Below are 111,924 nucleotides of genomic sequence, written 5' to 3'. Positions count from 1 at the left end.
CCATAATTTGTTGTCCAGGTGGTGTGACCAGTCAACTATCCTGTTGAAGAATGGCTGCCTTATAGTAGCGGTGAATGTCTGGTAAGGAGACTCCGCCGGAAGACCTAGGCCTAGTTAATATCTGTTTGCGTAATCGGGGTGATTTGTCAAGCCAGATGAATCTGGTGATTGCTGTCTGAAATTTGTTCAGCCAGTTGTTCGGATACTGGACCGGGAGGGCTTGAAATAGATATAACAATCTGGGAAGCACGTTCATCTTCACTACATTCATACGGCCGAACCATGAGAGTGTGTTGGATCTCCATCTCTTCAAATCTGATTCTATTTTTTTGTATAAATTGGTACAATTCAACTCTCCCCACGTGGTAGCTCCCACGGACTTCTATATGACCTCGACCGCTTTTAGACGGTAACGTTTTGTATTAGTGTTTTTCGTATTTTTTTTTTTTTTGTTCAACAAATTAGTTTTTGTGGTTTAGAGTAATTCGTATGATCCACGATTTGTAGTGCTATAAAATACAATTCAGGGGAAAAGAAAAAGATACAAAGATTAGTAAATCAGGTCCTTAGTCGAGGTATGGGATCCGTCATCCAGAAATCTTCTAATGACCTCTCCCATAGACTCCTTTTTATCCAAATGTTTAAAAATGTAATTTCCTTTTTCTCTGTAATAATACAACAGCACCTTGTACTTGATCCTTGATTACTTATTGGAAGCAAAACCAGCCTATTGGGTTTAATTAATGTTTACATGATTTTCTAGTAGACTTAAGGTGTGAAGGTCCAAATTACGGAAAGATCCGATATCTGGAAAACCCCAGGTCTCGAGCATTCTGGATAACGGGTTTCATACCTGTAATGTTGTTATCGCTTATTTATGAAGTGCTAACATAATCTACAGTGTTGCACAACAGAAGAGTCTGTACCTCGCAAATGCCACAAAGGGCCTTGCTCAATAGAGCTTACAATCTAAAGGTGGCCATACATGGGCATACTTTTATCATTCTGCAATGAACGATCATATCGTTAAATGATCATCTGACGATTATTTTACCATACAATATGCTGTCTACGGAGAACAATTTTATGAACAGATATAACCGTATCGTTTGCTTCGTGTACAGACGAACGTTGTTCAACAAACGAGGAGTGGTGCAGCATTGTGTCACTGTCTGTAGTATATGGTCAGTTTCTCCTTCCCTGCTCCATGCAGACATATGGATTTATGCTACGGCATAATAAACTTCTTGCACATATGAGGTGATAGGGTGATATTCCTGCAGCACCAATTTATTTCTTTACATAGTTCATATGGTTATAAATGAAGCTTTCAGCAAAGAACGTTCGGGTCCTTATATGTCCGTTGTTCTGTATATGTTACTTGGCTTGTGGCTTGTCGTCCGACGATCGTACGTACACCATCAACCATCCGATAGGTAATCGATACTATCGGAACGTTCTGAAATCGGTCGTTTGTAAAGATCCTTTACTCTCCGTATACAGTAACTAACACAGCCAACCTGTGTCCATTCAGGGCATTAGAATCACCAATGAACTGCAGCATTCCTAATAATAATAATAATAATAATAATGATAATAATGATAATAATGATAATAATAATAATAATAATAATGCTACAACTCTTTTTTTTTCTTTTCTCCCAGACACTGAAGAATGTTCTTGTTGTACAAGTGGCTCCTGTGTAAACTCCTCCAGCTGTCTGTCCTGCCCAAATGGCTACTACCAGCCCCAGAGTGGCCAACAACTTTGCCTCCCGTGCCCGCAAGGATTCTATACCAAGTAAGTCCTATGGCTTTTCATATTTCCATTCCCCGTTATTCCTTTTATAAGATCAACATGTTAAGCAGGTCTGGAGTAAGATTCTAATTAGTCCTTGGCATTTCAATTACACAGAGGCCCAAACAGCCCCCCAGTGGCCCAATAAATAGTGACTGTGACATCTAATAGCGGCTCCTCTGCAGCGCCGTTTCTGTATGTATTGCCGCCTGAGGCGGCTCCAGTAATGCCGCCCCCCCAGCCCGATTCGATTTCCGGGGGGGAGGCAGCAACGCTAGTGCGGAGAGCGCAATTGCGCTCTCTCGCCCTAGTAAAGCCGAATTTCCGGTTCAAAAACCGGAAATTCGGCTCTTAAAGGCACCAGGAGCGGCTTTTTGCCGCCCCTGGAAACCTAGCTGGCGATGCCGCCTGAGGCGAGCGCCTCAGCTCGTCTCATTGGCGGATCGCCCCTGCTCCTCTGGCATTTGCCAGAACCCACAGATTATCCAGTCCAGGGTTTATACAAATATAAACGATATATAGATATTCTATTGTTTTATTTCTTAATTAAATATATATATTAAATATTATGAATATATAAATTAAATAGAAATATAAAATATGTAAATTAAATATGATATAAATATATACATTAAATATATAAATTAAATAAAAAGTATTATATAAATATATACATTATATATAAATATCTAAATGAAATATAAATATTATATCAATGAAATATAAATGAAATATATACATTAAATAGAAATATATAAATATATAAATTAAATAGAAATATTGTATAAATATATAAATTAAAAATATAATATTTATGACTGATTGCTATCTATTTCTTGTTTAGTGCCACCCAAAGCTCCGCTTGCCATTCGTGCCAGTCAGGCTACTATTCCAATCAAACGGCATCTGTCGGGTGTGAGCCGTGCAACAAAGGTAAAGCTTTATATTTAATATTATGGCTTAGTATGTCACTAAGGGGTAGATTTATCAAGGGTCGAATTTTGAGGGGTTAAAACCCTCGAAATCCGACCATCGAATTGAAATCCTTCGAATTCGAATATCGAACTCAAAGTATTTAGCGCTAAAATAGCGATCGATCGAATAAATGTTTAGTATGTTATAGAATGGGCCATTCTTATCAATTTTCCAGTTGGTCTTCATGATTTGTTTTATAGTTTTTGAGTTATTTGCCTTCTTCTGACTCTTGCAGCTTTCAAATGGGGGTCACTGACCCCATCTAAAGACAAATACTCTGTAAGGCTACACATGTATTATTGCTACTTTTATTACTCATCTTTCTATTCGGGCCTCTCCTATTATATTCCAGTCTCTTATGCAAATCCGTGCATGGTTGCTAGGGTAATTTGGACTAGGCAATTCCTAAACGAAAGATTCGGCCGAATACCGAACCGTATCCGAATCCTAATTTGCATATTGTTACTTTCTTACTTTCTTGTTTTGTGACAAAAAGTCACACGATTTCCCTCCCTGACCCTAATTTGCAAATTAGGATTCGGATTCCGTTCGGCCGGGCAGAAGGATTCGGCCGAATCCAAATCCTGCTGAAAAAGGCTGAATCCTGGCCAAATCCCGAACCGAATCCTGGATTCGGTGCATCCCTAATTTGGACCCTAGCAACCATATTGCTGAAAATGCAAACTGGAGAGCTGCTGAATAAAAAGCTAAATAACTCAAAAACCACAAATAGTAAAAAATAAAAAAAAAATTGCAAGTGGTCTCAGAATATCCCTCTCTACATCATACTAAAAGTTAACGCAAAGGTGAACAACCCCTTTATGGGTTCATTTACAATCACAGGTGTGGCTGCATAAAAATGGATAACTGTTGCACATATTGATTAGGTTCTCCAGTTTAAACATGCTCCTTGTACTTGCACAATTTTGTGGCAAACGCCATTGTTCCCTCCCCAACATCGGACTAGGGGTCCGGGTTCCACAGGAGCTGCTATCTCAGGGGCCCCCCTGCAAAGCCTTCAGACCCCCCTGCCGTATGTTTATAAATGACCCCTAATTTACTGCACTTAATATATCGGGACTAACCGTTTATTCGTTGCACTGGGGAAATGTCCCTGTTAATGTTGTTCAAGTAAATTTTGGACAATAATTTTTTCTGATAAAACCCAAAAGAAAAGCAATTACAATCTGCCGTCCTGATCGTGTACATTTATAGAACTAAAAGGCTGATATAAAACTGTCAGTTTAACATGTTTCTTTCTGAACAGGGTTTTACTCCGCTCATGAAAACGCTACTTCATGTGAGCCGTGCCCTCGGGGGTCCTATTGCAAGTAATAACAATTCCTTCTATTTTATTGCTAATAACAGGATGGTGCTCCGCCTCTCATTGGCTCGGCCATATACACATTTATTAAGCCCTGGCCTAGAATTTGGAGAAGGGATGGTGGGTGGGGTGAGAGAGAAATGAATTGACAGTACTTCATAACATTTACTAGTATATAGACAAATTTGTACTGGATCTTTCTATATTCTTTGTAAGGTCGAGCTGTTCTCCAGTTGGAATGGTAATGTTTCTAGGTGCTGCTTAAGGGCAGAGACGCACGCAAAGGTTCAGGGAGATTTGGTTGCCTCTTCTTCGGGCTACTAATCTCCCCGAAAAGCCTTCCCGCCAGCTACATTCTAAATCGCAGACGGGATGGCACTCAAATGCTTCGTTTTCCAAAGATGCCTGAAGTTTCCTCGTGAGACCAACACATCAGCAATTTCGATTCTAGCCGGTGGGAAGGCAGGTAGGGGAAATTAGTCGCCCGAAGAAGAGGAGATTTGTCCCCGGGCGACCAAATCTCCCAGAATCTATGCGTGTCTCCCCACCCAAAAGAGTTGGTTGACATTTAAGATAACATTTAATATGTTACAGAATGGCTAATTCTAAGCAACTTTTCAACTGGTTTTAATTATTTATTTTTTTAATTATTTGTCTCCTTCTTCTGACCCTTTCCAGCTTTCAAATGAGGGGTCACTGACCCCACTTAAAAAAAATGCTCTTTAAAGGGATACTGTCATGGGAAAACATGTTTTTTTCAAAATGAATCCGTTAATAGTGCTGCTCCAGCAGAATTCTGCACTGAAATCCATTTCTCAAAAGAACAAACAGATTTTTTTTATATTCAATATTGAAATCTGACATGGGACTAGACATATTGTCAATTTCCCAACTGCCCCAAGTCATCCCCAAAGCTACAAATGTTTTGTTCTTGCTACTTTTTATTACTCTTCTTTCTATTCAGTCCTCTCCTATTCATATTCCAGTCTCATATTCAAATCACTGCATTGAAAACTATATTTTTGGGACTTGGTGTTGAGATGGTGTTGAACATTGTGAGCATTGGCAGAACCTAAGAAAATACTAAGGTCTCAGAGCAGGTGTAGGGAAAACATACAAACTCCCTGTCCTGCATATGCTTTTTCCAGCACAGTTACTTAGTTTGCCTTTAATTCTCTGGGATTCAAGTTATGGCGGCCTGTTGCTTTAATAAACTAACCCCTCTGACTTTACCCGAGCCAGAGAAAGTAAACTCACTGTGATGTACAAATATTTTACTGGATTTTGCCCATTGGACGGCTACAATCCTGCAGTCTCTGAGTGTCCTAGTTCAAAATGAACAAAAATGTGAAAATAAAAATATTCAAATGAAACATATAATAAAATATATACAAAAATAATCAAGCGGATGACAAAGAAAGTTCTTAAAACAAATCGGAATGACAGACTGACATTTGTTCTACATACGGAGAAACTTGAATATTTGATCCCTGTTTCTGGAATCTTTAAAAGAAAGAGACGATGTAAGTTTGAATGACTCTGAACCTGTTTTATTCAGATTTAACTTCTTGCCAACTAAATTGGTTGAGTTATATATAGTGATATCTGTTATTGAGGGAAGATTCCTTTTTTTTTTTAGACAATAAATAATTAATGCTTTTTTTTTTTTTTTGAAGCCGCCATTATGTCAACTCACTCTTGTCTCCTTCACCAGCACCACCAGCTGCATCACTTGTCCTGTCTGTCCCAATGGAGAGGAAGCCTTAGCGCCAGGTTCCACCGAGTGTTCTCTTTGTCGGCCTGGTAAGTCTCATCTTGGTTTCAGGACTAGTCCTATTGGCTATACAGTATATTCCACTAGGGCTGAGACAGGCAACCAGTCTATGACCAAATCACACAGATGATATCAGGGTTTCCTATATCTGTTACTGGTTATAAGCGAAGGGAATCTCGCCTGTTAGTTGTGATAAGTACAACAACCACTGTTCACTGAGAAATAATTCTGTTACTCCTGGATTGTACCTCTGCACATTCTGTATGTAACACGTTTCTCATGTCTTCAGGTTCATATAAAGAGTCTGGTGACCACATGTGTAAGTTCTGCCAAGACGGTGAATATCAGTCCAAATGGGGAGCAGCAAACTGTAATGTTTGTCCTGAAGATCATTATTGTCCTGTAAGATTTGTTTTACTTTGGGTCCAGGTACAGAAGGGGGAGGTGGATGATGTTCCCGCTGGGTATGAGGCAGAAAATTAAGAAGGTAGAAGGGATATTTAATAACTAAAACGTCCTTGCAAGGCAAAGCCAACCAATTCCAGAGGATAAATATATTAAATTACTGTTATTATGGAGTAGTCAGTCAATAGCAGAAATTCTAGTAGTTAACAGTATAGGAATGTTCAATAATGAATCAAATAATTCACCTGCAGCATCTACAGTAGCAGTGAAATAATAGTCTCTGGGAAGGGAGTGTGACTGTGGGATAGCAGGTATAGTAGGGAGAGATGGTGCCTATAGTAACAGTGGATAATAGTCTCTGGGAAGGGAGTGTGACTGTGGGATAGCAGGTATAGTAGGGAGAGATGGTGTCTATAGTAACAGTGGGATAATAGTCTCTGGGAAGGGAGTGTGACTGTGGGATAGCAGGTATAGTAGGGAGAGATGGTGCCTATAGTAACAGTGGATAATAGTCTCTGGGAAGGGAGTGTGACTGTGGGATAGCAGGTATAGTAGGGAGAGATGGTGCCTATAGTAACAGTGGGATAATAGTCTCTGGGAAGGGAGTGTGACTGTGGGATAGCAGGTATAGTAGGGAGAGATGGTGTCTATAGTAACAGTGGGATAATAGTCTCTGGGAAGGGAGTGTGACTGTGGGATAGCAGGTATAGTAGGGAGAGATGGTGTCTATAGTAACAGTGGGATAATAGTCTCTGGGAAGGGAGTGTGACTGTGGGATAGCAGGTATAGTAGGGAGAGATGGTGCCTATAGTAACAGTGGATAATAGTCTCTGGGAAGGGAGTGTGACTGTGGGATAGCAGGTATAGTAGGGAGAGATGGTGCCTATAGTAACAGTGGGATAATAGTCTCTGGGAAGGGAGTGTGACTGTGGGATTAGCAGGTATAGTAGGGAGAGATGGTGTCTATAGTAACAGTGGGATAATAGTCTCTGGGAAGGGAGTGTGACTGTGGGATAGCAGGTATAGTAGGGAGAGATGGTGTCTATAGTAACAGTGGGATAATAGTCTCTGGGAAGGGAGTGTGACTGTGGGATAGCAGGTATAGTAGGGAGAGATGGTGCCTATAGTAACAGTGGGGATAATAGTCTCTGGGAAGGGAGTGTGGCTGTGGGATAGCAGGTATAGTAGGGAGAGATGGTGTCTATAGTAACAGTGGGATAAGAGTCTCTGGGAAAGGAGTGTGACTGTGGGATAGCAGGTATAGTAGGGAGAGATGGTGCCTATAGTAACAGTGGGGATAATAGTCTCTGGGAAGGGAGTGTGACTGTGGGATAGCAGGTATAGTAGGGAGAGATGGTGCCTATAGTAACAGTGGGATAATAGTCTCAGGGAAGGGAGTGTGACTGTGGGATAGCAGGTATAGTAGGGAGAGATGGTGTCTATAGTAACAGTGGGATAAGAGTCTCTGGGAAAGGAGTGTGACTGTGGGATAGCAGGTATAGTAGGGAGAGATGGTGCCTATAGTAACAGTGGGATAATAGTCTCAGGGAAGGGAGTGTGACTGTGGGATAGCAGGTATAGTAGGGAGAGATGGTGCCTATAGTAACAGTGGGATAATAGTCTCAGGGAAGGGAGTGTGACTGTGGGATAGCAGGTATAGTAGGGAGGGATGGTGCCTATAGTAACAGTGGATAATTGTCTCTGGGAAGGGAGTGTGACTGTGGGATAGCAGGTATAGTAGGGAGAGATGGTGTCTATAGTAACAGTGGATAATAGTCTCTGGGAATGGAGTGTGACTGTGGGATAGTAGGGAGAGATGATGTCTATAGTAACAGTGGGATAATAGTCTCTGGGAAGGGAGTGTGACTGTGGGATAGCAGGTATAGTAGGGAGAGATGGTGCCTATGGTAACAGTGGATAAGAGTCTCTGGTAAGGGAGTGTGACTGTGGGATAGCAGGTATAGTAGGGAGAGATGGTGCCTATAGTAACAGTGGATAATAGTCTCTGGGAAGGGACTGTGGGATATATAAGGGAAACCATAAACCTAGACTAACAGGGTGTAAGGAGTTGTATTTTAACAAGAGGTGATATGGTTTAGACATTCCCACTTTGCCTAAATGATAGCAGGTAGGTGTGTTTTGCCCAGGGCTGAATGTTAAGTAGAACAACTCTAGTGAAGGTAAATGTATTCTGCTTATTTCAGAGCCCAGACATAAACCCGATTCAATGCCCAGAAGATGCTTTCTGCCCAGAGGGAAGCACAGAGCCGAGTTACTGTATGGAAACTTTCTTCCGTAAAGCCGGAGATACGTGTAAAATTGCACCGCTTACTATTATATTGCTCGTCATTTTTTGCGCATGTAAGTCATTTCTGCTTTGTTAGAACAAGAAGGGGTGTAAATGTATCACAACTTATTGTAGCCAGGTGATAGTGATTGGGGTGAGAAGATCCTACAACTACAATCACTGAGGCTCCTATTGATGCCAAGGATTCCACAGATTCCAGTTAAAGGGATTTTTATGATGTAGTTTTTATTCCTAAATTACACTGCAAATAATTCACTCTACCATATAAAATTTAATTCCTGAACCAATAAGTATATTTTTTCTAGTTATAATATAGGTGTGTAGGTGCATCTCGGGTCATTTTGCCTGGTCATGTGATTTCAGAAAGAGCCAGCACTTTAGGATGGAACTGCTTTCTGGCAGGCTGTTGTTTCTCCTACTCAATGTAACTGAATGTGTCTCAGTGGGACCTGGATTTTTTTCTATTAAGTGCTATTTTATATCTACCAGGGAGCTGTTACCTTCCCATTGTTCAGCTGTTGGGGGGTGATATCACTCCAACTTGCAGTAAAGAGTGACTAAAGTTTATCAGAGCACAAGTCACATGACTGGGGGCTCCTGGGAAACGGACAATATGTCTAGCCCCATGTCAGATTTCAAATTGAAATCTAAAAAAAATCAGTTCACTCTTTTGAAAAATGGATTTCAGTGCAGAACTCTGCTGGAACAGCACTATTAACTGATGTGTTTTCCTATGACAGTATCCCTTTTAAGATGCATCCATGGTTTATATGTCCTAAAGATCCTGCTACTGATTTGGCCTTCCATACATCTCTGGCAGGACCGTATTTTAAGCACTCTAGGGCCTGTGCCTAATGTGACCGCCTATATAATATAATAGTAATGTGACATCACTTTTAGCAGTAGTGATGTCATGCGCAAGAGTGCGCGTGACGTCACTTCCGCACACTGGGGGCACAATTAGGTCAGCATGTTCCAGAGACTGCTTGTAGGCCATACTATACAGTATTTATTTCATATTTGGAATATGAAGCCACATTTATGAAAGACAGGCCAGTCATCCCAGTGTTTTTCCTCTGCAGGTCTGATCATTCTCATTCTGTTTGCTGTGAGGAAGCAGAAAGCGAGTGTAGAAAGAGACGTGAGAAGGTGCAGTTCCAAGTCCCGGCTGCTGGAATCCCAAAGGCCCCCTAGTTATCTGTATGGAGTTACCCACGATACGGAGCCGGTGTATGCTGGATGGTGACCCTCACATTCTGCTTTATATTCATTTCCTTTTAAAGGGGAAGTGCAGCTTCTCAAAACTTATTGTTTTCAAATATCAAAATTGCTTTCTGTATTTTTTTTTTGCTAAAACTTATGTGATAAAATGTGTTCCCTGGTAGCTGAAGCAACTCGCCGGACTGTTACAGTTCAATCAATGACTTTGTTGGTGTCTCCTTCAAGCAGCTTTTTAAGGAGAGGCAAAGTTAAATTCACTGGTGGGGGTGGTGCAATATGTTAAGGAGCCCACAGGCAATACAGTCGGAGTGTTTTTTTCCCCCCTTTGCTCATTTTTGGAAATAAAAATACTCCAGCCTGTGGAAATAACTAAAAGAGCGCCGCCATTTTTCTTTCATTATCCATGGAACCCCCACATGCAAAGTAGAGTAGAATCGGAAAATGTGACTCCACTGCCTAAGCCCAAAGCAAGGGGAGCCTGGGGCTCGAGTAAGTTTGGCCCAGTGCTTATTTTTTTCACAACAGCGCCAGCCCAGGAAAAGAAACAAACTGATTAAATACACAGGGCAGAGCCCATCGGCATTAACAATCCCGGGCCTGGCCCCCCACAAAAAATATTTGAAGGGTCCCAGCGCAGCCCCCTGCCTGCTTGATGGACTGCCATTGCAGATGCACAAATTCTCCCAACCACAGGGTCTGCTTCTTCTCTAGTTACACCATTGGGAGTGACTTTGACACCACCCAGTGAATTAGCCTTTACATTTACTATCCGTCCCAATTGAGCATGCTCAATGTCAGACTGGCCCACCGGGATACCAGGAAAACTCCCGGGAAGCCCACGTGTTAGTGGGCCTCTTGTTTCTTACCATTTGGTCTATTGCATGGTCATTCCCTATTTCTTTATGGGGGAAAATGCTTAATAATAGAAGAATATTGTAAGTATAAATAAAAAAACTAGAGAGGTTGAGTGAGGAGAGGAGGAATAATAGATTGGAAAGGTCCACTGTCTTAGGTTTTCTGGTGGGCTCACAGTTTTAGTTTTTCTTTTGGACTGGGATGCCAGAGGCCCACCAGAAAGCCTTAGACCTTGGGCCCGACCCTGAGCATGCTCCCAGCTAACACCAGACGAGGTTTATTCTCAGCCTGCAAATGAACATAGGCCAAGAATCAGCCCCTTCCTTGCCTGAACCTGTAACCACTGCATCAACGCGGGTGCAGGAAATGCGCTGCTTGTTTGCACCCGGCATGCTCTTGTTACGCCCCTGGTCCCAGATGCAGGAAAAGGGACTGCTTCTCAGCCTGTTGATAAATATCCATCACGTGTGGTATTAGCCTAAGCATTTGGCAGGTCAGTGCCCAGGACTACTGAGAAGCTAATGGGGAAAATTAAAGGAAAGCAACAGGTACAAATGTAGGAAACAGAAATGACTATTTGTGGTACTATTTGGAACCAATCAGATTTGTGCAGGAGACACGTTGCAGCTTTTTTAAAGTAACGTAAGTGGCTCATGTCGAATTCTATTGTTTGTTCTGTACAGTTTTTATGACGGAGGTTTCCTGTCTCATATATATAAAGTGTACAGTGAGGTTTAGATGTAAATGTTTTGTTATATAATTTAACTCAGCAACACTCTCCTTTGCGGTTAATGGATGATATTGTTAGTTGTGCAGCTTGTAAACTAATGGAAATGTAAAACTGATGTTTTCAATCAGAATACTGAGAACTATGTTCTTTCCTCCCATTAAAATGTTTTTGTTTTTTTTTTCAGCCGAATTTTTATTTTATTTTTTATGTTCGGAGAATCCTGTGCCGTGATACTGATGTTTCTGATGAATATCAGGGAGGGAGGTCCTGGCAATAAGCTTCTCTCTCTTATTAGTCATCTGATCACATAGAGGACTGGGAGGGTGATGATAGGTTTCAACATGTTCATAAAGCAATATACAAACTGTATAACAGTTAAAACTGCAAAAAAAACAACAAATATTTGCAAGATTTAAAGGAAAAGTAAACCATCAGAATTTTTTCCTTTGCCGATCTTTTTCACAGTTCCTCCACTGGTTCATCAAATCAAGATATAATTATAGATCAGCACCACAGGCTATGGGGGGGGGGGGGAAAAAAAAAAACAGAACCTAGTGCAACATTAAAGGGCACCAATCATGACCAAAATCATTTACTAAGTAAATACACTATGTGAAAGTTCAAGAAATCCGATTTTTAAAACAGTTAGAATTGTTTGTATAATGTAAATGATCAGCTCCCTATACCTTCTGCAAGATCTCCCCTATCTCCCCTGCAGTTCTAGCTGAGGCAGCCATCTTGGATTTCACTGGCTCCTCCTACCTATATCTTCCCAGCCAACTGTAGCTCTGAAATCTCGCACATGCTCAGTTCAAATTCCTTGTTTGCTTATCAACCCTTCTAAGCTATTTTCAAATCAGCCAAACCTGTGTGTTAGCTGCTGTACAGTAGTGCTGCCACCTGCTGGAAGTTAGCAGGTGGCAGCACTTCTAGTGGATACTTCTAGTGGAGGAGTTTACTAAAACAAGGCATTCTGGGTAGAATACTCAAAGCAGTGTTACAATCTGAGCATGCTCCTGAAATTTGCACATTAGAGTCTCTGTTAGAGTCTCAATATGGCCTCCCTCAGTGAAAGAACCCATTTGACAAAGTAAGGGATTTTTTTAAAACCTGCAGTGTTTTCAAAAAACTATATATGTAGTTTGATTAAACGTGTTTAGCTTGTACTGGTCAGATTGTTAATATGTGTTTGATTTTGGCTGTGATAGGTGCCCTTTAATATTCACTGCAGTCCCCAAAGTGTTACAACACTAATCTGTGTGTGTCTTGAACCATAGAACGTCTATGCACAGATTTTTCGTGTGTGTGTGTTTTAGTGCTATAGTGATTTCAACAAGGCGCTATTTCCAAAATAAAATGATAATCAAGTCAAACAAGGTGCTTGTAGTGCTTGCTTCAAAATGTAAAATGAATTAAAATAAGGTGCAGTGATATTTTCTTCAATCAGTAAAAATCAGCACTCTCTGGTGCGATTGGCAATTTACAAGATTCCTTGTAATCAACATCAACTCCAGAGTATTCCATTTTCTGTAAAGACATTAAAGGGCATGTAAAGGCTAAAATAGAATAAGGCTAGAAATGCTGTATTTTGTATACTAAATATAAATATGAACTTACTGCACCACAAGCCTAATCAAACAAATAATTTATGCTTTCAAAGTTGACTACAGGGGGTCACCATCTTGTAACTTTGTTATACATCTTTGCAAGACTAAGACTGTGCACATGCTCAGTGTGGTCTGGGCTGCTTAGGGATCGTCATAAACAAAGCTGCTTGAGTTCTGCATGGCTGGGAAGTAAGGCGGGGGCTCCCCCTGCTGTTCATAAGTATGATTGTTTCCCTGCTCAGCAGTTAGGGACCGTCTGACAATTCCTATCCACAGCAGTAAATGAAGGGAGAATTTCACTGCATACAGTCAGGTTTTTTATAAAAACGATACACATTTTTTAATTAAAGTATATTGGAGATAGGTTTCTTTTTCATTGAAGAAAGTTATAATTGGATTTTATTTTTTTGCCTTTACATGCCCTTTAAAAAGCAGGGACAGTGCCCATAGTGTAATTTGTTTTTTTTTTTAAAAGGTTTTAAAACTTATTTCACTTACATAAGTCACACTTCTGAGCACGTATCAAACAATCGAGTCTTATAGTGCAGATCATAGAGGTGAACCCTTGCAATACAAAGAGATGGGTCCTGCCGGCGTCTCCCTCTCCCGTATGTTCCACCTGTACATCCACTCACGGCCGAGATTGGAAGTGATGTCACACCTGATGCGTTTCGATGAGGTCAGCTTATTCAGAGGTGGGTTTCCTTTCCCTGCTATTTCCCTGATATTGCCTGTGTTGCCATGGGTACACATTTCTTTTGCAAGTCCATTCAGTGAGCTGGTAACCCCCTCCCCCATAAAGTCCATATAGACCCCAGGTTAAAAAGGCTGATTATACTACAAAAGGACTAGATTTGCCTTTTACTGATTGAAGAAAACACCATTGCAACGTATTTTAATTTATTTTGCTTTTTGAAGCAAACACTCAAAGCACTTTGTTTGACTTCATTATAATTTTATTTTGGAGATAGCACCTTGTAGGAAACACTATAGCACTTTAAAACACACACGAAAAATCTGTGCATAGATGTTCTATGATTCAAGACACACACAGATTACACTGAATATTAACAATATTGCACTAGGTTCTGTTATGTTTTTTTCCATAGCCTGTGGCGCTGATTAATAATTGTATCTTGATGTTCATAAAGCAGGTCATCTTCCCCAAAAAAAGTTTTAGCTGTCATGCTCAGTAATTCCTGAGATTCCCATAATGCTCAGCACTTGCAAGATGCCAGCCAATCAGCAGCTAGTCAGACCTGGAAGAAAACTGAGGTTCATATTGCCTTGAATTAAGACAGTGCTGTGATTGGTTAATCATATCCTACTGTGCCTGTAAGAAAGGACCATTAGAACGTGCCCACTGCTCATGTGTAACACACAACGGAGCTCAGATTATTAAGGGCAGTGGTTGGTCAAGCCCCCTCCTTGTAGGTCAAACCTGTGGTGAAGGCTCCATAATTGGAATGTAGAATTGATGAGGCTGCTGTTCTAAGCACTTTTGCCATTTACATTATTTATTTTTTAATTGCAAGACATTTAAGGAGAACTAAGCCACCCCCATGAGATATAACAGCCCCCTCAACTGCCCCAAAACCTCTCCCTGGACCAACAGTGTATTACCTATATCAGCGCTACTATTGGGAATCCTGAATGAAAGAAGCAGCGCAGCCACTTGGCACCATCTTCTGTCCATTCTTATCCACTTTGGGTCTCTTCGCAGTCCCAGAGGCTGCAGTCACATGCACAGTTGAAGTGGATTCCGGACTATCCCCAACATTGCATGTGACTGCAGGCTCCTTGTCGGGGTACAGATCTAAAATGGGTATGAATGGAAAGAAGATGCGCTGAGGGACCCCGCTGTTTCTTGCACTCAGGATTCCCAATAGGAGCGCTGATATAGGTAATACACTGTGGGTGGAGGGAGAGGTGCAGGGGCCAGATTGAGGGGTCTGTTATATCTCAGTGGGGGGTTCAGGTCTCCTTTAAAGGGGTTGTTCTCCTTCCAAACACTTTTTTCAACTGTTTTCAGAATGTTCCCCAGAAATCGGTCATTTGGTCAATCGGACAGGTTAAAAGATTCCTTGTCGTAGTAAATAAATAGTGCCAATACACTTACGATACTTGTATAACTTGTGTGCTGCAGGCTCTGCGTGTCTCCTGATCACGTGACTCAACAGGATGCATTCAATAGTAGAACAAAAATAATGAAGACGCGATGCCAATGCGGGCAATAGATATTGCAATTTAGAGTCTAGCCACCGGGGAGGCAGTTCGGGGAGATTAGTCGCCTGAAGAAGAGGTGATTTTTCGCCGGGCAACAATCTCCCCGAATCTTCTCGTCTGTCTCTGCCCTTAGGGTCAGGCCACACTGGGCGTTTTGGGGAGATTTGGTTGCCTGGCGACTCATCACCTCGTTTTTGCGGCAACCAATCTCCCCAAACGCCTTCCTTGACTCTGCAGTGGCTTTAAATGAAAAACCGCCGGCGCTAATCACACGTGGCAATTCATTTTCCGAAGTCGCCTGAAGTTTCCTCGTGAGGCAACTTCGGTCGACTTCGGAAAACAAACCGCCGCGTGTGATCAGCACCGGCATTTTTTCATTTTAAGCCGGCGCAGAGTCAGGGAAGGCGTTTAGGGAGATTGGTTGCCGCAAAGACGAGGCGATTAGTCGCTAGGCGGCCAAATCTACCCAAAACGCCCAGTGTGGACCTACCCTTAAAGTATGAAGATATAAATTACAAAAGATCCATAATCCAGAAAAAAAAAGTCCTGCAGAGAGATATGATGGGATCATCCTTCCACACATGCTGAATACCTGACAACATTGTAGGAGATTTTATCAGTACACATATGTACAGTTTTAGTCTTGAGTGAAGCTGTGCAGCGAGTAGAAAGTATGGGGTATGAAGAAGCACCACAGAGAATCATTAGAGGGAGCTTTCACTGCATGCCAATGCTTTCCCTGGCCAATATCAATCAAAAGTGCGACAATAATCCCAGGACCATCCTCAGTAGAACATCATTTTTGAAAGAAAACCTGCAGAACATCCAGTCACTATGTTAAATGTCGTCAGTAGTGATGTGTGGGTCGGCATTTCCCCAACCCGCGCCCGCCTTCCTTTTATAGACCCACCCCGCCCCACCGATAACGTCACAAAAGGGGCAGGGCAAGCAGGTGCGCATCTAAAAAAAGTTCAACCTGGAAGTCGGAAGCTAGCATTTGTAAGGGGGAAAGGGGGTAAAACCGTGGGTCCCGGGCCAGCCCGCACTGTTTCTGACGAGCTTAAAATTATATTTGGAAGAATCTCACCTGGTACCACAACCATCATCCAACACAGATCAACAATGAATTGCGTTAGAATTCCTTCACCAAATTATGGGCTTCTTCCCCGCTAAAGGTATTTGATCTGTTCCTCCAAATATTCCCCAGGTAGTTCTCGATCTTCCGTGCAGGGCATTCTCTGGGCTGCTGTTACTTACCTGAGCTTAGGGACATTATATATATAGATAGATAGCTAGATACAGTATATATGCACAATACAAGCATGATAAGTAATTCAGATTCACAAGACAGCAGAGAAACCAGTGTAGACTGAATCAGAACAGATTACTGCTGCAGATTACTTTGAAGGCATACGTTTAGTATGTAACATACAGCATTACTTGCCATATTCTTTATTTCTTGGACAATGGGGTCCGCTATAATCCAGTCCTTTATCTACAGATCTAGTCATCTGGTAGCCCAGTGCATGGCTGGCTTCAAGTCTTGATAGAAAAGTCACCAACCCATTGTACAAAGAAATTAAAGCACTAGGGGGCAGACAATGAGCCCAATTTAATCTATTAATTAGTGGCTGGCAGCTCTTCCTATAGCTCAATTGTTATGTCAAAACCAATTATTCCCCCCACCCCATTTTTTTCCATTAAAAAAGGTTTGTGCTGATAAATTAACTTTTTACTAAAAGTAAGAATCCTTATGTTCAGTCCCATTTGCACAAGGGACTCTGCTCTGAAGTGCCAATAATTGTGGTCACAGTCCTTGTGATACATGGGGAGAAAATTATATATACGCAACAATGGCTCCTCTCTCCCCTCCCTGCTGTAATCTGAGCCCAGAGCTATAAGTGAGCAGGGAGAGACTCAGACATGAAGTGATGTCACACCAAGCTAATATGGCAGCTGCTATCCCAAACAAATAGAGAGCTTCTAGAGCTGTTTAATCAGGTATGGTAACGCATTCTACAGAATAAACATAGTGTTATAGCTTGCACTATTGTGGCTAATCTATTGGCAATAAACTACTTCGATAGCTTTCCTTCTCCTTTAAACCTATGCCACATGGGGATATTAATTGCAGCTGTCTCAGGTGGAAGACACCAATAATAGCTTTGCTTATGGCTCACATCAAAGGCAACAGAAAGGCCAGAACCGTTATTGTGATACAAGGGAAGAAAATTATATATATGCACCAAAAAAAAAAATGAGGTGGATAAAAAAGGGAGGAAATATATAAAACTGAACGATGTGTGGATCTAATGTGGAAATGAATAAAGTGCATCTTTTATCACTATATGATAATCAAATTAGAGCAGGGGTCCCCAACCTTTTTTACCCATGAGCCACATTAAAAAATAAAGAGTTGGGGAGCAACACAGGCATGCAGAAAGTTCCTGGGGTGCCAAATAAGGGCTGTGATTGGCTATTTGGTGGCCCCTATGTGGACTGTCAGCCTACAGGAGGCTCTGTTTGGCAATATACCTGTTTTTTATGCAACCAAAACCTGCTCCAAGCCAGGAATTCCACACTAGGCACCTGCTTTGAGAACACTGGGAGCAACATCCAAAGTTGAGTCCGGCATCAGATCAGGTACCCGCAAAAACGTGCGGTACCCTGCGAGTTGCTGGTAGACGTTCCGGGGGGGGGGGGGAATAGACGCGGGTCGGTGGTTCTCCAGGTTTGCAGGTCTTCTCATTTGCGAGTTTCACTCCTTTTTTTCCTGCCCACGTCTACGTCCAATGATGTCACTTCCGGTTTACAATGGCAGCGTTTCCCGTTTAACTCCTTTTTTTCGGATAACGCCAACTTCCAGTGACGTCACTTCCGGTTTACTCAATGTCCAACAGACCGCAGCACACTGACACGTTGTTTCTTGTGAAACTTTTGTGATTTATAGGCTCAGTAGACAAAAAATGCGACTTTTCGAGTCTCACAGGACCCTTTATCAAGCACTTCCGGTTTATTCAATGACAGCACTTCCTGTTTCTTGATGGTCAGCGGGTCGCGGATCGGATTGCGGATAAGGTACTTAGTTGCGGTTCGGGTAATTGCAGGTAAGGTTGGGATTAACAAATTGGCGTTGGAGAGCAACATGTTGCTGGTGAGCTACTGGCTGGGGATCACTGCATGAACATGGATAGATAGTTTGGATCACTCGTAATCTCTATGAGAGGGGAGTCTCCCGGAGGCTTCACAAGGTACATGGTACTTGATTGCTAAGGATCTGCTTTAGAACCCAAGATCTTATTTATACATTTATTAAGAATGTGCCTGTTGGCACGGACAAACAGTCTATACAATGAACATAGAATACACACAGCACTTTTGCAGGAATCATATCAGTACTCTCAATGCACACGAGTCAAATCAACAACGGAGGTAAAATTTTTCAAGCGGAATTGTAACTTAAAGGGATACAGACCGTTTTCTAAAATTGCCGTCATGCCCGGGTCTCAAATATTTTTGATTCATTTTAATTTCCCCAAATCATCTTATTTGTCATAGCTACAAAAAGAATTCTCCCCAACTGGGGCACTCCCATAGAAGAAAGTAGGTAGCACTTGCCCTAGAAATTAGGGATGCACCGAATCCAGGATTCGGTTCGGGATTCTGCCTTTTTCAGATGGATTCGGCCAAATCCATCTGCCGGGCCAAACCAAATCCGAATCCTAATTTGCATATGCAAATTAGGGGCGGGGAGGAAAATCACAAACTTTTTTTTGTCACAAAACAAGGAAGTAAAAAATGTTTACCCCTTCCCACCCCTAATTTGCATATGCAAATTAGGTTTCGGTTCGGAATTCGGCCGAATCTTTCACAAAGGTTTCGGGGGTTCGGCTGCATCCAAAATAGTGGATTCGGTGCATCCCTACTAGAAATAAGAGTAGCTATAGCTCCAAAAACAGGAATAAATATCCCATTGTCAGGGTATCGGGTCATGTTCAGGGCATATCAGCAATTGCACAAAATTAAAGTGACGGTATCCCTTTTAGAGCACGGCTGCATATTTTTTTTTTAAGAGCAAAAATGTCAAAATAACCACAGAAAACCTTGGCATATGTAAAATATTTGATTCACACGGAACACTTATTATCAAACAAGAGTACATACATTGATTATCCTTTTTTTTAGAGAAGATTGCCTATGGCTAAATGTTAATTTTTATGTGCAACGCTAAAAGTTATATTAAAGGGCTATGTGTTATAGGCTCGTTCAAGTAGAAACTGGAAAAAAGCTTTTAACCCTTTCATAAATGCCACTACCACATTCATCTCCACATTTCTTAAAACTAGACAACTTTAAGCACAAGGCGCTTTATAACGGGGAGGGGTAAAAGCAACCCTGGAAAAAAAAAAACATGAGGATGGTTTGTTATTTGTATTTTGATTGGCTTGCTGCCTGAGTGAAGCGTGCAGAAGGCACTTCTTACAGTGAGAACAATGAAAGAGCGCTGGTCACGGTTAAACCAGATGAGGTAGCAACTGTGCATTTGTAAAACATGGGAGATATAAAACCGCACCGCTTTAAAATTCTCTTCCACGGCAGAAAATGCAGTCATACCTGAAACGTCGACGCTCACAAGTGACTTGTCTCAGCCTGTGAGCGTCGCAATTTTGTTTTACTGAAATTTAAAATACAGAAAATCCCCCGAAAAATATTAAAATAACAGAGTTATAAGTAACATTATTGTATAAAAAAAAAACGAGGGATTACACAGACGCATTGTCTGTACAATAAAAAGTAACTAAATGATCTAGGCGCTGTTTAGCTGGAGCAATAGCGTCTTTGCTCTTTCGCAATACGCATGTGTTCTATCGTGTTCTCCATCTGTAAACCTCAAACCGATATTCTTGAGAATTTAAAGGAGAAGGAAAGGCTAAAACTAAATAAGCCTTATATATTTAGGTCCACCTAAATTTACCAGTAACCCCTCAAAGTAATGCTGCTCCGAGTCCTCTGTAAAAAGAAACACCACATTTCTTTCCTTCTATTGTGTACTCATGGGCTTCTGTATCAGACTTCCTGTTTTCATCTTAAACCTCCAGGGCTAGGGCTTGAGCATGCTCAGTGTGCTCCTCTCTCCCTCCTCCCTGCTGTAATCTGAGCCCAGAGCTATGAGTGAGCAGGAAGAGACTCAGGCAGGAAGTGATGTCACACAATGCTTATATGACAGCTGCTATCCTAAACAAACAGAGAGAGCTTCTAGAGCTGACTACTCAGGTATGGTAAAGCATTCTGCAGAATAAATATAGTCTTATAGTTTGCACTATTGTGGCTAATCTATTGGCAATAAACTACTTCAGTAGCTTTCCTTCTCCTTTAAACCTATGCCACACGGGGATATTAATTGTAGCTGTCTCAGGTGGAAGACATCCGTAATAGCTTTGCTTATGGCTCACATCAGAGACAACAGACAGGCCAGAGTTTGCCAATCGCTGCTATGGATGCTTTCCACTTGAATGCAGCAGTGGCCAAGACGTCTTTCCATGTGCCGTAAAGCATAACTGTAATGCTGTGTAAAAAATTGTGTTTTTTTTTTCCCTGACAGTTTATGAACTGCAACCATCACGGTTCAGTATCAGTGCAGAGGCAGCGGCTCAGCGATAAAATTTTTGTCCTGAATTGAAGTGTGTACTCTAGTTGTACAAAATAAAATGGAAAAATGTGCCTTTGCCCTTATTCACATACTGCTTTGTATGTACACACTAGTGTTGGCAGCTGAAACTGCAGTCCTTTTAGATCAACAAAATAAAGCTGACTATCGAGTCTTTTTGTTCTTCCTTTGTTTCGCTTTCTTCTTGGGTTGATGTTTAACAACTTCACTTTCAACAGCCTCTTCCGGGTCATGCTCCATGCAACACAACTCTCCGTCTGCAGTCCTTGTGAACTGATTATCATCACAGTGAGCTTTGCAGAAAGAATTAGGGCACAACGAGCAGCAAGTCAACGAAGCCTTTCCACACACATCACAGTGATGCCAAGGACATTCCCATTTTCCTAGGGTAAAACAAACAGGCAATCAGAGTTATATATTCCTAAAGAGATAAATAGTAAAAGCATAGAAATTCCATGGTATTAATATGAAATGTAATATGTTATAAAGGAATGCTTATAAAGCACTTCTCCAATATATGCCATATAGAGTTCCATCCATCTCTATCTTCATCTATCCATCCATCCATCCATCTCTATCTTCATCTATCCATCCATCCATCTCTATCTTCATCTATCCATCCATCTCTATCTTCATCTATCCATCTCTATCTTCATCTATCCAGCTCTATCTTCATCTATCCATCCATCCATCTCTATCTTCATCTACCCATCCATCTATCTCTATCTTCATCTACCCATCCATCTATCTCTATCTTCATCTATCCATCTCTATCTTCATCTATCCGTCCATCTCTATCCTCATCTATCCGTCCATCTCGATCTACATCTTTCCGTCCATCTATAGCTACATCTATCCATCTATCTATCTTCTACACATACACCCAAGCTGCTGCCATAGGGCTCAATAGCAGTTAGTCTCCCTATCTAGGCACAAAATACAGGAATGTAGATCTGTCAATGCAAGGTTGCAGGGCCACCATCAAAAATCACAGGACACTATGCTATTAGTTGGACGGCCACTAAATTCATAGCCATTCAAGCATGTCCCTCTGCTTATTTAACTATGCCCCTTGGTCAAGCACTTCCCCCTTTTCAGTCCTTGATTCAGGACCCCTCAAAATCTCCAGATGGTCTCCAGATGGCAGCCTTGCATGGTTCTCCCATTAAAGGACCAGTAATATCGGAAAATGAAAGTATTTTAAAGTAATAAAAATATCATGTAGTGTTGCCCTGCACTGGTAAAACTGCTGTGTTTGTTTCAGAAACACTACTATAGTTTATATAAATAAGCTGCTATGTAGCAATGGGGGCAGCCATTCAAAGGAGAAGATGCTCAGGTTACACAGTAGATAAACTCTGTAGAACATAATGGTGTTATCTGTTATCCACTATTTAACCTGTACCATATAGTCTTTTTTCAATTTCCACCATTGCTACACAGCAGCTTGTTTATATGAACTATAGTAGTGTTTCTGAAGCAAACACACCAGTTTTACCAGTGCAGGGCAACACTACATGATGTTTTCATTACTTTAAGACACTCATTTTTTAGGTGTTACTGTTCCTTTAAAAACTGTACGTTTCCCCCCTGTGAACAAATATGGGCAACTGTTAATTGCACATACATTTATATTCCACGGATTCCTCAAAAGCGGTCCTGTGTTACTGTTAGCGATACTTTATCCCAGCTCAAGAACACATACACATCACGAATATGGTATATAGACTAATATGGATTATAGACCACAGCGAGGGTTGCCACCTTTTCTGGAAAAAAATACCGGCTTTCCTATATGTTTATCTTTTTTCCCCTATTAATAACATTGGGATCAGCAATCATTTTTAACGGCCAGGCCTGTAAAATACCGGCCAGGTGGCAACCCTAGCCACAGTAGAATTTGACATAAAGGGAATTTATTTACCAAAAGGCCTCTTGGTTAAAGACAGGCAAGAAAGGTGATAGGCCTTCGTGCAAAATTTCCTGTCACATAAAACAAGTTCTCCGCCATCGTTACAACGGAAGCAGTAATCTTCAGATTCTTTTCTCCCTTCTGTCCTCGTGCGACGCCTCTTCAGTTTTTTCTTGGGCTTTTTCACTTTTTCTTCATGAGATGAAGCAGAGTTGTTCTACAACATTACGAAGGATACAGTTTAGTTGGATATTAATGAACAGCCTTGCAGAAGTATTCATACCATTGACCATTATTCCAAATTAACAAGCGAAGTCACCTACATTAAAGTGCTGGTTCACCTTTAAACTAACTTTTAGAGGCACATTTATCAAAGGTAGAATTTTCAAATTTATGTGAGTTTTTATATTTTTTTTCCAAGGGCAGGACTCCAAGGACGATTGCGGCGCGCTTCGCAAAAACACAGGCGTACGGAAATAAGGTAAGTAATTCTATTGTCGGATCGTGTCACGCCGTTGATGCAACGCGACTGTCGGATGCAGGCGCTGCGTCTGCATCCGACAGTCCTGTCACATCAACAATGCGACACAATCCGACAGTAGAATTACTTAACTTATTTTCGTTGCATCCCACGTGACGATTCCGCAGCGTGTCGGATCGCAGCGGAACCGTACACGGGAGTCCTGCCCTAATAAATTTCAATATACTCGAAATTCTATTGGGTGGTTATTTAATAAAAAATTTGAAAAAATTAAATACCTAAAACTCACAGTAATTTTACCAACTCAAATCTAATTCGACTAAACTCGATTTGAGTTTTTTCTCTGAAAAAATGTCAGGAAGGTTATTAATTATTGATACACCGAATCCACTATTTTGGATTCGGCTGAACCCCCGAATCCTTCACAAAAGATTCGGCCAAATGCCAAACTGAATTCTAATTTGCATATGCAAATTAGGGGTGGGAAGGGGGAAACATTTTTTACTTCCTTGTTTTGTGACAAAAAGTCACACAATTCCCTCCCCGCCTCTAATTTGCATATGCAAATTTGGAATTTGGTTCGGCCGAATCCGAATCCTGAGGTTTTAGGTTGCGAATAGTCAAATTCGTATTTTTAAAGGGCCAGAGCGTGATAAATTTCAAAATCCGAATTAAAATTTGAATTGAGTTTGGATAATTCACAGTTTGAATTTAAGCATTTTGAACATAAAAAAATGTTAATTTTTAATTCATCCCTTAATAAATCTGCCCCTTAGTATGTTATAGAATGGCCAATTTTAAGCAGCTTTTCAATTGGCTTTCATTTTTTCTTTTTTAAAGTTATTTTTTAAGTTTCTTCTGAAACTTTCCAGCTTTCAAATTGGGGTCACTGACCCCATCTAAAAAAAACAAATGCTCTGTAAGGCTACAAATGTATCGTTATTGCTACTTTTTGTTACTCATCTTTCTTTTCTGTCCCTCTCCTATTTCAGTATTTTATTCAAATCAGTGCATGGCTGCTAGGGGAGTTTGGACCCTAGCAACCAGATTGCTGAAATGGTTAGCTGCTGAATAAAAAGCTTAAAAAACCCACAAATATTAAAAAATGAAAACCAATTGCAAATTGTTTCGGAATATCACTCTCTGCTGAAAGTTCATTTAAAGGTGAACAACCCCTTTAAGAGCTATGTTTAAGATTAAAGATTCTTATCCGGTTGAAACAATGGAAATTCTCAAAGAAGGAAATATTAAAGCGAACCTTCGGCCTGTCTCCAAGGAATCCACTGCAATTGGGGGCACCACATCTGCAGATGGTCTTTTCATTACCTAGGCAGTCTAAGTTGTAGTTAAAGGTCAACTCCTCACCTAACAAGAAAGAAAACATCAGATCTCAATATACGAGTATCAAAATTAACAGCGGTATGAATTTATACAGCCGCAGAGCATTCGAAAATCATGTGCATATCCCTTTAATCACTTAAAGAAATATGATCATGAGCGTTATTAGCAACATTACAGGTTCAGGTTTTGTATAGTTACGTGATTCAAAGGTTTATTATATATGCGTTGGGGTGCCCGACTGTGTTTTAACTTCTAGTTACTTTTCTTTTACCTGCAGGAATATCACGCACAGCAAAGAGACCTACACGTGTATCTCCATTCACAGACCATTTCTGGGTTTCACAGTTTGGCTGACAGCTGTGATTCATAAATCGGGAAAAGTTTCCCTTGGGACCTGCGTCAATAATCCTATCCTAAAAGAGAAAGAAGATAAAGCTCTGAAACACGCCAACAAACTCATTTCTTAAGAAATAAAATGTTTAATTAGCCATATATCCGCCATACTTGATTTATTCTCTTAATTGCATTTGCCAATACAGTGGTGTGAAAACTATTTGCCCCCTTCCTGATTTCTTATTCTTTTGCAATGTTTCTGATCATCAAACACATTTAACTATTAGTCAAAGATAACACAAGTAAACACAAAATGCAGTTTTTAAATGAGGGTTTTTATTATTTAGGGAGAAAAGAAATCCAAACCTGTGTGAAAAAGTAATTGCCCCCTGAACCTAATAACTGGTTGGGCCACCCTTAGCAGCAATAACTGCAATCAAGCGTTTGCGATAACTTGCAACGAGTCTCTTACAGCGCTCTGGAGGAATTTTGGCCCACTCATCTTTGCAGAATTGTTGTAATTCAGCTTTATTTGAGGGTTTTCTAGCATGAACCGCCTTTTTAAGGTCATGCCACAACATCTCAATAGGATTCAGGTCAGGACTTTGACTAGGCCACTCCAAAGTCTTCATTTTGTTTTTCTTCAGCCATTCAGAGGTGGATTTGCTGGTGTGTTTTGGGTCATTGTCCTGCTGCAGCACCCAAGATCGCTTCAGCTTGAGTTGACGAACAGATGGCCGGACATTCTCCTTCAGGATTTTTTGGTAGACAGTAGAATTCATGGTTCCATCTATCACAGCAAGTCTTCCAGGTCCTGAAGCAGCAAAACAACCCCAGACCATCACACTACCACCACCATATTTTACTGTTGGTATGATGTTCTTTTTCTGAAATGCTGTGTTACTTTTACGCCAGATGTAACGGGACGCGCACCTTCCAAAAAGTTCAACTTTTGTCTTGTCGGTCCACAAGGTATTTTCCCAAAAGTCTTGGCAATCATTGAGATGTTTTTTAGCAAAATTGAGACGAGCCTTAATGTTCTTTTTGCTTAAAAGTGGTTTGCGCCTTGGAAATCTGCCATGCAGGCCGTTTTTGCCCAGTCTCTTTCTTATGGTGGAGTCGTGAACACTGACCTTAATTGAGGCAAGTGAGGCCTGCAGTTCTTTAGATGTTGTCCTGGGGTCTTTTGTGGCCTCTCGTATGAGTTGTCTCTGCGCTCTTGGGGTAATTTTGGTCGGCCGGCCACTCCTGGGAAGGTTCACCACTGTTCCATGTTTTTGCCATTTGTGGATAATGGCTCTCACTGTGGTTCGCTGGAGTCCCAAAGCTTTAGAAATGGCTTTATAACCTTTGAAATTGAACTCAGGTGTGATAAACCACAGTTAAGTTATTTTTTAACAAGGGGGGCAATCACTTTTTCACACAGGCCCATGTAGATTTGGAGTTTTTTTTCTCCCTTAATAACGTAAACCTTCATTTAAAAACTGCATTTTGTGTTCAATTATGTTATCTTTGACTAATAGTTAACGGTTTTTGATGAGCAGAAACATTTAAGTGTGACAAACATGCAAAAGAATAAGAAATCAGGAAGGGGGCAAATAGTTTTTCACACCACTGTAACTACAATGGCTGCTGTTGCTTTTTTATAGCCTTTATGGCCATGAATTAAACCAAGTGTTTTATAAAGCACTATACAAAAGGTATTATACAGATACATGGATGAATCTAGGCCTGTCACAACATAGAAACCAAACCTGTTGTTTTGATAACTGTAGTGTCATTATAAAGCCATACCGACATGTTCCTATAAAAATCATAGGTAAGTATCAGTATCAAGTAAATGCTGCACCGGGAAAAGTTTACTTTAAAGCCGCCCCCAGTGTGTAGCCGACCCGCTGACACCACTAACAGATCTTCCGTATTTCTTCAATGACGCTGGGCTGGGGGCGGAGCGATCCCTCCATAGGCTAAAGTCCTGTTTTCATTCGTAATCAGCCTAAGAAGATCATTTAGCAGTGTCGGAGGGTCGGAGGCAAACTATTCAGCGTTTACTTGATACGGACACGTTCCTATGATTTTTATAGGAATGGGTTAGTATCGCTTTAAGTGACACTCCCAATAACAATACATTTAATATAGCTCAATCCCTTGCACAATATGTAACATGAAATAAGGAAGGGCTGTTGGGACTGAGCATGACGTTAAAGGGGTTGTTCACCTTCCAACACTTTTTTCAGTTCAATTGGTTTCAGACAGTTCACCAGAAATAAAGACTCTTTCCAACCACTTTCTATTTGTGACTGTTTTTCTAATATTGAAGTGTGAAGTTTCAGGTTTCACCTTATAAGGGTAAGGACACACGGGCAGATTCGGGGAGATTAGTCGCCCCGGCGACAAATCGCCTCTTCTTAGGGGCGACAATCTCCCCGAACTGCCTTCCTGAGGAAACTTCGGGCTACTTCGGAAATGGAAGTGCTGCAAGTGCCATCCTGCTGTCGATTTTTCATTATAGCTGGCGGGAAGGCAGTTCGGGGAGATTGTCGCCCGAAGAAGAGGAGATTTGTCGCTGGGGCGACTAATCTCCCCGAATCTGCCAGTATGCCCTTACCCTTAAGCAGCTTTGTGGGGGGTCCCCGACCCTCTAAATTGATACATTTAGTTGATCCATTTCTTATCTGTGTCCCTGCTGAGCAGAATCCCTGAGTTTCATTACAGGCAGCTGTTAGACTTGATACAATAGTTACTAATACTCCAGAGATGCTGCTGAGAAATGGATCAACTAATCTGCTTAGATTTTGAAAAAAGCAGTAAAAAATAAAAGATGGTTCATTGAAAAAAGTCTTTATTTATGGGGAACAATCTGAAAAAATTTAACTGAACAAAGTTTTTGGAAGGTGAACAACCCCTTTAATCAAACATGGAAAACATTTTAAAGGGAAGTACCTTGTCAATCGTCAGCATGTAAAAGTGTGTGATGTCATTCTCCTGTGCGCGTCGGATTCTGTCCATGCATTCTTCTTCATCTACAAGTTCACCGATATATTCATTTACAAACTCTCCCTGTTAAAAAGGGAAACAATTACCAATATATTAATACGGCTATGAACTAGATTGTCCAGACTAATGTCGCAATATGCTGCACCAGTACAATCATTTGAATGTGATTGCAGTGTTTACAGGTCCATCTCAATCCTGCACCAATAATTGTAGCAGCACAAGGCAGGGACACTATTAGTACAATTGTACCCACCATACATGTTGGAAGGGCACCCCCCCCATCACACACACAATTAGCCCACAGATCACCAGACCCCCTGAACAATGGGCACAGACAACAATTATAAAGGAGCCCCAGTTACAAAGAAGGCCCCATTCCCCATAAGGTGGCCATACACGGGGCGATAAAAGCTGCCGATAGACCGAGTCGCAGCTTATTGGCCCGTGTATGGGGCCCCCCGATGGGCTTCCCCGATCGAGATCTGGCCGAAAGACGGCCAGATCTCGATCGGATGGGACTAAAAATCCCGTCGGATCGCGGCCGCATCTGTTCGTTGATGCGGTTCCGCGATCCAACCACCCGTTCGTTAGGATCCGATCGTTGGGCCCACGATCGGATCAGCCCGATTTTGCCCACCTTTTTTTTTTCAAAACACATCAGTTAATAGTGCTGCTCCAGCAGACTTCTGCACTGAAATCCATTTCTCAAGAGTAAACAGATTTTTTTTTATATTTAATTTTGAAATCTGAAATGGGGCTAGACATATTGTCAGTTTCCCAGCTGCCCCTAGTCATGTGCTCTGATAAACTTCAGTTACTCTTTACTGCAAGTTGGAGTGATGTCACCCTCCTTCCTCCCCCCAGCAGCCCAGGTATAAGCAGAACAATGGGAAGGTAACCAGATAACAACTGCCTGGTAGATCTAAGAACAGCACTCAATAGTAAAATCCAGGTCCCACTGAGACACATTCAGTTACATTGAGTAGGAGAAACAACAGCCTGCCAGAAAGCAGTTCCATCCTAAAGTGCTGGCTCTTTCTGAAAGTACATGACCAGGCAAAATGACCTGAGATGCACCTACACACCAATATTACAACTAAAAAATACACTTGTTGGGTTAGGAATGAAATTTTATATTGTAGAGTGAATATATGCAGTGTAATTTAGAAATAAAAACTACACTAAAAATCATGACAGAATCTATTTAAAATAAACAGAATGGTGTAATAATTAGGGATGCACCGAATCCACTATTTTGGATCTGGCCAAACCCCCAAATCCTTTGCTAAAGATTCGGCTGAATACCGAACCGAATCCTAATTTGAATATGCAAATTAAGGGTAGGAAGGGGAAACCATTTTTTACTTCCTTGTTTTGTGACAAAAAAGTCACCCAATTTCCCTCCCCGTCCCCCCGAACCGAATCCTGCCTGAATCCAGGACCGAATGCTGGATTCGGTGCATTCCTTAATAATAATGATTGGTCCACGGCACTTGCCATAGAACCGAGATATTTATTTGGGCACCAAAACCCACCTTTTTTATATCTCTTGTTGCAATGAGCCCCCATCCTTTCCCTTCAGTTTTGATGATCTTGGTTTCCGGATACTGGCGCTTGTTGAAACACTGATTCTGACAGCTGTCTCCAGCAGGGCACACTTGAGGGTGGCATTCATACATCAGCATGCGGTTTAAACATTCAGAGTCAAAGCCACAGGGTTTTTCACTGGAAGGTTTGCAATTACATTTGGGAATTTCAGAGATATCGGCTGTGTAAACCTGAACTTTTCCGTAAGGTCTATTCACCTGTTCAAACAATATTTCAAGTAAGTAAAAATATGGCACCGACATAGATCTTTAGTGTTCTATTGGATTAGCCGTGTACCTTGATATGTTTATATGGAGGTGGCTTCTTTTCATTTTCCTGAGAAACTTTTGCTTCCCGCTGGCATGTAATCTCACAGAATCGGGCCTCCGCTTCTTGCAGAGCTAAGGCAAAATGCAGATATAAATTAAAAAAAATGCACAGAAAATCATAAACCATGAAAATTGCAAATATGTACAGTATTTGTTGAGATTTCAGAAGGCTTTTACAGGTATGGGATCAGTTATCCAGAAAGCTCCGAATTACAGAAAGGCTGTCTCCCATAGACTCCATTTTATTTAAATAATCCAAATGTTTTAAAATGATTTCCTCTTTCTCCATAGTAATAAAACAGTAGCTTGTACTTGAAATATGATTAATCCTTATTGGAAGCAAAACCAGCCTATTGGGTTTATTTAATGATTTTCTAGTAGACTTAAAGTGATAATGACGCTAAAAATTTTCTTTTCAAAATATTAATCTACGTTAAAAGTTATCTATAGGTCATGTTGAACATTTTTCGCTTTCGTAAGTAATTATTGCTTAAAGTTCCTAAAGCTGACTGTTTTGCCAGCCGGACTGCAGCGGGTCAGGTACCCGCAAAAACCTGCGGTACCCTGTGGGTTGCAGGTAGGAGTTTTGGGAAAGGGTATAGACGCGAGTCGGCGGTTCTCTGGGTTTGAGGATGGCGGTTTGAGTCGCAGGTATTCTCAATATCGAGATTTACTCCTTTTTTTCTGATCACGCCTACTTCCAGTGATGTCACTTTCGGTTTACAAGGACAACACTTCCTGTTTCTTGATGGTCAGCTGGTCGCCGATCGGGTTGCGGTTAAGGGTGGGGTAGCGGTTAAGTATGCAGGTTGCAGGTCGGGTTTAACAAATTGGTTCCGCGTAGGACTACTGGACTGTCCCTTCTCAAACGTCAGTTATGAGTTTCTAATGCCAACGACCTTCTGCTGCACAAATATGGCAGCCCCCTTCATAGAGGAACATGGGGGTAAGAAAAGTAATGTAAAAGCATCAGGAAAATACTTTTTATGGCAAAATTATAACTAGCATTCAGATAATGTTATGATCAATAATAGAAAAGGTTATTTTCTGGTGTCAGTATCTCTTTAAGGTATGAAGATCCAAATTATGGAAAACTCCAGGTCTCGAGCATTCTGGATAACTGGTCCTATACCTGTATACTCATATATAATACATTGTTTAAACATGCAGAGATGAAACGTAAACAAAAATAAATAAATAAAATACTATGTCATAATGATGACTTGGGGGAGAGGGCAAAAAGAACCTACCATTTTTGAACACTTTGCCAATGCTTTTGCCTCCATGATGTTTACTACCCCGGTCTCCTTCCATATATGGAAAGACCCGAGCTTGGTGAGTCCAGTAATAATCCTTGGACCCAAAAAAGAAAACAGGGAATTCACCAATTGCGTGTTTCATTTTCTGGATATTTGGAGGCACATTCTTCGGATGACACACTTCTGCAGGCCACCACCTATCACATAAATAATAAAAATGTCATAGAATATCCTCACAGACTAGCAGCAGTTTTAGTTATAACAAAATAGTCTAAACCCAGTTCCAAGCACACACCTATAGTTCCCCAGCTTCACCCAAACAATGTCATTGAATCGTGGTTTCTTCCCTAATCTGCAGTCATTGCAAAACCAGCTGCCATCGGGCATTTCGATATTCAAGCAATCGGGGTGAAAGGCTGCTGGGCAGGATTCACAGCATAGCAGGCTCCCTCCTGTGTTAAACACAAAAACGTTATATTACACAATTGTAGAAATACACACAGTCTTCTTGAAATCTCACAGATATCACAGAAAGACTTGACTGGCAGAAATAATGCATAATCATCACTCTACTTTAGATAAAGCACTGATATCGGTATTGCATAATTGTTTAACCAAGATAAAGATGAAAACAATCATGGAAATGAGAGCAATTCTTCCAGTTGTCCACCTCCTGTAGGTCCCATGTAACTGTACCATACAACACAGCAGTATTAGCAGGGCATGGATTAAATGTACCAATGGAGCCCTATTTTTTTTTATATATATAACAAATATATATAGATATATACTATCCAAGACTTAAAGGGATACTGTCATGGGGAAACATGTTTTTTTCAAAATGAATCAGTTAATAGTGCTACTCCCGCAGAATTCTGCACTGAAATCCATTTCTCAAAAGAGCAAACAGATTTTTTTATATTCAATTTTGAAATCTGACATGGGGCTAGACATTTTGTCAATTTCCCAGCTGCCCCTGCACTTTAGGAGAGAAATGCTTTTTGGCAGGCTGATGTTTTTCCTTCTCAATGTAACTGAATGTGTCTCAGTGGGACATGGGTTTTTACTATTGAGTGTTGTTCTTAGATCTACCAGGCAGCTGTTATCTTGTGTTAGGGAGCTGCTATCTGGTTACCTTCCCATTGTTCTTTTGTTTGGCTGCTGGGAGGGAAAAGGGAGGGGGGTGATAACACTCCAACTTGCAGTACAGCAGTAAAGAGTGATTGAAGTTTATCAGAGCACAAGTCACATGACTTGGGGCAGCTGGGAAATCGACAATATGTCTAGCCCCATGTCAGATTTCAAAATTGAATATAAAAAAATCTGTTTGCTCTTTTGAGAAATGTATTTCAGTGCAGAATTCTGCTGGAGCAGCACTATTAACTGATTCATTTTGAAAAATTTTTTTTTCCCATGACAGTATCCCTTTAAAACTTCATGTTTATTAAATAAATTAAAAAAGAACCAGCCAACGTTTCGGTCTGTCTCTAATGCTGGCCATAGACGCAAAGATCCGATCGTACGAATCAACGTACGATCGGACTTTCCCATCTCCCGACCCTCCACTGACCATTCAGATCAAAGTCTTACCATTCCGATCACATAAAGTAGTAAAAGAACAGATCAGCTGATGTTCTGCCCCTGACAGCAATTGTACGAAAGTTATGTCTGACAAAGCTGGTGACAGTCTCCCACTGAAAATCGTACGAACGGCAATACACGCAGAGATATTATCGGCAGCCGACAGAAATTTTCTAACCTGTCTGATCGACCAAACGACCGATCTCCGCCGGACGAAAAATGTCGGGACTCTCCACACACGGTCCGAAAATCAGATCGTTGCCTCTATGGCCAGCTTAAGACCTTTATCAAGACCATCTAAGGTCTTAGAGACAGACCGAAACGTTGGCTGGTTCTTTTTTAATTTATTTAATAAACATGAAATTTTAATGTATTAAAAATCCTGGTGTGCACCTTTCTTCTTGGATAGTGGATAATACAGCTTTTTTAAGGTAGCACCCTGGTAGATGATCTAATCTTTAACTTATTGATGGATGGTGTGTGTTAGGTCTTTGGTCTTCAATATTTATTGCTTTATAGTTTTTGAATTATTTACCACCTTCTTCTGACAACTGCCAGCTTTTAAATGGGGGTCACTGACCCCAAATAAAAAACAAATGCTCTGTAAAGCTACACATTTTTTGCTATTGCTACTTTTTATTACTCAGCTTTCAATTCAGACCCTCTCCTTTTTATATTCCAGTGTCTTCTTCAAATCAATGCATGGTTGCTTGGGTAATTTGGACCCTAGCAACCAGATTGCTGAAATTACCCACTTGAGAGCTGCCAGATAAAAAGCTAAATAACTCAAAAACTACAAAGAATAAAAAATGAAAACCAATTGCAATTCATATCAGAATATCACTCTACATCATACTGAAATTTAACTCTAAGGTGAACAATCCCTTTAAGATGTGGCTGTAAAAGGGAATGCAAACCACCCCAAAAAGTTTACCTAATAAATAAAATTGTAATAAATATTGAAAACAGTATTTATCTATCCCTTTCTCAAATGTCAGCTCCACTGCAGTAAAGGCAGGTCTTCCAATCTGTTTACATTGTGTCAAAGTCAACCTGTAATTACTGTATAATTATTGTACAGGTATGGGACCTGTTATCCAGAATGCTTGGGACCTGGGGTTTTCTGGATAACAGGTCTTTCTGTAAATTGGGTCTCCATACCATACCTTAAGTCTACTAGAAAATCATGTAAACATTAAATAAACCCAATAGGCTGGTTTTTCTTTCCTATAAGGATTAATTATATCTTAATTGGGATCAAGCACATGATAATGTATTATTATTACAAAGAAAAGGGAAATCATTTTTAAAGATTTGGATTATTTGATGGAGTCTATGGGAGACGGCCTTTCCGTAATTAGGAACTTTCTGGATAACGGGTTTCCGGGTGACTGATCCCATACCTGTATATTGGAACGTGTCTTAGAATTACTTTGTCTTCCAGTAGACAAATTTTTATTTTTGGGGTTGACATGCTCTTTAATTATTAACAATGACTAAATAGATATAATGCAGGAGCTTTACCGTTGGAGCACACAAAACACCAGCTAACATTGATGTGTGCGTGATGGCTGTTTGCTTTGCTAGCAGCAAAATGAGCAGAACAGATGATGCTGGTAGGAGTTAACACTGTACATCCAGCAATGACACAGGATTCCCCTCCATGATAAGCAACTGGGCATTGAACGCATCGGATCATTTTACCTGCAACAGATGAAAATCAAAAAAGGTTTAAAATGTATATTCATTTAGTCTTGTTTTGTGACAGTAGGAACAGTCATTCTGAGAATTGGTACAAAAAATGAAGATCAATCTTGGGTGCCTGTGAAACCTAAACCTTGGCGAACGATTTGATCTTGTTTTAACATAACAACAAGACTGCTGCAATGTCAAGGGAGGGCTGACACTATACCTGCACCCATTAAGGCTCTAGATTTGTTCAAAAAATTCAAGAGGCTTAAAGTCTTCACTGAAGGAACACACACAGAACCATTCGTGCTGCAGTACACCTTCTATGAAGTCAATTTCATGGATCTTGGCTCAGTGGAGATTAGCTGGCGAGTCTAGTTTCTGTGTTATAGTTATATTTAAGCAAATAAGATGATAGTTACTGCTTCATTTACAAGGTACTTCCCAGCAATTTGACATGCAGGCAAGGCAGTACAGTAGCTGGAGGACAGACACCATGAGTTAGGGAGTTTACTTTTAAAATATTCAGGTAGAAAAGTCCTGCACAATGTTCTAACAGGCTGTATGACAATAAAATACTGCTTGGCCTGCTAGACAATCCAGCTCTTGCCCCTCAGAAGTGCAATGCTCTATTTTTCTTAAAGGAAGAGTAACACCAAAATATGAAAGTGTTTTACAGGGATCCTGTCATCGGAAAACATATTTTTTTTCAAAACGCATCAGTTAATAGTGCTACTCTAGTAGAATTCTGCACTGAAATCCATTTCTCAAAAGAGCATACAGATTTTTTTATATTCAATTTTGAAATCTGACATGGGGCTAGACATATTGTCAATTTCACAGCTGCCCCAAGTCATGTGACTTGTGCTCTGATAAACTTCAATCACTCTTTACTGCAAGTTGGAGTGATATCACCCCCCCTCGCTTTCCCCCCCAGCAGCCAAACAAAAGAACAATGGGAAGGTAACCAGAAAACAGCTCCCTAACACAAGATAACAGCTGCCTGGTAGATCTAAGAACAACACTCAATAGTAAAAACTCATGTCCCACTGAGACACATTCAGTTACATTGAGAAGGAAAAACAGCAGCCTGCCAGAAAGCATTTCTCTCCTAAAGTGCAGGCACAAGTCACATGACCAGGGGCAGCTGGGAAATTGGCAAAATATCTAGCCCCATGTCAGATTTCAAAATTGAATATAAAAAAATCTGCAAGGATGCCCATGTGGCTGATTTGCAGACTTATTCTGCCTCAAAGCCCGTGATACCTCTTGAATAATGTGCTCAGATTTGTGCTGGCAGGTTCTGCTCTCTGGCCACATACGCTCTACAAATGGCCTCCCGGATCCACCTGGTTATTGTAGTTTTTGACACTGGAGATCCCTTGTTTGACCGAGTACAGTACAAACAGGGGGTGTGACGTCCGAATGTCCTTTGTACGATCCAGATAAATTTAGTGCTCAAACAGGGTCAAGGGAGTGTAGAGCCATCTCCATAGGTGACCTTGGGCGTGGGCAGAATGAAGGAATGGTAATGTCCTGATTGATGTAGAAGTTTGAGACCACCTTTGGCACAAAGGAAGGAACAGTGCAGAGGACTGCCCTGTCAGAGTGAAACACCAGGAATGGAGCTTGACAGGACAGGGCACCCAGTTCATACACCCTGCGTGCTGAGGGAGATTAGTCAAGGTGATTTGTCGCCGGGGCTGCCCGTGTGTCCTTTTTTTGGATGACCGATCTGCTGACCACAGTTTTAGCCAGATGAATTGTGATACTGGAGCATCAACTGATGGAGGGTTAACCAATTTTTCCATGCTCTCTCTAGGAAAGGGAAACAGTCGTTGGAAACGACAGTTGGCTTGGAACCTTTTTTCTGGATGATCCCACTCCACTTGGATAATGTCGTGTAATTGCGGATGGGAAAGGAAAAATGACACATGACTTTTTCTGGTGTTTAAATAATGACAGAGGATTTAGCCGACTTATCAGGCTCTTTTAGGTTGAGGCATTTTATTACAGAGAAGATCAGGTTATCTAAGGCAATTCTTCTTCCTCCTTCCCCTGGTCTGAAGGGATCTCTCCTTCACTAAGTGAGTGATCCTCGTCCGAAGGAAAATAAGTAATCGATTCGCATTCACTAGGGCCTGTCTCCTGTTGAGATGCCTTACTTTCCCTCCCCTTATAGGCCCCTGTGTCTGACCAGTAGTCTGCTGCTGTGTCCAAGATGGAAAGGGATAACCTCAGTATTCGTCTAGATGTCTCTGATTGGAGTGCTCTGTTAGCAGCAGTTATGTGCTGCTGATTACACGCGGAGAGTTACAGGCGTGTAGCCTGCTGTCACAAGCTCCCGTTGTGCTGTGGAGCAACGGGACTCGTCGGAAGTGATGTCACACCGCCTGGGCGAAGAGCAAGGAGGAAGCGAATCATACGCGGAGTTGATCCCTGCGCCCCATCTGCTCCACAGTGGGATGCATAGAGGCTCTTTAATGCAAACAAGAGGAATATACCGGTGCAGACACAGAGGAGCCAGCGAGGCGGACACAAATAAGCTAGGGGCAAGGGCTCAGCATTGGATCCCTAGAATCCTGAGTGAGACAGAGGGTAGGCTGCTGGAGGACTTCTGTATTGAAGGGGGTAACCATAGACCCATAGCCCCCAAGTTAAACAAGGTCTTTTAAGGGCTGGTGATACTCACAATATGTACTTCACAATTTGTCTGGGGATCCGCATGCACTGGACAGCAGGGCTCATAGACCATAATAGCTATGTGGCTTGCTCTCAAGGAGGCTTACTAGCCTTCGTGCAGCAATCCACGGAGGGGGCAGCCTGATCAGAGAGATGTTTCTGTTGTAATAAATACTCCAGGACAGCCCCTGTTGCCAAGACTGAGTCTGGCCACTGATTTGTTAATATCATTGAATCTTCTGAAGGTGGTCATACACAGAGAGATCTGCTGGTTTGTCGATGTTGCCAAACGAGCAGATCTGTCCCCTATATGCCCACATGAGGTGGGCAATATCAGACTGATCCAATCGTGGGCCCTAGGGCCCAACGATCGGATCATAAAGCAGCAGCAGCACGAGCGGTCGGATTGCGGGACCGCATCAACGAACAGAAGCAGTCCGTGATCCAGCGGGAATTTTAGCCCTGCCCGATTGACATCTGCCTGCTTTTCGGCCAGATATAGATGGGGAACCCCAAAGGAGGGACCCAATACAAGGGCCAATAAAAGCTGCAGTCTGTCGGCAGCTTTTATTGGCCAGCTTTAGAAGGAGTGATAATGTCCTGTCTCCTTGAGGACACTAGAAAAACTGAAGTCCTCCAGCACTCTTGGGAGTTAGGCTTCTTATTCTAGTGTCCTGCCTCCTGGTGGTGGATACACCTGCAAGAGAAACACCATAATGTTCTACAGCAGGGCTGTCCAACTGGCGACTATCGACCCCCCCCCCTTGTGTGGCCCCCCATCTACCTGCTATGTTTAAATGGTATAACTACAGAGATTAACTGGCTCCTGCATTGTTTAAACCTCAAATTCAGACTAATCCACTGTATTGTTCACGAATGTGATCCCCCTGCATTGTTCATACTTGTGACACCTCTATTGTTCAAACCTCTAAAGCCCTGTACTGTTCACACCTGAGACCCAAACTGAAACTGCACATTGTTCACACTTTATACAGAATGCTAATGGGGCACCAGCACTGTGTCACTGTATGTAGTACATCTTAAGAGTGGTCCTGATAGGTTTCCCTGTTTCCTGCTCTGTTCTGCCTGTCCCATCCTCCCCCCGTGTGCGCCATCCTCTGCCTGCCCCATCCTCCCCCCGTGTGCGCCATCCTCTGCCTGCCCCATCCTCCCCCCGTGTGCGCCATCCTCTGCCTGCGCCATCCTCCCCCCGTGTGCGCCATCCTCCGCCCGTGTGCGCCATCCTCTGCCTGCGCCATCCTCCGCCCGTGTGCGCCATCCTCTGCCTGCGCCATCCTCCGCCCGTGTGCGCCATCCTCTGCCTGCGCCATCCTCCGCCCGTGTGCGCCATCCTCTGCCTGCCCCATCCTCCGCCCGTGTGCGCCATCCTCTGCCTGCCCCATCCTCCGCCCGTGTGCGCCATCCTCTGCCTGCGCCATCCTCCGCCCGTGTGCGCCATCCTCTGCCTGCGCCATCCTCCGCCCGTGTGCGCCATCCTCTGCCTGCGCCATCCTCCGCCCGTGTGCGCCATCCTCCGCCCGTGTGCGCCATCCTCCGCCCGTGTGCGCCATCCTCCGCCCGTGTGCGCCATCCTCCGCCCGTGTGCGCCATCCTCCGCCCGTGTGCGCCATCCTCCGCCCGTGTGCGCCATCCTCCGCCCGTGTGCGCCATCCTCCGCCCGTGTGCGCCATCCTCCGCCCGTGTGCGCCATCCTCCGCCCGTGTGCGCCATACTCCGCCCGTGTGCGCCATACTCCGCCCGTGTGTGCTATACGTCTGGTATTTGTTCTGGGGGTTTGTTAGCATTTGAAAATAAATTATTTTTAGGGGCCCCCAAGGTGTTTAATCGTGTGCTGGGGGTGCTGTGTTATCCAATGGGAAGATGAGGCATATGGATTTATGGTTATGGCTTAATATGACAACTTTTTTCACATATGAGTGATAAGTTATATCTCTGCAGTGAGCACCAACCATTTGGTTTTTTGGTGTGCTACCACAATTAAGGTGGACATGATCTTGTGGTAACATTGGTGTGGTTTAAAGACAGGGAGTGGTCAACACTGGCTTCCATTATTGGCCCTCCACTATGTAGGCCAGAAAAATTTCAGCACTCAGTAACACAGAATTTGGACAGCACTGTCCTACAGAGCTTATCTGCTGTGTAACCAGAGGCTTTTCTCCTTGAATGGCTGCCCCCATTGCTACACAGCAGCTTATTTATATAAACTATAGTAGTCTATCGGAATAATTTTTTGATGTTACTGTTCCTTTAAGAACACAAAATAGGAGACACGCTTGCCCAACAGTGCTTGAATAGTAAACCTGAGCTTACAATGACCTCACGTGGTTCCTTTATAGAAACTCGTAAGAAGGCAACTTTGTGGACGTTGCTCTATGGATTTTTAGAAGCAATATCCTTGACAATGCAGCAGTCTGGTTGTAAAAGCTGCACGGACCAGGAATATAAGATAGTTCAAGAAAATTACGTATTCGTTTGTACAATGGGTCCTTTTACCTTTAGATGTTCTAGGATTGGAAGGGTTTGAGATGTAACAACTAGCACAGCGGTGTAGGGGACAACGAAAGCCTCTACTCTCAAACACAGCGAGTGGATACTTTCTCAAACAAGATTCGTGGTAGAATTTTCCACAGTGGGACACAATACACCGCTTCACATCTTTGTTAATCTCCTTGCACACAAAACATGAATGGGCACCTGAAAAACATAACACAAAAATTGACATATACACGTGTGCAAAACCTTTACTCTCCAACTTTTAGTTTACAACAGTCACCTCCACCATTCTCTAGACAGATACACAAGCTGGAACTTTCCAGGAGAGATAAATAATGCTTAAATAAGGAAAAGGTTGAACCCATTTTAGGCGAGACTGTGATTCGAGTTAGACAGATCTGATCTAGGTCAGCTTTTCTGATTGCTACAAAATCAAACCTAATGATCTGGAAGAGCTCTTTAGCTCATATGTGGAATGACCAGGCTTATGTCAATGCCTGCCTAAACGTGGCAGAAATAAGAAAGCTATTCCTGTCTCAGAGACCAGTAAATTTAAACCAGTTTTATAAATCATGATATTCATGGATGTCAAAACACATTTTCAATCAAGGTTACTGCTACTGAGGTTGAAGAATTGCGGGCAGACAAGCAGAACACCAAGGGCAGATTTATCAAGGGTCGAATTGAAAACTTTTTTCTATGGTCAAAACTGTCAAATTCGACTAGGGAGTTATTCAAATTCGATTAGAGTTTTTAAAAAAAATTCAAATTATTTTATCGAGATTGATCATACTCTGGCCCTTTAGGAACTCGACTATTCGCCATCTAAAACCTGCCGTATTGCTGTTTAAAGGGCATGTAAAGGCAAAAAAATAAAATCCAATTTTTACTTTTTTTAATGAAAAAGAAACCTATCTCCAATATATATAAAAAATGTGTACTGTTTTTAGAAGAAACTTGACTGTATGCAGTGAAATTTTCCCTTCATTTACTGCTGTGGATAGGAATTGTCAGACGGTCCCTAACCGCTGAGCAGGGAAACAATCATACTTATGAACAGCAGGGGGAGCCCCCGCCTTACTTCCCAGCCATGCAGAACTCAAGCAGCTTTGTTTATGATGATCCCTAAGCAGCCCAGACCACACTGAGCATGTGCACAGTCTTAGTCTTGCAAAGATGTTTAACAAAGTTACAAGATGTTGACCCCCTGTGGCCAACTTTGAAAGCATAAATTATTTGTTTGATTAGGCTTGTGGTGCAGTAAGTTCATGTTTATATTTAGTATACAAAATACAGCATTTCTAGCCTTATTCTATTTTAGACTTTACATGCCCTTTAAGTCAATGGGAGAGATCCAGGATCACATCGAATTGGAAACGAATTTTAAAAACTAGATTTGAGTTTTTGGGTCGATTCCATTCATCAGAGTTTAAAAAATTCTATTTTTTAAAATAAATTTTAGGAATGCACCAAATCCACTATTTTGGATTCTGCCAAACCCCCGAACTGGTTCGGCCAGGCAGAAGGATTCAGTCAAATCCGAATCCAATCCTGGATTCGGTGCATTCCTAAAAAATTCCGATTGTTCGAATTTCAAACTTATGGGAATTTAGGGGAGTTTTTAAAAAAACTCACATGAACTTGAAATTCAACTTTTCATAAATGTGCCTCCCTGTGTCTTTTTCCACTGGAATCATATAGTCTATCTTATATTAGAAGTCACCAAGGAGTTTTGTTCTTGACTATATAAAAGCACAAGGCTTTGTTTATGCGGGTCGTGTAACCAAGATGGCTTCCCACCTCTTTATAAATGTTAATTGGGGAAATTCATTTTTATAATTTTTAAAACTTCTATAAGTGTGTCTATTTTGTTGAGAATGATTTATGGTTGTGTATGATTAAATATATACAGTTAGTTTTTAAAAAAAATTTTTACTCTGAAATAACGTTACTGGGACCCTTAGGAAAGAGAAGAGGTCATGAAATCAACATCCTTTATGGCGTAAATCTTTATAATAGAACACCTCATTGACAGGAGTTAAGACACCACCAGTGCATGTGTCCCCTAAGGAAACATTTTAGGAACATTAAGGGGCAGAGTTATTAAGGGTCGAATTGAAAATTCGAATTCGTCTAAGGAATTATCCAAACTCAAATGGAATTTTTTAAAAAAGTATAAGTTAATGGGAGAGGTCCAGTGACTAATTTGTAGATGTTTGCAGCCTTCCTGACATTGAAGTTTTTATTTGAGAAAATACTCGATTCGAGTTTGGTCGAATTTGAATCGAATTCGATCAGAGTTTTCGGGTCGGTAAAATTAGTTTGAATTTTACAAATTCGATTTTTTAAATAAAAGTAAAATCGAATTCATGCGAGTAAAAAAAAAACTCACATGGATTCAAAATTCGACCTTGGATAAATGCGCCTCCCAGAAACAATGAAGAGGATTGCTCCTATTGCATCAATAATGAAGTAAAATAAATGAGAAAGTTGACTAGAACAGGCAAAGCCAACCTGATGTGCATTCATCACACAGATATTTCCCAGCCGGTCGCGTAGAAAGGCCAACACAGGACAAATGAAAGGCAGAACAACACACTCCTTCACACAACAAAAGGTCTCCAGCCTTCTCACAGACCTAGAAAACACAAGAAAAGGAATTTCAGACTTATTTAAAAAAAAAAACAAAAAAAAAAAAAAACAATTCACCAGGGTTTTTCGATTAAAGGAACAGTAATAGAAATTATTATACAGGCTGTTTAAAATACTTACTAAAAAAAAATTTCAATTATCCAGGGCCCTTTTCACCAGCTGTATCAATTGTAATAGTACATCATTGGTTTGTCTGATGTACAGTCATATGAAAAAGTTTTGGAACCCCTCTTAATTGTTTGCAGTTTTGTTTATCATTGGCTGAGCTTTCAAAGTAACAACTTCCTTTTACTATATAACATGCCTTATGGAAACTGTAGTATTTCAGCAGTGACAAAGTTTATTGGATTAACAGAAAATATGCAATATGTATCATAAAATTAGACAGGTGCATAAATGTGGGCACCCCAACAGAGATATTACATCAATACTTAGTTGAGCTCCTTTTGCAAACAGCCTCTAGACGCCTCCTATAGCCTTTGATGAGTGTCTGGATTCTGGATGTGGGTATTTTTGACAAAATCTCTCCAGTTCAGTTAAATTTGATGGCTGCCGAGCATGGACAGTCTGCTTCAAATAATCTCATAGATTTTCCATGATATTCAAGTCAGGGGACTGTGACGGCCATTCCAGAATATTGTACTTGCCCTTCTGCATAAATGTCTTTGTAGATTTCCAAGTGTGTTTAGGGTCAATGTCTTGTTGGAATACCCAACCCCTGCGTAACTTCAACTTTATGACTGATGCTTGAACATTATCCTGAAGAATTTGATATTGGGTTGAATTCATCCGACCCTCGACTTAAACAAGGGCCCCAGTCCCTGAACTAGTCACACAGCCCCACAGCATGATGGGACCTCCACCAAATGTGACAGTAGGTAGCAGCAGGTGTTTTTCTTGGAATGCGGTGTTCTTCTTCCACCATGCAAAGTGCTTTTTGTTATAACTAAATTTTTGTCTCATCAGTCCAAAGCACTTTGTTCCAAAATGACTGTGGCTTGTCTAAATGAGCTTTTGCATACAACAAGCAACTGTTTGTGGCGTGAGTGCAGAAAGGGCTTCTCATCACCCTGCCATACACATGTTCTTTGTGCAAATTGACTGAATTGTACAACGATGTACAGATACACCATCTGCAGCAAGATGTTCTTGCAGGTCTTTGGAGGTGATCTTTGGGTTGTCTGTAACCATTCTAACAACTCTTCTGCATATGCCGCTCCTGTATTTTTCTTGCCCTGCCAGACCTGGGTTTTACAGCAACTGTGCCTGTGGCCTTCCATTTCCTGGTTACATTCCTTAGGGCTCTTACACACGGCCGTTCCGACCTGCGCTCCCCTGCGTTCCGTTTTTTGGCGTTCAGCCGCAGGGGAGCGCAGGAATAGACGCAAGTCATTATTTGAAATGGGGCTGTACTCACTCAGGCGCGTGTAGGCGCCGAACGCAGGTTCAGACGCAACATGCTGCATTTTTCCTGCGTTCGGCGCCTACACGCGCCTGAGTGAGTACAGCCCCATTTCAAATAATGACTTGCGTCTATTCCTGCGCTCCCCTGCGGCTGAACGCCAAAAAACGGAACGCAGGGGAGCGCAGGTCGGAACGGCCGTGTGTAAGAGCCCTTACAGTTGAAAATCACAGTTTAAACCTCTGAGATAGCTTTTTGTAGCCTTCCCCTAAACCATAATACTGAACAATCGTTTTCAGCTGCCACTCTTCAGAGGAGAGTCAAACAGAAGCACAACTTGCAATTGGCCACCATAAATACCTTTTCTCATGATTGGACACACCTGCCTATGAAGTTCAAGGCTTAACGAGCCAATCCAACCAATTTGGTGTTGCCAGTAATCAGTATTGAGCAGTTACATGCATCCAAATTAGCAAAATTACAAGGGTACCCAGTTTTGCACATTTGATTAAATTTCATACAACTGAATACTCCTTCACTAAAAACCCCAGTACTCAGATGTTCCTGGAAAATGAAAGACATACCACTGTTATCTTTTTTTGTTGAAAGTGGAGTAAACTATTATGCAGGCTGAGAGGGGTTCCCAAACTTTTTTATATGACTGTATACACCCTATTGTACTGTGCTTTGGAATACATTGGTGCTTTAGTAATATGTTTTTATTATAATCATGCAGCACTGCAATGTTTAGTTATATATCAAAATTGCCACTAAGCCCCTGGCTAAGTCCTGGAAGCAGAAGACCATGAACTTCCCCAAAGTGAAAACGAAACTAGATTGGATATTTTTCAACGAAAAACTCATGAGTATAACATTAGATAAACGCGCCAAATTTAGAAAAACCTGGCAACCTTGGATTGATTACTAACATACTACCAGCTTCCTTACTGTAGAATAAAGCAGGTCATTTTATTTTATATAACACAAGCTTTTATTTCTTATCCTTATGCTCAGTATGGATACTTACCATTGATCTACACTGGATGCAACGTTACCTACAATATTTCATGCAACCTTTTATATTAACACACAGCATAACTAGGGTTGCCACCTGGCCGGTATTTTACTCTCCTAGCCGGTAAAAATGATGGTTGATCCCAATGTCATTGATAGGGAAAAAAGAAAAATATATAGGAAGGCCAGTATTTTTTCCCCAGAAAGGGTGGCAACCCTAAGCATAACTAAGTACTGAACAAGCTTGAAAATCAATAAAAAAAATTATTGATAATAAAAAAAATTGCCACTAAGCCAATAACAATTTAGCAGTACTTGGGGGACTTCTGACCCCTGTGCTGCCAACACTAAAGACAGAAAATGCCCTACCTCAAATCTTAAAGGGATACAGTCATGGGAAAAATGTTATTTTTTTTTCAAAACATATCAGTTAATAGTGCTGCTCTAGCAGAATTCTGCACTGAAACCCATTTCTCAAAAGAGCAAACAGGTTTTTTTATATTTAATTTTGAAATCTGACATGGGGCTAGACATATTGTCAGTTTCCCAGCTGCCCCCAGTCATGTGACTTGTGCTCTGATAAACTTCAGTCACTCTTTACTGCTGTACTGCAAGTTGGAGTAATAATAACCCCCTCTCTTTCCCACCAGCAGCCCAACAACAGAACAATGGGATGGTAAACAGATAGCAGCTCCATAACACAAGATAACAGCTGCCTGGTAGATCTAAGAACAGCACTCAATAGAAAAATCCAGGTCTCACTGAGACACATTCAGTTACATTGAGCAGGAGAAACAACAGCCTGTCAGAAAGCAGTTCCATCCTAAAGTGCTGGCTCTTTCTGAAAGCACATGACCAGGCAAAATGACCCGAGAGGCACCTACACACCAATTTTACAACTAAAAAATACACTTGCTGGTTCAGGATTGAAATTTTATATTGTAGACTGACTTATCTGCAGGGTAAACACTGTCATTTAGAAATGAAAACTACATAAAAATCATGACAGAATCCCTTAAGGGTAAGGCCACAATGGGCGTTTTGGGGAGATTTGAAAAAATGGCGCTAATCACACGCGGCGGTTTGTTTTCCGAAGTCGCCCGAACCGTGTGATTAGAGCCAGCGGGTTTTTTTTTTCAATTTAGCCGGCATAGAGTGAGGGAAGGCGTTTGGAGAGATTGGTCGCAGCAAAGACGAGGTGACCAAATCTCCCCAAAATGGCCAGTGTGGCTCTACCCTTAAACCAACTGTCATTTAGGACTATTCCACACAACAAAAGAACAAAATAAGAATACATTAAAACTTAGTGGCTTTCCACAAGTGTATGGCAGTTAAGCCACAATGTACTCCTTCTTGGCACAATACATACAAAAAAAAAAAGCATGCACATTTAAGAAGGCAGTCTGTTTTCAAAATTGTCAACTCTAGTTATCACAGTCATAGTAAGTTAGGTTGAAAAAAAGACACACGTCCATCAAGTTCCAACTCTGTGGAGAGCTTTGAAAGAAAAGGGCAAACTGTACAACATATGGTTATTTGATTACTTAGAATACAATGTTGATATATATATATATATATATATATATATATATATATATATATATATATATATATATATATATATATATATATATATATATATATATTAGTGTCAGCATCCCTTTAGAGAGGCCAACCTTGATACCATGTCGAGGCTGCATGTTTTAAAAGCATTTATTGTTGTTTCAATATCTAACCATCTGATAGTTTATTATTTTTTTTAAAGGGGTTGTTCAGCTTTAAATATACTTTTAGTATGATGTATTTATTATTTGTGGTTTTCCAGTTATTTTGCCTTTTTATTTAGGAGCTTTTCAGTTTGGAATTTTCGGCCATCTTGTTGCTAGGATTCCAATTACCCTAGCAACCACACATTGATTTGAATAAGAGATTGGAATATAAACAGAAGAGGGCTTGGACAGAAAGACGAGGAATACAAAGTAGCAATAACAATAAATGTGTAGCCTTACAGAGCATTTGTTTTTTAGATGGGGTCAGTGACCCCTATTTGAAAGCTTTTCTGGAAGGGCTTCAGGATTATGTATAATCTGAGGCTTTACTGAACACAACAGACTTTGTTAAGACAACAGATACAATATGGCTAAAACCAATAGAGAAACAAAATTAGACTGCAATTAAAACAGGACTTCTGTTAATGCGTTTTTGTTTTCTTTTTCACATACAGGATATTAAAAAAATTACATGCAAAGTAATTTTTATTAATTGTTTTACTGGTCCTTTAAACATATGCATCATTTTGTGACCATGTTCTGCTGGAGTAAACTGCTACCTGTAACCACTCACTTATTACCTGGCACACCAATTCTTTTTTCGTGACTCCTCTCTCGGACTTCCTGGAAAGCATTGATATTTCTGCTTGAGACTCGTCAGCGCTATCTGAAGGGGACTCGGATCTTTCATCCCCCTGACTGTCAGAGACCTGCAATAGAGTTTGCACTACAAACATTAAGATCTAGGTAACCGGAGATAGATTTAGCTTTAAAATTTATACATATTTCTAATAAAATGCAAATTTATCCTCAAGACTGCACTTCAAAATGAATTGTTTCAAAGGGGCTAAACTGTCCGTCTTTCTTAAACCCTTTCATATATTTTGTTAGTATTGTCTATTGCAGACAGAAACACCACTGAATTAAAAAGCATCACAGGAACCTGCCTGAGCTAGTATGGAGACGCCGGATTGGGTCCTGACCCATAAGATAAAAATCACTGTGCAGGAAAAGTTACATATGACTGCATATGTATGTGGATCCCACATAGCTAAACCATCCTGTTACCCCACTGAGCTTCAGCCAGTCTGTTCATACAGAATTGTCCAGCTGAAAATGCAAACGTGACAGTGACAACATACGTTATTAAAAAGTTCTGCTGGGCTTGAGGAGTGTAATGGTTAAGCTGAGCTCAGAAAGGTGGTTAGGAGAAAAAATTAGGAGCAGACAGCTAAAGTTTCTGTGGGAACCAGAAATGCTATTTATTTTATTGGTTGTAAGACTATAGGGTGTGTTAAGTAATCTGAGAAGAACTGAGCATGCTCATGAGCCAACAGCCAAAGAAAATTCCTGAGGGAGGGGGCTGAGTGAGTTAGAAGAGGAGAAGAAATTCTAAGTGATCAAGGGGATGCTACAGCCTTAATGTTAAAGCGGTACTAGCGTGAAAATGAAAATTTAATATAAGCTTCCTCATACAGGAGTGAGAAACTTTCTAAATATAATCAATAAAAAATTCTGCATTGTTTCTGAAATAATCAAGTTTATATTCACTATTCCGCTCTCAGCATCTGTTTCTCTTCATTCTCTCTTCATGCAGCAGTTGGGTGTCGGATGAATTATCCAACATACCTTATGGGGGGGCTCCCTTTCCTACAGATGAATTAGCTCACTCAAATAGCTGATTCCAGTACAAAATAACTGACTTTTGCACAAATTCTGCATGTAGAGAGATGCGATGTCTGGTGATTTTAATAGAGTGAGCTCTAATACATCTTCTAGGCAAAAGAGCACCCCTATAAGATATATTGGATCATTCATCGGACACCCAACTCCTGAATGAAAACAGAATGAGGAGAAACAGATGCTGAGAGAGGGATAGTGAAGATAAAGTTGATTATTCCAAAAACATTACAGAATATTTAATTGATTGTATTTCAGTATGATGAAGCTTATATATTAAATTTTAATTTTCACAATAGTTCCCCTTTAACCATCCAGAGTGGCAGGCATCTAAAGATTTCAGAGGCCGTTCACGGATTTGTGTGTGTGTGTGTGTGTGTGTGTGTGTGTGTTGCATGTCCTTTCAACACTGTAAATTCAGGGTGGGAAAAATCCTTTAATACTCTAGCTCCCGGTAGTGATAACGTAAACCGTTAAGTCACTGATAAGTTCTGTATTGACACAAAAACGGGTGCCTACAACAGAGCTGTTTCTACCTCATTCTCAGTCAGTGAATCAGGAGAAGAACTTTTGATCACAGGAAGGGCAACTGAACAAACTGCAGAACTCCTGTTCCTCTTCTTCAAAGGCTTACATGCATCAGACAGGTTGTACACTGCTGAAAAACATTTAAAAATAAATTCAAAAACTATTAAAAAAAAATAAAAAATGAAGACCAATTGAAAAGTTGCTTAGAATTAGCCATTCTATAACATACTAAAAGGTGAACCACCCCTACAAGGACTGGTAAGGGGCAAGTCTAATAAGGATTGTCGGGTAACAGTTATAGAGTTTAAAGTGTCCCTTAAATAAACAATAACAATTCTGCATGTTCCTTCTTTCTAGCAAGAAAAATGGATATTAGGCACTTAGGAACTGTATAATAAGTACTTTTCAAATTAAACATGAAATCCAAATTACTTTTTTATTAAAGCATTTATAGCTGTCAATCAAATATTGCCTGCCCCTCCTCTATGCCTTAGGCAATTCCATTCAGCACTTCCTACATGTCACTGCTCTCCCCACATTCCCCCGTTCTCTTCACCATTTAATTGCGTAACCAGGACATGGGGATGGACATCAGGTCCCCCATTCTGGTGCACAAACAAGATTCTGAGATGATACAAGACTCGTCTTATCAACAGTGTCCACAAAATGGCTCCTGCCTGCTTGCTATAATTATGAGTTTCCAGACTGACGGAAACAAGATTCAAATAATTTATACAGTGTAATTAAAATTAATTTCATGACTAACATGATAAAATAGGATTTGGAATAACTTTTTCTGGTGACGGGTCCCCTTTAATGCTTTAACGGCATTCGTGCAGGTAGCCGAGCCATAGGATTAATGTCAATTGAAGAATTAATGAGAATTGTGCAGTCGGCTTTTTTTTTTTTTAAAGGGGAAGATAATACTTCAATAAACTTTTAATATGCTGCACATAGAAGAAACACAAGAGGTCTTTGCAAGTGGTCGAACTTAGTAATAAAAGAGAAACATCGTGAGACTAGAGTTTGCTTTTTTCCCCATTATTAAGCTTTTAACCTTGGATGCCAAGGTCAGCGAGTCTAGCCACCATATGATTTCAATTACAAACTAGAGAGCTGCAGAACAAATAATACAACCATATAAATGAAGACCAGCTGCAAATTATCTTAGAATGCCCCCTGGCTAAATTATTTTATCGGGTAGTCTCAAATTAAAACAGTCCCTATATGGCAAGACTATCCGACTTACATCCCTCTTGGCTATAGCTCCAAAATTTCTCAGTCAGTCATCAGATACCGGAGGAACCTGCGATGCACAATAGATGGACAAGTCCTAACTAGGCCCCTCCTACATAAAATTACATGGTACAATTTAACCTCAAGTACCTAGGTATTGCTAATAGAAAAACCAAGTGGTGCCTTAATTATACTAAACATAAATGAACTGAAACAAGTAATGTGTCCTCTTACAAAAGCAGAAAAGGGTTGCAGCTTTTTAGAGATCGAGGCCACGGGATGCCACAGAGTTGCAAGATTATTGCACAGAATGTATTCATGAGTCGTTACCTGTTGAGTTCTTTACTGGGGCAGATGCTCGGGCTTTTGGAGGTTTGCAGCTTTCCCTTTGCTACAGGAGAAAAAGTAAAGGCTATAAGCTATGCATATGTACATATTCTTTATACACTCCCCCTAGGCTAGGTGCATTTGTATTATATATATATTTATTTTTCTTAACTCCTCTGTGTAACCGCTGAAAATTATATAAAAATGAGAACGAGACCCGAATGGCACACATGATGAATACAGAGACAGCCTTTTAAAGGAAAAGTGTGTTTTAAAGGGTATAAGGACAGTGCAGATCTACGTACTCTAATATCATATTGCGGTGCTGAACTGGAAAACGATCACGGGAAAAAAAATGGAGCTTATAAATAGTCACGACTACTACTAATTCTAGAAAGGCTGATTTTCGATGGATTGCTAGAGTTCGAGCATATTAGAGGTGTTTGCATGCCCTCTAGTGGAAACATTCATAGTAGCAGAGGCCACTGGAAATCAGGGAGAAAAGTAATGTTTTATTTTATTTTAAGCTTGGGTGCCTGAGAAATATTTATGTCTACGAGTGTGCTTGGGGCATCCAACCACCAACAGTTACAAAGGAACATTGTTCTAGAGTGCTCTGAACAGAACCAACTATTTTATATGGTCTCTTTCTTTTAAGCAGACTGCAAGATCCAATAGGAGAGGAATATTTGTGCAGAAAAAGCCATGCAATTACTCAACCTGCCAAAGTATTATGTTGTTTTGTTATATATTTAGAAATTACAACGAAGCACTACACAACCGCTAACATAAAATATTTATATGTGGGCTTTATGCTTTAGTCTTTTATGGGTAGAATAAGAAAGCAATTTGCATATTAATGTGTGTTTACAGCTCATTTAGCTGGACGAACTTCAGTTACACAGCTACAGTGAGAAATATTGGGGTAGGGAATGCTGATCCTCTACAGATACTTTAGCTAGATGAGTGTTCTTTTGTGGAGAATACTGGGAGTTTAAGGGAGAAAGCAATAGTCTTCTCACAGCTTTCTTTCCTCCTTTTGCTAAATAGTCGCATGGGAGTTCATTAATGCTACAAGGCGAGCTGTAATCAGGAGGGGAAAAATTGAATTTACCTTTCGATTGTGGATCCGGAGCCTTTTCCGTGGAGATTCTTGGATTTCCGCATCTTCGGTTTGATTGTGCGTTGTCTTTAAGTGGTTTCTTTTGTGTCCATGCAAGCTACCTTTAGGGGGGAGGGTGTGAAATGCGTATGAAAAGCTGAGTAATATGCTTCCCCCCCCCAGATTAAAATGTGACCTAATCAATCGTGGACTACGGCACACTTTGAAGGGCTCCTCGTTGGGGAAAGAGGGGAACACTGTAAGCAGCTCAAGACCCACTTTCAACTGAAAAATGGGGGTCCAACTCTCCCTTTTTTCCCCAATGGGAAGCAGCTTGTTGCATTTACAACCATGAAACCCCTAGAGTACCATATCACTGATTTCTCACCCCAAAATGATGAAACAAACATGATAAAGATGAAACAAAGCTTTCCCTTGGACATTAAGAAAATGTGACTGACAAGCTACCTACTACTGGAAATTCCCCATCATCAATAATACAAACCCAAATTAGGAATTAGTCATTTTTGTGCAGAGTTAAAAGTAGTTCTAAAGAGAACAACACTAGATTTAAAAAAAAATTGTTTGTAGGACCCCAGTCCCCCCAAAAAAGCCCAGCATGCTAGAGCAGCCAACAATTGTGTATAATTACTCAGCGGACAGATGTAATAATTTGTTTATTATGAGACACAATATTTGCAATGAAGTGCCCATACATTTACCATTGAGTGTTAGAACAGTCACTGTGCTGATATTTAATGTTTCATTACAACAGGTGTGACTTTGCACAATCAAGGAGAATCACAATCCAAGTATTTACAAGGTTTTCGGCTGAACTATTAGTGTTATACAGATGTGCTGTTTGTGAGTACGTATGTCAAAGGTGCTTGCAAAATTGACCACAAACAGAATCGACCGAGTGTTTCTCACATAGACAGAGAGGAACGTTCAGTACTAGATTATCCACCAGAGAAGCAGTTAAGTCTATTCTGGCTTCTTGGAATAAACTGAAAAGGATATTTGCATGGATTGAAAAGGCTGCACAACAAAGAACTTATAACTAACCACAATGTCTTTTTATGTTTTTTGTATATTTTTACATGCAGTTCTGCTTTTTTCAGGTAAAAACAAAAATCATCACTACACCTACAATATAATCTGTTAAAAAAAGTTAAAATCTGGAATAACGTTCCTCAGAACCAAAAAAAAAAAAAAATAGAAGTCTGTGCACCAGATGAAATTCAATTATGTCTTGATTGAGATCTTCTCTTTGGTAACTCTTGGAGCACATTCCTCTTGGTTTCCCCGATGGCTATCGATTTAGAGATACATTTTTTTTTGTAGTTCCCCAATACTCATTAAAATTTTTACTGGACTATTTCATAACAACTGGAAACAAAACTTAAAGTGAAGTCTTCACACATATATATTCATATAAAAAAATGCTAAAGCACATCGGGATTTTTTTATGAATTGGCCCTAGGTTTATGATCCTATAAGTGTGTGCCTAAGATCTCTATTATATATATATATATATATATATATATATATATATATATATATATATATATATATATATATATATATATATATATATATATATATATATATATATATATATATATATATATATGCAATAGATATGGCATGTTTATGACAGCACCCAGGCATTGCCCAAGACGTTTTGCACCAATTGTTTTCTTTTACATTATGTCTCACAAGAGCATTTATATGGAAGAAGTATTATATGCAGACAAATGTATAATCCATCTGGAAGCTCTGCGGTGTAAAAGAAGCAGTTTGCAGGTAGGTTGCATTACAAAGACGCCAGTTCACCATGATTAAACTTCATTTAGATTGTGAGCAGAGTGCTTAATAACAGCAGCGTGCACATAAAAATCTGTTGAACATACTTCAATCCCTGCAGACCTGTGTGTGCCCCATAATAATTGCACAGATGAACAGGATGCCTTTAACAGCTTGCCTCATCTCCAGAGAGCACACATAACAAAGGCTTTCTTTAAAAACTCGACAGGGAATCCTAAACCTAAATAATAATAATTACAAGCTACCACTCTATGTGGGCTGTTATTATAGCCATGGGGTTATTCTGAGACCTCTGGTGATGTTTGGAGGGCACATATGGCTGCTCAATGCTGCCCCCATGATAACTGTTTGGGCTCCTACAACAATAGGAGCAGAATAACAGCAAGCCTTTAAATGCCAATGCTGCATAATGTAGTGTTTAATAAAAAATATGTGCTATGTGAGCAAAAGCAAGATCTATTTGAATTGTAAGTGTGGATTAACAAGGTTACGACCAACTATCTAACAACCTACTTTATATATAAAAAAAACAAACACCTCTAGAGCAGGTTAGGATACTAGTAAATATAATAAAAGTATGCTCTAATTATGTTTGAGCCAGATTTATTCTTAATTTTCCAATTTTAAGATAACATTCGAGCCAATGTTTTAATTCACTGCTGTGCAGCTTCTTCGCAAAGGAGGGCCATAAACTGACGGACTCAAGTGCTGACGGGCTGAGCAGGCCAAAACAGCTGGTTCTACCATATGGTAAGAAACCCTTTTCAGTGCCTACATAAACATTGGCTTGAGATGTAAAATGTTTATGTTGAAATAGCAAGGACCTCAATTTGTATTTATGCTGCATCCTTTTTTTTCTTCCTATTTATATTATAGAAATGATCCCACTTAAAGGAGAAGGAAAGCTACGGAGGCATTTTATTGCAAATAGATTAGCAGCAATTTTGCAAGCTAGAATGCTATTTATTCTGTAGAATGTTTTATCATACCTGAGTAAAACGCTCTAAAAGCTCTGTTTGTTTAGGATAGCAGCTGCCATATTAGCTTGGTGTGACCACTTCCTGCCCGAGTCTCTCCCTGCTCACTTATAGCTCTGGGCTCAGATTACAGCAGAGAAGGGAGGGAGGGGAAAGAGGAGCAAACTGAGCATGCTCAAGCCCTAGCCCTGGAGGTTTAAGCTGAAGGCAGGAAGTCTGATACAGAAGCCCATGTGTACACAATAGAAGGAAAGAAATGTGGTGTTTCTTTTGACAGAGGACTCAGAGCAGCATTACTTTGAGGGTTTACTGGTGTATTTATATAGACCTTTCTGATAAAGCTTACTTAGTTTTATCCTTTCCTTCTCCTTTAAAGGAAAACTATACCCTTCAAACAATGCAGGTCTCTTTAAAAAGACATTGCATAAAACAGCTCATATGTAAAACCCTGCTTCATGTAATTAAACCATTTTCATAATAAATATACTTTTTTAGCAGTATGTGCCATTGGGTAATCATAAATAGAAAATTGCCATTTTAAAAAATAAGGGCCACCCCCTGGGATCATATGATTCACGGTGCACACAAACATACCAAACAAACTAGATTTGTTAGGTCACATGAGCCAATTAACAGACAGAGTCCTGTCTTTTTTTTTCCCCAAGACTTCTTCCTGTTACAGTTAGAGTTGCAGTATTTCTGGTCAGGTGATCTCTGAGGCAGCACAGAGACCATCACAAAATGGTGGTTCAAGTTAAAGATGTAAAAGGGCAATATTTACTTAAATACATATTCCAGTTTAATAAGATTCTTTAATATGTCACTTAATTTGATTTAATCTGTTGCTCGAGTATTCATTTTGGGGGGTGTGGTTTTCCTTTAACAGTAATTCTACATGAATAGCAGGAAGTCCAAGGGCTTTGATAAAACTGGGCCACCAAACTTCAATATCTGCTGTTTTGCGTATTCACAATGTTCACCTTTGCCCGTCATTTAGACGACTAATAAGGTAATAACACTTCTAATGTTTTCTCCACCCCCTCTCTGTAAGCTGCTCAGGGCTGAACCAGATCATACACCACAAGGCAAGTGCAAGGTCTGCTGTATATCCAGAAATTAGCAGGAGGAAGAGGCAAGGTGTACAGTGTATCCAAAGATCAGCAGGAGGGAATAGGCAAGGTGTGCAGTGTATCCAGAGATGAATAGGAAAGAACAGGCAAGGATAAAGGGAATGTTGCAGGACAAAGAGCAAATTGAGAAAGTGTGCGGGAAATATAAAGAATGGCAACTAAAGAGGAAGAATTAAGAGAACAGATTATAATGAATCAACCTGTGTATAATGAGCTACAGACCAATAGATTAGAGTAGTCCGAAAGAGACCAAAGATCAAGTGGAGATGGCACATGAGAGATACAGTAGAAATAGAGCAAAGAGAGATACACACACAGGCATTAGCTCTCTCTCCAATTTTCTCATGTTCCTTTCCCAGTCTAACAGGTTGGCAGGTGCCTCTCTACCTCATAGGCTGAACAAATCAGTAACTCTCAGCAAATAATTTTTGCTCTCAGCTGGCCCTGCCTTTAGTAAAAATGTATTGTGCGGACAATTCTCAAAAAAAAAAAAGAAAAAAAAAAGGCCTCTCTAATGGCAGTTTTATAAGAACAGTTCAGTGTACAAATAAAATCTGGGTAAATAGATAGGCTGTGCAAAATAAAAAATGTTTCTAATATAGTTAGATAAAAATGTAATGTATAAAGGCTGGAGTGACTGGATGTGTAACATAATAGCCAGAACACTAGTTCCTGCTTTTCAGCTCTCTTGCTTTCAACTGATTGGTTACCAGGCAGTAACCAGTGACTTGAGGGGGGGGCACATGGGACATAACTGTTCAGTGAGTTTGCAATTGATCCTTAGCATTCAGCTCAGATTCAAAAGCAACAGTTATGACCCATGTGGCCCCCCTCAAGGCACGGCCTGGTAACCAATCAGTGGAAACCAAGAGAGGGGCAAAGCAGGAAGTAGTGTTCTGGCTATTATGTTACACAACCAGTCAGTCCAGCCTTTATACATTACTAACTATATTAGAAACATGTTTTATTTTGCACAGTCTATTGTTTTAGTTTTTATTTTTATACTGAACAATTACCCTGGGCCAGGGAAATAATACATAATCTACACTATATAAATGTAACTCTGCACTGTTCCAAGTCATTCCTGTACTTCCAAGATGTGACACAGAGATGCAGACACACAACCACATCTTGGATGCAGCCATGGGGTGATAGACTGTGCTATATCAGTAACAACACATCTAGAAATCTACTCATAAGGTTTTTTTGAAGACTTTTTGTTGCAGTATTCTTCTGTATAATGTGCAACTCATTAGGGCACTAATACTAGATACCCACATTCAGGAAGGTCAGTTCCTGATAATGCTTACTTTGCGAAAATGTTTTTTTTTTCTTCTTCAAATGTTATGTCGAGGTAAAATCAGTACTGCAAAAAAAGTGCACATTGAAAAAAGGATGGCTTTTCTGGTTATTAAAAATCTGTTCTGCGCCTGTACCAAAACGAAGAGAGGGAACAATGACCACAGCTATCACAGGTCAGACATATACAAGAAAAGTAGTAAATACAAGTTAAGCTAGTTAAACTGGGTTAGTAGAAACACAGCTGCTTTTTTTTCCTTTAAAACAATCGAGATACAGATTAAATTCCCTTAGATAGTGCGTTTTCATGTTTACCAGAGTCTTCTTCTGATTTGGGAGAGGTGAGAATGGCAAACTTTGTGTTATAGCGAGCTTTTTGTTTATTGCTGAGCATATTCCACTGGGATTCAAGCAATTCTTCAATCTCTTCATCAGAAGCATCTGGGTGTTCATTTATTACCTAGAAAAACAGACAACATGACTCACTACCATTTACAAAACCACCTTCAACATATTAATTGTTGCCCATATATTTAACTACTGACTTTTTTCAGAATTGATATACAATTTAAATCTCAATAGAGATCGATCCTGAATTGATCCTGCATTTAATCTAAATTTGGGTAGTAAATGCTTATAAAAATTAAACGCACTGCCGCCTGTCAATGTGTTTAGCCTTCAGATATTCAGTTGCACCACATTAACATGTAAAAATAATGATCGGTTACTTAGACAAAGCTTTTTTTTCTGATAACAATCAGGAGACAACATAATATTAGTATTCTAAGCAGTTAAAGACATTTGACGAAACATACCTAAAACTTCAAAAATGAAAAGTACTAAAAGTGTAATGAAAACATAGTTGATTGTTGCATGGATTTTATTTTCTAAAGATCTGCAACTGTACACAAATAATTTGAGGTGCAGAAATGGGGCAAACACCAATTTTTAAGACACGCTTATTAAATAAAGCTTCTTCTTCTTCTTCCTTTGTCCCCCTGAGACTGGAAGAAATCAGGCAGAGTTTGGGCCAGCACCAGGAACAAGGCTACCTGTATCTTTCAGGGTGAACCCCCCCCCCCCGAGGGAGAAATCACTGGGGTCACTTGGAACATACGTGAGTAAGATTTTCATCTTCTACTCACACATTGCCAGGGTTGCTCTCCCCCATGCAGCCTCTAACACTGCGCTGTGCCCTCCCACTACCTCCCGGACGATGCTTAAATAAAAATTATATATATATTATATTGCACCTCCACCAAATGATTTTAAAAATTAGTGGTGAGCACAACTTTCCCTTGTTTGTTATAGTTCTACAGGAGCAGTGACCAGCTCCATGTTGTAGCTCCCACCCCTCCCAGCTATAGTCAGGTGATCCCACTGGTGTCTAATAAAAGGGCAGCCAAGTTTGGGAGTTTTACTTTGAAAGCAGCAAGTAAGTTGCGGGTATAACGTAGTCCCTTTGTAAAATGTATAATGAAGCAATAGAATTCTTAATGAATCAGATGAAAATTAAGCGTAGGACTGGCCAGATATGGGATGACTTTGACGTAGTTGGCCAGCTTATATAAGGCATTTTTCAGTAGCAGTATGCACAAAATGTCTCTGTCTTAAACACACACACACTTCCAAATGAGTACCCGCACTCCAAGTCAAATAACTTCAGCATAGGGAGGGGTGCACGGTAATTATGTATACACCAATTATTCTCAGACCAGCACTCCCTGTTATAAGAATCAATTATTTTATTGTTACATCGTATCTATGCCCGACGTTTCGGTCTGTTGGGACCTTTTTCATCCTTGAAAAAGGTCCCAATGTAAAAATAAAATAATTGATTCTTATAACAGGGAGTGCAGGTCTGAGAATATTTGGGGGGGGGGGGGGTGTGTGTGTGTGTGTGTGTGTGTGTGTGTGTGTGTGTGTGTGTGTGTGTGTGTGTGTGTGTGTGTGTGTGTGTGTGTGTGTGTGTGTGTGTGTGTGTGTGTGTGTGTGTGTGTGTGTAAAATAATTTCTGCACTTGCCTCTTTTTTTGCTCTCAGGCATAATAATAATAATAAAGCTATGACACACTATAGTGAGGGCATATAATTTAAATCCTATTATGCAACTTGTCTTGTAAAAACATTTTAGCCCTTCCATGATATTGCCTTTATCTACACTACCAAATATAACACATTTTAAAATCATCGAACACAAACCTCATCTTTGTGCTTCTGACAAAATACAAGAAACTGGTTCATGGCATCTCCCTTCCTGCTCTTTGGGGTATATGCCCCAGACCGTTTTTTACTTGCAGGCGAAGTCATCCCAACTTTAAGGTTTGAGGAGTTCTCAGGTCCTTTTGCAGTAGTGGTTTTATCAGCAGGATCAACCTCTTCACTAGCAGCTGGGGTTCTGGACACACGCCTTCTCTTGTAGGATGAAGACCCCTCTTTTTTTGGGCTTTCCATACTTTTCTCTGGGGACTCCACTGGGATACCCACTTCAGCAGCCACTTTGGGATTGAGTTGAGGACGGTCTTTTATGTAAATAAAAGTAAACTTTTCTTTCCTTTCTTCGAGAGTCATCAATATGGCTTCTTTGGCCTGCTCTATACCGATGTCCCACTGAGCCCGGATTTTGCCAGTTATCGGTTTTAAAAGCTAAAGGGGCAAGAAAAGAAATTGTGTGTTTAATTAGGGACAGATACCATAAATAAAAAAATTAAAAAAAATAAATAAAAAAAAGGCTGAAAAACTATATATTGATTAGAAACATCTCAATATAAAAAAAGATTTTACACCTTAGTTTTTTCTGCTTTGGTATGTGCCTGCTTTGCACTTTCCTGGCACAAGTGATCGTATTCATTTTCTCCTTTGAAGGGCACCATACTCTTTTCGGATATCCAAGCTCTCTCAGGCGCATTACCAAAAAACTGTACATGATACTGCCTGACATTCTTTTTTTGTCCTGGAAAGAATTGAGAATTTTTGATATTAAGGCAAAAATAGACTTTTAATGTTTTTATATTATGTGCTGACAATACCAGGTTTGTAAAAAAAAAAAAAAAAATAATGTGTATATATATATATATATATATATATATATATATATATATATATATATATATATATATATATATATATATATATATATATATATATATATATATATATATATATATATATATATCTTATCTCTATCTCAAAATTCATGGCAGTGCTTTAACCATTACAATATCAAGTTGTATGAATAAAGTTCCTTCAAGCTCTTAAGCTAAATAAGATGTCTGCATGCAAGATATAGCAGTTGTGATGTATTTGGCTACAGTAAACATAGACACTGGATGCTCCCTCTTTTAGAAAGGGAATTCAATGATATTTTAACAGTTAATATTCCTTAAAGTGATAGAAAAAATTAACATACCCTTTACTTTTGTGTGGTTATACAACACAGGGTCAGATGTCACCATACACGGCCACCATGGATAACCAGAGACCTTGGACCACACTACATCTCCAACAGAATACTTTAACGATAAGTCCTCTTCAGTTGTGTTCTCTGGGAACTCGGATTCTGATAGAGACTTAGAGAAATGAGAAAAAAGAAGGGGTGGTGGAATTAGGGACATATATGAAAAGCTAGATTTAGCTCCAACACTAATATGCTGGACCTTTACATTCTTTTTATTAGGGATGCACCATATCCAGGATTTAGTTCGGGATTTGGACTTCTTCAGCAGAATTCGGCTGAATCCAAATGCCTGGCTGAACCCAATCTGAAACCAAAAAGAATCATGCGACTTTTCCTCACTCCAAACAAGAAGATCAAAAATCTTTTAACCACGTACTGTTTCCCTGATTTACATATGCAAATTAGGGTTTGGATTCAGTCGAATCTTTCACAATGGATTCAGTGGAATTCTAAAATATTGGATTCAGTGCATACCTACTTTTCTATATTCTTGTACACCCTCTATTTCAACACTGGTTCAACGAATAAGGAACTGGGATGAACATCATTTTTGCATAGTTTTAATTAGAAATTAGATTTCGGTTATTTCTTATACTAAACAGGTGAAAATCTGAAATTGAATTTCCAGAACCCACCAGCACACCCTGGCCTCTCCAGCATAAGTTGGCCCGGTGCACAGTCAGAAGGGATCGGCAACCCCAATTGTAGTCAGCGTAATAGAAGAAAAACTGGCACTCAGAGCTCGATGCATGCGGGCAAAGCCCTGCGTGTTTATTACAATGTAACGTTTCAGGGGCGGGCCCCTTCGTCAGACAGCAAATCACACCACAAAGTGAACCTTTTAAACATTACTTATGCATAAATTAACCCACACATGTTTGGTAATTTAACCCTTAGTTACTACAATTAGCAACTCCATTCGTGGATGTATTTGGACTTTTTTTGAACTTTTTTTTGAAGTCTTTGTGTACGATATTTTCACTGATGATGTTTTATCCACGAATGGAGTTGCTAATTGTAGTAACTAAGGGTTAAATTACCAAACATGTGTGGGTTAATTTATGCATAAGTAATGTTTAAAAGGTTCACTTTGTGGTGTGATTTGCTGTCTGACGAAGGGGCCCGCCCCCGAAACGTTACATTGTAATAAACACGCCCATGGCTACACAGCAACTTGTTTATATAAACTATAGCAGTACTTATCTGTTATCTACTGTGTATCCTGTGCAGGGCAATATTACATTATATTTTAATTACTTAAAAGCATTTTAATTTTTTTGAGTTACCGTTCCTTTATCACAGCCAAAATCAAACATTAACAAGCAGTACAACCTAAACACGTTTAATCATGCTACATATTAGCTACATTTAAAACTGCAGGTTTAAAAAAAATCCCTTACTTTGTCAAATGGGTTCTTTCACTGAGGGAGGCCATTCTGAGACTATAACAGAGACTATAACATGCAGATTTCAGGAGCATGCTCAGATTGTAGCACTGCTTTGAGTATTTTACCCAGAATGCCTTGTTTTAGTAAACTCCTCCACTAGATGTATCAGGAGATTTCTCTATCTTGTCCCCTGCTGGTGATGTTATTATGCAAATGAAGGACACCCACTAACTTCCAGCAGGTGGCAGCACTACTGTACAGCAGCTAACACACAGGTTTGGCTGATTTGAAAATAGCTTAGAAGGGTTGATAAGCAAACAAGGAATTTCAACTGAGCATGTGCGAGATTTCAGAGCTACAGTTGGCTGGGAAGATATAGGTAGGAGGAGCCAGTGAAATCCAAGATGGCTGCCTCAGCTAGAACTGCAGTGGAGATAGGGGAGATCTTGCAGAAGGAATAGTGAGCTGATCATTTACATTATACAAACAATTCTAACTGTTTTAAAAATCGGATTTCTTGAACTTTCACATAGTGTATTTGCTTAGGAAATGATTTTAGTTATGATTGGTGCCCTTTAAGCAAGAAGAATGTGGCACAATTCTAATCCGTTTAAAGAATAGCACAACCGTAAAAATGTATACCTGCATTTTGGAAGATTCCGGGTGTGCTGGCATCTCATGGCTCGACTTCTCATTGGCTTCAGATGTGATAATTTTTCTTTTCCTTCCTCTCTTTTTCTTCTCCTTTGCCTCAGGTTGAGACTCTTCCTCGCCTCTGTCTCCACATATAGAAGATTCAAACAAGGGCTTTCCATTCATGTAGGTCTTGGTGATTTTCAACTTTATTTCGGGAGATCCGTTTTTAGTAGGAGTAGTGCTGGGTGGCGTCTCAATACCTTGAACCTCTTGCGCCTCAAAGAGCACTTTGGCTTCCTGAGCTCCAGACTCTCCATTAAACACGCGGGAAGTGAGGTCCTTTAACTTCTCGGTTGGAATGAACGGCAGGGAATCGTGGCCATTGAGCTTCTGTATTACCCCCTCTTGGAGAGAGGCCGAAATCTGAGCTCTTCCAAGCAACACAGAACACTCTCGACTCACTTCTGGATTGGATGGCTTCACAGCTGGACTTGCAAGAATATGAGGTACTTGTTTCATTTTGCGGAGGTGGTTTTCGGCAATTTAGAGAAAAATAAGTAGTTCTCACAAATTTCACGCTACTGCAGAATAAAAATAAAAAATAAATTAAACTGATCAGCTTTCTGATGCATATGATAACCAAAGCTAGATGCATAAACATTGTTGTAGGGCATTCAACAATTTATTGGCAAAAACGGGTAAATCTAGGTCATTTGCAGACTCTCCTTTCTCCGTACATGGTGAAAGACAGCACACATGCATATTACTTTTTTGGGAAAAATAGAATGTCTAAGAAAGGTTTTTGTTTCCATTTTGTGGTTAATGGATAATAAAAAGTTCATATACAGGGGAGTCAATTTGTAGTAGGGATGCACTGAATCCAGGATTCGGTGAGATTCTGCCTTTTTCAGCAGGATTTGGTCGAATCCGTGTGCCTGGCAAAACCAAAAACTAATTTGCATATTCAAATTAGGGGCGGGAAGGGAATCAGGTGACTTTTCGTCACAAAACAAGTAACTGTTGACTGTTTCCTTTCCAGAAACTAATTTGCACATTCATAGGAGTTGAATTTGGTTCAGTATTACTTTGCAGGGGATGCACCAAATCCAGGATTCGGTTTGTGAATTGGCCTTGTTCAGCAGGATATGGATTCAGCCGAATCCAAAATAAAAAAAAAAATCACAAAAACAAGGAAGTAAAGACATTTTTTTTAACCATGCACTTCATTTCCCTAATTTACATATGCAAATTAGAGTTCGGTTTCAGTTCAGTATTTGGCCGAATCTTTATCTGCTGAATCCTAAAATAGAGGACTTGGTGCATCCCTACCTATTTGTTAAGCATTGCGAAGCAAGCTGAAATTTCTTCCTCAGGCCAGTGCACCTCTTTTATTAAAAGGAACCGGATGCTGGGGTTTCCTTGGCTGGAGAGCATCAAGCCACCATATTGTCCCCATTACTAGGTAGTCAATGTGATCCTTTGGGGTGAATGCAAGCATAATACACTAAGGCCTACCTAAATTGCTATACAGAGTGCGTGCCAAGCCCAAAAAAATTGAGTTTTTACAGAAGATGAATACCAGCTTTGGGCAGAAGGTTAGAGTTTTGGGTCATTGGGGTGCCCAATTAATTGGCACCTTTAAGTGAGTTTCCTTGTTTTTTAATAGCTATTAAAGCAGTGGATGGTATAATTGTACACGTTTTACTTTTATTTGAAATCAGATTATGATTTTAAATTCCCTTTTAAAAGTGACCACTGGCAAGAAGGGCTTTGCTTCCATCCTGAACTGGCTTGTAAGAGTTGTGGATATTCAGTTCTGAAGAACTACAGAATTCCTCGGACCATTCAATCTACAACTAGATGAGTGGAATGGAAAGAGTGGAATATATATATTCCTTGAGACCTTTGTCAACAAAGGCTCAAGGAAGACCAAAACGTTGGAATAACAAATAAACGGTATCTCTTTTTCACCGTATTTTAAGACCTGTGAGTGCCTTGCTTTACATGATATTCTATATGACTTTTCTGTGCACCCAGGCTTTTATTCCAGATAGATAGAGATAGATAGATAGATAGATAGACCCCATTTTATCCAAATAATCCAAATTTTTAAAAATGATTTCCTTTTTCTCTGTAATAATAAAACAGTAGCTTGTACTTGATCCCAACTAAGATATAATGAATCCTTATTGGAACCAAAACCAGTCTATTGGGTTTATTTAATGTTTAAATGAATTTCTAGAAGACATAAGGCATGAAGACCCAAATTACTGAGAGATCCGTTATCCGGAAAACCCCAGGTCCCGAGCATTCTGGATAACAGGTCCCATAACTATATGTATGTATATACACACACACCTAAGTACTTAGTGCACACATTACAGAACTCTAATGTTTCGTTCCTCATTAGGACCTTTTTCAAGGTCAATAAATGTATTTTTTTTTTGTTCACCACTAAACTCATGTGTGAAAGTATTACTCATACTCATTCACCAGACAGACACTGTCCTGCCCATAAAATACAGCGCCAAACAAACAGAAACTAAAGGTTTTCGTGTATTAAAAGGATGGTTCACCGTTAAGCTAACTTTTACTATGGTATAGAGCGGCCAAATTCTAAGCAACTTTTCAACTGGTCTTCATTATTCTTTTTTATATATATATATATTTTTTTTTTAAATTGGGCCTTTTACTTCTGACTCTTTCCAGCTTTCAAATGGGAGTCACTGACCCTATCTGAAAAAAAAAAAAAAAATGATCTGTAATTCTACAAATTTAATGTTATCGCTACTTATTAGGGATGAGCAAATTGTTTCGCTGCAGAAATGACACCCATAGGCGGCAAATATTTGGCGACGAGAAACGAGTCAAATTCGCCCGTCCCTGCTACTTATTATTACTTATCTTTCTATTCAGGCCTCTCCTATTCATACTCCATGCTCTTATATGAATCAATGCATGGTTGCTAGGATAATATGGAGCATTGCAAACTGGAGAGCTGCTGAATAAAAAGCCACATAAATTAGAAACCACAAATTATAACAAATAAGAAAACAAATTGCAAATTGTCTCAGAATATCACTCTCTGTATAATAATAATTTAAAGGTGAACAACCCGTTTCAAAAGGAACAAGCATTTGATAGTACAGGTATGGGACCTGTTATCCAGAATGCTCGGGACCTGGGGTTTTCCGGATAATGGATCTTTCCGTAATTTGGGTCTTCATGCCTTAAGTCTACTAGAAAATCATGTAAACATTAAATAAACCCAATAGGCTGGTTTTCCTTCCAATAAGGATTAATTATATCTTAGTTGGGATCAGGTACAAGCTACTGTTTTATTATTACAGCTGAAAAGAACACAATTTAAAAAAAATGGGAGACAGCCATTCCGTAATTCGGAGCTTTCTGGATATCGGGTTTCCAGATAAGGGATCCTATACCTGTATTTGATTTCTGCCGCTTAATTACACTTGTGGGTCTGACTAAGATATTTTTTTAAAACTTGCTTTTAAAAAGAAAAAAAAAAACACACACACAATGCAGAGGCAAGTTGAAAGTGTATCATTATGAGAAATTGCTTCCTGTGTCTTCTAATCACATAAGAAGACATTCTGTAGAATATCAGATATATCTACTGGTTTCCATATGACAAAACCTACTCTTCTCACTTCCTGATTGGCATTAGCACAGAGAATAGAGTTGGCAAAGCTGCTGCATGCTTAAGTGCCATGTGATAAAAATTAAGAAATTTAATAAAAACAATTAAAGATGATTTACGGTTTCTGAAATAATTAAGTATCAAACAAGTTTAATTCTAGTTTCAATCGATCTCTTAGCAATATTTCTCTAAATGCGCAGGCTTTGTGTCTCATTTATGCCTGTACTCCCCCCTCTTCCTCCATGATGTATTTGAGCTAACGGACTTTAAAAAAAAAACATCTCTGACACAAAGCCTGCAGGTAGAGAGACAGAGCCTGGGAAGGATGTAGTAAATGGATTATAGTAAAACCTTTTAATTTTACATACATGATTTTATTTTTTTTTTTTTTTTGAGGTCCCAATATAGAATGCTTTTCCCTGATTTTACATCTTCCCTTATTTTATACCATTTCATTCAGGTATAAAATATATTTTGAAATGGTACATGGTGATAATAATGAATTCTATTTAGGTTTCTTACTTAATTTTCATGATATATCGTTAACTCTTTTTAACTAAACTCTAGTTCTTGAACCACCACATTTAAAATGTAGAGGCTCAACGTGAGATATGAAAGGGGTGGTTCACCGTTAAAGGGGAAAAAAACCCAGTCGGCGCAAAAACCCTCCCCCCCCTCCCGTGTGTTGCCCACCCTCCCTCCTCCCCCCTGGCCTACCTGTCCCGCTGGGACAAATGCCCCTAACTTATTACTTACCCTTCTGCGCAGGTCCAGTCCAGGGAGTTCACAGACGACATCTTCTTCCAAGCGATCTTCTTCCTGCTTTGCATTTTGGCGCATGCGCAGTAGGAGCATTTTGCCGGTACGGATCTACTGCGCATGTGCCAAAAGTCACGAACTTTGTGACTTTTGGCGCATGCGCAGTAGATCCGTACCGGCAAAATGCTCCTACTGCGCATGCGGCGGTCAAAGCAGGAAGAAGATGGCGTGGAAGAAGATGGCGTCTGTGAACTCCCTGGACTGGACCTGCGCAGAGGGGTAAGTAACAAGTTAGGGGCATTTGCCCAGCGGGACAGGTAGGCCAGGGGGGAGGAGGGAGGGTGGGCAACACACGGGAGGGGGGGAGGGTTTTTGCGCCGACTGGGTTTCCTTCCCCTTTAAAGGAAAAGGAAAAACTTTAAAGGAAAAGTTCAGTGCAAAAAGTTCACTGAAAATTGATTTACAGGTTTCTAGTAGGGATGCACTGAATCCACTATTTTGGATTCGGCCGAACCCCCGAATCCAAAGCAAAAGATTTGGCCAAATACCAAACCGAATCCTAATTTGCATATCCAAATTTGGGGTGTGAAGAGGAAACCATTTTTTACTTCCTTGTTTTGTGACAAAAAGTCAAGTGATTTCCTTCCTCATCCCTAATTTGAATATGCAAATTAGGATTCGGTTTGGCCGGGCAGAAGGACTCGGCCGAATCCTGCTGAAAAAGGCCGAATCCCAAACCGAATCCTGGATTCGGTGCATCCCTAGTTTCTACTTACCTTGGACCCTTTCTCATTTGACACTTGAGAAAGGGTCCTATGTGACTCAAAACATGTTATTCTGGGTGCACAACGTTAATGTTATGAAAATCGCATTTGTATTTTGTACATACGTAGAAAAATACCAAGTCATAAAGCAAAACATAACCCGGATAAAACTGAAATACATACCAGCTTATGATCCAAAAATGAAGAAACAGCCACATGGACAGAACAAAGCTTATAAACGGTCATTAAGACCCATGATACATCAGTATTTGTTGCTCCACATGGGCTCAACTCCACCTTTCAGCAATGAGGCCAACTCATTTGGTGGCTGTTTTTCACTTTAAAGGGATACTGTCATGGGGGAAAAAAAAAATTCAAAACGCATCAGTTAATAGTGTTGCTCCAGCAGAATTCTGCGCTGAAATCCATTTCTCAAAAGAGCAAACAGATTTTTTTATATTCAATTTTGAAATCTAACATGGGGCTAGACATGTTGTCAGTTTCCCAGTCCCCCAGTCATGTGACTTGTGATTTGATAAACTTCAGTCACTCTTTACTGCAAGTTGGAGTGATATCTCCCCCTACCTTTCCCCCCCAGCAGCCTAACAACAGAACAATGGGAAGGTAACCAGATAGCAGCTCCATAACACAAGATAACAGCTGCCTGGTAGATCTAAGAACAGCACTCAATAGTAAAATCCAGGTCCCACGAGACACATTCAGTTACATTAAGTAGGAGAAACAACAGCCTGCCAGAAAGCAGTTCCATTCTTAAGTGCTGGCTCTTTCTGAAAGCACATGACCAGGCAAAATGACCTGAGATGCACCTACACACCAATAATACAACTAAAAAAAAAAATACACTTGCTGGTTCAGGAATGAAAATTTTATATTGTAGAGTGAAATATTTGCAGTGCGAACTGTAATTTAGAAATAAAAGAAAATCATGACAGAATCCCTTTAAAGGAGAACTAAACCCTAAAAATGAATAAGGCTAGAAATAGCATATTTTATATACTGAACCAGCCTAAAGATTCAGCATCAATATAGTAGCAAAGATCCAGGCTTTCAAAGTTGTCACAGGAGTTTTCCATCTTGGGATTTTGTTAGAAGTGTCTGTGACACTCACATGCTCAGTAGGCTCTGAGCAGCTGTTGAGAAGCTAAGCTTAGGGGCTGTCACACTTCATCAAGCAAAAAATTAGGTTTGCCTTTCATATAGCTGATAATACAGGGTTGATTATTAAATTCTGATGCAAAGTGCACTGGTTTCTGTGCTGCCATGTAGTAATTATCTGTATTAATTACTAATCAGCCTTATATTGTGACATTTCTATTCTATGTGTACTGTATATTGTGAGTGGGTCCCTAAGCTCAGTAAGTGACAGCAGCACAGAGCATGTGCAGTGAATCAGCAGAAAAGAAGATGGGGAGCTACTGGGGCATCTTTTGAGACACATAGCTTTACTGCTAAAGGGCTGTGGTTGCCTTGGGCTGGTAAACAAGCCCAAAATATAATGTATAGCATTTCTAGCTACTTCTTTAATTAAGCTTTAGTTTTCCTTTAAAAACACCTGGTGGGCCATTGGTGCAACACTCAAGTAAAACTGATTTTAGAACACTGAAATACCCATACCAATATAAGTTTCCTATTAAAAGTTATGAGAATGCCAAAGTAGTTGGGCTGGCTAAAAAACGCTAAAGCATTAATTAAGACCCCCAGCCGACTGGCCACATGCATGGCATCACACCGCACCCCTTTTCTCAAAGCAGATTATAAACATTACAGCTGTCCAGTGGATGTGATAAGTAGGGATATACCGAATCCACTATTTTGGATTCGGCCGAACCCCCGAATCCTTCACAAAAGATTCGGGCGAATACCCAACTGAATCCTAATTTGCATATGCAAATTAGGGGTGGGAAGAGGAAAACATTTTTTACTTCCTGGTTTTGTGACAAAAAGTCACACAATTTCCCTCCCCGCCCCTAATTTGTATACGCAAATTAGGAGTCTGATTCGGTTCAGCTGGGCAGAAGGATTCGGCTGAAACCGAATCCTGCTGCAAAAGGCAGAATTCTGGCCGAATCCTGAAACAAATCCTGGATTCGGTGTATCCCTAGTGATAAGACATGCCAGTGAGCCTGTGGCTGCTTAGACAAGGCTACTTTTAATGAAAGAAAGAAAATTTGCATAAAGGTGGCCATACATGGATAGATCCGCTCGTTTGGTGATGTCGCCAAACGAGCGGATCTCCCTCCGATATGCCCACCTTGAGGTGGGCAATATCGGGCTGATCCGATCGTGGGCCCAACGATCGGATCCTAGCGTTCGCAAACGGTCGGATCACGGGACCGCATCAACGAACAGATGCGGCCGCGATCCGACGGGATTTTTAATCCCATCCGATCGAGATTTGGCCGACTTTCGGCCAGATCTCGATCAGGGAAGCCCGTCGGGGGCCCCCATACACGGGCCAATAAGCTGCCGACTCGGTCTGTGGCCCGTGTATGGCCAACTTTAGGCTAATAAATGAGGGAAATAAAAATAACAAGTACAGTGGTCCTTTAAGTGGCATGGCTATGCACGTGACGATACATAACAAAAGTTACGCACTGCAAAGGAGACAACTACACTATTTTCCCCCTTCAATGTATAGAAGTGATCAATCACAGTAGAGTGCACGGGCAGTCATCTTATATACTCGTGCCCGCCCCTTTCAGTGACATCAGAAATGGGTGGGTCAGTCATGAACATATGCAGGGCCTGTTTAAGAGATGGTGGGTTAGGGTTGGTCACGGGTCAACTATTTGCAGATTCCTGCATCACTAATTTAAAACTATTGTGCAGGGAACCCCCAAATGGTCGGCAAATTCAGTCAAGAACATTCAACAACACAGCACCAGGATTGAATAGCTTAGACCCAATGACATGCTCTCTAACAAAAATCTACATCTACAGACATATATTAGTCTATGCCAAAATGATATTAGGTGTACAGCAGGGATGGCACAGATTCGATCAAATCTAAACCCTTAGTTCACACTTTCTAAAGCTCTGGACAACTGAACTCAATTGTTTGTTCACATTTTCCTCAAAACATTCTCACTTTAAAATGTGCAAATGAGGTGTTGTTAACCTTTAAATTAACTGTTCGTATGATGTAAAGCTGGGGTCCCCAACCTTTTTTACCCGTGAGCCACATTGAAATGTAAAAAGAATTAGAGATCAACACAAGCATGAAAAAAGTTCCAGTGTGTGCCAAATAAGGGCTGTGATTGGCTATTGGTAGCCCCTATATGGACTGGTAGCCTACAGGAGTCTCTGTTTGGCAGTACATCTGTTTTTATACAACTAAAACTTCCCTCCAAGCCTGGAATTCAAAAATAATCACCTGCTTTGAGGCCACTGAGAGCAACATCCAACATGTTGCCCATGAGTCACAGGTTGGGGATCACTGATGTAGAGAGGGATATTCTGAGACAATTTGCAATTTGTTTTCATTTATGATTTATGTTTTGGAGTTATTTAGCTTTTTATTCAGCAGCTCTCCTGTTTGCAATTTCAGCAGTCTGGTTGCTAGGGTTCACATTATCCTAACACCCATGCACTGAATTGAATAAGAGACTGGAATATGAATAGCAGAGGCCTGAACAGAAAGATAAGTGACAAAAAGTAGCAATAACAATTTATCCGTAGCTTTACCGAGCATTTGTTTTTTAGATGGGGTAAGTGACCCCCATTTGAAAGTTGTAAAGAGTCAGACGAAAAAGGCAAATTATTCAAAAACTAACAAAAAAAAAAAATGATCAATTGAAAAGTTTAGAAATGGCCATTCCATAACATACTAAAAGCTAACTTACAGGTGAACCATCCCTTTAAATTTGGTTAAATGGGAACTCTACAACAACATAAGCTTTTGGAAAAGTAAACAATTTTAAGCAACTTTGCAATATACATCAATTAAAAAATATGCAGACTTTTTATGATTTTTAATGGCAGTTCCCTAAGCCTAGCCCCCTGCTCTTCTGCTGATCTGTCTGACTACTTTGACTACTTTGCTGAGCTGTCTGACTACTTTTACTTTGTATCAACAGCCAACTGTCCACAGCCTGCATCCTCCAAACCCCACAATTCCCTGCACACGTGATTTCAATAAGGAACATAACACCCCAGTGCAATGCATTGTGGGTTATGTAGTTCCTGCATGCTGTCTGTAAGCTGTGGAGAAGTTGTTACAATTTGTAACATCAGTGTTTAGTCCCTCCTTCCCTGCCAGGATTTCAAATGATGCAGAAAGAATAGAACTGTTAAACAGCTGGATTTCAGCATAGAAAATGGCATTTATTCATACTTTTTGAAGAAACCGGTAACTGTGATGGGTATATTAGGGGTTTCTGTGTTATGTGGGCCTCTTTATCACATTTTGGTTTGGAAGCCGGAGTTCCCCTTTAACGCTTTCGGAGGATTTTGTATTCAGCCTAATGCAAAAACTATGGCTTTTGTGCATCCATAATATAGAGAGAGCTGCTAATAACAACATGCTACAAAAATCTCTTAGCTATCACCTGTCCCAGCTCGGTTTTATATGTTATTGGTCCGTATCCAACAATAAGACTGGAGAAAAAACCCTGCCCTGATCAGGTGACGAATTCACAGCCCAGTGCTAAGATTTCAGAACAACCGGCATCTCTTACTATTAACTATTATGTATAATCTCAAAAAATGCTCTCAAAAATTATTTCCATTTTGTACAAAGCAAATACATGGCATGTGGGGGGGGGGTCAGGCTGGAAAGTTCAGTTGGCAGTTGAGATTTATGAAATGATTTAATGTAAGAGGAGGACAAAGTGCTCTCACAAGCTTGAGTCACCAAAGAAAAAAATTATATCATTTGAAATAATATCCTCCTACTAGGGATGCCATTTTTCTTGTAGTGGGCTAATTATTCCACCCCCAAACTGGATAACTGGAAATTCGGCTCAAAGTTTCCAGAGCAGCTTTTTTCTGCCTCCGGTTATTTGCGGGTCACTGCAGCCTTCATCATCTTCATCAACTCAGCGTCCCTGCTAGTGGTGTGTGGGCCGGCCCAAAACAAGTGGGCCGGGCAGGTTCGAGATGACCTCACGGCTCCTCTTGCGACCTTAAACTGTCAGTTTCTGACTTCCTGTTTTATAGGCTTGCCCCGCCGATGACATCACAAAAGGGGCAGGTTGTCACAGGTCTATAAATGATTGGGAGGAAGGCGGTTTGGGTCGGGTTTTTCTCGACCTGCACATCAGTAGTCCCTGCACTAAATCTGGCAATTTCCATGTTTTTATCACCCAGTATGTGTTGGTCTCTGTGATAAGTGATTTTAGCAAAGTTTAGCGTCCTGGGTAATCGTCTGCCCCTCAACTGCACAGACCCTAATCTTCCTTAGCAGCCAAACGGGACATTAGGACTAGTGATGGGCAACTTTGGTGCGTTTCGCTTCACCGAAAAATTCTCTAATTTCCCGCTAAATTCGCGAAAACTGCAAAAAATTTTGTAAACGACGCCAGCAACCATTTTTTTGTACGCTGTTTTTGTCTAAATTGCGCCGGCATCCAAAAAAAACCGGACGCCAGCGATTTTTCGCATCGGTTTTGCAAATTTATTCCTGGTGAATAAATTCGCCCATTACTAATTAGGACACGGGATCGACCGATCCATAAATGGCATAATTTGCCCATCCACTTGCCAGACCAAACTGTATTCACAGCAAACTTTTGGGTCAGCTGGCATGAGACCAACTTATCACTGATGAAGATGGGTACAAAATAAAAATCAAAACTCAAATCAGCGGAGGGGCATGTTTACTAACATTAGAGAAATATCTGGAGAGATACCAATCAGAAATTAGATTTAAACAGCTACGTATAAATTAAAAAACAAAAGCAAAGATAGGAGACTGCCTTTCTGTAATTCTGAGCTTTCTGGATAATGGGTTTCCGGATAACAGATCCCATACCTGTATATGGAATAAAAATCTAAGCCGTTGATATCCAGAGTGTGTTACAGGCTCATGAGATTCTGTCCATATGCCGCTAACAAACCAAAACAGACAAATTCCAAAACAAGCAGGGCCCTCATTTCTTGCATTAGTCAGTTTTTAATAGGAATGCACCAAATCCAGGATTCTGCCTTTTTCAGCAGGATTCAGATTCGGCCGAATCCTTTTGTCCGGCCAAACCGAATCCTAATTTGTATATGCAAATTAGGGGCAGAGAGGGAAATCGTGGGACTTTTTGTCACAAAACAAGGAAGAAAAAATGTTTTCCGTTCCAATCCCTAATTTGCATATGCAAATTAGGATTCGCGTTCGGCCAAATCCAAAATAGTGGATTGGGTGCATTCCTAGTTTTTAACAGTAATCTGTATTTTGATAAACATAACCGACACAAATAATTAAGTCTGGAACAACAAAATCTTTTTACACTAGAATACTGGCACTGTGCTAATCAAATACAAAAACCAGTATAGGAATTAGGGATGCACCGAATCCAAGATTCGGTTCGGGGTTCGGCCTTTTTCAGGAGGATTCGGCTAAATCCTTCTGCCCAGCTGAACCCAATCCTAATTTGCATATGCAAATTAGGGTCGAAGAGCGAAATCATGTGACTTTTTGTCACAAAACAAGGAAGTAAAAAATGTTGTTCCCTTCACACCACTAATTTGCATATGCAAATCAGGATTCAGATTCGGTTCGGTATTCAGCCGAATCTTTCACGGAGGATTCAGGGGTTCGGTCGAATCCAAAATAGTGGATTCGGTGCATCCCTAATAGGAATCATGTATTCACAAGCCCCATTTATGCAAATGGTTTCTGTGATGAAAGTTGCTAGATATTTCTGTTAAGCAAAGGCACGAGGTTGTTTGATCAGCTCATCGTGTTGAGGAATAGGTTTCCACTATGTTCACTCTTTAACCATGATCCACTATGCATATTAGCATTCTCATCCAGCAAGAACGGATTTAAATTACCTTACGCACACACTGACTGAACGGCTATGATGAATAAATGTGATTGAATATGGCGGCCTCGACAGACACTGCCAAAATAACAGCAATGAATGGAACGGGTGGAAACAAAAAAAAAACCCGTAGAGAGGAATGCGGAATAAATCACAGGCACAAAGATAAGTGGCACATGTAGGTTACCACCTCTTTCCCAAAGAAAGGATTAAACCAGAAAAAACAAAACACTAACCCTTCAGTGTCTGACCTACAAAATACCCTTGTATGAAATGCAATCATTGTTGTTATGTTTATGTGAATGTGGAGATCGAACTTTACAGACTGTGGGTCCAACAGAAAGTAACTCTATGAATGGCAACATTTCTACAGTTTGGTTTAAGGGTCAGGGCACACGGGCACAGGGTCGGACTGACCCGGTGGGACGCCGGGAAAAAACCCGGTGGGCCCCGACCCTAATGGGCTCCCACCGGACCAGACCCCCTCTCCTGCTATTCAGTTTCTACAAAATTGGGGGTTTTTTTCAGCGCCGTGCAGCGCCTTCTGAGCATGCGGCACGGCGCCTTCACTTCACAGTAGAGGGGCCACAGCAGTTAAGGCTGGGCCCCCCAGTCCGACCCTGCACAGGCAGATTCGGGGAGATTAGTCCCCCTGGCGACAAATCACCTCTTCTTCGGGGCGACAATCTCCCCAAACTGCCTTCCCCTACCTTCCCGCCGGGATGAAACTCGCGGCGCTTCGTTTTCCGAAGAAGAGATTTGTCGCCAGGGCGACTAATCTCCCTGTGTGCCCTTACCATAAGCGAATAGCACAAACAATAAGAACTTCCGACCCATCACTCATTGGTCAAAACGGAATAAGCCTGTCCAATCTGCAAGCCAGCGTCAGACTGGGGGTCATGGGCGCAACAGGCCAACCCATCCTCCAATTTTCTCCTGTAGTGATGGGCAGGTCAAGAAAATCTCAACCCCCACCGGCCTTCGTCCTGCACTTATAGACCCACGTCGCTCTACAGATGATGTCACAAAAGGGGTGGGGCATGCACAAGCCTATAAAACAGGAAGTAGGCAGATAAGGTCGCACTCAACCCGAATCCACCTCGAAGAAGAGCAGTGAGGTTGGTCCAAGCCGTGGGCCACTAGCCCCCTGCCCTGCAAGTACCCTTTTCTATCAAACGTGAAGTGACCAGGCCCAGAAGGGGACGTCAGAGAGCGGGCCTGGTCACTGCCGCGAACTGACCAATGTCAAGGGCATATACATACCAGTGTCAGACGTCTGCCCAACACAAACCAAAAAATTGTTTGACATTTTATCAGCATGCTTATGGCCAGCTGTAGTCTTAAAGGGGCTGTTCACCTTTAAATTAAACTTTTAGTATGAAAAGTTGCAATTGGTTTTCATTTTTAGTTCTTTAGCTTTTTATTCAGCAGCTCTCCAGCAATTACAGCAATCTGGTTGCGAGGGTCCAAATTCCCTTAGCAACCATGCATTGATTTGAATAAGAGTCTGGAATATGAATAGCAGAGGCCTGAATAGAAAGATTAGTGATAAAAAGTAGCAATAACAATAGATTTGCAGCCTTACAGAGATGGGTCAGTGACCCCCATTCAAAAGCTGGAGTCAGAAAAAGGCAGCAAATAATTAAAGGGCATTGTTCACTTTCCAAACACTTTTTTCAGTTCAGTTGTTTTCAGATTGTTCCCGAAATAAAGACTTTTTTCAATTACTTTCCATTATTTATTTTTTTTACTGTTTTTCCAAAATCTAAGTTTAAGGTTGAATGAATAGTGTCATTTTCACCTTCTAAAGCAGCTCTGGCAGGGGGTCGCTGACCCCCCAAACTGTTCTAAATTGATACATTTAATGGATACGTGTTTCAGTCTGGCAGCTCAGTAATTCAGGCGAAGACTCATTTAATTGATACATTTCTCAGCAGCATCTCTGGAGTATTAGCAACTATTGTATCAAGTCTAAGAGTTGCCTGTAATGAAACTCAGGGATTCTGCTCAGCAGGGACAAAGATAGAAAAACGTATCCATGAAATGTATCAATTAAGAACAGTTTGGGGGGGTCAGCGACCCCCTGCCAGAGCTGCTTTAGAAGGTGAAAATGACACTTTACACTTCAATATTAGAAAAACGGTCAGAAATAGAACCAGCAGCTGCTGTTTTTGGACACATTCTGCTGGCTGAAATATGGTTATGTAGATGTGTGCCACAGGCATAAAAGAACAAACTCTCACTAGAGAAAGAGCTAATAAACGGTTATAGGGTAGCTCCCCTTTAACATTAACATTTAGTATGCCAATGTCCTATTAGTAACTTTTCAACTTGTCAGTTGTTTCTGAATTACAGGAGGGTTGTGGGCCCCTGCAGCCAAAAATGATTGCTCTGTGAGGCTACAATTTGAATGTAACTTTGTTTTTTGGTCATCTTCTTGTCTCTAAATCAAACCATTGCCTGGTTGCCAGGTAAGTGGGACCCTAGCAACTGGATAGCCGCCGAAGTTCTAAACTGGCGAGTTGCTGAACAAAGAGCTGAAAAAATAATAAACCACATAAAACTGCAAATAGCCTCAGAATCTTGCTGTTTACATAATACTAACCAACCATAGCTAATTGTCTAAGTATATCCTGGTCCTTATTGATCAAATTTCTCCTTTCTAGGCAGTGTTAATGTTATCAAATTAAATTCTCAATACATAAAAGCACAAAATGGTGGAAAAAAGGTCCAACTGCACAAGGCCAGCCCCATAAATGAATACATGTCACTAACACGATATTCAGGATAAAAAAAGTATCGGTGTTCCAGCTACTCACTGTTTACACAACCCAAGTTGCACTTTTGTATGCTGCAATACAGCTCAACTCTGTGCCAGTCAGGTTACGTCTCCTTGCAACATAATAGTAACAAACACTCAGAAGTGGGCAAGCCCTAAGAAACACACACATAAATAAATAAATATTCACACCCAGGTCAGAACTGAATCCAGTCAAGTTTTTAGGTTTGATACTGAAATAAAACACTTTTCCCTAAAATTACACTAATTTACCATTTTATTGCTGCAACACTTATTGGCACTTTTTCTGCGTACAAGAAGAAATCCATTTCCTGTTACTCATATGACTAATTCTGCTTCATTTCTGGCAAGGGGACATCCAATCTTGCTTTATGGCAGGAATTCTACAAATACTCTCAGAAACATAAACCCTTGTCGTGTTGGTGCTGAAGTGCCCCCTTACACTGGGCTGTTGGGATACAAGGGGTGGTTCACCTTTAAGTTAACCTTTAGTATGTTATAGAATGGTGAATTCTAAGCAACTTTTCAATTGGTCTTCATTATTTATTTCTAATAGTTTTTTTTTTAATTAGCTGCCTTCTTCTTCTTCTGACTCTTTCCAACTTACAAATAGCGGTCACTGACCCCCATCTTAAAAACAAATGCTCTGAAAGGCTACCAATGTACTGTTACATTTTATTACTCCCCGTTGTATTCAGACCCTCTCCTACTCGTATTCCAGTCTTGTATCCAAATCAATGCATGGTTGCTAGGGTAATTTGTTCCCTAGCAACCAGATTGTGGATACTGCAAACTGGAGAGCTGCTGAATAAAAAGCTAAATAATTCAAGGAACTATGAATGAAACCTGACTCAATGTCTCTGTTTAACATGTAAAAACAATACATTTTCAAATTGAAAAAAAAAAAAAAAGCTAAATACTTCAAAAACCACAAATAAAAATGAAAAACAATTTCAAATTGTCTCAGAATAGCACTCTCTACATCATACTAAAAGTTAATTTAAAGACGAACAACCACTTTAAAACCATGTTGGATATACTGTAGCACCCAGACCTGACCCGCATTTTTACCCACTTTGATCTGCTACCCAACCCGGACCCGCAACCCGCCAAAAAGGAAGTGATGGTGTTGCAAACCCAAAAGTTGGCGGGGACAGAAACAACTTTTGTAAAACTTTAAAAAGGAGTAAAATAGACAATACATCCGATAAGAAATTTAGATGAGACCCGCAACGAGCAGGTATACCCGCACCTGAAAATCCTCCCCTCATTCTGCAGGGTGCCCGCTTCTTTTGCGGGTAACCTGTAGGTACCCAAACCGCTGCAGGACTCTACCAAGAAGGCTCCATTTAACAATACCCTTAGGCTGATGGCACACTGGGCTGACCCAAAATCACCACCTCCTGCCATTTCCCATTAACCTGAATACAGCCAGTGGAACGGTCAAGTCAAAGGGAGCACTTTTAGGAGCTTCTTTGATTTCCAGGAGCCATTACTATTTGGGTCAAAAGACTTAACATACTACTGGGCCCAATATATGAGACATACTTGTTTAGACCCTTAATCCATAGGCCGAGAACCACAAAATAGGTCCCTGTGCTCCAATAAATGTTATAATAGAATGAGGGGATTACAATTTTTTTTTTTTTTTACTTTTACCCAGCCATGGGTCGGACAGTTTCTGGGTCAGAACTTCAAGTGTGGCCCCTCACTAATGGCGGCTGACATCATCAGAGGGAGGAAAGATGTCATAAAGCGGAAGAGTACTTCTGGGCAGGTTGGGAAGCAATGGGTTAGGTCCAAAGTGGATTGAAAACATTTCTGATACATTTATCACTGTCAGAGCTGACTAGCATGCCCTGATTCATGAAATAATGATTTAAAAAAAGAAAAATTAATTAGCTAATGATTATTTCACACCAACGAATCATCAATTTGGAATTACTGGGGGGCTCCAAACTGAAGAAGCATTATAGCCGAAACCACTTGCAATCCCAATTAATCAAATAGGAAATGAATGTTCTTCAAAGCGAAGTCTCTATCAATGGCTCAAGCATAAAGTGGCGCTTAAATAGGAACTACCCCTATACATTGAGTTATTGGGCCCTATAAATGGATAAAGGAATTTAGGCTCTACCACTGGCAGAAGTTCAAAATAGCACAGAAACGGTAACCGTCGGAAAGCAGCAGAGCCAATACCTGTATGGTGCAGCAAATTGGTGACCCCAACATTATTACATGATCGTGTGTGAATGCGCACCATGTAATAATGTTGGGATCACCCCGTTTGCTGCATCATACAGGTATTGGCTCTGCTATTTTCCAACTAATATATTACAAGGGTGTGGCTAGGCCAGTACCGACACCTTCACCCCAGCTTCTCATACGTAAACAGAAACCACCCGTACGCAGTAGGTTATTATGGCACTACCACTGGCATAGGTATAAAGTGCAACAGAAATGGGAATCACCCATATACAGTAAATAATTGGCATCATATCAAGGGCATACTGTAGATATAGAAATGGAAACTACCTTTATACAGTAGGTTATTGGTGCCTATCAATCACATCACAAGAATATGAAGTGAAATGGAACCCAGACATATACAGTAAGTTAGTAGGGCCCTATCAATGATATAGGTGCAAGGCCTCACTTAAATAGGAACAAACTGCATCACCATATACAGTAAATAAATTAGCACCCTATCAAGGGCATAGACATTGGAATGGGAACTACCTTTATACAGTAGGTTATTGGTGCCTATTAATGGCATTAGCAGAATATGAAGTGAAGCCAGCCACATATGGCAAGTTATTAGGGCCCTATCAATGGCATAGTTACTATTAAATGGGAATTACACGTATTTAGGAAGTTATTAGGGCCCTATCAATGGCATAGTTACTATTAAATGGGAATTACACATATTTAGGAAGTTGTCAGGGAGCTATCAATGGCATAGTTACTATTAAATGGGAATTACACATATTTAGGAAGTTATTAGGGTCCTATCAGTGGCATAATTACAATTAAATGGGAACCACAAATATTTAGTATGTTATTAGGGCCCTATCAATGTCATTAAATGGGAATTACACATATTTAGGAAGTTATTAGGGCCCTTTCAATTGCATAGTTACTATTAAATGGGAATTACATGTATTTAGTATGTATTTAGGGCCATATCAATGGAATTAAATAGGAATTACACATATTTAGGAAGTTATTAGGGCCCTATCAATGGCATAGTTACTATTAAATGGGAATTACACATATTTAGGAAGCTGTCAGGCCCTATCAATGGCATAATTACAATTAAATGGGAATTACCTGTATTCAGGAAGTTATTAGGGCCCTTTCAATGGCATAGTTACTATTAAATGGGAATTACACCTATTTAGGACAATATTAGGGACCTATCAATGAGATCGGTGCAAGGTCTGGCTGAAATGGGAAATATCCTTGTACAGTAAGTTAAGACCTCGGTACAAAGTGTGAGTGAAATGAGAAGCACTTTACACATGAGCAAGTGATCAGGCACAGGTCTATGAATGGCACTAAATAGGAATAAGCATTTGCAGTAAGTTATGAGATTGTATGTAGTATCTGCTGATGTCAGTAAATGATGCTTGTGCCACACACACATATTAAATCCACGGATCTATAAGTTATGGCCCTCCAGCTGCACAAGACAACACTGCACGGCATGATACTGGGACAGAGAATTGGACAATAAGTAGTGAGACATAAGACAACTAACCGGGAGCATCCAAAATTCGCTTCATTCACCTGCCCTGTGGCTGCGCATATGCACTCTGAACTACAATACCCAGCAGCCCCTGCGTGCCACTCAAACACGGGATCTCGGGCTGATTGTGCTCAGGCTCATTCCATGGCAGCAGCACAGTATAGAGAGCCCACCAGCCCGTTATTAAACACTACATGCTCATTCCCACAGAGCTGATCCCGCCAAGTTTCAGGCCCAGCCGCCCACTCCCCTCCCCTCCTGTAACACAGAGCCGCCGGGGGGCCCGGCTCTGGTCGGTAGGAGACAGACACACATACACACACAGACAGGCGCACGATTTAGGAGGTAAAGGAAAGATAGGAGAAGTGACCTGTTTGTCGCATCCTGACGCGCGCGCTTAGGCTGAAAAAAAAGCTGCTCCTGGCTGGCGATCAATGGAGAGACAGGCACACCGCAAACGAGGCTCCTCCCACCACCCGAGATGGTCACGCCCCCCCAGTGCCGTCAAGACACGCCTTCTGCCTTCGCGTCGGCCCGCGGGAAAATCCAAGACCTCTGATTGGCGCTTAACTCGGGGCGGGCCGCCGGTGATTTTAAAATGTAGCTGAGCCGAGTCAGACCCGAAGAGACCGGGAACTCCTCTCTCTGTGTGGGCCGGGCCCTCAACGGTTTCCCTGGGGCTGCTGTAGGGTGGGGCAAAAAGCGCGTTTCCTTTGGCTTCACAGAGACTCAGGAGCCAATGTCACTGTAGGGCAGAAACAGCCTTTATCCGTCCTTAGCATCCACTATATTAGGGGCCCCTTCGGCAAGGGCACTGTCTGAGGGGGGCGCATAGCCCTCCTGGAAGGTTGTAGGTAAAACATTCCTGAGTTCGATGATTTTTGCAGATTAAGGGACAGATTTATCAAGGGTCGAAGTGAATTCGAGGGAATTTTCTAAGTAAAAAAATTCGAAGTCATTTTTTGGATACTTCGACCATCGAGTAGGATATTACGACTTCGAATTCGAATATCGAAGTACTGTCTCGTAAAAAAAACTTCCACTTCAATACTTCGCCAAATTAAACGACCAGTAACATAATTTTTTTTAAAAAAAAAATTGTTGCTATACAACGAAAAAAAAACACCATGACAAATTAAATTTTAAAATAGCAAAGCCTTTATTAAGAAATAACTTACAGAAACGCCTCTTCAGAAACGGCGATAGGGTGACCATCCATCCTGCGATGCTCGATTTCTCCTCCCTGGCTTCCCTCTCCCTCGCTCCTCCAGCTCATGCCGCTCTCAAAACGTGGCCACACCGGATCGGGGACTGAGCCAACAGCCTCTCCTCCCGGGCCGAACCTGTCCCTGCTGATTTGATGTGGTTGACTTTCTTGGAATAGTAACAGGCAGTCTATAATGTGCCCCCAGGGGTGGCTGCCCCCCTCCTAGGAGTCAGTGTCCTTTCCGGGCCTAACCCCTTCAAGAATGAGTTCGGGGGATTCAGACCTCGGGGTTTCCAAGTTGCTGGCATCTGTGTCTCTGTCCGTTCCCTTTTTGCCCCCTCCACCCCCGTTGTGCATCTTGAAATGGTCGCTGTGCATGAAGCGTGCATGAAGTGTTGCAGACAGGGCAGGTAAAGCGCGTCTCTCCAGTGTGGGTGCGCAGGTTCCGGTGAAGTTCGTTGGAGTGAGTGAATCGCTTGCCGCAGAAGAGGCAGTTGCAGACGATGGACCTCTCCCCGGTGTACCAACGTAGATGCGCCTTCAGGTGAAAAACGCTTTGCTGTAAACTTTACCTCAGCCGGGATTGTGACAGCTGTGCAACCTCTTCCTCCTCGGGCTCGCCCCAGCTGGTCCCAGTCTTTCTGCCTCATGGCAGTTGGGGCAGCGGACTACATGCGGCGGCAGATGGAAGCCTTGGGCAGCCCGCGGGCCAATCTGAGCGCAGTGGAGAGACTGGCGGCCGATAAGGCAAGTACTTGAAAACTGCCCAGCAGCAGTGATCCCTTATGTGCCGGGTCGGTTTTGGTAAACTGGGGTCACTGCCTGTTACTATTCCAAGAAAGACAACCACATCAAATCAGCAGGGACAGGTTCGGCCCGGGAGGAGAGGCTGTTGGCTCAGTCCCCGATCCGCAGTGTGGCCACGTCTTGAGAGCGGCATGAGCTGGAGGAGTGAGGGAGAGGGAAGCCAGGGAGGAGAAATCAAGCACCGCAGGATGGATGGTCGCCCTATCGCCTTTTCTGAAGAGTAGCGGAAGTAGAGTTTCTGTAAGTTATTTCTTAATAAAGGCTTTGCTATTTTAAAATTTAATTTGTCTTGGTGTTTTATTTTTCGTTGTATACTAACAAATTTTTTTAAAAATTTTTTCATGTTACTGGTCCTTTAAACCTGCCGAAGTGCTATGTTAGCATATGGGGACCTTCTAAAATCGCTTGATCGATCAATGAAATCCTCCGAATCGTTCGATTTTAATTCGACTGCAGGATACCCGAATTCGCTGAGAAAAACTTTGACTTCGATAGTCGAAGTATTTAAATTAGATGGTCGAATTTCAAAGCATTTTTGACTTCGAAATTCGACCCTTGATAAATCTGCCCCTTAATGTGAGGTTCTGTTGTAGGTAGGGCTGTCACCTTTTCTGGAAAAAAATACCAGCCTTCCTATATATTTATCTTTTTTCCCTAATGACATTGGGATCAACCATCATTTTTACTGACCAGGCCAGTGTTTGACCGATTCAGCAGCTTATCTGCCCATGGTTCAGGGCTCCCAACAGGTTCTCCCGATCGGTATCAGGCCAAAAATCGGGCAGATATTGGTCAAGTTTGATTATTTTGTACGATCCAGGACCGCATCTGCTAGTTGATATGGTCCTGCGACCCGTCGGAGCCCATTCGTACTATTGTAATCCGATATTGCCCAGCCGTTAGTGGGCATATCGGGTTAAGATCTGCTTCTTTGGCGATCTTGCCAAACGAGGGGACCTTATAGTGTATGGCCACCTTTAGGTGGCTAAAAATATCTGCCCACCCCCATCGTGAATAGGGTTGCCACCTTTTCTGGAAAAAATTACCGGCCTTCCTATATATTTATCTTTTTTCCCTATTAATAACATTGGAATCAACCATCATTTTTACCGTTTTACCGGCCAGGCCGGTAAAATACCGACCAGGTGGCAACCCTAATCTTGAATGAAATTGTAATTCATAAATGTGCAGATCTGCTCGTTTGTAGGGGTCGCCAAATGAGTGGATCTTGCCCCGATATGCCCACCTTGATTGGGCCCTAGTACCCAACAATCGGATCACAACTAGAGGAATGAAGAAGGTCCGTGCGAGGACCACATCAACAAACCAATGCGGTCCTCGATCCAACAGGATTATTTTAACCTGCCCAATCAACATCTGGCCGCTTTTTAAGCAGATATCTGCTAGGAAAGCCCAACTGAGGGCCCCCATACACTCGCCAACAAACTGCTGGTTTGGTCTGTTGGCAGCTTTTTATCAGCCTGTGCATGGCCACCTTAAAGGAGAAGGAAAGCCCCAGGGCGCAAAACCCCTCCCCCCCTCCCCTGTGATGCCCCCCCTCCCTCCTCCCCCCTGGCCTACCTGTCCCCCTGGGCAAATGCCCCTAACTTGTTACTCACCCCTCTGCGCAGGTCCTGTCCACGGAGTTCGCAGTCGCCATCTTCTCCCACGCGCGTCTTCTTCCTGCTCTGACCGGCGTCTTCTGGCGCATGCGCAGTAGGAACAGGTACCGGTACAGCTCTATTGCGCATGCGCCGAATGTCACGAAGTTTTCCGATTTCACTTCGTGACATTCGGCGCATGCGCAATAGAGCTGTACCGGTACCTGTTCCTACTGCGCATGCGCCAGAAGACGCCGGTCAGAGCAGGAAGAAGACGCGCGTGGGAGAAGATGGCGACTGCGAACTCCGTGGACAGGACCTGCGCAGAGGGGTGAGTAACAAGTTAGGGGCATTTGCCCAGGGGGACAGGTAGGCCAGGAGGGAGGGGGGGCAACACAGGGGAGGGGGGAGGGGTTTTGCGCCCTGGGGCTTTCCTTCTCCTTTAAGCCCCTGGGCTGATCACATGGTCAGCCTGTGCAGATCCATTGGCCTAACACTGTGCTGGGCTGTGGATTTTTGCGCAGGCCCAATTAGGGTTGCCACATTTTCTGGAAAAAAATATCGGCCCTCCTGTATATTTATCTTTTTTCCCTATTAATAACATTGGGATCAACCATAATTTTTACCGGCCAGGTGGCAACCCTAGGCACAATCAATACCTGAACCATCATTTTAGGACCATACAAAGACAAAAAAAAACTATAATTTGGTCAAGTGTGACTAAAGGTGGCCATACACGATAAGATCTGCTAGTTTGGTAAGGTTGCCAAATGAGCGAATCTTTCCCCCAATATGCCCACCAATGGTAGGGTGATATCGGCTTAATCCGAACGTTCAGCCCTAGGGCCAAACAATTGGATTTCAAGAAAGAGAATGGGCGCCGAGGAGTCGTAGGACCGGATCAACTAGCCAATGTGGTCCTCGATCACCAGAAATATCAAACCTCTCCAAGCAATATCCGGCCTATTGATCGGGGGGAGACCTGTCGGAAGCCCCCATACACTGGCAGAAAAGCTGCTGAATCGGTCTACAGGACTGATATCAACAGCTTTAATCTGCCCGTGTATGGCCACCTTTAGTTGGTTGCCAAATCTGGTTTCCCTGGAGTTGCTGTAGGGTGGGGCAAAAAGTGCATTTGCTTTGGCCTCACAGCGACTCATAAGCCATGTCACTGTAGGGCAGAAAAAGCATTTTTCCTGGGCCCACTTGGGAAAGGGAACTGTGTAAGGAATATTTAGTAGAGGGGTGTGCATGGCCCTCCTGGAAGGTTGTAGGTAGAACATTCCAACAACATTCCTGATTTTTGCAGATTACCCCCAAATCTGTTTGCCAAATCACCAGCTGGTCCACTAAGCTGCATTAAATGTGAGGTTCTGTTCTGCTGTAAGTGTAAGACTGGCTTCAGAAGCTCTGTTTAGCCATGCAACAAAAAATTGTCCCACTGAGTAAGGTCACTAAAATCACTGAAATTGGTATTCATAAAATGTGCAGATCTGCTTGTTTGGTGAGGTCGCCAAACGAATGGGTCTTGCCCCAATATGTCCACCTTGATTGGGCCGTAGTACCCAATGAACGGATGACAACTAGAGGAATGCAGGAGGTCAGTGCGAAGACATCAACAAACCAATGCGGTCCTCGATCCAATATGATTTTTTTAACCTGTGCGATCAACATTTGGCCACTTTGAAGGCAAATATCGGTCGGGGGAAGCCCGTTGGAGGGCCCCATACACTCGCCAATAAGCTGCCGACTTTTTATTGGCCTGTGCATGGCCACCTGGGCATTGGATATGTGCCTAGGCCCAATCAATATCTGAGAGAACCATCATTATAGGACCATACAAAGGCAACAAATATTATTGTGTAAATGGTTTATTTACATGAAGCAGGGTTTTACATATGAGCTGTTTTATGCAATATCTTTTTATAGAGACCTACATTGTTCAAGTGTATCATTTTCCTAACAGTCAGAGAAAAAAGACACCTGGTGGTCATAAGAAAGGTAACAGAGTACTGAACAAGGCCCTGTTTTTTATTATACTGTGCAAAGTGGGCCCTACAGCCCTAGTGCACCCTGCATGGCTACCTCCGCTGCTGCAAAGGAGCTTATTTATAAATGAACATAAATTAAACCAGCCACACACACTGGGAGATTTTGGCAACCAACTTAAAGTGATACTGACACTAAAAAACTACTTTTTAAAATATGAATATGACAAGTAATTACCTGTCAGTCAAAGTTTCTAATGCTAACGGACTCCTGCTGCACAAATATGGCAGCCCCCTCATAGGGGATCACAGGGAGTCAGTTAGGTAATTTAAAAGCATTGGGCAAATACTTTATGGCAAAATGATAAGAAGCACACAGTCGATTTTATGGTAGATGTAAAAAAAGGTTACATTTCTGGTGTCAGTATCTCTTTAAGGTGGCCATACACAGGCAGATTAAAGCTTTTGATATCGTTCCTTTAGACCTATTCAGCAGCTTATCTGCCAGTGTATGGGGGTTTCCGACAGGTCTCCCCGGTCGATAACCCAGGAGATTTTCTGGTGATCGAGGACCACATCAGCTAGTTAATGCGGTCCTACTACCCCTAGGCACTCGTACTCCGATTGTTTGTCCCTAGGGCCGAAGGTTTGGATTATCTCGATATATCCACTCATTTGCCGACCTTGCCAAACTAGCGGATCTTATGGTGTATAGCCACCTTGAGTCACATTTGACCAAATTGTAGGTACTTTTTTTAGTAGTATGTGCCATTGGGTAATCCTAAATAGAAAATTGCCATTTTAAGAATTAAGGGCCGCCCCTGTGATCCCACGATTCAAAGTGCACACAAAGCATACATGTGAGGTGACATGTATTAACAGACTTAGTTCTGTCTTTTGCTTCCACACTTCTTCCTGTTACAGTTAGAGCTGCAGTATTTCTGGTCAGGTGATCTCTGAGGCAGCACACAGACCATCACGAAATGGGGGATCAAGGTAAGAGATGTAAAATGGAAATATTTACTTAAATATATATTCCAGTTTTGGTAAGTTTCTTCTAAAAGTTAAACTTTTAGTATGTTATAGAATGGCCAATTCTAAGCAGGTTTTCAGTTGCATTCACTATAATTTTTTGTAGTTTTTTTCATTATTTGCCTTTTTCTGACTGACTGAACCATTGAACTGCTCCTATCACATTCATACTTTTCTATGGACATAAACAATTCTTGTACAAATGATGCTCAAATAAAAATAATTTTAAAAAATGTAGAGAAGTAGTAGTACTGAAAACATACCTCCCCAACTGTCCCTTTTTAGGAGGGACAGTCCCTCTTTTGACAGCTCAACCTGCAGTCCCTCATTTGTACTTGAAAGTCCCTCTTTTCTCTGCACTGAACAGCCATAAAAAGAAACAAAGTTTCTAAATTAATTGGCTTTTAACAGAGCACAGAACAGTTAACAGGTGCAAATAAGATACTTTGTAACTTTTGATACTTTTGACACAAAAAACAGTTTAGATAAGGAGAGATATTTTCAAACTTTCATAACCTGCGGAATTTTGTAAAATGAACATGGTTATTAGGGATGTGGCCACAGAAAGGTTCATGGTCAAAAAAATTGCTGTTCTACGTGAGGAATTTTTTTTTGTCCTTCTTTTACTTCCAAAATGTTGCAAGGTATGCTGAAAATGCTACTCACTGGGGGGGGAGTAATCTGTCAGATACTGAATATAGTTGCTAACTTCAGACTCAGGGCCAGTACTCCTGTTCTCTGAAAATCCCACAAGCGCAGGGTATGTTTTATGTGAGCACCATGTCGTCATATTTGTCCAATCGCCCAGAGGTTCCTTGCAACATTCCAGAATGTTTTACTATACTGTGAATGCACTCGTCCCAGAAGAAAGAGAAAATAAGTGAAGCTGTAAATCCCATAGAACCTTTTGAAAGACTGAACACATATGATGATGCAGTGCTCACACAGAAGGGACCCCACGCTGGTGCATTTTTAAGAGAACATGAACTCATAAGACTATATTCATTCATTGGTTGGGGGGTGTCTAATATATAGATACTAAGGTTGCACTGGGGTGTGTGAGGCCCACAGGGGCCCCCACCCCAAGGACCCCCTACATGCGCACTGTCCTTATACTTTGTGGGATTGGGGGAGGGCCAGATCACATATGGATTGTGAAAGGGAGGGCTGCACCGCTTCCAGATCTGGAAAGGGACGGGGGAGGGCAGGATCGGGTCTGGGTCAGTGGGGCCCATTATGTTAAAAAGAAACATTAGGGCCCCAAAGAATATTTTTCTTTAAAAACATTGGTGGCAGGGGCCTATAGAATGTCAAAATAATACATTGGTGGTTAGGGGTTTATTAAAAAAAAAAACACATTGGTGTTCAGTAGAACTGAACTCGTGCCTTCAGGACTTCAACTTCGGCTCCTTAGCAGCTTCAGGACTTCTTTTGTGGCTTTGGGTCTTTTCGTGGCTTCTGGACTTCGGCTCCTTTCGCAACTTTGGGTCTTTTTGCAGCTTTGGGTCTTTAGCAGTTCGGCAGGTGCGGCACGGGTTCGGCACTGTTAAAGTGCAGCACAGCTGGGCTTCCCATTAGGCCCAGTACAGCTGTGCCCTCCTGATGGCAGCCCTGGGTGTGGATCACACTGGCACAAGTATATAAAAAATCATGCACGGAGGTGGAAGAGGGTCAGTAGAAGGTTGGCCAAGGCCCGAGAATATTGCGCATAAGTCAGGCCGAACCCGTCCCACCCGCAGGTAAACCCACTGGTCCTGCAGACTTTGGGTCGGTCTGCACATCACTACTGCAGTAGGACTTGCAATTTGGAAACCTGGCAGATGCCAGAGGGGCTGCTGTACGCTGCCACAGACCAGTACTTTTTGTTAGGCTGTTTAGGCCTTTGCATACTTATAATGCCAGGACCTTTTGTGAATATAATGTCACATGTAATGGGTTCGCACACTTTAAATAAGATACAAAAAAATGGTGGTATTATTTCGGCACACAAGCTTTTGTCAAGGGGGATTCTGATTCTGAAAATTAATGAATCAGTTAAAAGTGCTGCTCCAGCAGAATTCTTCACTGAAATCCATTTCTCAAAAGAGCAAACAGATTTTTTGATATAAAATTTTGAAATCTGACATGGGGCTAGACATATTGTCAATTTCCCAGCTGCCCCCCAGTCATGTGACTTGTGCTCTGATAAACTTAAATCACTCTTTACTGCAAGTTGGAGTGATATCACCCCCTCCCTTTCCACCCCCGGCAGCCAAACAAAAGAACAATGGGAAGGTAACCAGATAATAGCTCCTTAACACAAGATAACAGCTGCCTGGTAGATCTAAGAACAGGGGTCCCCAACCTTTTTTACCCATGAGCCACACTCAAGTACAAAATAATGTTGGAGAGCAACAGACGCATGCAAAAAGTTCCTGGGGGTGCCAAATAAGGGCCGTGATTGGTATTGGTAGCCTCTATGTGGACTTGCAGCCAACAAGAGGCTCTGTTTGGCAGTACACATGTTTTTTATGCAACTAAAGCTTGCCTTTAAGCCAGGAATTGAAAAATAAGCACCTGCTTGGAGGCCACTGGGAGCAACATTCAAGGGGTCGAAGAGCAACATGTTGCTCACAAGCTACTGGTTGGGGATCACTGTCTAAGAACAACACTCAAGAGTAAAAACCCATTTCCCACCGAGACGCCTTCAGTTACATTGAGAAAAAAAAACAGCAGCCTGCCAGAAAGCATTTCTCTCATAAAGTGCAGGCACAAGTCACATGACCAGGGGCAGCTGGGAAATTGACAAAATGTCTAGCCCCATGTCAGATTTCAAAATTGAATATAAAAAAATATGTTTGCTCTTTTGAGAAATGGATTTCAGTGCATAATTCTGCTGGAGTAACTGATGCGTTTTGAAAAAAACATGTTTTCCGATGACAGTATCCCTGGGTTAACAGCACCTTTTACATTTGATGCTTTATTCTCGAAAAAAAAAAATCTTCTTTTTGTTGCTTGGAGTGCTCTCCCTTGATCTGTGTTCCTTTTGTGAATATAAGTCAGGACATTCCCCTCGCAAATTTTGAAAGGGAACAGTTCATGCCTAGGGTTGCCACCTTTTCTGGAAAAAAATACCGGCCTTCCTATATATTTATCTTTTTTCCCTATTAATAACATTGGGATCATTTTTACCGACCAGGCCGGTGAAATACTGGCTAGGTGGCAACACTACATGCAAACCCTGGTTGCCCAAACAGTGAGGGGCTAGTTTGCAGGAACAGTGCTTTCTAACACCCAGCATTTGACCTCATTCCCGACTAGCCAGAACGAGAAAAGTGGAAAAGCAAGGAGCACCAAATGTTCATCTACTTTATGCATTATGAAAGGATAATTGTAGAGGACGTCACTATTTGCATACGTTGTGGTGATGTTGCCTTTGGTCCTTGCCACCTTTTCCACTTAAGGAAAGGAGATGTAGACATCAGCAAAGGGTTGCTAGCATCACTAAAAGCTGAAGGAAATGTAGCGTTACTGCCTCACAATTACTTCCTACAATACAGCGCCTCTCTGTGGGACCCTGATAAGTCACATTTATTCCAAAAACAAATCTGTAGGCAAAGGCAAGGTAAGCAGACACAGATTGAAACCCCTGTACATACCTCCCAACATTTTGGAAGTAAAAAGAGGGACCACACCCCTTTCTGTGGCCACACCCCCTAATTATCATGTTTGTTTTACAAAATTTGGCAGGTTATGAAAGTTTTAAAATATTTCTCCTTATTTAAACTGTTTGTGTGTCTCAAAATTGTTACAAAATATCTTATTTGCACCTGTTAGCTTTTCTGGGCTCTCTGCTAAAAGCCAATTAAGTGAGAAACTTTGTTTCTTTTTCTGGCTGTTCAGTGCAGAGAAAATAGGGACTTTCCAGTACAAATGAGGGACTGCGGGTTGAGCAGTCAAAAGAGGGACTGTCCCTCCGAAAAAGGGACAGTTGGGAGGTATGCCTGTATGACCTAAATCGCTCAGTTTTGTGTATATACCAATGGACCTCATAGGAAATTAAAGGCAGTACAATAATACAACGCCATTATCGTGTCGTGCCTATCTATATTTGCATAATGATTTTCACACATCAGCCCCCTTCCTATTTACTATGTGACGGATCAGAACGTCTCATAACGCATGCGCACCAGACCCTCTCAGCCGCGCGAATCATTACATAACAGACCCTGAGGTAATGAACCCAACGCTAAGGTTAATCACCCGGTGACATCACCACCAAAACGCGCGCTAAAGCCCCATCGAGCGAGTTCCGCCCATCCTCCAACGTAATAGAGCGCTGATTGGTTGCGGTTTTGCATGAGCTGGAACGCAGCTTACTGCGGCCTGACAACGTGCCGTCTACTGGTCTATGCTATTGAGAATACTAAGCTCTGTGTAAACAAGGTGGCGCGAATACTTACAGTGTTTGTGGCCAATGAACAGTTGGGAGTACATTGGCTCATTCCCAGTGACGCAATCAAGGCCATCTCTTAGTTTAGGCGGGAACGTGTCAGCAGTAGGCGGTGCTTAGTGGCCATAGTTTTACGAGGAAGTTGGGGGCGGGCCTTGTACTGTATGTTATAATAAAAAAAGTGAAAATATGAATTTCCTGAGTTAGCATTTCACTATCATTTTAAATTAACCTTATCATTTTAAATATGGACAGTACATAGTTTTACACTGTAAGTCTTGCGTCCTGTATTTTCGTGTTTTTGTGTTTATTAGATGTAGTTTTAGGGTTACCACCTTTTCTGGAAAAAAATACCGGCCTTCCTATATTTTTATGGTTTTCCTTTAAAAATAACATTGGCATCAAGCAACATTTTTACCGGCCAGGCCGGTAAAATAACGACCAGATGGCAACCCCATACCTCCCAACATTTTGGAAGTAAAAAGAGGGGCAAAAAATTTTTTTCCGCACTTAGCACAGCAATTTTTGACCACACCCCTTTCTGTGGCCACACCCCCTAATTACCATGTTTGTTTTACAAAATTTGGCAGGTTATGAAAGTTTGAAAATATTTCTCATTATTTAAACTGTGTTTTTGTGTCTCAAAATTGTTACAAAGTATCTTATTTGCACCTGTTAGCTGTTCTGGGCTCTCTGCTAAAAGCCAATTAAGTGAGAAACTTTGTTTCTTTTTCTGGCTGTTCAGTGCAGAGAAAAGAGGGACTTTCCAGTACAAATCAGGGACTGCGGGTTGAGCTGTCAAAAGAGGGACTGTCCCTCCAAAAAAGGGACAGTTGGGAGGTAGGCAACCCTATTAGTTATGTGCGGGTCGGGATTTCCCCCGACCCGCACCCGCCTGCCATCCTCCCTCCACCTGAGCCCGACTTCTGGGTTCCTTTTATAGATAGGGAAATATCGGCCTTCCTATATATTTATCTTTTTTCCCTACTAATAACATCGGGCCAGGTCGCAACCCTATTTATAGACCCGTGCTGAGCTGCCCCGCCGATGACGTCACAAAAGGAGCTGGGTGAGCAGGCGCAGCATCTATAAAAGAAGAATCCAGAAGTTGGAAGCCGGCATTTGATGGTGGAGGGCAGGGAGAGCAGGAGAAGACCCTGAGAAGAAGAGTGCGAGGTCTGCCCAAACCCACCCGACCAGCTGGTCCTGCGGGTATCGGGCCGGCCTGCACATCGCTAAACCCTATGTAGTTTGCTGAGTTATTAGGCAAACGCTCCAAATATCTTCTTGAGGCGAGTGGCCATATTATCAGAAAAAATAGCAGAAGTTTGTCACAGAAGTATGGCTTCAGCCAAGGAAATAACCGTGTGTCAGTCGTGTAAACACAAAGCTACATCATTTTAGCAGTACAGTACATATTGGGTTGCCAGCTCTTAGGTATGTAGCTGGTTAAAGGAGAAGGAAAGTTTAATTCATTGGTGGTGCTAAATGATAGTTGCCACTCTGTGATTATAATCACTTTCCTGATCTCACGGCCTACTATATGGCCCATGCTTCTATTAGCAGAAAACTGCACCAGCCCGAGGTACTTCTCCTCGAGCAACACAGAGCAATGTTCTTCCTTCTTCAGATGGGTGCACATGCACGGGAAAATTCAAAATAAAGAAAAAAGTGACCTTTTTACTCTACTACTTGTGCGTCGGTAAGGGGCCATTTAAGAAAGAAGATGCGCAAGAAGAGGATCACTCTGTGGTGCTTGCCGAGATATCCCCCGGGTCTATGCACTTTTCTGCTAACAGAAGCATGGGCCCGAGGTATCAGGTCATTTTTGGCAACCCCCCCCAGAAATTTAATTTTTCCCTCTCCTTTCAGAAAAGTAAGACCACATACCAAAGGCGGAGACGTCAACTAGCCCAATGTCATGAGGGGGATAATGATCACTAGGCCTTTTTGAAACCTTATTTCATGTTATCATTAAGTGTGAAGAATAAACATGACTGGATCATTATCTTCCTCATGATATGGGGCTGGTTGATGTCTCTGAAAAGGCAGGTGAACAGGCACAATATCAGAGGCTTAACCAAAGCCGAAGAAGACTGTGCAATTGAAGGGGGGTCCATACCATGGGGTCTGCTTCCAATACAACTTTAAGTAAATCTCCAGTCGTGGGCTGGTGGGGAGTGGGGGACACAGGCGAGTGGGCGGTTTGAATGGTGTGCACCAGGCCCCTCTGAAAAATCTTTGCACGGGGGGGGGGAGGTTGTTGTTGTTATGCTACTGAACAAGATCTTACTTTAATTCAAAACTATACAGTTGTACTCCCAACACCCCTCCGTTATAGGGGCTGAATGGCCCAAACTAGTCTGGCTTCTCTGAATAAATGGAACCAGATATGGGCTGGCAAAATCTTCCAAATGCCAGAGTAAGATGCCATAGAGTCACTATTTATTGGACTGGTGGGGGCTGTTTGTGTAATTAAAATGCTGGGACCTATGATAAATCTCAGTCTGACCCATGAAACCCATGAAAGAGTGCAATACTAACATATTTGTATCTCATCTCTACCTCTCATCTCTCTAAAATGTGATGTCCATGTTATTAATAGGACAGACCTGTAGTTCCATATTTAGCAAGAACAACATTTTTTCTTTGCAGGAATGGCACTGGGTTTGCTTAAAATTAAATGAAAAATAGAATTTTTTTTTGTTTATTTGTTCACTAAGAGGTAGATTTATCAAAGGTTGAGGTGAATTTTTGAATGAAAAAAAATCGGAATTCAAGCTATTTTTTGTGTACATCGACTAGGGAATAGTCCAAATTCAATTCGAATTTGAAGAAAATTTGAGTATTGAAATATATCATGTACTGTCTCTTTAAAAATTAGACTTCGACCATTCGCCATCTTAAACCTGCCGACTTGCTGTTTTAGCCTATGGGGGACCTCCTAGAACCTATTTGGAGTCAATTGGTGGACTTTGAAAAATTTAAGTTTTTTAGGGGAAAACTTCGAATCGAATTCGATCAAATGCACTATTCCTTCAATTCGTACGATTCGAATTCGGGCAGAATACGAAAAAGGACCTTTTTGAATTCGAATTTCAAAGTTTTTTCAATTCGAAATTCGACCCTTGATAAATATGCCCCTAAGGGTGCTACTGCGTGAAACGTGGGCTTAAGTTTTTTTAGGGGAAAACTTTGAATCGAATTCGATCAAATGCATTATTCCTTCGATTTGTACGATTCGAATTCGGACAGAATACAAAAACGGACCTTTTTTAATTCGAATTTCAAAGTTTTTTCAATTCAAAATTGGACCCTTGATAAATATGCCCCTAAGGGTGCTACTGCGTGAGACGTGGGCTTAGTTTTGAGTGTTTTCATATCTTCATATCACATATTTCATATCTTCATATCACATATTAGAGATTCACAGGTTTCCAAGAATATTATTATTATTATTATTATTATTATTAACATGTATTTATATAGCGCCAGCATATTGCGTAGCACTGTAAAGTAACTGTGATTATACAACTACATCACATGAATTACATACATAGAATATATGGAGTAACAAACATCACAATCAATACAGGTACAAAGAGGTGAGGAAGGCCCTATGCATAGGCATACAGTCTAAAGGGAAGGGAGTAATACACAAGGTGTGGGAGTGGGCAAGATCGAAGTAAGTGGGTGAGAAATGTGGTGTTGTATGTGGTGTTGCGTTTGGTAGTTAAGCAGAGTGAGGGTAGGCTTCTCGAAAGAAGTGCGTTTTCAGAGATTTTTTGAAAGCAGAAAGGTTGGGAGAAAGTCGGACAGATCGTGGGAGAGCGTTCCAGAGGAGGGGTGCAGCCCTTCCAAAGTCTTGAATGCGAGCATGTGAGGAGGTAATGAGAGAAGAGTTGAGTAGCAGGTCAGTAGAGGAGCGAAGTAAGCGAGTGGGTGAGTATATAGAGATGAGTTCAGAGATGTAGGGTGGAGCAGAGTTGTGAAGTGCTTTGAAAGTCAGTGTCATTAATTTGAATTTGATTCTGAAAGGTAACGGAAGCCAGTGCAGGGATTGACAGAATGGTGAGGCAGAGGAGGAGCGGTTGCTGAGGTGTATGAGCCTCGCAGCAGTGTTCATTATGGACTGGAGAGGTGACAGTCTCTGGAGGGGGAGGCCAATTAAAAGAGAGTTACAGTAGTCTAGACGCGATATGATGAGAGAGTGAATAAGAATTTTGGCAGCGTCTTGGGTGATAAATGATCGTATTTTGGATATGTTCCTTAGGTGGAAGTGACATGATTTAATAAGTGACTGGATAAATGAGCGACATATAGTCACCACATGTTTTGGATTATCCTGTCTGAGCACCAGTTAAGCAATAAGTGGCTTAGCCTTGACAGCAGAAGAATATGAATAAATGCTAGAACCATCTGTGCTCTTCCAGGCTCATGAAGCTTGAAATGTTATGACTCCTATGACCCAACATTGTAAAGATTTAAAACCTGATCATCATGAAGTTGCTTCTTTTTTTGTTACACTCTTGAAGCAGTGAATTTACTTTTACATTATATATACCTCCCATCCATGTAAATGCAAAGGGGGTGCAACTCTTAAAGTGTGCACATTCTGAATGCCTTAATAGAAGACACTATACATCAATAACTAGTGTTTATATCATGTAAACAATGTTTTTTTCCACTGAATGTGAGAGCAAAAATGTATGATCTTCTTTAAAGTAGCAAGGTTGGTTGCCTTGTTGAGTGTGTGTGTGTGGGAAAGCAGCGCTGCGTTTTCTGAAGTTGCCTGAAGTTTCCTCCGTGAGACAACTTCGGGCGATTTGCGAAAAATGCAGCGCCGCGTGTGCTTTAGCACAGGCGACTTTTCATTATAACCTATGGGAATGCACGCTGAGGCAGTTCGGGGAGATTGTCACCCAGAAGACGAGGCGAATGGGCGATTAGTCACCACTGGCGACAAAATCTCCCCGAATCTCCTTGTGTGAACTAACCCTTATTGCTGGCGATTAATCTCCTTTTGGAACATTGCTCTAAAAACAAATAGGACGGTTTTGCCAACAATTTATGCAGTTTAGTTAGGATCAAGTACAAAGAACTGTTTTATTGTTACAAATAAAAAGGAAATGAATAGACAGAATTATTTGCCTAACAATGGGAGATAGCCTTTCTGTAATTCAGCTCTTTCTTGATAATGGACAAATTTGGATGAACTAAGTAAATTTAGTGCATCCTATACTGGAGATGCTGTGAAGCTAATGGCTTCAGGGATGAAAATAAGGGCAGTTTCAAAAATTCTGCATCCTTCTAAAATTGGCCATGCACATGCCACTATAAGCTGCCAATTTGACAAATCCAGTCAGTTGCTTATTGCCTCATGTATGGGGCCTTCCTGATGGATATGGTCCACTCCCGATGGGTTGGCATATCCCCATATTTATCCGATTGTTAACCTGGGGGACTACTATGTGGTTAGCCAAAATTGTTCCATGTAAAGAAACCAAAACCAAAGCCACCCTAAAGGTGGCCATACACGGGCCGTTAAAAGCTGCAGACAGACCGAGTCGGCAGTTTATTGGCCCTAGGGCCCACAATCGGATCAGCCCGATATCCCCCACCTCAAGGTGGGCACAACGGGGAAAGATCCGCTCATTTGGCGAAATCGCCAAACAAGCGAATCTCTATGTGTATTGCCACCTTTAGGCATTACTCTGCAATTATTGCTTTTGCCCATGTATACGCTCCACTCCCATTAGGTCTGCCATGCCCCTCTTGTGTGATCCGAATGTTGACTGGGGGGACAAACGATCAGATTAGCATTAGTTTACCATTCGGCTGATCAAGTGATTAATTAATATATTTCTTAAAAGTGAAAGGAAGTTATAACATATATTATCTATAGCTACTGCTTGTGGTGCTGTCTCTTATGCTACATTATTTTTCCCCAAAGAGCTATTGTACCTATGCACAGACACCAGAACCTTAGGGACCCTATGGATAGAAACAAATAAGCTCTAAGGTATGTAAGCGCACATTTTTTTTTGTTTAATATTACGACATTTAAAATTACATTTTATCTTGAAAAATATAACAAGGGAGTTGGAAAAAAACGAGATGCAAATTATTCAAAGCCATCTCAGTACATATGCAGATATTTTGCACTACAAATCCTTCATATTTACATATTGAACAATTTTCCCCCAAGTGCTTTCTCTTTCAGTGCACCGCGTTACCTGTTTTTTTTGCAGAGAGCAAAGTTACTGATGTGCATACAATTGGTTGTATCTGTAGACATGTTAAATAGGCATGTCGCATTGCAATGCATCATCTGCAGAGCTTTAGTTTCTCTTTGTGCATAAGAGCCACTTTCCTCATCTTCCCATTTTAGAGTGCCACTGCCTCCAACTGTGCTTTGTTTATTAGAAGAATTGAGCAGAAGCTAGGAGATCAGTGGGTCAATGAGCATAATAGGCAGGTGGGGGAGGGTATTCATCAAGGGAATTCCAAGGAGTCCCTTTATTCTAGATAAAAAAAAAGTTGGTGCATATTATTTAAAAGAAAAGCCAGATATGCATGGTTTAAGAGACTGAATTAAGAAAAAAAGCATTTCTGACTACAGCAATATATTAATTTACAATTAATTCTTGATTAAGATGGATCAGATTACAGACAGTTAATAACTGAATATCCCTGTGTATGGCAAAACTGTAGATTATCCAACAGATATAGCAGCAGGTCACATATTCAGAATATCAGTATAAATTAACATAATCCATTCAAAGAAGTCCTAGTACAGTCATTCTTAACCTAAAGGTTGGGACCCAAAAACTTGGTCCCCATGTGGGTCTCCATGACCCCTTTTAGTAACGGGAAATATTGTGCTACAATAGTCAGTAATAATTAATGTCCAAAAATAATCCTAAACCCAAATTTTGTTTGTGACCGCTGAGAAAATAGTTAATACACCCTACTCTAGCATGCGTACATCAACAGAGAATGTAAAAGGCCTGAATGACCCTCAAAGTTTAAGACAAATTCTCACAATGAGTTTTCTAGTGCAAGGCACCAAATATATTTTGTTGATGGAAAATGTTCTGTTTTTGGAAGATTCAGCAAGAACAGATTAACAAAATAAATTGTCGTGTTGTAGTACACCAATGATTCACAAAAAAACCTGAATTAAGCCCTTGCATTCTGAACAAATTGGAAACCAAGAAAAGGTACCCTCATGTACTAAATAAGAAAAAGTGCCCCACCCAGTGGCCAAAACAAGAATGGTGGTGGTATCTTAGCTTGGCTTTCTCAGCTGGTAACTATTGAACTGACATGGGAGTATTATAATTTTTCTAGAGAAGTAAAAACATGGAAAACTTGCATTATTTTCCAAATCCATAAATGATCAGTATATGGCTAATGTCAGACACAGACAAAAAAGGGTGCCCAACCTTTTGGCACCTTCCCAGTGAGATAGACTTTCCTTGTCCTTTAAAGGAAAACTATACCCCCAAAATGAACACTTAAGCAACAGATTTATATCATATTAAGTGGCATGTTAAAAAAATCTTACCAAAAGGGGGCGGGACTTGGTCCTTGATGGAGTAGTAGCACGCTGTAAGAGCTTCTGCATGTAAAGGCGCTATTTTTCCGAGTTTTGCCCGAATTCTGAACTTTAAAAGAGCAGAGGGTTTCCATAACACTCTGGTAACATGGTGAAGAGGGGCAAGAAGCAACCATTGAAGCTTACTGAATTCCATGGTAAGAAAACTCCTGAGTCAGCTCACCGTGTAGACGACAGCCAAGATGGCGGAGCCGCCAGTCCACAGGCCCTGAGACCTGCGTCAGAGCCATACAGCCCAGATCGGGTTCTGCAAGCCCGCAGAAAGGACTTGGGATTCGCTGAGGAGTCCCCGTTACCTGCCATTAAAGACTTGCTGGCGGAATTTCGAGCAGGCCTGCGAGCGGATTTGGCGGGTGCGGTAAAAGAACTGAAGTCGGAATTGCGCTCCATAGGAGAACGCACTGACCATTTGGAGGGTAAAATGTCGGAGATGGTATCGGCTCACAATAGCATTGTCGACGCGACACATGCCTTGGAGGAGGAAGTGGCAGGGCTTAAGTCTAAATTGGCGGATCTTGAAGACCGTAATAGACGCAACAATTTACGCTTTCGGGGCATATCGGAAGACGTTAAACAAGAGGAGCTGGAGGAATATTTACAGGGCCTCTTTAAGATGTTATTGCCGCAGATGGAACAGCCGTTCTTGCAGATTGATAGAGTGCATCGGCTCCCTAAACCCAGGACCGCACCTAAGACAGCCCCGCGGGATGTCATTGCCCGTATTCACTTCTTCCGATCCAAGGAACAGCTACAACAAGCGCATCGCAACATGAAGCTACTACCGGATCCCTACAAGGATCTCAAAATTTTTACAGATCTCTCGGCGCAGACAATACTACGGTGGAAAGAATTCCAACAAGCCACTGCAATACTCCGCGACCATGGGATTATGTACAGATGGGGATTCCCCACCAAGCTCATCGTATTGAGAGAAAATCGGGCCATCTTCGCAACGTCACCTGTGGCTGCGATGGCGTTAATTGAGGAGTGGGATCTTAGTCCACCAGACGCACCAAAGCAAGCTTCCCCTCAGCACTCCCCTAAAGTCGGCCCGAGTTGGCAAACCTCTCCAGGGAGGAGTGAGTATAACATCGTTGTTCCACCAGCCTAGATTCTGGCGCGAATCTTATTCCCTCTTTGTAACTTTGACTGCCTACCTGCCTTTCTTTATGGCGTGCACGCTGAATGCAGCGTTACTCTTACCCTATGTTTGCGAATTTTATACTGAAGGATGTCAGCGACAGCTTTTGTTCTAGTTCCAGTTCATATACGTGAAGACCATACTACGTTTTTTTTTACTGTTCTTTTTTTTGTGGTTCTATATATTTTCTTTTCTCTTTCAACAGTGGATGATACTGGATTGTTTTTTTTTTTTGTTTTTTTGTTTTTTTGGACTTCATGTTTTTTTTTTGTTATAATGCCTTTATATTGCAGATGCTACTACCTACCCCCACATCGGAATATATTCCTATTGCTGGCTAGCACCGGAAGCTATGTGGATTCCAGATTGCTATGCTACCCAGTTGTTTTTGATTTATATGTTAATTTTTCTCTCTCTACTTTCTACTAACACTTTTATAGGCACTTCCAAACAATTTACGTATATATGTGCGTTCTCTGCTCATGACTTGTTTACAGGCACTAGGGGACGGTTGGATATTGATCGCCAGCTGGGTCACCCCATATCAGTTCTCAATCAGCCATCATGTCACTGAAATGTATGTCACTTAATGTGCGAGGTCTTAATACCCCCTACAAGAGATTGAAACTTTGGAATGAGGCTAGAATCCAGAAACCGGATTTAATCTGGTTACAAGAAACTCACTTCAGGAAATCTGATCCTATGATGTTGCATAACACAAAATATCCGACTATACGAATGGCATCTGCTTCTACTAAAGTTGCTGGGGTTGCCATTTTGGTCAAACACGATTAGGTTTGGAGATAGCTGATGAATGGGTTGATCCAGCTGGAAGAGCCATCATTGTAGTGGGTTGCATTAAGAATGTCGAATATACTTTGGTGAATGTGTATGTTCCCAATGAAGGTCAAAATCCCTTTTTACATAAGGTTTTCACTAAAATGAATCAGATGAGGCGGGGTTTTCTGATAGTTGGAGGTGATTTTAATCTTCCCCCTGACCCAACTATAGATACCACTAATCAGGCATATGTCACCCAAGCATCTACTGGCTATTATAAGCGGAAATTGGCTAATGCAACGAAACTTAGGAAATTGTTCCACACTGAAGGTTTATATGATATATGGAGAACCCTTTACCCGACTGCAAGGGATTATACCTACTATTCCCCCACTTATAAAGAATACTCTAGGATAGATTTATTCCTGACTGATGCTACTTTATTACAAAATACCCTTAGTCTTACTGTTGGCCCGATAGCCTAGTCGAGACCAGTTACAAGAAATAGACATGGCCAGTTGTGAGATTGCCCTTAGATCCCTCAAATTGGAACATTACTATAAGGGGAATAGGGCCTCCAATTATTTGACTAAGCAGGTCAAACACCAAAGAGCCAGAAACTCAATAGTCAGACTCAAACACAAAGATAGTACCCTTTACAATCCAAGAGATATAGCGGACGCATTTGCTGATTATTATACTAAGTTGTATAATCTCAGGGACGACAGCGATATATCTCAACCTACTACTGCGGCTATTCATGATTTCCTTGACAGTTTGGCTCTCCCCAAATTGACATTGGAACAACAAGACGGATTGAATGCCCCTTTTTCCTTACTTGAGATTCAGGAAGCTATTAAGGCCCTCCCCCTCCACAAGGCGCCGGGCCCGGACGGCTTTTCTAATGTTTATTATAGGGAATTTGCAGATGTCTTGGCCCCTCGTCTTCTCCTGATGTATCAGGAGGCGCAAAGACAAATGTCGTTTCCGGCTGAAATGTTAACAGCCACTATTTCCACTATCCCTAAACCAGGTAAAACTCCTGAATTGGTAACGAATTATCGTCCCATAGCGCTACTAAATTCGGACGTAAAGATATATGCCAAATTATTAGCCACCCGGCTTCAACGAGTCATGCCATCTCTAGTGAACCCGGATCAAGTTGGCTTTATCAGACAACGCCAAGCGTCGGATGCGACGAGACGCATGATAGACCTAATTCAAATAGCCCAATGTAAACGCACTCCAATGTTATTATTGGCCCTAGACGCAGAGAAGGCCTTTGACCGGGTTCACTGGGGCTTGGTTGCAGAAGTGATGAAACGCTTTGAGCTAGGGCCACTGTTTATAGAGGCTACGATGGCTTTATACTCCAACCCTAGGGCTCAAGTCAATGCGGCTGGTTTTGTATCACGTCAGTTTGCCCTAACGAATGGCACGAGACAGGGTTGTCCTTTATCTCCCCTTATATTTGATTTGACGATGGAAATTTAAGCCCAAAAAATTAGACAAGCCAACATGATAGAAGGAATTACTGTAGCTGAGACGGAACATAAAATAGGCCTTTATGCCGATGATGTAATTATTATGACCACTAACCCTCAAACTGCAATCCCCCATCTTTTACAAATCATAAAACTTTTTGGTGACATCTCTTATTACAGAATTAACGCGGAGAAAACTCAGGCGTTGCCCATTGGTCTCAGTTCACTGGTGGTGACAGAATTAAAACAATGTTATTCTTTTGACTGGAGATCTGACTATCTTAACTACCTTGGTGTTAGGCTCACCAAAACTATACATGCTTTATATAAACACAACCACTGCACTCTGGCAACGGTTTTAAACAGAGAGATTTTACAGTATAAAATGACATATGTTTCATGGTTGGGTCGTGTCGCTGTGGTAAAAATGCTGATGTTACCAAAAATTTTGTACATGCTCAGAACGATACCTATATTACCCCCAGATATCTTTTTTATGTCTATTCAAAGATTAATGCTGGACTTTATATGGAGTGGCAGGAGAAGGCGGGTTGCTAAGGACACTTTATTTCGGCCACGGATTTCAGGAGGCCTAGGCTTGCCGAATCTCAGGGAATACCACAAAGCGATATTGTTGGAGGCAATTCTTTACTGGTCACTCACTAATCCTGACAAACATTGGGTGGCCATTGAAAAACAGGCTGCTTGCCCGCTAAATATTGAGGAACTTGTCTGGTCGCCAAAAGCGGTCAATCCACTTAAGTGTAACTTTACCTTACAAACCATCAAGGATCTAATCCTAATCTGGAGACGTGTCAGGAAACACAAGATGTTTGCTTTTACCACGTCTCAATTGCAACCGATATCTAGTTTAGAAAATGCTATTCCGGATTTATCTTTGCAATCCTGGAAGCTTCATGGCATCCGCAATGTAGCATCAATTGTAAGTAAGGGTTATATTCAATCGTTTCCCAACCTAGTACTGCAGTATGGACTACCCAATGCAGATCACTACAAATACCTGCAAGTACGCCACTATCTCACTGCACAAACGACCTTCCCTTTGGGCCCAGAAAACCTGGCTGGAAACTGTTTGCCTCCAAGATAAGCCATTAAAAGGTATGATATCCTCCTTATATAGGTTGCTGCTTTCGCCATATTCAGAGTCAAAAAGTAATCACATGGTCAGATGGGAAACTAAACTTCAATTACAGATGGAGGTGGCTGATTGGGAAAGAGTCATTCAACGCGTTAAAAGGGCCACCAGATGTGGCAATCATCTGGAACAATATACCAAGCTCCTACTTAACTGGTACTTGACTCCGCATCAGTTAGCACATATCTATCCTACCACCTCTGCTCTTTGCTGGAGACAATGTGGAGCTGTTGGTACTTTACTGCATGTCTTTTGGGACTGCCCCAAGATTAAATCATTATGGCAGGATGTTGAGAGACTTCTTACCACCCAGCTGAATATCTCAGTTCTGCTCACCCCAGCTATGGCTCTGTTACATATTTTCCCATCACCTCTAGAACGTGGGGAAGAATTTATACTACATCACATGATGTTTGCAGTGAGGGCTTCCATAGCTAGGTTATGGAAGGCAAATACGGCACCAACTATGCATCAAGTGCTTAAAGATGCTCAATACAGCATGTCAATGGAGGAATTAATGGACTGTGATATTAAGCGAGCAACCCACAACACCGCTATTTGGAGAGTTTGGAGACGCACACAATTGCTTGACCTGTGTCGGCAAACCTTATCCGTTCCGGGATCATCAGTCCCATTGGCCTGATCTAACTGCACTGTGTAATACTATGTTGGTTTTTTATTTGAGCAATGTGATCTTGGGTTAAACTTGGGATGTGCCTTTTCTTCCTCTTTTTCCTTTTCTTTTTCTTTTTTCTCTTTGTTCTCTCTTCCCTTGCTCTCCTCCTCACTAACAACCCTTCTCCCTTCCCCAACAGTATACTTGGGAATTTGTAACGGAAACTGTATGCTACATGAGAATATGCTGTATACCTGATCTGCTTTACTTTTCTCTTTGGAAAATAATAAAGAATATTTGGAAATTAATAAAAATTATAAATACAAAAAAATCTTACCAAACTGGAATATATATATATATATATATATATATATATATATATATATATATATATATATATATATATATATATATATATATATATATATATATAAGTAAATATTGCGCTTTTACATCTCTTGCCTTGAACCACAATTTAATGATGGTCTGTGTGCTGCCTCAGAGATCACCTGACTAGAAATACTGCAACTCTAACTGTAACAGGAAGAAGTGTTGAAGCAAAAGACAGAACTCTGTCTGTTAATTGGCTCATGTGACCTAACAAGTATGGTTGTTGGTATGTTTGTGTGCACACTGAATCCTACAATCCCAGGGGGTGGCCCTTATTTTTTAAAATGGCAATTTTCTATTTAGGATTAACCAATGGCACATACTACTAGAAAAGTATATTATTATGAAAATGGTTTATTAACGTGAAGCAGGGTTTTACATATGAGCTGTTTTATGCTATATCTTTCTATAGAGACCTACATTATTTGGGGGGTATAGTTTTCCTTTAAAGGAACAGTTCAGTGTAAAAATAAAAACTTGCTATATAGACAGACTGTGCAAAATAAAAAAAAATTCTAAATTAGTTAGTTAGCCAAAAATGTAATGAATGAAGGCTGGAGTGACTGGATGTCTAACATAATAGCCAGAACACTACTTCCTTTACAGCTGTCTTGGTTTCCACTGATTGGTTACCAGGCAGTAACCAATTAGTGACTCGAGGGGGGCCACATGGATCATAACTGTTGCTTTTGAATCTGAACTGAATGCTGAGGATCAATTGCAAACTCACTGAACAGTTATGTCCCATATGGCCCCCCTTAAAGTCGCTGGCTGATTCAGAGTTAGAGAGCTGAAAAGCAGGAAGTAGTGTTCTGTTATGTCATCCAGTTACTCCAGCCACTCTATAATGTAATGTATTCTGTAATACATTGTCTCTCATACTGTATGTCCCATATGCCATACCATATATTTAGAGTTACATCATTTATTGACACATACTGTATTCCCCATGGCTAAGAGCGCTGCCTAGCAGTAGGCTAATAACTATAACTATAGGCTAATAACTAATAACAAAGGCTAATAACTATAAGATCTTATTATAAGGTTGCCCTCTAGTGAACATATATGGCACTGTTACACAAAGCACAGGCGGTTCTGCCTCCAGAAATCCTCTCAAATTTCACTGAACCAGAAATCCTTAGTGTTACTTACCAGACTTCTGCTCTGTTCTACTGGGCCGTACATCCTCTTCACAAAATCATACACACTACAGTTGGACATTGTGGTTCCCAAACGCTAGCACATTCTACAAACTAGTGTTTGTGCTGCTAGTGATTGCCAGTGGTTACGACATTGCTGCCTCATTAACCGAAGAAAACAAAAGAAAAGTTGCAGTTGCCAGTGCAAGGCCTGTCTTTACAGGTGGTAAGACCTATGGGCTTATTTAAGAACATAAGCACACGTGTGAGCACAAAATTGTGTAAAAACAAAAGTGCATGCTCCTTACATCTTGTGCCTCGCACCAATGCACTTGCTCAGTCTGCTGATGAACTGTGCACAATTGTGGCCATGTTGAATAGTACATGGAACTCAGACCTAAGGAAGCCCAGGAACTGACACTCTATTTTGAATAGGTGCTGTCAGCATAATACCTTTGTGTGATCACATGCAACTGACTTTACACCTAATGAAATGTGTGCTAATGCCATTATTGATGCCCTGTTGTTCATCGATGTGCAGGAAGTGAAGCTTTGCACTAACAAAACGATTTGGGAAAACAGGTACTGCAACTTGCTAATGATTTACCAACACTGCCGTCTGGGGCAAATATAATCTCAGTGTGTGTGATAGACTCCTAACAGGGGGTAGGGGACTAAAACAGCCTTGCCATAAGAATTTGGTATGTCGCAAAGCAATTCACTAAATCAAGGCAGACTATTGAACAGCTTCTAACAGGTGTAGCAGGGACAGACAGGAACACTGGTTGACAACTTAGAGTATCTCAGTTACACAATATAAATGAACTCTACTCAGAGGATGCTCTCATGTACACACAGCATTGCCCTCAAGACGCCTCAAGGACCCCTTTCATGGCGACAATTGTGCACAGAAGCACACGTGTGAGCACAAAATTGTGTTGCATGTGCATAAAAACAAAAGTGCATGCTCCTTACATCTTGTGCCTCGCACCAATGCACTGGTTCAGTCTGCTGATGAACTGTGCACAATTGTGGCCATGTTGAATCGTACATGGAACTCAGGCCTAAGGAAGCCCAGGAACTGGCACTCTATTTTGAATAGGTGCTGTCAGCATAATACCTTTGTGTGATCACATGCAACTGACTTTACACCTAATGAAATGTGTGCTAATGCCATTATTGATGCCCTGTTCATCGATGTGCAGGAAGTGAAGCTTTGCACTAACAAAACGATTTGGCAAAACAGGTACTGCAACTTGCTAATGATTTACCAACACTGCCGTCTGGGGCAAATATAATCTCAGTGTGTGTGATAGACTCCTAACAGGGGGTAGGGGACTAAAACAGCCTTGCCATAAGAATTTGGTATGTCACAAAGCAATTCACTAAATCAAGGCAGACTATTGAACAGCTTCTAACAGGTGTAGCAGGGACAGACAGGAACACTGGTTGACAACTTAGAGTATCTCAGTTATACAATATAAATGAACACTACTCAGAGGATGCTCTCATGTACACACAGCATTGCCCTCGAGATGCCTCAAGGACCCCTGTCACGAAGAAGTGCACTAGCAGAGTTAACTGTTAGGGGGACTTTCTCTCCCAATAAAGCTGTCCCCCTTTTTCTAAGCAGTGCCCAGCAAACAGTGGACAAGCTTCTTCCCAGCTGTGTCATTACAGCTCTAGTAGGCATCCCCTAACCTACAACTGAACGCACCTATTCCTGGCACACAATTGCCCAGGGGTTCTCTCCCAATATACTCAATACACCTTGGGACAACAGCCTGTCCTAGCTAGCTGGCCTGTGCTAATAGCAGTCTCCTTACTCGCTTCCTAGCCCTCACATGGTACAGCTTCCAACCTGGCCAGATATTGATTTTACTAAATATGAGGGTTGCCCTGTAAGGACCCCCTTTGTTAAACACACCGTTCCTGTTCCTTCCCCTCTTGTCATTAGGGTCATGAGGGTGGTTTCTGACTTTTAGATGGGACCTACATTTTTTTTATCAGGGGTCTGGAATAAATTATATCACTGACCAGGGGAAAGGGAGCGTTAATTTGTAGGACCTACTGATTAGTTTGTGCCATTGCTGTTGATTCTACAGTTCTTGGGGCCCTTTTCAGCCTCTGTGTACTTGAAATTCCAGGGCCTAGTTTGAATCCCAGTCCAGACCTGACTGCCGCTAATATCCAGCAAAAAACAGCAGCAATCAAAACATCCCTTCAGCGTTTAAACACTTGTAATGTTATTAAATGGAAAGTGTCCTGGCTAATGCACATAGTGGGGCGACAGGTGGACTTCTGTAAGAAAACACTCAAACAAGTTGCTGGATGAAATTGAAATTCTCTGTGTACCATATGAATGCAACACACAGCACTGCAAGATCAAAAGGACCTAGTACTGGAAATGCTTAATCAGGCTTTGGTTGCCCTTAAAGGAGTTGTTCACCTTTAAATTAACTTTTAGTTTACTTTTTTGATTTTCTGAGACGATTTGCGGTTGTTTTTCATTTTTTATTATTTGTCGCTTTTGAGTTATTTAGCTTTTTATTCAGCAGCTCTCAAGTTTGCAATTCCAGCAATCTGGTTGCTAGGATGCAAATAATCCTAGAGACTGGAATATGAATAGGAGAGGACTGAATAGAAAGATGAGTAATAAAAAGTAGCAATAACAATATATTTGTAGCCTTTAGGAGCGTTTGCTGTTTAAATGGGGTCACTGACCCCTATTTTAAAGCTGGAGCGAGTCAGAAGAATGCAATTGATTTAAAGGGATGTCATGGGAAAACATGTTTTTTTCAAAACGCATCAGTTAATAGTGCTGGTCCAGCAGACTTCTGCACTGAAATCCATTTATCAAAAGAGCAAACAGATTTTTTTATATTCAATTTTGAAATATGACATGGGGCTAGACATATTGTCAGTTTATTTGTATTCTTTTTTGTTCTGACAAGCGAGTGTCAGACAGCGCAGGTTACAGTCCTCTATATTTCCCTTACCCCGAGGAGCCCAGTACATTCTGTTCTGTGAGGCTGAGCTTAGCGTGAGGATGGATGTGATTTGTAAGCAGTCGTCACTTTCTGGAGCTGCCACAGGGTTTAGCACTCAGCTACTGGAAGGCTCAGGCCTGGCTTGTTGCCCAGAAGTGTCTACAACAGGAATTACTTTCTTACTGTTTACAAAATTTTTTCTCCTTTCTTAGCAGCACAGTTCATGTGCTGCCGAATCTGTCAGTTACAATGCAGAAAACATGATATGAGTACGAAATGTTTAAGTCAGTGGCCAACAGGGAGATTTGTCAACCACGATTCTTTATACACGACTGCGGGCGCCAAATCTCCCGAAAATGCATCCCCATTGGAAATAACTGAAATCGCTGGCAGTAAAACCAACAAATCTTAAAGTCGCGCAAAGTTTTCTCCCGAGGCAACTTCAGGTGACTTCAGAAGAACAAAGCGTTGCATTGGTTTTACTACCGGCAATTTCAGTTATTTCGAATGGGGACGCATTTTTGAGAGATTTGCGCGCAGTCATGCATTTTCATTGCTGGTGACAAATCTCCCTGTTGGCCACTGATCTTAGCATTTAGGGGGTTATTTATCAAAGGTCGAATGTGAGAATTTTTTATACCTTGAATCCACTCGAATGAACTCACAACTCGAATGGTATCTCATTTAAGAAAAAACTCAAATGGAAAAAACTCGATTCTGTGAGTTTGAGTTGCGAAACCCGAAAACTCGAATTGAAACTCGTTTGAAATTTTCAAGTTTTCTGGGCAAAACCCTCAGAAAAAACTCGAACATCATGAAGGCTACTAACATCTTCAAATAGTTCAAGGGACCTCTGCCATTGACTCCTACAAGCAAGACCTCAACAGATTTTAGTTGATGTATATTCAGATTCAAGCTATTTCTAGGATCAGGATATAATAAAACTCTAACAATTTGAGTTGTTTCCAAAAACTGTTTTTTTTAACCTGAAAAAATGAGTTTTGAACAAAAAAACTCAAATTTTCATGGAAAACACAACTTGAACCTTAAAGGAAAACTATACCTTCTGAACAATGTAGGTCTCTATAAAAAGATATAGCATAAAACAGCTCATATGTAAAACCCTGCTTCATGTAAATATGTGCCATTGGGTAATCCTAAATAGAAAATTGCCATTTTAAAAAATAAGGGCCGCCCCCTGGGATTGTAGGATTCACGGTGCACACAAACAAAGCAAACAAACTATACATGTTAGGTCACATGAGCCACTTCTTCCTCTGTGTGTCTATGTTATACAAATGTTAATACGGGTTTCGTCACTATTTGGTCATGTGCTCCATGAGGGACAAGAACAAAGAAACTTTCGTCTTTTTTCAAACCCAGCTTAACTATGCAAGAAAGATCTACAGCTTTGTGCCCACCTGGAGTCCCTGATCCTTCAATGCCAGGCCATCTAACCATAGTGTTCTAGTCCAACCCTCTACGTCAATGTCTGAATTCCTGGTATTTAATTTAATTTAAAGGTGACTATGCATGGGCATATATTGCTTGCAATGTCAGCCACCAATCAGCCTGGGAACCATAAATTACAAATGTAAGAAAAAAATGCTAAAATGTATGTAAAATGAAATGTTGTTCACCTTTGAGTTAACTAGTATGATATAGCAAGTGATATTCTGAGACAATTTGCCATAGGTTTTCACGTTTTATCATTTGTGGTTTTTGAGGTATTTTTAGCTTTTTATTCGGCAGCTCTCCGGTTTGCAATTTCCAAATAACCCCAGCAGCCATGCATTGATTTGAATAACAGACTGGAATATTAATAGGACAGGCCTGGATAGAAAGGTGAGTAATAAAAAGTAGCAATAACAATAAAGGTGTAGCCTCACAGTGCTTTTGTTTTTTAGATGGGGTTTTGTTTTTAGATGGGGTTTTTAGATCCCCATCTGAAGCTGGGAAAAACCTATAAGAATAAATAATGAAGACCAATTGAAAAGTTGCTTGGCCATTTTGTAACATAGTAAAGTTAACTTAAAGGTGAATCACCCCTTTAACACCTTGTAGCAATCACAAATGCACCCATACAGCCTGCTCTGATTAACTGCGCACAGTTGTGTGCACACTGCAATGTACAGGGCCTACGAATGCAAGGGAACAGTGGCGTAACTAGATATTACTGGGCGCCACAGCAAATTATTTTTCAGGCCCCCAAAATGTTTAGAGGTTGACTTGTTTCTCCAATATCTATTGAAATTGTATATGAATTAGGGCCTCGTGGGGCCCCTATACCTCCTGGGCCCCCCTGCAGCCGCAGGGTCTGCTTCCTCTATAGTTACGCCCCTGCAAGGGAACAACTGCCTTGAGCTGCTGTGAAAGTTCTGCCTTGAGCAACATGTTACAGTTTGAAGGGTTCCAGAGTTATCTGCTAGACCAATAAACATGCCATGTCTCTTTAGCAAAAAAGTCATTGCAATTGACCTTTGCACACTGAAATTGTCACGTTAGTGTCAGTTGTTTTCCTTTGACTAGCAGTCACAATAGCCCAAGGCTACTAATAAAGATGTTGCACTGCCTTTTTAAACATTTCAACGTTCATTAAAAAGAAAAGTGTACCCTACAGGCATAGTAAAAATAATTGAAGCCTTAACTGAATATGCCGCATTTTCATTACAGCTGCCATAAATGCTTATGCGCATATTAACTGTTTTCTTCAGTAAACATTTGATCAGCAGGCCTAATAAAGAGCTCCGTGCCTTGTGCTGTATTGGTGCAAAGAGAAAGGTGAGAATTGGGT

At 41.2% G+C, this 111,924-nt stretch overlaps 2 protein-coding genes across 8 annotated transcripts in view; one reads left to right on the top strand and one right to left on the bottom strand.

The window, feature by feature from the left end:
* The window catches only part of LOC108697715 (multiple epidermal growth factor-like domains protein 11), a 20,451-nt gene extending 8,881 nt beyond the window's left edge, over positions 1-11,570 (top strand). For both annotated transcript variants that reach the window (XM_018228021.2, XM_018228029.2), the window contains exons 3-9: positions 1,666-1,801; positions 2,643-2,731; positions 4,041-4,104; positions 5,812-5,900; positions 6,161-6,273; positions 8,481-8,637; positions 9,667-11,570. In XM_018228021.2, coding sequence (XP_018083510.1) covers positions 1,666-1,801; positions 2,643-2,731; positions 4,041-4,104; positions 5,812-5,900; positions 6,161-6,273; positions 8,481-8,637; positions 9,667-9,830 — 812 coding nt within the window. In that variant the 3' untranslated portion in view covers positions 9,831-11,570. The remainder of the gene's footprint in view (positions 1-1,665; positions 1,802-2,642; positions 2,732-4,040; positions 4,105-5,811; positions 5,901-6,160; positions 6,274-8,480; positions 8,638-9,666) is intronic.
* A 9,186-nt stretch (positions 11,571-20,756) lies between these two features.
* On the bottom strand, positions 20,757-81,271 carry nsd2.L (nuclear receptor binding SET domain protein 2 L homeolog). Of its 6 annotated transcripts, none has more exons than XM_018227974.2 (23): positions 81,117-81,268; positions 67,387-67,554; positions 62,026-62,600; positions 59,948-60,107; positions 59,325-59,491; positions 58,741-59,184; positions 56,855-56,999; positions 51,319-51,428; positions 50,208-50,268; positions 48,650-48,771; positions 47,015-47,143; positions 42,111-42,234; positions 39,597-39,797; positions 34,236-34,415; positions 31,426-31,582; positions 31,122-31,327; positions 29,840-29,943; positions 29,491-29,760; positions 27,902-28,018; positions 24,897-25,038; positions 24,543-24,649; positions 22,816-23,020; positions 20,757-21,274 (listed from the first exon to the last, which is right to left on the bottom strand). In XM_018227974.2, the coding sequence occupies exons 3-23, from the start codon at positions 62,536-62,538 to the stop codon at positions 21,036-21,038; spliced, it is 3,903 nt and encodes a 1,300-aa protein (XP_018083463.1). In that variant the 5' UTR covers positions 62,539-62,600; positions 67,387-67,554; positions 81,117-81,268; the 3' UTR covers positions 20,757-21,035. The 6 variants fall into 6 exon arrangements, with proteins under 6 accessions (XP_018083463.1, XP_018083498.1, XP_018083472.1 ...); XM_018228009.2 differs by having other exon boundaries at positions 48,650-48,768; XM_018227983.2 differs by lacking the exon at positions 81,117-81,268 and adding an exon at positions 80,759-81,048.
* Between the last annotated feature and the right edge of the window lie 30,653 nt (positions 81,272-111,924).

This window comes from Xenopus laevis, chromosome 1L (assembly GCF_017654675.1).
Source record: "Xenopus laevis strain J_2021 chromosome 1L, Xenopus_laevis_v10.1, whole genome shotgun sequence".
NCBI lineage: Eukaryota > Metazoa > Chordata > Amphibia > Anura > Pipidae > Xenopus > Xenopus laevis.
The sequence above is the reverse complement of the archived record's forward strand: the minus strand, read 5'-3'. Positions and strand labels throughout refer to the sequence as shown.

Bases quoted from the DNA above. Each gene is read 5' to 3' on its own strand.
- nsd2.L (XM_018227990.2), bottom strand. From the start codon at position 62,538: ATGAAACAAGTACCTCATATTCTTGCAAGTCCAGCTGTGAAGCCATCC. The intron at 57,000-58,740 runs GTTTGTGTTCGA...CTGTTTTTCTAG, and splicing joins GTCAGAAGCACAAAGATGAG to GTAATAAATGAACACCCAGA. The intron at 24,650-24,896 runs GTAAAAGAAAAG...CTTTCTTGTTAG, and splicing joins TGTGCGTGATATTCCTGCAG to GTGAGGAGTTGACCTTTAAC.